Here is a 144,179-nt window from a genome sequence, read left to right as displayed (position 1 = left end):
ACCGCACGGCCACTCCGGCCGGCTACTCGCTTCAATTATCGGCACTACGTGCTCTACCCCCTCTGGAAACTCTCCCTCTGCCTGCTTCAGACCCCGTCTGAACTTTTCTGGTGACATCAACGTCACACTCACCTGCCCGTGCAATCCGTGATGTACTGCCTCTTGCAATTCATCCATCCTCACTCGTGCAGCACCAGTGCTGTTAACCAGTTCCCGCAGCAATTTAGCCATTTCCAGCTTCCTTTCCACTACATCCAATCGCGCTTGTAACTGTTCCAGATTCGTATTCAATAATTTCTGTGTTTGTTCTATATATGCTCGTAACCCTGTAGCCATCCCACGCACCACGCGCGTCACATTCAACAACTCTGTATCTAATCCCCGTATGTCTGCTGTGTGTATATCCACTGCCGGCCGCAGTGGCCGTGCGGTTCTGGCGCTGCAGTCCGGAGCCGCGGGACTGCTACGGTCGCAGGTTCGAATCCTGCCGCGGGCATGGGTGTGTGTGACGTCCTTAGGTTAGTTAGGTTTAAGTAGTTCTAAGTTCTAGGGGACTTATGACCTGAGATGTTGAGTCCCATAGTGCTCAGAGCCAGTTGAACCATTTTGTATATCCACTAACTTCTCTATGCTTTCCTCCCTGTCGCGAATAACTGTTAAAGAATTGATCAAACCCTCAATATCGTCTCTATCCGCTATTCAAAAAATGTTTTCAGCAACTTCCCACCTGCATTCAACCAACCCCTCTTTACTCTCGTTCTCCTCCCCGGAATCATGCTCATGACTTGGCGCAGCTGTTCCCCTATTTCCTTACATGACCTATCCAAACCCTCGTAATCTTCTTGCACGTCCCGTAATATTCCGTTCTTGGATGCAACCACTTCCACACTCAATACCACCTCCTGTAGCTGCCGCATCTCGTTCCCTACCTGCAGGATACTGAGTGCCAGCCGAAGCGTCAACTCGTGACTCGTGAGGGCCACATCCGGTTGTTTCCCGAACAACACCCCACTTCGCAACGGCATATCCTGTACATGGCCACCTTGGGTCAGCTGCCAGAGGACTACGACCCATACTATCCACTTGACCCCATCCTGCGTCACCTACAGAATGGAGAGAGAAGGAAAAACTCCCATCACTACCCCTTAATACTAATAAAATAACCTTAGTCCGTGCACAAAAATAATACACACATCATAATTACTGCTAACTACACATCCCCCGAATGCAACTTATACTTAGTACCCGGTTTACTGTCTGCTTCTGGCGCTTCTTTTCGCTTTGTGCCAGAAAGAGAAATACGTGTACACGGATCTATTACCCCCTGGAACGGCTTAACTCTACTAACGTGAACCACCGTTGTATTGGTAGGCAATTGTAATTTTACATTGACAGGTGATGTCATTTCCACTACCTCACATGGTCCCTGGAACTTATATCTGAACTTCTTGGTTCCCCCTTTTGGAACATACGGATTAGCTAGTAGCACCCATTGCCCTACTCTGTACCGTGGCAACTTCTTCGTTGTACCTCCCATCCGTTCTTGTCGTTCCAACGCTTTCACGTTAGCTCGTCTAACTATCTGCCATACTTCCTTAATGGTTTTCGCAAATTGCGTTACATGCTCGCCCTCCGCTCGCAGCCTTGGACGAAGCATGTCAAAAGGTGATGGCATCTTCCGCCCATACACCTCTTCGTACGGCGACAATTCTGTCGACGTATGTATCTTACTATTATATGCACTGGTTACGAACTCCAAGTACACATCCCAGTCGGTGTGTTGACTATTTACATAGTGACTCAACATCTTAGCGATCGTGCGATGCACTCTCTCCGTTCGTCCGTTTGCTTGCGGATGGAATGGACTAGTCCGTAGTTTCTTTACCTTCAGTAACTTTCACAGTTGCTTCATCAGATCAGACGTGAAATTAGTACCCTGATCCGAGATTAAGGACTGAGGTATCCCATACTTGAGTAACCAATTATTAACTAAAGCTTGTGCCACCGTACGTGCTCTCAGATCTGGTAATGCAACCATAACTAAATACCTAGAAAAGTGGTCAATCACTGTTAACACATACTTATTGCCTGTTGCACTCCTATTAAATGCGCCTAATACATCAATTCCGATTTGTTGGAAAGGTCTGTCTGCCTCTGGTAATCTTTGAAGCTGAATCTTTTCATGGCTCAAGTCCGCAAGCTGTGTGCATGGCACACAATTCCTGACGTACTTGTCCACGCCTTGACGTCGTGTCCTCCACCCAAAACTTCTCCGATATCCGCCTATCCGTAGCTCTTCTCCCGCCATGTCCTGAAAAAAATGGTCATGCGCCTGTAGTAAAACTTCAGATCTTAACTCTGCTGGTACGACGACGCGCGGGCCGCATTTCGTCGAGCTGCAAAGTAACCCGTCCTGTACTGGGAACTGCGGTTGCTTTCTGAACAATTGGCAGTCACTATCTACGGCTTGTGCTCCTTTCCACTCATCATCAGACACCCCTGTTACTTGTAATACTGCCACTTTCCTGCTCAATGCGTCAGCATTGGCATGTTTCACACCTGGCTTGTGTATCACCTCATAATCGAACTCACTTAGTTTCAGCATCCATCTCACTAGCCTACTCGCTGGGTCTTTCAGACCTAATAACCATTTCAGAGCTGAATGATCCGTCACAGCATTAAACCTTCTACCGTACAGACAACATCGAAAGTATGAAATCCCGTATATCACCGTTAACAATTCCTTCTCCGTCGTGGAGTAATTTTGTTCCGCATTGTTAAGTTGACGAGACGCGAACGCAATCGGATGTTCTTTGCCATCAGTTTCTTGCCCAAGTACAACTCGAAAAGCGTGATTACACGCGTTGAATTGTAGTATAAACTCCTTGGAAAAAGTCTGGAAACTTCAAAACTGGATCTGATGTCAGTATCCGTTTCAACTCTTGAAATGCTTTCTCGCACTCTGACGTCCACTGGCAGGTAACAACTTTTCTTAACAATTTAGTAAGTGGCCTCGCTATTTCTACGAACCCCTGTACGAATTTTCGATAATAGCTCGCAAGGCCAATATACGATAGTAGTTGTTTAACCTTTTGCGGAACCGGAGAATCTCGTAGAGCAGAAGTGAGACGAGGATCTGTCCGTACCCCGTCCTGATTGATAACATGCCTGAGATTATTTACTTGTGCTTGCGCAAAATGGCATTATTCGAAAATTAATGTTAGCCGTGCTGCCTCTAATCTTTTAAACACCCCCTCTAACCGTTCCACATGCTGCTCTACATCTCTCGAAAAAACTATAATTTCATCCAGATGCACCATGCATTTTTTCGTTTTCAACCCACAAAGGACCCCATCCAACAACCTCTGAAATGTTGCTGGAGCGTTTTTAGTCCAAACGGCATTCTTTTATACTCTAAGTGACCACAATGCCTGTCCTCCCGGCATACTTCAATCTGGTGATAACAGCTTCGCAAATCCATAGTGGAGAAAAATTTACACCGCCCTAGGTTGTCTAACGTTTCTGATATTCGGAATCGGATATACGTCCGCCACTGTCCGTTCATTCAAATGTCTGTAATCGCAACAAAAGCGAAATTTTTTCGACCCGTCCGGTGTCTTCTTCGGAACTAGGACCACGCTACTAGACCAAGGACTATTACTGTGCTGGATTATCCCATCTTCCAATTGCTGCTCTATTAATTGCTCTACTACTGGTTGTCATTGTTTCGGTAGTCAGTATGGCTTACAATAGACCGGAGCGTGATTCCCTGTCGGAATACGATGCTGTGTTATCGGTGTAGCAGGTAACGTACCCTGTGCTTCAAACAATGCTTTATACTTAAGTAATAATGCTTCCATAAACGAACGACCATTTCCTCTCAAATGATTTACCTTATCACGAAGTGCAGACGTGCTACGGTTTGCTTTGCACCATAGTCTAACCTCGAACTATCGATGTCCTCTTCATCCATTAACTCTACTGTGGCTATTACTAATCCCTTCGGCAGATCGACATCATCCCGCCCGAAGTTATCTAAACTCACCGTTTATGTCCGTTACCTGTGATACACTCCTACGAATAAAGCAATGCTTTTCGTCTAAAACCTCATTACTCGGTAGTGGCTCTACCAAGATTAACTCCTGCTGTGACACATCGACATCCACCAGTACACAGATCAACTTCCCTGTACCTGTTCGTACTTTATCACAGGAAATCACCTTTAATGCACTTTTACGCAGTTTAGTTGGTATCACCTTAGCCATCGGTGCACCTTGCGACTCTGAAAAATTTGCAACGGCTGTACCCATTGAGAGGAAGTTCCCATCGAGTTCCAGTGTATGCTGCGAAAGGTCAAATTTGGCGTGATGTTTAATCAGTAAGTCCAACCCAAGTACCGCTGAAAAACCCTGTCGCACAATTGACAATACCTCTATTTGCTCCCGGAACCACACGCTCCATCCGCAGCTCGTGGTCGTGCGGTAGAGTTCTCGCTTCCCACGCCCGGGTTCCCGGGTTCGATTCCCGGCGGGGTCAGGGATTTTCTCAGCCTCGTGATGGCTGGGTGTTGTGTGCTGTCCTTAGGTTAGTTAGGTTTAAGTAGTTCTAAGTTGTAGGGGACTGATGACCATAGATGTTGAGTCCCATAGTGCTCAGAGCCATTTTTTAGCCACACGTTCCCTATCTTAAACTTGAGCTGTCCTGTCCCTAGTGCATCTAATTTTTTATCACCTACTGCGCGCAATCAGTATGTCAGAGCTTCCATTCCTTTCTTGCCCACTAGGTCCACTCTGACAACTGATACATGCGCTCCAGTATCCACTAAAACTCTTCGCTACTTATCTTTTATCCAAACCATCAAACTACAATCCGCCTCTTCGTGCACTCTCTGAGTACCTCTTTTTCCTGGGAATGCCTCCCGACGGCAGGAACACTCCCTGTCTCGTTTAACAGTTTTTTACCTGCTGTGTCATTAACCTGTTTCTTGGCTTTACACTGCCGTGCCTTATGCCCTATTTTCTGACAACTGAAGCACTGCGGTTCCCGACATTGTCCCTTAAAATGACCTTGCTTCCCACAACGGTAACCACTTTGGAAGACGAAAAAATTTTCTTGTCATTGCGACTTCTAGTGACGCTATCCACTTCCTGCAAATGCGTAGCTACTCGCAATGCTGCAGCTAAGTCACTTGCATTTTCCATCCGTATCCTGCGTGAAAAATCCGGCGAGACCCCTCGCAAAAATGCGTCTAAAGTTCAATTCTCTGCTTCTTTCAATAGACCTTCATTTGCACTCGCATCTTGCGTTAACTCATACGTGTGCGCATTCGTTCTCCTAATTCTGTCTGAAAATTCTTCTACCGTTTCATCCGTTTTTTGCATCATCCTCCCCAATTTTTCTCTAAAAAACCCGACACTGTTTTGTTTCCTAAACCTTTGCAATAATCCCTCAGCCAACTCTGTGAACGTAGTAGCATCCTTTAACCCTTCGTGGTATGACACCTAAGTCTTTGCGTCACCTACTAACCGTAACCTCGCCATTTGCAAACACATTTCATCGGACTAGTCACACAGTCTAGCCGTACTATGTACGTCACCATTGAAAACATTCACATCCTCTGATGTTTTACCCTTGCATTCTACTCTATCGCTTCCCGAGCCTGATTGAGTATTTTGCAACAATTGTTGCTCCAACCTCTGCATGTGCTGCTATTGGAACTTATTTTCTTCAATCAGTTTCTTAACTTGCTCTGTCAATGCGACTACGGCGTCAATTGGCCCAGTTGCACGTGTCTCTGGCATTTTCCGTGTGGTATAGCTCACCGCACAAAAATAAAATTGTATTACCCAGAAGCAAGTTAATTCCTAGCACATCTAATGGCAAGCCATCTAGACTTACCTCAATGCACCGTTACATGACCATAGAAGCCACACACATCACAAGTGCTTGGTTCAAAATGGTTCAAATGGCTCTGGGCACTATGGGACTTAACTTCTGAGGTCATCAGTCCCCTAGAACTTAGAACTACTTAAACCTAACTAACCTAAGAACATCACACACATCCATGTCCGAGGCAGGATTCGAACCTGAGACCGGAGCGGTCGCGCGGTTCCAGACTGTAGTGCCTAGAAGCGCTCGGCCACTCCGGCCGGCGGTATCCAAATGTGGCATTTCATAAATAAAGTTATGTATTCCTAAACACCCAAAATTTGCTTGTCAGCAGCGGGAGAGGCGTTACCTGTTGTGCAGCATTGTATCTTGCGATTTGCTTATCAATTCATTTCCTTCATATTCATCACCCTGGCATGTGAGTCTTAAGTGAAGAACAATACTGAATTTCGTATCGTTGACGGTCGATTGGAATTTCTTCAGAGACGCTTGTATTGTGAAGCAGCTTGGCAGTCAGAAAGCCCAGATTTATGACCATTAACACAATTTACTGAGTTGAGCTGCCAAGAGGATTTGATGTGTGCAGGTTTTCTTCTGATTTCGTTACAGAATTGTTTCTGGAAATTCGCAGCTCCATAAAATAGACCACAAAAAAAAGCTCGCACACGCTGGCTCCCACTACAGTTAGAACTGACGACCATTGCAACACGAGACAGGGCGGTACCATGAGGCTACGTACACACTGCTGCCGGCAAGCTACTCTCATCATATTATTGGTCACTCAGCCTCATAAAGCATCGTGAAAGATAATAAAGGTTGTCACTTATGTGAAGAATAGCATTTCTGTAGCCAAAAAATTGAATTTTCTTTCTCAGTGTCTTAGCTCACATGAGGTTATATAGCATGAGTCATTCAAATAGAAAGGGAATATCAAGTGAATTTAACGGGTCAATTCAGTACCATACACGGAAGTGATTGCACTGTCGCAGTGGTGCCAAATGTTTGTGACGATGTTGCCCATTCTCAGCTGTGCTAGGAACAGCTCTTTAGCGTTATAGGAGGAAAATCCCGTGCTCGTGTCATAGGAGGATTCGGAGAGGAGGCGCGGGGTTTGGTTGATAAGCAGAGTTTTCTCCTACCAGTTGCGTCAAACATTCAGGTGTGTAATCTTCCATCACGATTACAGTTTCCCACAAAATATATACGAATAAAACACTTACCTTGTTACTTTGTGACAAAAAATTATTTCAGTACAATTAAAAGTCTTTGTAAATCAACTTTGCCCACCTGTCACGAAAAGTAAGATAACAAACACTTTGCACCTCGAAATCGATTGCATTTATGTGCATTCTTGTGATCATACAAGTAGAATTTCATGAACTGCACGAGAATGTAGAAAAATGTTGGTGCGAATGGAAGCTGTAAGAAACACAGTTAACTAATTATTCTGTACCACATAATAATCAATTCATTTGAAAATTCAGAAGAGAAGAAACTAAAAATTATGCCCATTAAGACAGAATCAAAAGTGCAGATGCGAGCACTGTGCAGATTTGCGCTTTTTCATCTTCAGATCTATACAAGTAATGTATACTAACCAGCGTATTCATTGCTTTCGCAATGTTTCCCTCTTGTTTGGTATTGTAATGATGAACTGCACCCATACCCATGAATCTGATTGTTTCTTTGTATCCTTCCATCTACTATCTTTGTGTGTTATTGTTCGGTGTTCAAAAAGCTAAATATCATGCCTGCTCCCACGAGGTATTAAAACGAGGTCGCAAGAAGGCTAACGAATTATAATCAAAATACAGTAAGACGCCAATTGTTCTGTCTTGATCCCGTTGTCGTCTTCTCTTATTGAGATTTTCATATTACCCTGAACACAAGACGCCGAAATAAATGTGTATATTCTCCGCGACGAAACATCCCACATTCCATTCATCCTGATCCATTCGTTACGTGCATGGGCGGCAGTGAGTGATAGGAAAGTTGTTGTGAGGTGACGAATAACAATAACAATGGTAGTAATAACAAATCAATAATCAAGGATGTTTACTGCATTACAGACGATAAACAAAACAGCCAAGAAAGGCTGAGTGTTTAATTGGCGCACTGCGTAGGTGCTCTTACCACTTTGTTACTGATTTCTGCTCTGGTTGTTTGCAGAGAGAAAAGAAAGAACCCTGTAGCCATACATGTCGCTAGTACAACGAGATATTACCTATCAGCTATCCTTGCTTTACATCACGAGACGAACATGGCGTCACTGACCTGACATTTGAAATACATTTCTGTTTTCTCTCTTTCTCTCTCTATATATATATCTCTCTCTATCTCTCTCTCTCTCTCTCTCTCTCTCTCTCTCTCTTTATTTTTTAGGGAAAGCAACGAAAAGCGCGAATAATAAGCTACTAGGCACATAACTTGTTGACAATTATTTTCATCGGGATACATAATGCAAAAATACAACTTTTAAGTGTGTTATTGATTAATTCCAGTTATTGACAGTCTATTCGTGAGCGTGCTCGCATTCAGTGGGGTGAAACATATCACAAAAGCAAGCAAAACACAAATATTTCATGCACCATGCGCAACACACCAACGAAATCTGGCTGCACTGACGTGTTGTCCGATATATTGCACGGAAAACATATCTGATTCATGTTGCTAAATACAGCTCTATCAGATATGAATTTCGATGCGTACCAAGTGTATAAAAGTATAGCTTGAAATACGCAGAAAGCCACATAGAGGTATTCGACTGAAACATAGCCATGACAAAGATTGTAACTGGGGTCGACAGCATCGTTGTCTACCACCTTGACAACTCGAACGGTGACAGTGCTCGACCGGTTACTTACGTTTGCTGGTATCAAAACTACGGCATGAAAACACAAAAATGATAATAACCCTAAGATCATTAATTTTGGAACCCATAGAAAGTAAAGCAGTCATCAGTCGGAAGAGTGATTTGAACACCACAGTGCTTTAATAGGAACGGTCTTGTTGTAGGTGGTATGCCATTGCTTTGAGTTGACTTACCTAGCCAGTTAACAGGGGAACCTACAGTTCAACGTGGCTTTCGGACCACAGTGCAACTCACCATTCTTCACATCAACAAAAACTGGCCGAGGGGAAATATGTGTAAAATGGCACATAAAAATCGTGAGACTGATGAGGAATCGAACCTGAGACCTTCGTATCCGTAGTCTTGCTCTTTATCACCTTGCCACCATGCAGCTAACACTTTAGTTTCTACTTGGGATTCAAATTAGGATCCCTCGTTTGTGCCTGCGTTGGCACTTGCGTGTTATTTAAGAGACCTTACCTTTGGGAATACCCTCGAATACGTGTGTATAAACGCCTTCCAATGCCCCCTCAAGGAAGACAAGAATACACAGTCTAGCTTCAGTATTACAAATACGCCTCAGTTTGTGGACGAACGCAGACTTAGGTTGATAATCATTTTGAATATGTAGCAGTACTGTACCCATTGGTGTTAAACTCGTTTTCAACCAATGATTCCCACAGCTACAGGAACACTACTTGTGACACCTCTTAGACAAACTACTTACACAGTGCTATCAGACGAAAAGATAAACCTGACACAAACTGTGGGAAGTTTGTTTTACAACCCTCGTACCCCGATAAAGAGCTTTCCCTATTTGAGATATCTGTGAACGTTGCTGCATAAGACGATTTAAGAAGAAACTAAATTCCTTCAGCTACGACAGTGTCTAAAGAAATCGTCTTAACGGCATTAAATCGTGGTTTGTGAATCGTTTACCGGCCATACTCTGCTATATTTCGCTGGTTGGAAGGCAAAAAGCTTATTGACAAATTTCACAGAAGCAAAATGGGTACGAAATGTCTCCCACTGGAAGGTCATGTTGTTTTATTTAAAGGATTACAAAATAATGGCTCTGAGCCCTATGGGACTTAACATCTAAGGTCATCAGTCCCCTAGAACTTAGAACTACTTAAATCTAACTAACCTAAGGACATCACACACATCCATGCCCGAGGCAGAATTCGAACCTGCGACCGTAGCGGTCGCGCGGTTCCAGACTGAAGCGCCTAGAACCGCTCGGCCACACAGGCCGGCTAAATGATTACAAAATCAGGTAAAACGAACAGTGAGGTTGTCAGTATAAGTACATTACTGTTGTCAATATGATGTTGCACCGCCCAGCGCCTGTAATGATAAAGGGCCCGTTTAGGTCAGACATATTGTATACACAAGTGGAAGAGAGAGCACAACTAAATTCTACAATCCGTATGCATTGCACACACACAGAAATTACTGTTACAGTGTACTTATGGAGCCCAATGAGTGAATTGCATATTTTCCGGTGAGAAAGAGCACTGGCAAACAGTCTTTGCTACATTGGGTTACTTAAACTGGTGTCACTCTGAGCTAGAATTTATGGTCAGCGACCAAGTGTAAGGACAATGAGTCGGATGCAGGTTCTGAAACTGTGAAATTCTTTTCTACGTTATAGAAGCGAATATTAAATTTGAACTAATATTGCAAAAATTATGGACTTGGATAGCTCAGAATGAAAATCTTGCTGTTTTTTGCAAAGGAAAACAACTGATTTTCTAAGACATACTCTGTCAAGCACAACTTGAAACAGGTCACGTCGACCAAATCATATGGAAGAACTGACAGCAACGTATATCGGAAGGCAGTAAGATCCCTTGGGGTTTGGTTCGACAGTATTCGACAGCCATTTCTAGGCGCGAGTAATTGAAGAAAGACAGTGCGTTTATGTAGCGTCTTCATCAATTACTTTAGTTTTAATGTAATCTACGAGTAACTGCTGATGTTTGATATTAACATGGAAAGAATTCCGTAGACAGGGAAAGAACCTGTTCTTGGGCAACTACTGCTATGATGACCAAAAGGCATTAAATGATCTTCAAGAACATGTGTTCCATCAGCGGTATGAAGAAAGTTATAGTAATAATAACGCTAATAACCGAATTTTCCGGTAACTTCACACTTCACAGTGGATTTTCTCCAACTAAGAAATTTCCTGAATTAGCGAAAATTTAAAAATGGCTTCACATCGAGGCTATGATGCCTAGCAGTGTCTATACATCCTGCTGACATGAGAATAGCATAATCCCCACAGTCAGAAGCTTGCTTCTACTTAACATTTAATAGACTCGCATTTTTTCCACCGTGACTAATTTTGTAAACTAAACACATCATCCGTTTCAGCACACTCCTGGGGATGGAAAATGTGGCCACAATGGTCTGGTGGAACGAGCTATCACAAGTGCAATGTGTGGTTTCAGTCATTTACTTTTAAGTGGCACAAACAGATTTACTTTACCTCTGGTAACCTCAAGAGAAAGATGTTATAATCCAGAATCCGCATTAAACATCACGTTCCTTCATTCCCAACTGGGCTGAACCGGTTTACGTTGGGAAATGACACAGGTGGAGGTCATGGTAAACAGAAATACTGTCGCCAGTAAACTTACTTACATCAGAAAATTTTGTTTTATTTGATGAACCGATAGCCATTTAAAGGAACAGGGCTCTTATTTTACTTGTTCTTGATTGAACTAAAGACGTTGAAAAATGTGGTGCTGGACTGTGATTAGAATTCGTATCTCCTCTTTCTAGGATCTGAATCTCTCGGAACAGTGTAGTTAAATCATTTCGTTCCTTTTCGTAAGACTGCAATCTTCTCTAGGTCTCCTCCATAGGTAAGTACGTGGGTCCGAATCATGATCCAAGACAAAACTATTCATAATTTCATTTCACGCCCCATCATGTGCACACCGGCCTGCTAGTGAAAATTAACATGCATTTTTAATGTCTGTTCATGTGTTGTCAACAATTTCTGGTAAACACGCACACATCTTACTGTTGGTGAGTAAGCAATTGATACTTAAGCTGTATTCCTGGATGACAAAGAAGAACGATAGGAGTGCGGTTCGGTTGTCACTCAAGCGCAGAAATTTGTAACCTTATTTTAGATTCAAACACCTAGCAGCTGGTGAGAAAAACCGATGCGTAACATTTGATTTTACTTAGTTAACAATCCGATTACGTGTTGGGTTCGTACCTCCGTCACACAACGTCACATCATGCGCTTCATCTTTAAATGCATACACACTTTGTTACTTCTGAACTGAGGTATATCAGACATCTTTCGTGGTTAGTTAACAGGGATGAAAGGGTCATGATAGGAGTCCCGGCTTATTACAAAAACTGTCGTCTTTTATTTTCAAGTTTAGATTTGATTACTGATATTGGCAAAAATTCAGGTAATTCATGACTTTTCATGGCTAGTCAGCAATATGATATGATATGATTAGATTAGATTAATACTTGTTCCATAGATCATGAATATGACATTTCGTAATGATGTGGAACGTGTCATTTTAATGAAAGATTTCTTTACATACCAGTATTCAAATTCTTTACAACAATTTTTTACCCTCGCTCTCACTATTTTTTGTTTCTCTCTCTCTCTCTCTCTCTCTCTCTCTCTCTCTGTCTCTCCCTCACACACACACACACACACACACACACACACACACACACATTCTCTTTTTATTTTTATTTGTTTGTTGTGCTGGATTATCGGCGAGGCACGAGAACGTCCGTGAATGAGTTTCTTAGTTTAGAGTGCAGTTACGAAAGAAATATAAAAGCAACTATGAGAGTTACTGATTTATGATGCTTGGTTAGCAGTCACTTCTGAGTATTATTAGTAACTACGCTCCAGTCCCTACACCTAGTTAAAGAGAGGTGAATCAGACGCATTACGTATTCCAGGCCGTAGCAGCCGCGTCGTTGAGACGCCAGCTATGGTCACTTCCCAGCCCGCTGTAGGATCACATCGGTTCGTCTTCTTCCTGCTCGTACTGTAACTGAGATTTGGCAACGAGGCAAGGTATGTTTGGCAACACTGTGATCGACGAGATACTTCCTGGTATGCATGGAATTAAGCCTTTAAGTTCACTTGACTTTTCCTGTCATTTCCATTAAATAATCTGAGTTGTTATCGCTTGAGGTATAACAGAAGATTACAAATTTACGGTTTTCAGCCAAGAAAAGTAGTTGCACGTGGAAATCGCAACTAATCTCGTCCTTTAAATAGCGGTGTACGAGTTCTAGCCACTATTGGCCTTGTATGAGGAAGGCAAACTACATACATCTTCGCTAGCTCTGTGGTGATATGCTGGCCTGCAGAAAACCGTCTGTTATGATTCGCGGTTCCAGTCTCGCTGACGGTAAGATTCTTATCCCTTCTGTGAAAGAGCTACAAGCACACTCATCAAACATCCATAAGCAAATCGCAAGAAAATACGTTCAGCTCATAGTGCAATGGTGAGAAACGTAAAGTGCTGCACAACAGGTAAAGCCTCTTTCCGCTGCTGACAAGCAAATTTTGGGTATCAAGGAATACATAACTTTATTTATGAAATGCCACATTTGCATACCTGTTGAGTATGACACAGCATACCAATTAAACACAGACCCAATCGAAATCTAAATGAGTAGTATTTTATAATTCGTGCCGATAGAGGCACGCTTGTGTACATATACTCAGTTTTATTAAAACTGACTTTCGTCGTAAGGATATGATGGGTAGTTTTATTTCATTTCTTATAATACAGTGCACAATTTTCGTAAGGTTTCTTTTAGTGTTGTTAAAACAATACTAAACATGAGAGAGAAATTAATCATCAACGACATATGCGACTTCTCCGATGTTATCTATTACAGTCTGACAATGCACATGCAGTTTATTGATTACATGCATGTACAAAACTTGTTCTGACTTAAAGCTGTCAAACAAGGTTTGAAGAAGAATAAAATGACGCTACCAGACGACAGCTAATGCAGAAAATACTTTTCTGACTATTTTGGCATGATGCGCTCTCACCATACGTAATACAAAAGCTTCAAGATGCATCTGCTGCCTGGCCGTCTATTAAACCTGAAAAGAACAAAATGACGTAGAAGTTAGCCCTTTTTCCACATGAAACTATTTTGGGTTGAGAAGTCAAAGGAATTATATTCAAAGTTCCTTTAAATTGATAACTTCAGCAGACAGCAGAATGGCGTTTGAAAAAATGTAGCAGCAAATGTAATAGACCTTGTGGCGTCTTATCTACAGTGCGCAATACTTACCGTTACGCTACTAGTTGTCACATAGCTACAGCAGTTCCAAAAGTCAACAACAGTTCCTCCAGAACTTCCACATTCCACAGTGCTGTGAGATAATGCATATGGCCAGATCTAGACTACTGAGAGACACACAGTTACAGCTTTTCTTTTGCACAGCATGACAGTTTCAACAAACAGATAGCCCAATAGAGTAGCTCAAATGGAAAGGAACACTTCCTCTTTAAATTTCTGCATCCTACACTGTTGGCAGTCCCTTGTAGGTGGCAGTTACATTATTTTATTCCTGTGATTACAAAATAGCGTCGAATACATGCACTGGATAGCCGAGGCAGCTAGTGCATGGCGATTCGGTCAAACAAGTAAATGAATGTACTGAACATGCTACAAACCACTATATGGAGACTGTGTGTCAGAATTCTCATCGAGTGTGCCGCATCGGTGTTATGATAGAAAAATGTGTCACAGAGAAGAGGATTTGGTGGTCTGTTCGATTGCTGATAGGTTCGTATATTGACGGTGTAGGTTCGATTCCAACTTCTGCCGATGTTTTTTAATAGGGAGAGAGAGAGTCTATTCGCTTCTGGCTACGCCAAGTAAAGAAGGTATAATGGCATTGTGGTCTGAAATTCACATTAAAAATGATATTCCTTCTCTACCAAGTAGACGTTAGTTTGAATCACAATAAAGTCAGTAGTGGCGACATGTAGCAACTTTATCACCAGTATCCTTTCTTATACTAGTTATTTATTTCTAGTGACGAAACAAACGCTATGTAGTGTCACTGGACACCTATTCCATCTTTTATTTGAGTTTCTGTAAGCTGATGAAATTGGTTCTGAACTGGGAATGCAACTCAGACGGCCCTTAACGCGGAATTTGATCCATTCGTGACAATACACCTCTACTACAATTTGTTGTTTGTTCAAAACTGCAGATTCCTCAACATCTCAACATTGTGCGCGTGAATGGGTTTGATCCTGGCCCGGCACTAAGGTTTTCATTATGAATTATCAAGCTCTAGCATGAGGACACCTATCTGCTGGTGGATAATAATTTTGATTTTTAATGCATTTTCATTCCTTGTCGACACTAACGATATCTGACGTTTTTGACTCCCAGTGAGACATATAATTATTTTCGAGATCACAGTATGTTCAAGTATGTTATTCCGAGCTGCTGGTGGAGAAAAATTCGGTAGCTGACGTCTGTTTGTGTGTACTCAACAACGATATGTTTGGGATTCGATTCCCAGTCAGCACTGAACTCATCGTCATATTATTTCTAGTCCAAACATGCTCACATGTCACTGCTGGTGTAACAAACCCATATTTATCGTTCGTTTTCTCTAGAATATAACACCGATAGGGACCGGGTTGGAGTCCTGGGAAGGAAAAAATTAATGTTTCGTCTTGTCATTTCAGTTAAAACATTTAGCTACTGCCGAGAAAATCCGATATGTCACAGTTGATTGTGCTTCGATAACAGTCCGAGTAGGTTCTGCGTTCGAATCGTTGTCCTCACGGCATTTCAAGTAAGTCACTAGTGAGGAAGCAATATTTAACATCTCTCGTAGTTGTTAACAGGGACAATAGATGCTGGGTAGGAATTCGCGTACATTAAAAATGTTCAGGTTATGTAATTTAAAGTTGATATTTGCTAACTGATACTGTCTAAAATTGGGGTATATCACTCTCTGTGTGCTTAGCCAGGAATGATTGTTAGTTTCCGTCAGTCACGAAATCTTAGTCGGCAAGACCTGGGTTTGAATCCGTACGCAGAACGAGACGGTTCGTCGTGTCATTTGAAATTCATACATATTCTCGACTAGCTGCTCGTGTATAACTTAAATTTTTAATGTCATTTTGTGTTAAATAACAAGTAAGGTATGTTACTTTGAAGAGGAAATCATGAATACGACGAACTTACTACGTGCGTTACCTATCTGACGTAATAATGAGAGTGGTAAAATTTCAGGTATGTCATTTATTGCAATAAATGTCAGCTTACAAGCCCTAATGACAGTCTTACCTGTGATAATGTGTTCCCTGCTATTTTTAGTATCGTGGTATTACTTTACATCTTGAGTTGTTGCGATTCAGAGCAGAGTTTTCTAGTGGTGACTTGTTGGAACCATTTTCAATAGTCAAACGACTGTACCAAGGGGCGATTAGAGGACCTGCTAGACAGCGGCTTTATGTGGGTTGCATGCGAATCAGGCGGTATGCAATTCAGGTCATTCGGATACTTTTGGGCATGACTATACATGCTTAATTGTCTGTTACCGTGTTTTGACAAATACTTGTAAACAGTATTTTTTAAGGATTGTAACATCGATTAGAAAGTTCACAGACGGCAGAAGATGCGATCAAAGAGAAGGTAGCCATATTGAACAAACTTCTGTTATAAATGGTTCTAGCGCATTAATAGTAACGTTATGTTACAAGAGAAAACATAATACATACAACGGAATGATTTATAACGAAATGATACAGAAATGTTAGCAGTAAAAATAAAAATACCTCAAGTGCCATATTGTTTTCACTTAGGAGTAATTGCACAGTTAAGTACAACTGTATTTAAGAATACAGAAGTGGTAATAATTTCCAGCACTGGCAATAGTTTCAAGCAGACAAGTCACAAAATAAATAAAATCTAATCTCGTACTAGAATAAGTATCGACAAGAATAACTGCAGCACATGACCCGATACTGTAGTGTAAAGAATGGGACGAGGCACAACGACGCGGTTTCTTGTGTCTCAAAGAGATCTTTTAATCCATTTATCAACCTAGCTCGATATTTGTTTCTCCTCGCAAGCACTAAATGGACAATTTTGAAAGGTGATTGTTTTTATGTTACGTCATGTTACGCATCCGTACCAGAGCCATATTTCTTAACGTAGTTCTCATTTATGAGCTGTGATACCTTTATCTTGAGGAAACGTAATTAGTTCAAACAACAGGTTAGCCAGGTTTCCCTTTTTACAAGCAACAATTCATGTGGTGTAAATCACACTGCACAGTATATGACACTGTTTATTACATCCTCTCACATAGCAACACAGTTTCTCCATGTCATGTTTTTATGGCTGTTAATTGATTCTTTCGTCGGTTCATAGTAGGACAAAGTTGTTAAAAATTAGAATTACAAAACTGATTTCCGCCATCACAGGAGATATAACATTCGGGAATAATACTGAAAAAATGTTACTCATTAAGAGTCAGCCAAAACACAGATGAAATGTCAACATTGAGATTGCAGTGGTAATACAGTCAAAAAGGCTAGAAGGTAGACAGTAAATAATTATAAAGTGAGAAACTCACAAAAAATATTAGGACTAAACACCAGAAGCTGTACCTATACAACAATTTAAGTTAACTATCTCAGTGAAACAAAATTAATACTTCAGAAGAGTACTGAAGAATAACTTGAAGAGGTGATAGCTATGGCAAATAATACAGAGACAGAGTAAAAGATAGAACTGACAACTGTAACAACAGAACATATAAAGTACATAGTCACAATAAACTAAGGAGTGAAGGAACAGAATGGAACAGACACTGTGAGAAACAATGAACATCTGTGACGATTAAGCGAGGTTTAGAAGGGAGATGTTTGATCATTTAATACTGAATTAGGAATGTGGGCCAGATGTTTGTAGGAATTCCAAAAGGCTAATTTTCGGGCTAAGTGATGGACGGGTGGGACTGTGGCTCTTTCCCTCACTTAGCACATGTTCAGTGAATGTAGAATCGTAAATCTGCAACTTCCTGCTGCGTCCTTGTTCAGCCAGACTGGCTACGATGCCTGTACCTCGTCAGGATGAACCGCATATTCGAACTCCCGTTCTAAATGGCTGCTGACCATGTAGTAGCTGCAGTTAGGCCCTGTGGACCGATTCACAATCACGTCGGGGAGAAGTGGGCACAGATTACTACTTATCCTGTAATGAATGAAGTGCGACAGGTACGCACCGAACTCAGTAAACATTTTCCGTCCCACCTTTACATCGGGCTTTGCCGAGCGATCATCATATATGACGGCCAACCACAGACCTGCCCGGGCTTATGAAAAGAGGGTCACGTTCGATCAGAGTGTCTGCAGCGACAGATTGCCCAACTCTGATCAACGGATCTAATTTCTTTCACCGTCCCGATACCTTTACCTCTCACGTATGTAGCAGCGCTCCAGACGGATTCCAATCAGATGCATGGGCCCGATCACCCACAGCATCTTGCGCAACTAGCGAACGACGATGTGCAGCTGCCACATAACTTACTCCCCCCTCACGCTCCGCCAACTCTGGAAGGAGAGGAAGAGAAGACTCATGGTGGTTTGGAAGTTGATGCAATGTTTGTGCCCACGACCGCCTTTGTGCCTGGACGTCGTACTCTCAGATACAGTGGTCCCCAAAGAGGCATAAGATGCGGAAGATGACCTCCGCCAGGGAGTACACGACACAATCGCGAGACGATGCGCTCTTTCACCAACTCGATGAACTTCCGATGGACGCCTCCACGCGGTATTCTGACGCATGTCCTTCCACCGAGCTGGCCGCTGATTCGCTCTCGTCAAACGTGCAGCTGCTGTCGAACGTTCAGCTGCTGATTGCCGACCAAAGCGATGAACGACGCCCTGTGTCATGTGAAGTGTACTGGCAGCCACCACATCTCATTGGGGAGGACTCTGAAGACCCTACCACTCACCCAGTAGCATGGGCGGATGATATTGTAGCCAAGTCTTAGGATGAGACTGAATAGGCTTCTGTTGCTTGGGCTGCATAGGAACTTTAGAATGTGTTGAGCAGTAACGGCTGGCTCTGCATTATTCGTCTGCTGCTATTCCTGTACCTCGTTGACTAATATAAAACATACCACAATCAGTGAAAATAATTTTGTACACCCTGTTGTTTGCTATAATTTAGTCTCCTCTTTACTAACGAAATACACTAATCTGTGGTGTTCCGCGCGTAGCTTCTGGATTTCGTTGTTTTCGCTACTCAGTGTGGTATCTGTCCTAGTTATAGGACTGTACACCACTTCCAGAAAACATTGAGAGCAGTAGCAGAGGGAGCATAGCTGATGGGTGTAATTCTCAATATGTGTTTCCCGTGGAAAATGTTGTCAATCATGACATTGTTATACACATTGGTCGAGGCAACACATTTTATTACGCCTAACTGTGAAATCTTTCTTGGTCGTGAGAACAGATGTGAGACAGACACTACTGACTGGAAAGCTGCGTGTTTGTGTGTTACTGACAAGGGAACCTCCCCATCGCACCCCCCTCAGATTTAGTTATAAATTGACACAGTGGATAGGCCTTGAAAAACTGAACACAGCTGAATCGAGAAAACAGAAAGAAGTTGTGTGGAACTATGAAAAAATAAGCAAAATATACAAACTGAGTAGACCATGTAAAAGATAGGCAACATAAAGGAGTCTGACAGGTGCTGAGCGCCGTGGTCTCGTGGTTAGAGTGAGCAACTGCGGAGCGAAAGGTCCTTGGTTCGAGTCCTCCCTCGGATGAGAGTTTTACTCTCTTTATTTTCGCAAAGTTACGATATGTCTGTTCATTCATTGACGTCTCTGTTCACTGTAATAAGTTTAATGTCTGTGTTTTGCGACCGCACCGCAAAACCATGCGATTAGTAGACGAAAGGACGTGCCTCTCCAATAGGAACAGAAAACATTTGATCGCAAGGTCATAGGTCAACCGATTCCTCCTCAGGAAAATACGTCTGATATATTCTTTACGACACTGCTGACGGCATGTGCGTCACATGACAGGAATATGTTGTCGACCCACCTAACTTGCACACTTGGCGAATGGGTAAACAGATTCTTCTACCTTGCCCGATTTAGGTTTTCTTGTGGATGTGATAATCACTCCAAAAAAAGGGATGAAAACATAAGAGTTTGTCACATAAACTGCATCAAATGAATGCAACAGTTTCAGAGTCGCACAGTTTTCCCTGTGCTCTGTCAAAACATATGTTTTTTACGTTTTCAAATGTTTCCGTGTGTAGACCGTCAAATTCTGTATATGTCCAAGCAAATCTGAACATGTCCTGGAATTTTGGAGAGCGAAGTTGATTATGTGTGAGTGCCTGAACTTTAATAATTATCTTAAAATAAAAAATTGAAATTTTCACCGGGGAGAAGATTTGAACCAAGGACCTGTCGCTCCACAGCTGCCCACGCTAACCACGGGACCACGGCGCTCATAAGCATACACTCTCCTCGATGTTGCATACCTTGCGCATGGACTACTCAGTTTGTATATTTTGCTTATTTTTTTCATAGTTCCACACAACTTCTTCCTGTTTTCTCGATTGATCTGTGTTCAGTTTTTCAAGGCCTATTCCTGTGCCAACTTATAACTAAATCTGAGGGGGGTGCGATGGGGAAGTTTCCCTGTAAGTCCTGTAGGAACAAAGTGTCTATTGTGTCTATAGCTGTAGATTTCTCTAAATTTCGAAATAGTTGTTTTCACCTCCAGCCTTCTCTAGAGCCAATCTGAAATCATTAATCACAGTATCAATGGCGAAATTTGATTATAGCCTCTCGAGCCCCATAGTATTTACAGAACACTACACCGTTTATGATTCCATGTTTCTGCAGTTATAATCGTTCCGCTAGTTACCATATATCTTCAAATTATTTTCTTAAGTTAAAATTAGAACTTGCTATTTGTATGTGTTTATACTCTTAATGACAGTAGTAGAGTGGACAAAGTTGTTTCCCTAGGCTACATCGAACTTGAGCTCGCTATTTATTAAACTGAATAACTACTAGTAATGTGCACATGTTGTCTGCATGAAGGCTAATCTTAGACTCAGCACTGGGCTTCCCAAACTCTTTCCCGCCAGTATGTGCACGGCGAAGCACACTTCGTGACTGGTTGGATAAGTCCCATAACATTACTTTAAATACTAACACTGGAAGTTATTTGTCTTTGCCAGATGCTATCTGTAGGCGCTCCAGGTCTATGCAGCAAACTCTCTTAGCTTCCCCCCACTCCCTATCTACATAACATGGCAGGCTGTTACTTGGGGAGTGAGCAACCTATCGTTCCTACCGAGTTGCATAGCTGCAGAGCAGAAGGAGTTACATACGACATAATAAGTCGTAGTCCGCAATGCAGCATTAGTGCCACATCGTCACATTGTCCCTCTAGCAACAGTTGAGCCACTTTTGCAGAGCTTAAAACTAATGAAACAATTACGTGTAACGGCCAGTCGTTTGCTAAATTGGTAAACTTAAAGTTCTGTACACAAATTCCACTAGAATATGGAGAAGAGTCCGCGGTGTCTATGAGTGTTTCACAACGAATTAGTACCGTTTTCGTCTCCTCAGAGATCCTGTTCTGTGATTGTTTGACAGAAGCAAAGCGAGAAACCACCATGTTGATCTAAGTGTAGACGAATCTAACATGTAGCATTGGGTGCTTTTGGTAGCTATACTTGCGTATTACGAAAATATGCAGTATAATTGATTCACCGCATTATAAAGATCTATCCAAAATGCGTGATTTTTAGTACACTTTGTTGAGTTAAAGGATCGGGAAATGTGACGTCAGTGCATAATTATGTCACAGATCTTACCTTGGAGTTATCTCTTGATGCTGTTTGGTTGTTGATTATAATAAGGGAAGAAGGTACAGGCTGTACACTTTTTCGACAGCCCTTGTAGCCTTCCAATCACTGTAGTACAAGGAACATAATCTCACATAAGCGTAAGATCAAAAGCGTCGGTAGTATTAGCTGGGCAATAAAATCAGTTATATATTTCTAGTGAAGTACATTATCTTTTTTCCTTGGAGAGTAATGTTCCTTGAGGTGAAGTATTGTTAAATTGTTTTTTAAAAGTCAGATGACGAAAGTTCGTTTATTGAACCACCAGCGTAACATGTCATCAGGTTGGCTTATGACCGAATGCAATAAAAAGCCATAAGCCATATTAGCAGGGCAACAACGTCTATTAGATTCCTCTGCTTTAAAATATTTTTCTTATGTTCTTCCCCTGTAAGATGATACAGGGTGTGGTGAAGCATTACAGTTTTCGTAGCCATACTTGCGAATTACTAAAATATGTAATTAAAGATCTCTCTAGTCTTGGAGAATATGAATTACCGTGTGGTTTTGCGTGTGAAACGTAAAAATAACATTATGACACTACGTTTGTGGGTCTACAGTCGTGTTTTAAGAGTGAAATATACCTTAAATTGCTTCAGCAGTATCAATAAAGTGAACCACATGCGTTTTGTACTGTGATAGACCAATATCACAGAATATTTAGAAAAGGAGTAGTGTGACACTGTGGGCCCACTGTGCCTTGCACCAAGTCTGACACAAAGATCGAACAAACTCGTTGCCAAGTGTACCTTAACCTTTAAGTTACACCAGTACTTTTAATTAAGGGAGCCACATGTGTTTCTACTGATACATTACAAATCTTTATGTATATTAAATAATAATACAGAAAATTATTTATTTCTTCAAAATGGCTTTTTACTTTTGATGTAATGACAGAAGTTTCATTCACAGTCAGAGATATCACTTCCCTCCATGTGGAACCTTATACAGAGACATTGTTACTTCTCGGACTCATAGTAGTTCAGAAACTATTTCACCTGCTGACTGCATTCGTTTCCCTACAATAGGTCTCCGAGATTATGAATGATTGTTTGAGACATGCAAAACTCACCCATTTTGCCCTGCGCCAAAATGGGTGCAGAGATCGAACCATACTCGTATCTGAGTGCCACGTGGGTACATGATGACTGGCTATTTCGTTTATAATGGCCAGTAACAAACATGGCATGACAGGGAGAGCAAAGTATGTGTGTTTGTATGTGTGTGTGTGTGTGTGTGTGTGTGTGTGTGTGTGTGTGTGTGCGTGCGTGCGTGTGTGTGTGTGCGTGCATGCATATGTACGCATACACATGCACCACCTTCCCTCCTCCGCCACCCGTTACCAGCCAATCTGCTCCTGCATGTAGGCAACCATTGCACGTGACATCACTCGTATATGTAAGGGACCAACAACATGTAAGAGCCCTCCAAGGAACTTGTGATGTCACATTAGTCGGCTTGTCCGCCACACTTCATGAAAGCTCGGCTCTGCGCAGGGCCCAAGGGATATCAAAATGTAATTGAAAAAGTACCCACTAAGGACGTTAATTTTGTCGTGTGCTATCGAGAACTTGCATGTATTTAAGGAGGCAGACAAAAATTGTTAAACTCGTCTGAAATAGGTACTCGCTCCCCTCCAGAGACGTCTTCTGACACTCGTAAGACCTGCAGTGTTACGTGCTATGACACACGTGCCACGACCTGTCTTTCTCTTGGGCCTCGCACATGCACCATGGGTAAGAACCTCACACTACACATGTCCATTCTATTGATGAAAATCTTAAGTTCCCAAATGCTGGCTATTACTATATGGCAGACTGCTCGAGTGTTTTAGGGCGTATGATTACCACACGGTGCAAAGCCAGTGTTCTAGAGTGAAGCAGCTCGTGGCATTCACGCTACATGAGTGAGATGGCAGGCACTAATTTTTTAGGTATTTGTAATTGTAGCCTGTATGGACTATACAATGTGTATGGTTCAAATGGCTCTGAGCACTATGGGACTTAACTTCTGATGTCATCAGTCCCCTAGAACTTAGAACTACTTAAACCTAACTAACCTAAGGACATCACACACATCCATGCCTGAGGCAGGATTCGAACCTGCTACCGTAGCGGTCGCGCGGTTCCAGACTGCAGCGCCTAGAACCACTCGGTCACACTGGCCGGCACAATGTGTATGACTGCATTATAGTCATTGCTGTAGCTCAAAACAAAAGTCTTGAATTTCCTTGTAGAAGAAGTGGTACTGCCTCGTATCACGTACACCACAGTTTACCCCAGTCCCAATACATTTCTCAACTCTCTGTGTCAGTACTCCACAAATTTCGCCCTGGGTGTGCTATCTGTAAGTGGCGAGCATACAATCTTTGTCTAACCGACTGGATGTTTACGACAATGCAGTGTGTGTGTTATTCTGAATTACAATGCAAAGTTCCTTTGGACTTGCATGCATGGCGAGTGCTACTTCGTAGGCAGAGTGGCGTGGCCGGCGCTGTTTACGTACTCTCCGCGGCGAGCGTTTTAGAGGTTTTTACGTGCTACAGCGGCTTTCGCGTGAGTCAGTGTATATAGAAGCAAATGGCCAAATCATATCGGAAATCGATACTGAAATTCAGTTTCTCGAATGAATAAGCACGTTCCAAAGCGCTTTAAATAGAACGATTTCTCTGAGACGAAGTGTAGATTCTTTATACCGATCTTGTAGGAATCCACCTCTCAGATCTGAGCAGCGTGGTTCACATCAAACTAGTAACTGATGATGCATGCGACGCGATTTTAGAGAAGACAAGAGACAGGGTCAAGTTCTGAGTTTCGGACAGCAACATTGGCCCAGTGATTCTCGATAATGCGGGTCTCGGACTTAGGATGAACCGCATATTCTAACTCCCGTTCTAAATGCCTGCTGACGATGTGGTAGCTGCAGTTAGGCCCTGTGGACCGATTCACAATCACGTCGGGGAGAAGTGGGCACAGTTTACTACTTACCCTGTAATGAATGAGGTGCGAAAGGTACGCACTGAACTCAGTAAGCATTTTCCGTCCCACCTTTACATCGGGCTTTGCCGAGCGATCATCATATATGATGGGCAACCACAGACCTGCCCGGGCTTATGAAAAGAGGGCCACGTTCGATCAGAGTGTCTGCAGCGACAGATTGCCCAACTCTGATCAACGGATCTAATTTCTTTCACCGTCCCGATACCTTTACCTCTCACGCATGTAGCAGCGCTCCAGACGGATTCCAATCAGATGCATGGGCCCGATCACCCACAGCATCTTGCGCAACTATCGAACGACGATGTGCAGCTGCCACCTAACTTACTCCCCCCTCACGCTCCGCCAACTCTAGAAGGAGGGGAAGAGAAGACTCATGGTGGTTTGGAAGTTGATGCAACGGTTGTGCCCACCACCGCCTTTGTGCCTGGACGTCGGGACTCAACCCCGTCATGTGACAAGGGCACGTACTCTCAAGGTACAGTGGTCCCCAAAGAGGCATAAGAAGCGGAAAATGACCTCCGCCAGGGAGTACACGACACAATCGCGAGACGATGCGCTATTTCACCAACACAATGAACTTCCGATGGACGCCTCCACGCGGTATTCTGACGCATGTCCTTCCACCGAGCCGGCCGCTGATTCGCTCTTGTCAAACGTGCAGCTGCTGTCGAACGTTCAGCTGCTGATTGCCGACCAACGCGACGAACGACGCCCTGTGTTAAGTGAAGTGTACTGGCAGCCACCACATCCCATTGGGGAGGACTCTGAAGACCCTACAACTCACCCAGTAGCATGGGCGGATGATATTGTAGCCAAGTCTTTGGATGAGACTGAATAGGCGTCTGTTGCTTCGGCTGCATAGGAACGTTAGAATGTGTTGAGCAGTAAAGGGCGGCTCGGTATTATTCATCTGCTGCTGCGGTTACACCACCTCGCCCTGTTGTTATGGACATCCCACTGCCTTTAGACGAGATTCAAGCTCACAAGGTAGTCTCCATCAAATTCATCATGATTGGCACATGTATGAACCTCCAGCTGCTGCGCGATACGCTGACGGCGGCGGACGTGGATGTTGCTCTATTGCAGGAAGTTCGAGTGGAGGCATTGCTAGACTTCTACGTTTGCGGCTTACGTCACTGCTGCTGCTATGGGAGGTAGTAGAATGGATTCCCTTGTGCGAGAAGGAGTAGAGGTAACCAATGTGATTTATTTGCCATCGGAATGGGGACTGGCGTTCGATATATGGGGGAGTCGAATTTATAAAGGGTCACCGTTTTATGCGGATGAAAATACACCCGTCTTCTTAGGCCGCTAAACAATATCTTTGTTGGCGGCCTCCCGCATGCCCACTATACGCCCTCGCTCAAAGTCCGTCAACTGCACATACGGTTCACGTCCACGCTGTCGCGGCATGCTACCAGTGTTAAAGACTGCGATGGAGCTCCGTATGCCACGGCAAACTGGCTGACACTGACGGCGGCGGTGCACAAATGCTGCGCAGCTAGTGCCATTCGACGGCCAACACCGCGGTTCCTGGTGTGTCCGCTGTGCCGTGCGTGTGATCATTGCTTGTACAGCCCTCTCGCAGTGTCCGGAGCAAGTATGGTGGGTCTGACACACCGGTGTCAATGTGTTCTTTTTTCCATTTCCAGGAGTGTATTATATGGTTATCGCCGTGGGTTTACTTATGTGACCAGTCACTCAGCAGCAGATTCGACAGCATCTACGTCTCCTATGACTTATGATGGTGGTTCTAGCAGCAGAGCGCTGGCTCACGACTTTCTCAGACCGCAGTGTATATATCTGTACAGTCAGCCTCCGGTGGCAGCTGGTGTGGCGAAGTCAGGGGTTATGGAAACTGAATGTGGCACTCCACAGAATCAGGAACGTAGGTCGGCCTCATGTGAAAATCTATTGCTGCGGTATACGTCACGGCTTCGGTAGTGGCTAGATTGTGTCAGACGGGCCTTACACCATGCATTGCTTAGTTATAGAAGAGAAAGATCGCTCTGGTACCAACAGACGATGGACTTCTATTATGCATTTCTCCGAGAACTTCGGAACTCCCACCATCTACCGATCGTCAGATGGATATCCATGGTGCGAAAGCGAAGAATCTTACCCTTATCCTCCATACGCTTGAAGGTGTTGTGGTGCGAACGAGAAGCCAGCGCAAGATCGCTGAAGAACTTCATCCACGCACCGCATTATTTCTGACCGACGACAAAGACGCAAGAAATTGGAACTCGACCTGAATCTCCCGCATGGTAGTAGGGTGAGGATCCAGGCGGATATTGCCCATGCTTTCGTCGATCACTGTCGCCTACTATGTCAGGAGGTGCAATATAATGGTGTAGCTTTGGCAGCAGTCCCCCAGACCCTCACTTGCGTACTTGATGATACTGATGTGTTGGTAAATGTGCCAACACCTTGTAGATTGAGTAGGCCGAAATGCACGCTATCTAACGCAGACGGGCGTGAATTCTGGAACAGGATAATTAGTGAATGCTAATAAGAAAAGTATGCAGCTCCTAGAATACTTAACTTTATTACATCCTTGTGGTACATCGCTCTTGATAATACAAATAAGACTATCTTCAGATACGGTTAATGGCGCCTTGCTAGGTCGTAGCCATGGACTTAGCTGAAGGCTATTCTAACTGTCTCTCCGCAAATGAGAGAAAGGCTTCGTCATTGTAGTCGCTAGCAAAGTCGTCGTACAACTGGGGCGAGTGCTATATCGTATCTCGAGACCTGCCTTGTGGTGGCGCTCGGTCTGCGATCACACAGTGGCGACACGCGGGTCCGACATGTACTAAATGGACCGCGGCCGATTTAAGCTACCACCTAGCAAGTGTGGTGTCTGGCGGTGACACCACAGATACAGCTTCGGTATCCCTTTTGGAAGAGATCACGAATGATGATATTACATACGCCCCTTCCAAGGGGACAGTTAACAAATTACGAAGATCAGACAGCTTTCCATTGGAATTCTACCGGATCTTTAAGTATCTGATGATCTCGTGGTGGAAGGAGACGTACCACGAATTGCTGTCATTAGTGGTCCCCGTTCCGCTGGATTTTGGGAAGGTCTCGTTATTATGGTGATCAGACCAGCTAGAGGCACACGGATTGAGCATTATTGCCTAATTACCTTCATCAGCAGTGATTTCAAGATCTTCACAACAATTCTGGAGATGCGTCCTAAGTGAGTATTGCACCAAGTTACCTTATTTGAACAAACATCTTTTGGAAGGAAATAGTAATATCTGGACAGCACTTAGCGTCTATCGAGATGTGATCGCTCTTGTGACAGCCCGCAGGTTGCATGGTGGTCTGGTGTCCATGGATTTAGATAGCGTGTTTGGTAAAGTGAGCCATTATTTCCAGGCTGTCGTGATGTATAGGATGGCCTTCCCACCTCTCTTTTACCGCCTAATCATAAGCGTACTCCATGGTGCCATGTCGAGAGGGATGATTACTGGTAAGGTGGAAGGACATATCCCCATCTAACTTTCAGTCTGACATGGCTGTCCTCTCTCACTTATCCTCTATGCAATAGCGACAGAGCCACTTCAATGTGGGATGAAACAACATCTTTCGGGGATCACGCTAGAGGGCTCACATTCCAGTGCCGCATTTATGCAGATGATGTAGTCTTTTTCCCATTCTGAGGAGAAAAAACCCGATGGCGCTAAGATGGATGCGGCAGGCAGCAGCATGAACACGGTCAATTCTTGTGCCTTGGAAATCAGCAGAGGGCTCGATGCAGTGAGTGTGGCCTCATGGCAGATGATGTACACACGTCAGTGTTTGGACATCGAATATGTAAAAGATGTCCGCCGTACGACGGCACTGAACCATTGATGAACTGGCGCCTCAGTCCTGCCTGCCCCCTACTCCACTCGCTCTCATCGCGCCTGCGCAGTCCCACATCAAAATATTCTACCTCGATTATAGCCATGTGTACACGAATGTCCCCTGGGCCAGGGCTCCTACAGCACGTGATGTATACGATCAGCTGGTGACTAATCATCCTCGGGATGCAGTTGAAACAGTCCACCCAGGAATGGCGTGGCCCGCGATATGGCGAGCGATTCTCCAACTATATTTTACAACGCAGATCCGCGCCACCTATTACCTCGTCGTTAACGAGAAGTTTCCGATAAGTCAAAGATTGCACAACATTGCTCTAGCTGACACCCCACTGTGCGTGAGGAGTCGTGCCATGGACAAGGGTGACGGGCGACTGGAATGTGGCTTCAAATTCGGAAGATGCTTGCCTTTTACCTCCGAGTGCCGCCCCACACGAACCAGTCCACACTCCTCCTTCGCCCGATTACGATCTAGTTTCTCCAATCAAAGACACATGCAATTAACTGGCTCAGAGGACTTTCTATGTACTGTCTTTTACGGGACAATCTCAAAGAGGTGCTTGACTTTTGGCTTTCTTACAGGAAAATCACGTTCAATTGCAATCCATTTGATCCAATTCCAGATATCATCAGACCTTTCATAATAACTAAAACAATGTTTTAATGGATCCTCCCTGCAGCTGGGTAATACAGGGTAAGAGAAGTTGATTGTGGTGGATCTTGATTTGAATCTCGGAACAGACCATTGAACAAAAATGTATTCCGAGAAGACATACCCGAGACCCCACCGTAGACAGTTGAGATCGTACAGCGTTAATTTACTGATGTTTTCGAGTGGTCATCGTTCTTATATTGTACTACGGGAAGGGTAGCCTCAGTTTGATTATAATCTGTTTTATATTTTTTGCAATGCTACCACAAAAAAGAAAAGAAGCCGCTGAGCCGACCGGTCGAGTAAAAAAAAGAAAAAATGGTAACGCGACCGTTCGCGGAAAGCGAGAAATCCGGGTTCGAGTCGCAGTTCGGCACAAATTTTCATTTTCGTCATTTCATTTTACAGTTGGTGGTTGTCTATATTCAGAAATGCTAATTCATTTAATGTATTTCATAACAGCTGTAGTCGCCGAAGTAACTGTTACTTTGACATGCATGTTTATCCAAAGGAACTTTGCATCGTAATTCAGAATAACACAGGCACTGCAATGTCGTATTTATCCTCCGGCACCGAACAAGTGAATTTCAGGTAAAGTGTCTCACATGTACGGGAATGTACATAATGGATGTATTAGTACAGGTTGTCGTGCACAGATAGCCAAAAGGTAGGGCGACTCCTAGAGATAATCGGAAAATCCTAGTCCTGGCCCGGCACAAATTTTGTGTTGTCGTTCCATTCTACAGCCAACTCTTATCAATATTCACTACTGCGAATACATTTAATGTAACTGGATAATCAGTTTGCAGCTTTTTTTACTCTCGAGAAACGTCCTCTGCACCAATAAAACACAAATTTCTCAAACATAATTCCATCTACAGACATTTCGGAGTAATACTGAGATCTCTTACACACTCAGAAAGCTCTGTGTTCTCCGAGCCGTAAATCATCTGCCAGACAGGCGTATGATTGGTCCAGTAACGTTGCTTCGAGACGGAAGAAAGAAGAGTTCCTACCATCACTACAATAGCTCTTGGGGCAACCCGCCTGGAAATTAATGGTCTGGTCAGAGACTTGTTTAATTTTCTTCAGAACTTCCCATATATAGATATGCTACAAGTTTTTCTGGTCGTGTTTTTGGATTTTCGGGAGTGATGATAAGTTGGGTGATAATTACAATGAATTTGTTCACTAATCGAAAAAGCGACTTGTTCCTAATTAAAGTATGTTACTAAATGAATTTTGTAAATTAAGCTTGTAACATATCTATACTAGATTTATGAGATCTTCTACCTTTAAGATAACTGCAATTTTTAATTAGCTAATCAGTGACTGAGCAGTGGTTTTACCTTGTTACCACACATTATTTATGAAATTCGCATAATTTATTCAGGGGATACGCTAATTTTACGATTTTTAAATGATTAAATAATTACTGACCGCTATAATTTCTAAACAACATCTAGCATAGTTCATTTCTAGGTACCAAGCTGTTCTTCTTTCTCATTCCTTCAACTTATTCCGCTCTGCCACTGACGCTTAGTAATTTTTTATTATTGTATATATGATTTAGTTCTTACATATCCGATTTCATGGCAGCAAAGTCTGCCGTCATTATCTCTGTGCAAACCAAGGGAGATCGTTAAGTTCGGAAAGGACAACATCTGACAATTCATACCTCTCCTACAGGCAGTCACGTGTATCCTGCCACAGGGCGTTCGCAGTAATTAACTACAATCCAGTTCATTTCAGACCCTCGTTCACTTATGGGCTAATATAAAAGCTCGTTCTGTCACAATAATACATTTTCCAGCGAGTAACGGATTTCACCAAGCTGTAATTAGATATGGAATCTGGATTAGATTAGTCGCAATAAATCAAGCATTATACATTACGTGAGAGTAAATAAAGCACACAGAATTTTTATTGATTCTAGTAACACGTTTATACGTTTCAGTTATTTCAAGCTTCACAGATTCACGTTAAATGTTGCATTCATCAATAACTCCTTTTAAGTTCACTGTCACATGCTCACATGAAATGTGATGTTTGTCTGATGGTTATGTTGCTACCATTAGGTAGCTGTGTGTTGCATTAATGTCACCACTCGTATACGTAAATGCAAACTGTACATTTGGATTACTCTCGATCATAAACATTTAGCTGAGAAATTTCGTTAAATATGGGAAAACGTTGACTGTATGGAACTTAGTTCTGAGAGACATCCGTATCAAATCAGAATCCAATAGATTTGTTGGTCTCTTCTATAAAACGAAGAATTCATGACTATCTTCACTGCAACACAGCTGGAGTACAGATTTCTCCCGTAATATGTGTCAGCTACTGAAAAATAAAAATGGAGTGCCTGACACACTATCAAAAGCGCCCATACGATTGTTTGTAGAAGAATGGTGACATGTAAGCACCCATAAAAAAGTCCCAGTTCTGACCCCGTTAAAAACCTGCGTAATATTGACTTTTAAATCATCGCCTTGAATGAAAAACATCTGACTACACTACATTTTTCCCTTCGCTGACAGCTAGATGGAAGTTTTCACCCTCCCCCCTTGCCGTCGGGTGTGGGCGCCCTACGATACAATTGCACATTATCGTATTTTTAAACACCCTGTGAATCAGCAACAATTGCAGAGTAACCCAGTACAGTTACTAAGTATTACCGACTGCATGTTAATTTACTCAAAGTTGTTGGCTTCAGGGAGCCTGCCAACTGACAAACATCTGTATTTCATTCAGAAATAATCTATATTGCACTCTGTCTCTCTCGTTATTCCGTATGTTATTCCATATGGTGCAACAAAGAACAAGTGTTTCCTGCTAGCACCTGTGTTTAAGGCAATATGTAAGCCTTGTTTGCATGTCTGCAATAGAAGTGAACCAGTGTACGTTGTGACCAACCTTCAAACGATCTTTGCCGTCATATTATAGCTGAGACAATTGTGCATGTCATATCAGCATTAGCACTAAGATATCTCAAAAACCATTCTAGGAATCATAACATCAGTATCATTGCATCTGGCCATGTGGCAAGGCCATGCAGAGAGAGAGCCCCATGCCCCTGCTCCCCCCCCCCCCCTCCCTCTGTCCATTGGGCTTTTGATTGGGAGTCAATGACGTGCTCTTTTATTTTTCTATGTATGCTGCCATACTGTGTCCAGCATGAAGCGTCCTCGAACGCCCCCGTATCTCTAGTGGAGCATTTTCATGAGAGCGAGAGTGAACCGTAGTTCACATGTTTACGTGTACCGTTAAGTTCGCATGTTGCACGGCAGAGTGAGTCACATGTATAGTATACGTCGGCGCTTATCGGTAAGTTTGCACTTTTCGTGGGAGTGAAAGGCGACTGTAGTTCGTACGATGCTCACGTACTGTGGCGTTCTCATAATCTGACGGGCCCGGGCACTCGCCTGTACATGCTGCAGAGTATCCACAAAATAACGTGCGACTGCACCCATGCCCTAGCTCTATAGCCAATTGTAGAGATTCTGTGACGTTACGTGTTGCACGACATTATAACTGGTATGTATGAACAAATTAATTGTTTTCGAACGATCTGTCGATGTCACACGGATAACACAGTCATTTCATCGTTTTCTGTGCGTCACGTGTTCAGTCGACAAGACACTTACTTGCCTTGAGCAAAGAAGAATTTGAGGAGCCGATTTGTTGCCAACATCTGTCAGAGAAATGTACTCAAAGCTTTCTGTATCAGGAATGGGAGAGCGTGATAGTGGAGGAGCGTAAGACTGTAGACAGGAGGATTATTTTTAAACGAATAATCTCTATGCACCACAATGGCAAGAAAATTCATTACGTGACTGGGTCCACCAACACACCGTGCAGCATATTTGGAAATTGTGTACCCTTCCTCATACGCGTGATGAGCCTCGCACCATGCAAGAAGCGTAAGCAACTGCAGTAAGTATTCATCTATCTATAATTGTTATTATTAAAATTATGTTTGTGTGATGTTATATTAAGGGTTTATTTTCTTGTTACTATTACGATGCTAGTAGAGGTGTACACAGCAGCAGCAGGTTGTAGGTTTTAAGTATCCACGCACAGCATTTTGTTTCTCCATTTGTCTCTGCATGATGGTTGTTAAAGAAGTCGACTGAACGTATTTCAAAGAAAAACACCGCCATTACCATACCATATTCCTCAGCACTCATTTTTCTGTATTCACTTATTTTCCTCAGCATGACCGAGCGAGGTGGCGCAGTGGTTAGCACACTGGACTCGCATTCCGGAGGACGACGGATCAATCCCGTCTCCAGCCATCCTGATTTAGGTTTTCCGTGATTTCCCTAAATCGTTTCAGGTAAATGCCGGGATGGTTCCTTTGAAAGGGCACGGCCGATTTCCTTCCTAATCCTTCCCTAACCCGAGCTTGCGCTCCGTCTCTAATGACCTCGTTGTCGACGGGACGTTAAACACTAACCATCACATCATCATCCTCAGCATGACGTGATTGGAGTGCTGACAATGATGTGCAGGCGAGTTCTATTTGCAGTGCTGAGGATTCCATTGAAACATCTTGCTGTTGCTGTTGCTGTGGTTTCCTAGAAATATTAATGAGGATATTTTCAACAAATTACATAATAAATAATAGCTTAAATAATTGCGTCTTGCCGGCCGAAGTGGCCGTGCGGTTAAAGGCGCTGCAGTCTGGAACCGCAAGACCGCAACGGTCGCAGGTTCGACTCCTGCCTCGGGCATGGATGTTTGTGATGTCCTTAGGTTAGTTAGGTTTAACTAGTTCTAAGTTCTAGGGGACTAATGACCTCAGCAGTTGAGTCCCATAGTGCTCAGAGCCATTTGAACCATTTGAATTGCGTCTTATTTCAAGGAAAGCAGTGGTGCTCAAAGCACTCAGGAGTAACATTGTAAATCAATATAGGCTGCAATCAACCACACATGAATACAGCTTTTTACACGTTAAAAAGTACAGTGCTGAGCCCAGTGCGTCACCTCTGGCTCTGAGGGGATTATCAGCAACACAGTGCGATATTCAGCATGTACAGTGGGTCGTAGGGCGTCGAAGGAGCAAGTTATTAGTGAAATGGCTCGGCTTCTCATCAAAGCAAAACAGATGGGTGAAAGCTCGCAATTTGCTATGCAATAGGATACACAAGCCTCAAACCAAGAAGTAGCGTGGCGTGAGTGCTAGGAAAATCATCAAAAGAGATGGGAGTGGTATTCTAGAGAACCTACCAGTCGAACTTCATATACCAGGATACAGTTTTTGTGAACGTGGAACGTAATTTAAAAGCGCCTAGCTTATGGCGGTAAGGAATTTAATGAACAAGACGACACGTGCAAGTAGCTGCATATAGCTTAAGCCAAAAATACAGATCGTCGAAGTTCGCTATATTACAGACCCAATATTTGCTGATAAATCTAGAATGATACGTCGAAGAAAGGACACTGGTATAGGAAAACGTATTTCTTCATTCGTGGCTGATACGGCAATGTGCGCGAAAGTTAAATTGGGCGCTAGAATATATTTCAAGCAACTTATGAATGCAGCCCGTATCACACTAAAGAAGAAAAATCTTATAGGATATTTAAAAAAGAGCCTCGAATCAGCTGTGGCGGTGGCAAAAGATGGCTTGAGGCAGAAAGGAGGAAAAAAAGACTTGTTAAAATGACAAGGTTCTGCCAGTACCTAAGACATCTGGTGGAACAATTCTGTTTCTAATCCATGCATTTTCTGGGCTGGCAGCCATATGAACGTTAGCCAGTGTAGCCATTGGCATAATTCAAGAAGTGAAGAGTGCCCAAAATCTAGAGAAGCAACTGCAGCAGACTGAAAGCTTAACACGGCAATGAGGGCTATCACTAAAAGACTATATTTAAAACAATATAGAAAATGACTTTGGCTGTCCTTAAAAGAGGCTCATAGTGATACTCCAGATAGACCGCTAACAATTATAGATCTACTGAACCCCATTATAAAATTCAAAATCCCAATATTTCGGGGTGTTTTAATGCAGGATACATTACCAAAGACTATGTGTAAATCCAAGGAATGTGGAATTGTTAGTTTAGATACTGCAGGATGATATGTAACTCGCCGAGTTGCATGTGTTAAAAAAGAGGCCGTAATACAATCTACTACTTTGACTCATAGGCGATCTGAGCCGACCAGAAGAAATGTGTCGTTACTTCACCGACAAGAACCAGCTATTCTTCAATTTTCGACGCTACCAAGGCTTCAGTACACTCCTCTGTGGACTTTGCTTCTAATGTTTCGCCTGATATTTGCACAAAAATAAGACGTATGCACGTCACTTCATTATTTCAGGTCTAGGTGTCATGTTATACACTCTAATGTTGAATGAATGTTCGTCTGCCTTAAAAGCTAACTACTTTCCTCCAGTAGATCAAATCAAGGAAGAGTGGAGCATAGGGAAAATTACGTACGTCTTCATACAAAGCACAACAATGGCTATTAAGTATAAATACGGGATACCCAGTCACCAGAATACCACCTTGCAGCGGGAACAGAACGAGATTACGTGCGTGAATTACGAGATTCTTAAATCCATAGGAGTGAAACCTCACAATGACGTCACTCGATATAACACGAGGCCTACGAGAAAGACAGGCCGCGGTGCGTACGTTACGAAGGTAGTCCTGCGCTCGCTCGCTCGCTCAAATCAGCGGACAAACTACGTTTCTACACCTGTTAACTAGCAACTAGGCGTGTCCGTACAAACGAAAACCGAATCTTCTACTGGAATCCGCTATTGTGGAATGTTACTGATATTAGTCCTATAATGGTGGGAAGTCCGTGGGCCTAATTATAATTTGTTACGGCTGTACTGGCGTACAATAAAATAAAATCATTGTAAAATGATTATCAGTTGCATAAGGCACCACTTCCAGCATGTAATGAGTACTGTTAAGCAGAAGAGACCAAATGCTATAAACAAGCCGTTATACTATTTATATCGAGTATTGATCATAAATTAAATTTTGCTGTAGTACTGTTAATCAGTAAGACTTCATAATAGCAGATTCCAGTGGAAGATGCAATTCTCGTTAGTACTCAAACGCCCAGCTCCGAGTTAACAGTTTTAGAAACGCATTTTGTCTGCTGAGCTGAGCGAGCGAGCGAGTTCAGGACTACCTTCGTGACGTACGCGCCACGGCCTGTCTTTCCCGTGGGCCACGATATAACAACTCCTGCTCAATATGACGAGTGTGCCATTAGCCAGAAATATTATTTCCATAAACCTTTTGCCTCAGTAACGTTTAATAACATCAATGAGATACGAATCAGTATGCAACATCAAGATGGAGTGACGTTTCCAAGTATGCTCTTCCTGTTTTTGGAAGTGGTATTTAAACTAAAGAAGACCTCAGCAGCAACAGTAATACCGCACGTTACACACATTGCATTCATCTTTCTGTTTCAAGAATGAAGATACGAATTTAATGGCGTTGAAATCTACTGCAGCAGCAATGTCAGGTTCACACTGACTCTCAAGACATACGTCTCTGCATCAACATTGGATCTGTATGCCCTACAAAATGTTATGTGGTTCATAGTCGGACCGACAGATAACTCCCCCTTAGTGTGCGCATTCCACTCATTATGTTAATGGGTTTCCTGACAGGAGATAACGTTCATGGAAGCTGTGTAAGTGTCCAACCCTTTCACAACCATCTCGCCAAACGTGGGAGATTAAGGCTTATTCAGCTAGAAACGCCTAGCTTTATTATTCTAGCGCTGCAAACTGACAGGAAGGGGCATTTTGAAAACGATTCAATTGTACTTGACTCCTGTGAACTAATACACTCCTGGAAATGGAAAAAAGAACACATTGACATCGGTGTGTCAGACCCACCATACTTGCTCCGGACACTGCGAGAGGGCTGTACAAGCAATGATCACACGCACGGCACAGCGGACACACCAGGAACCGCGGTGTTGGCCGTCGAATGGCGCTAGCTGCGCAGCATTTGTGCACCGCCGCCGTCAGTGTCAGCCAGTTTGCCGTGGCATACGGAGCTCCATCGCAGTCTTTAACACTGGTAGCATGCCGCGACAGCGTGGACGTGAACCGTATGTGCAGTTGACGGACTTTGAGCGAGGGCGTATAGTGGGCATGCGGGAGGCCGGGTGGACGTACCGCCGAATTGCTCAACACGTGGGGCGTGAGGTCTCCACAATACATCGATGTTGTCGCCAGTGGTCGGCGGGAGGTGCACGTGCCCGTCGACCTGGGACCGGACCGCAGCGACGCACGGATGCACGCCAAGACCGTAGGATCCTACGCAGTGCCGTAGGGGACCGCACCGCCACTTCCCAGCAAATTAGGGACACTGTTGCTCCTGGGGTATCGGCGAGGACCATTCGCAACCGTCTCCATGAAGCTGGGCTACGGTCCCGCACACCGTTAGGACGTCTTCCGCTCACGCCCCAACATCGTGCAGCCCGCCTCCAGTGGTGCCGCGACGGGCGTGAATGGAGGGACGAATGGAGACGTGTCGTCTTCAGCGATGAGAGTCGCTTCTGCCTTGGTGCCAATGATGGTCGTATGCGTGTTTGGCGCCGTGCAGGTGAGCGCCACAATCAGGACTGCATACGACCGAGGCACACAGGGCCAACACCCGGCATCATGGTGTGGAGAGCGATCTCCTACACTGGCCGTACACCACTGGTGATCGTCGAGGGGACACTGAATAGTGCACGGTACATCCAAACCGTCATCGAACCCATCGTTCTACCATTCCTAGACCGGCAAGGGAGCTTGGTGTTCCAACAGGACAATGCACGTCCGCATGTATCCCGTGCCACCCAACGTGCTCTAGAAGGTGTAAGTCAACTACCCTGGCCAGCAAGATCTCCGGATCTGTCCCCCATTGAGCATGTTTGGGACTGGATGAAGCGTCGTCTCACGCGGTCTGCACGTCCAGCACGAACGCTGGTCCAACTGAGGCGCCAGGTGGAAATGGCATGGCAAGCCGTTCCACAGGACTACATCCAGCATCTCTACGATCGTCTCCATGGGAGAATAGCAGCCTGCATTGCTGCGAAAGGCCGGCCGGTGTGGCCGTGCGGTTTAGGCGCTTCAGTCTGGAACCGCGTGACCGCTACGGTCGCAGGTTCGAATCCTGCCTCGGGCATGGATGTGTGTGATGTCCTTAGGTTAGTTAGGTTTAATTAGTTCTAAGTTCTAGGCGACTGATGACCTCAGAAGTTAAGTCGCATAGTGCTCAGAGCCATTTGAACCATTTTTTGCTGCGAAAGGTGGATATACACTGTACTAGTGCCGACATTGTGCATGCTCTGTTGCCTGTGTCTATGTGCCTGTGGTTCTGTCATTGTGATCATGTGATGTATCTGACCCCAGGAATGTGTCAATAAAAATTCCCCTTCCTGGGACAATGAATTCACGGTGTTCTTATTTCAATTTCCAGGAGTGTAAGTGCTACAGTTTACCTAAACTCTCAATTTTTTCCATACGACAACTTACAGCTTGACGAACATAAACGCATATGGACTGTTGTACGACACGTATGCAAAGTTTTACACATCATACTATGAGACTGATGATGGTTTCGGATGTACACTTATCTATCTGAAATTTAAGGAATTATTACCCATGCTGGTCATAGATTGCTTAAAGTAATGTGAGGCAGTGAAGATGGGAACTGTGGGCGTAAATATTACATTTGAATCATCGCTAAACTTCCCTGCAGGCACTGCAGCGTAGGCATAAATCCGATATGAACATCTTGTAAATGACTGTCTACTAACAGGAATTGTATAACATGTTGCATAAATGTAAAGATGTTGGGCAATATGCGGGGAATTTTACAATGATGCCTCAAAGTGCGAAGATCATCGCTGTCAAAGAAGGGTTTTATTACGACTGCATCTATGTTTAAACATGTTGCGTTCGTTGCAGTCTCGGATGCCAGACAAGTACTAATTAGGTATTCTGCAATCTTTGCTTCACCCGAACCGTTTAGCTCAGTGTGGTGTGCTACTAATCTAAAAACGGCTGTGTGTTGGATACGATTTTAGCACGTAAATTCCTGGGACGATGAATGAGTTGCATATGAAGATATGGTGTCGTCGCTCTATGCATGTGATCGTAGAGACAGAATAGTTTACGTCAAAGACCGTAAGAAGATGTCCTGGTTTCAGGAAATTTATAAATACACGTCTATCCAGAATCTGGAGACAGAAAGATCGGGTTCCAGACGTCCACGTGGCACTACCGCCAGTGAAGAGCATCGTGTTCGCCGTATGGCTCTGTCGCATTTGCTGCAGTAATTTGAACAGCAGTTGGAAATACAGTAACACAACGAACTGTTACAAATCAGTTGCTTCAAACGCAGCTCCGAGCCAGACGCCCTGTAGCGTGCATTCCACTGACCACAAACCACCACCATTAGCGGCTTCAGTGGTATCAAGCGAGAACTTACCGAAGGACAGGTTGGAGGTCTCCTGTGTTTTCTGCTGAAAGCTGGTTTTGTCTCAGTGCCAGTTACGGCCGTGTGTTGGTTAGAAGGACGCCATTTGAGGGTGTGCAACCGACATGTCTGCGTGCTAAATATACTGGACCTACATCTGTAGCTATGGTATGGGGTGCGAATTCGTATGGCGAGATTATCCCATACACCCTTACATCAAAACTGTACGTAAATCAGGTGATTCGATCTGTTGAGTTGCCATTCATGAACGGCATTACAGGGAATGTTTTCCAACAGGATAACGCTCGCCCACATACCGCTGTTATAATCCAACATGCTCTACAGAGTGTCTACATGTTGCCTTGGCCCGCTCGATCACTAGATCTGTTTCCATTCGAGCAGGTATGGGACATCATCGGACGTTAACTCCGGCGTCATCCACAAACAGTATTAACCGTCCCTGTATTGACTGACCAAGTGCAACAGACGTGGAACACTATCCCACATCTGGCATGCGGCACCTGTATAATACAATGCATGCACGTTTGCACCCTTGCATTCAATTCTGCCTGTTACACAGCTTATTAATGTACCAGCAAGTACTCTTGGTGAAGATCATGATAGGATCTCCACTAATGAATAAATTCTAAGTTCATGACCACATGGCTTGTTGAAAATAATGTTATGTAAAGGCTCTCAGGCTGATAATGGGAAGGAGCGTTAATAAATACAAGATTGCATATCAGCTGCTGATTATTTCAGTGCAAAAACGTACCTCATATTACATGGAAGAACATAGTTAAAGTTATATGAACCATATAATAACATAGACGTCGCTCACAAATTACTCGTGACACCGAAGAAAATGCTAGGAATCTTCAGATTAATGAAGAGAGGATTTGCATCTTTCCTATGTTTCAAATGCATAGCATGTAGAAAACGAACTCTAGCCCACAGTAATTAAACTGGATGCCCCTCGGTACAAGTCATATCGAACAGTATAAATCATAATGCCTCAGTACAGACATGAATAACTTCCATCCATATGGATGGCATGTCGAAATGCATATCGTAATATGCCAGCTTACTACTCACTACTCGTGACCAGAGAACGCAGGATGCAATTCTCATTATAAGTTTTCACATAAAAAAACTGAACTGTAATCGCTAACCAGTCTCTCTCTCTCTCTCTCTCTCTCTCTCTCTCTCTCTCGCTTTCTCTCTCTCTCTCTCTCTCTCTCTCTCTCTCTCTCTCTCTCTCTGTGTGTGTGTGTGTGTGTGTGTGTGTGTGTGTGTCTACATACACCACACCAGCTACAGCTTGCCATGTTACGACCACGTTACACCAAACACACCACAGAACATAGTAGAACAGAATGTTTGTTCTCGATTTAAATACAAAGGGTGCTACCTCCCACTGGCCACGCTGAATTCCTATTCGACGAGCCTTACCATTCGCTAAAGTTCATCATCCCCTCGCAACTGAGTAAGGACTGACTTCATCAGTGATATCTACAAGTAGGCACGGGTTATCACAGAAACACTGCTAGCGAGGTGACAGACGCGGAAAACATTAGAATACGGAAGTTGAAAAATACTACAGGTAACAGTTTATATCGACCATTTCATATATGATATTATCATGCACGAAGATAACCTCCTATTTCCTACGTCATGGTCCCTTCATCCACTACCTCTGTTTTGTATTTCGTCTCTAGTATGAATAAACAAACACCTATAATGAGGAACGTGGTGAACTGAGTAGAGCACGACACAAGTATACCGCAAGAGAATGATTGGAATGACATTCCACCCGTCGTTATAGAGTAAGGATTTATAAGCTTATCTGAAACGAAGGGAAATTGATCTGAAAGAAATCAACAGCTGGTTTGTTCCCCTAGTGCTCTCCAGCTGAGATAATGATCTGCCTTTAATTACAACGATGTAGTCTGTTACATATTTGGTGACTGGCTTTGTGAAATATACATAAACTAGCATTTTGTTCATGGTTTCTGATATCACAAATTCAGGGTACCTGAATATTAGCTGCTTACATGGGTTGGACAGAAACATGGAAATAAAGCAAGAAACATATGCTTGAACGTAAGTACAGATGCTGGCCAAGCCTGCGGTTATATTTGACCACGAACTGCCCCTGCGCATTGTCCGCAATACGTTTCAAGTGCCGATCGTGGTCAGAACATTGTTCTTTGTAGTTATGAGTGCACTATACAGGAGCTAAGTGTATTCAAAGGTTGGCAAGTTTTTGGTGCCCTGAAGGTGGGTGCTTCCGTAAACAGGGTTGTCGAAGTGTATGGTTTTTCAAGGGGCACCATATTGAAGTTATTTTTGCCACGGAGTTTCATATCAGCGCACACTCCGCTGCAGAGTGAAAATCTCATTCTGAAAACATCCCCCAGCCTGTGGCTAAGCCATGTCTCCGCAAATCCTTTCTTTCAGGAGTACTAGTTCTGCAAGGTTCGCAGGAGAGCTTCTGTAAAGTTTGGAAGGTAGGAGACGAGGTATTGGCAGAAGTAAAGCTGTGGGGACAGGGCGTGAGTCGCGCTTGGGTAGCTCAGTTGGTAGAGCACTTGCCTGCGAAAGGCAAAGGTCCCGAGTTCGAGTCTCGGTCCGGCACACAGTTTTAATCTGCCAGGAAGTTTCATCATCCGCTAAGTCACAATGAGGGTGAAAGTGAATATTGAGATTAGTGACGATCACTGAAGACAATTGTGAAGAATAGTAAGATGACGACACTTGCAAAAGTCAATGCAGAACAGGACGTCGCACTCACGAACCCTGTCAGCAGCAAAGGAACACGAATGGAGGTGCGTAAGCAGGGAATCACAGAGCAAGCTATAATTCCAAAACCACTCATTAGTGATGCACGTGCCAGTAACAGGAGAACTTGGTGGCGAAGCCATAAAACCTAGATTATGGAGCAATGGGATAAAGTCATTTGACCGGATGAGTTTTGCTTCACACAGTTTCCAATTTCTGACTGCGTTTACGTCCCAGGAGTGAAACATGGTAGGGGTTCGGCGATGATTGGGCAGCCATATCGTGGTATTCCATGGCCTCAGTCATTAAACTGCAAGGTCATATTACTGCCAAGGATCATGGGACCCCTAGTACAATGCTTGTGCCCCAATGGTGATGCTATGTTCCAAGAAGGCAGCGCCCCTGCGCACGCATCTCACATCGTCCAGGACTGGTTTTCTGAGCACGAGGATAAACTGTCGCACCTCCCCTGGCCACCAAAACCGCCAGATATAACTATTATGAAGCCTTTGTCCCACACTGCAGAGAAGGGTGCAATGGGGCTATCCACCTCCATCATAGTCACTTGAACTCTGCCCGGGTTCGCGGGTTCGATTCCCGGCGGGGTCAGGGATTTTCTCTGCCTCGTGATGACTGGGTGTTGTGTTCTGTCCATAAGTTAGTTAGGTTTAATCTGTTCTAAGTTCTAGGGGACTGATGACCATAGATGTTAAGTCCCATAGTGCTCAGAGCCATTTGAACCATTTGAACTTGAACTCTGTGATCTGCTATGGAGGAAAGGGTGCGCGATAGCTGTCCAACTTTATCATTGTTACCAGAACTTGCCGCTATTTTTCAGGAAGGAAGGTGTAATATTCCCTTAAAAACCATATAGGTCCTGTATTTAAAACGTTTACCTTTATGGATGGGGACCTGTATTTATCCGTATTTATCCATTCCGAGACAACTGTAAGCTATTTTGAATAGTGTCTCCATATTTTTGTTCCCCCTTCCCCCACGAACTTAACAGTGGGCATCTAACAGTGATGCGACATGATTTTTAACAAATACACATATACATACCGGTAACTCACAGTCTTTTGCTAGCGTTTCTAGCTTCGTTAATTCCAAGGCATGCGTATCAATTGTATTAAGCGAATGTAACATTTTAGTACAGGTTACCGTGACGAGCGTGTAACGAGCATACTACCGTCGTTTTTGGTTATGAGTATGAATCGATACCGAAAGAACGCTTCTCAGATTCCAGACCCGCAAAGCCGAACATGCAATTGACGTCATTCCTAGGAAGTGTTGACAGAAATATAGAGCTTGCTGAATGTTTGAATGACGAAAGCTGAAAAGGAATAAAAACTGCTCAGCGCATCTTGCCCGCGTAATATGCTGCTCTAATCCCTGTAGAAATCCTTTACACATGTAATGAAATGAAGGAAATTTTTTAGGGAGAAAAAGTGGGAACGGTCGGGCGTTTCACTCATAAAGTATGAAAATAGGTACCTCGGCGCGCGGAAAGAGCTTATGCGAGAAGCAAACAGCCACGCTTCAGCCTGTTCACACAAAGGCGCAAAATGAATTAAGCTGAGTGTTTGGATGCGGAGAACGTGCTAGACACGGCTTGTTTCCACTTGCCTCGTGCAATCTGCGAATCGTCGTGTTCTCATGCATTATGCGCTCCATCTTAACTTCCATAAGTAGAATAACTACATACCGGAAGTAATAAATAGACATGCGACTTAGAGAGGTATACCTATAGTGTGAAGCAAAATTCAGCAGGGAGAGACAACACAGTATTTTCAGTTATTATACAAAACAATAAGATAAAATAGAGCACTAAATGTCACTATTTCATTACATCTCCTCTTTGTCTAATTAATAATCGGTTTTAGCCAGCGGCACATTGCTTAAAAAGAGCATGTGTGTGTCATGATGTGTAGCGCAGCAAAATCGCAAAAAGGTTGCTATGTTGTGTGAAAAACATTTCTGCTCTTGACACCACATTTTATAGATGAATACGGATTAAAACACGAACCGGTGTGTTCTGCATGTGTAACTAATTACTGGAAGGCATAAAACGTGAGCAGAAAATACCAACAGTTTTCTAGTTTTCTTTTCTCGCCCTAAATTCAACAGTTGAATACAATTTGTATTTTAACATACGTACACACTCATACATATTAAGAAGTTTTTCTTATGCACTAGCCTTTCCGCAATAGTAACTCAACCTCCGACGATCTAGGAACGTTCACTATGTTAGTGGAGGAAGAACAACTTTACCTTTCAATGTGATACGGTTTATATCTATCAGCCCGTGTAGAAGAACATTCCGTGCAACATCAACGCGGATCTCACTTTTTACAACGCACTAAGCCACTGCCGAACATTGCATATCCAGCGGAATGCAGTGTAATAACCAATTTGGCTACTGCTAAGATTTGCTCTCACCAGTGCACTATATTTTAGTATCCATCACAATCTTCGCTAAGAGAAGAATCATTGTAATACTATACATCGCAACTGCAGAAGTATAAAATTACTGTGCCATTTCATTCGTTGGCACAACTAATCAGATTACTAGCTGATGTAACAACAGCTATAAACACTGGCGTATGCCATCTTGTCTTTATTCAAGTTCATGTTCAGCAAGCTCCATACCAATGATGCAGACCCTATACTGTAACGCATAACTAAATACCTTATCTCAAGTAAGTAAAATGTAAATATCTTCCATACAACGTAAAAACTTTTGTAGACGAAAAAGTCATTAACATTCTGTTACATTATAGCACAAAAATTATATAAAACTTTTTACAAAGAATTCTTGATGGCGTCTGACCATTGTTCAAGTCCGCTAGTTACGTAGAAATAAATTATTCATGAAAAACTATGACTGGTTGCAGGCATCTCTTCAGTTGAAACGTTCCTTATATCCTCTCATAGTCATATCAATTCTCAGTCTACATCTACATCTACATCCACATGTATATTCCGCAAGCCACCCAACGGTGTGTGGCGGAGGGCACTTTACGTGCCACGGTCATTACCTCCCTTTTCTGTTACAGTCGCGTATGGTTCGCGGGAAGAACGACTGTCTGGAAGCCTCCGTACGCGCTCGAATCTCTCTAATTTTACATTCGTGATCTCCTCGGAAGGTATAAGTAGGGGGAAGCAAATATATTCGATACCTCATCCAGAAACGCACCCTCTCGAAACCTGGCGAACAAGCTACACTGCGATGCAGAGCGCCTCTCTTGCACAGTCTGCCACTTGAGTTTGCTAAACATCTCCGTAACGCTATCACGGTTACCAAATAACCCTGTGACGAAACGCGCCGCTCTTCTTTGGATCTTCTCTACATCCTCCGTCAACCCGATATGGTACGGATCCCACACTGATGAGCAATACTCAAGTATAGGTCGAACGAGTGTTTTGTAAGCCACCTCCTTTGTTGATGGACTACATTTTCTAAGGACTCTTCCAATGAATCTCAACCTGGCACCCGTCTTACCAACAATTAATTGCCGGCCGCGGTGGTCTAGCGGTTCTAGGCGCTCAGACCGGAACCGCACGACTGCTACGGTCGCAGGTTCGAATCCTGCCTCGGGCATGGATGTGTGTGATGTCCTCAGGTTAGGTAGGTTTAAGTAGTTCTAAGTTCTAGGGGACTGATGACCACAGATGTTAAGTCCCATAGTGCTCAGAGCCATTTGAACCATTTTTGAACAATTAATTTTATATGATCATTCCACTTCGAATCGTTCCGCACGCGTACTCCCAGATATTTTACAGAAGTAACTGCTACCAGTGTTTGTTCCGCTATCATATAATCATACAATAAAGGATCCTTCTTTCTATGTATTCGCAATACATTACATTTGTCTATGTTAAGGGTCAGTTGCCACTCCCTGCACCAAGTGCCTATCCGCTGCAGATCTTCCTGCACTTCGCTACAATTTTCTAATGCTGCAACTTCTCTGTATACTACAGCATCATCCGCGAAAAGCCGCATGGAACTTCCGACACTATCTACTAGTCATTTATATATATTGTGAAAAGCAATGGTCCCATAACACTCCTCTGCGGCACGCCAGAGGTTACTTTAACGTCTGTAGGCGTCTCTCCAGTGAGAACAACATGCTGTGTTCTGTTTGCTAAAAACTCTTCAATCCAGCCACACAGCTGGTCTGATATCCCGTAGGCTCTTACTTTGTTTACCAGGCGACAGTGCGGAACTGTATCGAACGCCTTCCGGAAGTGAAGGAAAATAGCATCTACCTGGGAGACTGTATCTAATATTTTCTGGGTCTCATGAACAAATAAAGCGAGTTGGGTCTCACACGATCGCTGTTTCCGGAATCCATGTTGATTCCTACAGAGTAGATTCTGGGTTTCCAAAAAGGACATGATACTCGAGCAAAAAACATGTTCTAAAATTCTGCAACAGATCGACGTCAGAGATATAGGTCTATAGTTTTGTGTATCTGCTCGACGACCCTTCTTGAAGACTGGGACTACCTGTGCTCTTTTCCAATCATTTGGAACCTTCCGTTCCTCTAGAGACTTGCTGTACACGGCTGTTAGAAGGGGGGCAAGTTCTTTCGCGCACTCTGTGTAGAATCGAATTGGTATCCAGTCAGGTCCAGTGGACTTTCCTCTGTTGAGTGATCTCATTTGTTTTTCTATTCCTTGGACACTTATTTCGATGTCAGCCATTTTTTCGTTTGTGCGGATTTAGAGAAGGAACTGCAGTGCGGTCTTCCTCTGTGAAACAGCTTTGGAACAAGGTGTTTAGTATTTCAGCTTTACGCGTGTCATCCTCTGTTTCAATGCCATCATCATCCCGGAGTGTCTGGATATGCTGTTTCGAGCTACTTACTGATTTAACGTAAGACCAGAACTTCCTAGGATTTTCTGTCAAGTCGATACATAGAATTTTACTTTCGAATTCACTGAACGCTTCACGCATAGCCCTCCTTACGCTAACTTTGACATCGTTTAGCTTCTGTTTGTCTGAGAGGTTTTGGCTGCGTTTACACTTGGAGCGAACTTCTCTTTGCTTTCGCAGTAGTTTCCTAACTTTGTTGTTGAACCACGGTGGGTCTTTCCCGTCCCTCACAGTTTTACTCGGCACGTACCTGTCTAAAACGCATTTTACGATTGCCTTGAACTTTTTCCATAAACACTCAACATTGTCAGTGTCGGAACAGAAATTTTCGTTTTGATCTGTTAGGTAGTCTGAAATCTGCCTTCTATTACTCTTGCTAAACAGATAAACCTTCCTCCCTTTTTTTATACTCCTATTAACTTCCATATTCAGGGATGCCGCAACGGCCTTGTGATCACTGATTCCCTGTTCTGCACTTACAGAGTCGAAAAGTTCGGGTCTGTTTGTTATCACTAGGTCCAAGATGTTATCTCCACGAGTCGGTTCTCTGTTTAATTGCTCGAGGTAATTTTCGGATAGTGCACTCAGTATAATGTCACTCGATGCTCTGTCCCTGCCACCCGTCCTAAACGTTTGAGTGTCCCAGTCTATATCTGGTAAATTGAAATCTCCACCTAAGACTATAACATGCTGAGAAAATTTATGTGAAATGTATTCCAAATTTTCTCTCAGGTATCCTGCCACTAATGCTGCTGAGTCGGGAGGTCGGTAAAAGGAGCCAACTATTAAACTAGCTCGGTTGTTGAGTGTAATCTCCACCCATAATAATTGGTAGGAACTATCCACTTCTACTTCACTACAGGATAAACTACTACTAACAGCGACAGCACGACTGCTACGGTCGCAGGTTCGAATCCTGCCTCGGGCATGGATGCGTGTGATGTCCTGAGGTTAGTTAGGTTTAAGTAGTTCTAATTTCTAGGGGACTGATGACCTCAGAAGTTAAGTCCCATAGTGCTCAGAGCCATTTGAACCATTTGAACTAACAGCGACAAACACGCCACCACCAGCTGCATGCAATCTTCCTTTCTAAACACCGTCTGTGCTTTTGTAAGAATTTCGGCAGAATTTATCTCTGGCTTCAGCCAGCTTTCTGTACCGATAACGATTTCAGCTTCGGTGCTTTCTATCAGCGCTTGAAATTCCGGTACTTTACCAATGCAGCTTCTACAGTTTACAATTACAATACCGATTGCTGTTTGGCCCCCGCATGTCCTGACTTTGCCCCGCACCCTTTGAGGCTGCTCCCCTTTCTGTACTTGCCCGAGGCCATCTAACCTAAAAACCCGCCCGGTCCACGCCACACAACCCCTGCTACCCGTGCAGCCGCTTGCTGCGTGTAGTGGACTCCTGACCTATCCAGCGGAACCTGAAACCCCACAACCCTATGGCGCAAGTCGAGGAATCTGCAGCCCACACGGTCGCAGAACCGTCTCAGCCTCTGATTCAGACCCTCCACTCGGCTCTGTACCAAAGGTCCGCAGTCAGTCCTGTCGACGATGCTGCAGATGGTGAGCTCTGCTTTCATCCCGCTAGCGAGACTGGCAGTCTTCACCAAATCAGATAGCCGCCGGAAACCAGAGAGGATTTCCTCCGATCCATAGCGACACACATCATTGGTGCCGACATGAGCGACCACCTGCAGATGGGTGCAACCTGTACCCTTCATGGCATCCGGAAGGACCCTTTCCATATCTGGAATGACTCCCCCCGGTATGCACACGGAGTGAACATTGGTTTTCTTCCCCTCTCTTGCTGCCATATCCCTAAGGGGCCCCATTACGCGCCTGACGTTGGAGCTCCCAACTACCAGTAAGCCCAACCTCTGCGACCGCCCGGATCTTGCAGACTGAGGGGCAACCTCTGGAACAGGACAAGTAGCCATGTCCGGCCGAAGATCAGTATCAGCCTTTATTGACAACTGTGTTACCTACGAAGGCAACAAGAATTCATCGTCAGACTCTGAGAGAGACGTCATACCCCAATGGACAACGTTGCTGTTGTTGTGGTCTTCAGTCCTGAGACTGGTTTGATGCAGCTCTCCATGCTACTCTATCCTGCGCAAGCTTCTTCATCTCCCAGTACGTACTGCAGCCTACATCCTTCTGAATCTGCTTAGTGTATTCATCTCTTGGTCTCCCTCTACGATTTTGACCCTCCAAGCTGCCCTTCAATGCTAAATTTGTGATCCCTTGATGCCTCAGAACATGTCCTACCAACCGGTCCCTTCTCCTTGTCAAGTAGTGCCACAAACTCCTCTTCTCCCCAATTCTATTCAATACCTCCTCATTAGTTATGTAATCTACCCATCCAATCTTCAATATTGTTCTGTAGCACCACATTTCGAAAGCTTCTATTCTATTCTTGTCCAAACTATTTATCGTAGAGGTTTCACTTCCATACATGTCTACACTCCATACAAATACTTTCAGAAACGACTTCCTGGCACTTAAATCTATACTCGATCTTAACAAATTTCTCTTCTTAAGAAACGCTTTACTTGCCATTGCCAGTCTACATTGGCAAGGAAATCGTTTCTGAAGAAGAGAAACTTGTTAACATCGAGTATAGACAACGTGCTGTTAGACACAATGCACTGTTACAGTAAGCGGCAGTTCACAGGGATGCGTCACCCTATGTGGACACTGACCTACCTGTCAGTACTGTGTCCTTGAAGGTCAGGTGCTCTTCTTCTCACGTTACCTTACCTCCAGTGCAGTTATCAGCACGCCGAGTGCCAACATATGAATTCTATCTGGTTACATTTTCAGCAGAACCACACAAGGGGAATTTTATTAGCACTACAGTTAAAGTGAAAGTCATTCTGCTCACAGTAATCTATATTGTGGAGGCCCCGTGTCCCATACTAACTGGTGGTGCACTCGTAATTACATCGAAACCAAATATAGCACTTTTCAGAATTTACAGAAATTGCTCAAACAAAACTGCACCGATACCAGGTGACACACGATAAATACTCCCTGAATAAATATGTTCTGCTTCTATTGAATTCTGGTGCGGAGTTAGTTGTCTCGACTCTGAGTGGCCCAATATGTAAGGGGTGATCAAAAAGTTTGCGTAGGAGAGCATTGCTGCAGCGAAGGGGGTATATAAGCACCGAAATGTAAGAATGAATAGTGTGACATTTGTGTCTTTCCGACGTGTGTGCGGTAAATGGGGAAACATAAACTATGACGCCCAAACGGGACCAACGTGATGTTAATCTTTTCTTGGCTGCCGAAGGACATCCATCAGGGAATGAAGAATGTGTAAGGGGCAGTATGTCTGTGGAAAAGAACCATTGCGGAATAGTGCACCAAGTTCCGTGCTGGTTGCAGTTTGATACAAGATTCCAGGTGATCTGGCAGGTCAGCCCCATACATAATGGTCGAGAGAGAGACACTCGAGCGCCCGCACTGTAGTCCTCATCTATCCCCATGTGATTATCACACCTTCGGTCGCTTGAAAAAGCCGCAGAATGGTCGACAGTTCCTGTCGTATAGGGATGTGTAGCAGGCAGCTACGGTCTTCTTCGTGCAACAGGATACGGTGTTTTACCAAAGGGGTATTATCAATTTCGTTCGTTGGTGAGATGATTACCGCAATACTCACGGCAATTTTGCCTGTTTGGCATACCGATTCTGGAGAGTACAGCCTTCAAACGAAAACTTTTTTGATCGGCCCTTATAAAACTGATGGATCGTTTTATCTTCATGCTTCATTATAGACGACTTCATAGTCGATTTCTCAAAGATAAAATTGACAGTGATATGAAAAAATGCATTTTGCCGCCTTCTTGTACGGTTTTGTTCTCTCTTTAGCTCTTCGTTAAATATTTTCTAACGCCAGTTTGTGTCTTTCATTGGATTATGTTTTATTTTATGATTAAGACTAGATAATTTTTCTGAATGGTCTCTGGCTTCGTAGAAACAAAAGCAAACATAGGAGCATGCGCCTGAAGAAGATGACAGTTTATCAGTCGAGTTGTAAATGCTTCTTTCTCAATGGGTTCTTAATAAGTGCCCCAACTCACACACCTAGATTTCGGGTGGATATGAAGTGGGTTTGTAACTGCCATGATCCTTATAGGCTGATTTCCAAAATTTTGACGAAAAGTGACCTGTCAAAATGTTGTAGGTATCATGCCAAGCAAAATAGTCTTCATGCAATTTTTTAGTCATTATCTTGCTGTTTGCTTTGCAAAGTCGACAAAATGGTGCTTTTTTGGAGAAAATATCTCAAATATCAGTGACTTGTGAAATATTGCCTTTGTATTTCGAAACAAAGTGAACACTCATCACAAACCTAATAATGAAAGATTTTTACAAAACTCACAGCAGTAGTTTCTTATATAGTCGGAAGTAATTGGGCTGTGATCTTGTAAAAGAAACAAACTGGCCAATTAACCAAAGAATGCATGCTTTCATAGGCTGTGCTTGCGACCTTGGGGATTTTTGTTTTATAGACACTGGAAGATGAAATGTTACTCAGAGATATATGTATTGGATTACAGTCTAATACCCATAAAGCAATATGTCAATTAAATATATTAGTTAATTGTTACAACATCAGAGAAACGCGTATCTGACATAGTCCCTAAATATTGAGACGAACGTAGCACCAAATTTAAGAACAGTGGCCTTCTTTTAACTATGTGTTAACAACGGTAGGGCACCAGTGACAAAGTAGAAATCACTACACTGGGGGTTATAGCATTTACTTTCCAATCTTTTCCTTACATACTTTATCTCTCTGTCGTTAGGAGGGGGTAAACAGTTCCGGCAGTTGCCTTACAACAAAGGAAAACTTCCCAAAAACCTTAGTCGGAAGTGAGGGGCCAGTTGCCCGTAGATAGCTTGACAAGTTGCGTGGGGCCACGACTATAAGCAGCTGTCTTGTAATGTTTCAGACAACTGTCCACGACGCACAAACAAAAGATCGATAGAGCCGCTCAAGTGTCGCATGGAGTGGCCGACACGCAACAGTGTACTTGAGTCATAAATTGGCTTTTCTGCAACAAGACGAGTACATGGTGTGCAAAATAAAACAGTGTCGGAAAATATATCATAATATTTCTTACACCTTACTGCATCGCCTGCCCCAGGTGCGGATGATGTAAGTAGGGTTGCCTACCTTAAGGTGTCTAAAATATTTGCTGGGCCTGTTTTATTTTGCGCACCATATATGCACACATACAGCGCAACTATGTCAGGAGCATCATGGACTCTGCACACGGTAACCACTGCTGTAGCATCTGTTGATAGGGTAGTAGAGAGGTACACCGACAGTGCTGCACCTTAAAACTAATTAAGTGGGCTCAGGAGCGGCACCATGTAGCCTTTTTAGACGAGTCCCAGTTCTGCGTACATAATAAAGTGAATGTTTATCTATTCATGCTGTCTCCAAGGAGAGCCAAAGTTACCACATTTCTGTCGTCATCGTTACACGGAACCAGCAACTGGCGTGATGGCATAGGGTGCCATTGTTTACATAACACGAACACCTCTAGATCGCTTAGCGGGTAATTTGGGCAGCAGCTATTACATTTCTGGTATGTTAAGGTCTGTATCTGAGTACTGTCTTCAGAGTATCCATTACGTTATTTCTGGACAAAATAGCGTAAGATCACATATTACCTCTTCTCTTCTGAGCTATCTTGACACAGAGATATAGTCAGCCTTTACCCAGGCCAGCTAATTCTCTGGGTCCATCAGCCATTGATAACATTTGGTCATCGAATGGCGGCAGACGGGTGCGCCACCTCTCACCGGCCTCTGCGATTAATGAATTCTGGCATATAGTTGAAGCAACATTAATGATGGAAAAACGTGCCCCTCTCTTGCATGAGAGCTGAGTCCGATTCTGTGCCCTATCATAACAGAGTTAGTTTTGTTGCTGGAGTTGGTTAGTTTGTACATTAAAGTTCGCAGCCTGTATAAATGCCGATCACCCACAAATTTAATCCTGTATTCTTCCTACTGTGCTGTTATATATATATATATATATATATAATTTTGTTATTTGTCATCCATCGTGGTGCTGTGTCTTAGTGGTCACTAGTGCACTTCGTTTCATTCATAGAGGGACAAGAGGATAAAAATGGTTTAAATGGGTCTAAGCACTAAGAGACTTAACATCTGAGGTCATCAGTCCCCTAGACTTAGAACAACTTAAACATAACTAACCTAAGGACATCACACACATCCATGCCCGAGGCAGGATTGGAACCTGTGACCGGAGCAGAAGCGCGGTTCCGGACTGAAGCGTCTAGAACCGCTCGGCCACAACGGCCGGCGGACCAGAGGATTTACCATCAGGAAAATAATTGCAGAAGATAGTAAAATGTTCTTAGACTTGTTGGTTCGATAATGTACCGATTTATTCATAGTCACTATTCGCTATTAACACATTTCTGTCTCTCTCTCTCCCATCCGTTCATATCCCCATTCCTCGATTCTGCTCAGAAGTACCTAACCTGTTTACGATTGTCATAATTTCTGTATAGTACAACTTTCTGAAGAGATGTATGTTCGCTCTGTCTAAATGACACTAATACGCACACTTTGTCGTTATTTCACTGTTCTCTCTATATAATGTATGTGCTGCACTATGGTTATAATACTTTGATGCGCGCAATATATCAGTTCTTAAGTTAAAACTGATGTCTTCCACACCACTGGTTTTAACCACTGGCCTCATTGATCAGTACACAACTAATTATCCTCACTCTTCATTAATATACTATATCTCTTAACACTTCAGTAACCAATCAGAGGCCTATACTGAGGACAGCAAATACGGCCAATGCTTCAATCATGTCACGTGTATTCGTTTTACCAAAAGTCGATGTACTTACTGTGGCACGTTTGAGACAACACTGACAAGACCTTGAAAGCAGAATGATGCCTTTCGAAGAGAGATTTGCAGCCAACCCCTACAGCTGCACCCTTTTCAGGAAGGCCCTAAATCGCGGAGGAAGTATGTGCCCATCACGTAAGGCAAAAACGTCACTGTAAAGCACCAACTGGAATGGAAAGCAATGGTAGCAGACAATAAGTTTCAACTTCTTAACTTCAGATTTTTCAGTTATTTCACCAGATGATATCTTTTTACATTAAATAGTGTGCACCATTATCAGCATGTATTCGGACATACAGCCCATCATCGGTGGAATGCATTGCTTATATCTTTACCAAATGACGCGAGTTTGTGTGTGTGGGTGTGTGTGTCACGTATGCAATATTTACTGTGTTAAAGTTAATGTGAATCTCCGTAGAATACACTTTGTCCTGCGTTCATCTTACAGATACCAAATGCTAAACTGCCATACTTCTAGTTCATACTGGACAATATGGTATGCTACAACAATGGCGTATGCCACAGTTACTGCAAGACACTTTATTTCAGACGTTCATAACTTACCTCAGTATCGAACTTCTTCACACTTTGATTGGACGTGCTTCTCATAACGAATCGCCTCTTCTTGTGCAGCCTCCACGGACACCTGACTTAATTCCATATGAGTTCTTCTTATGGGGTTATATAAAAAAAATCATGCGTTCCTGCCTTCACTGACAGTTAATATGTGAGATTTGCATGAAATCAGAACCAATGTGGACGTTGTTATCGTCCATGATGGTAAGGGAAGTGTATGGCAAGAATCTGAGCATATTACTAACGTCTGCCGTAACACAAACGGTTCAGATATCGAGCACTGATAATGTGAATTAAAAATTGGAGAAATGCCTTATCCACTGATAAGTATCATTCTTCTGTATGTCCTGCAGCTCCCTCGCAGTCATCTTCTGAAACCGCTGTGGTACTTCCGAATAACCATGTTTTTATATATCGAAACACCGAGAAGGAGATGTGCGACTCAAAGTTGTTAGGCGTGTTTCTATATCTGAAAGATAATGTCTATTAAACTTCCGCGACAGTCACGTGAGAACAGCCCTAGTAGCTCAACTATGAGGATGCAAATCAAATTTGCTTTAAATACACGCTGTAACGGTCGTGAGCGTTAGTTAACTTTGAGGTTGGACGTGGTGTGTTAATGCTAGTCACGATATGCCTCAAAGACGCCATTATCAATACCTCACTGAGTTTGAAAGAACTCATGTAATAGGCATTCGAGATGTTGGATGTTCCTTGTGCTATACTACAGAAGGACTTTGCAGGAATGTAGCCACTGTACACAATTGCATCAAGAAATACAGAACTCAAATTAATAATAAAATTAAATAATTTAGTAAGATTGAACCTTGAATTGCTGGTGTACCCATGTATCAACACAATAAAATAAGAACAGTGAATAGTTGAGGCCGGCCGAAGTATCCGAGCGGTTCTAGGTGCTACAGGCTGGGACCGCGCGGCCGCTGCGGTCGCAGGTTCGTATCCTGCCTTGGGTCATGTACGTGTGTGATGTCCTTAGGATAGTTAGGTTTAAGTAGTTCTACGTTCTAGGGGACTGATGACCTCACAAGTTAAGTCCCATAGTGCTCAGAGCCATTTGAACCATCTGAATAGTTGAGGGAATATGAGTGAGAACAGTGGGGTATTTAAGATCACAAAGGCAATGACGAGTTTTGGTTCATCCTTTTATAGCTACAACGAGCTGATAAAGCTTGCAAAAGAAATGACAAACACAAATCTAGCGCCCTCCTGCTCTGACCCTAAGCGGAAAGTGGGGAGTGCCATGGCCCCTATCTCCTTCTGCAGGTACAATACACAGAGCGCTGCTTCCCAGAATCACTCACACAGCCAGGCCGCCGGACTCAGCGTTTATGGCCCGCAGTCCATCACTCTCCACATTCTTCGTCGCCTCCACTATGGCCCCAAGGGTTCAAGTTTTCTACAGGCTATACATGCAGTTATATGAATATTCTATCCACAATTTCCTCACGTAAAAAGTCATAAGCCACACATACCAAATATAGTACTTTGGAACACCTAGATCACGGCCTAAAATATGAATATTAATCTGACTGACAGTGTTGTTAAAGTCAGACAGTTTCATGACACCTCTAAAGTTCGGCTTCCAGTCTTTCAAGTCATGCTTTATTCTCCTCCCTCATGGTTGTTCACTGTGATCTGTGGTTTTCTACCACTGCAAGAATTCGATCCAGTGGACTCTGACTTTGCGTATCCTCTACAGATGTGCTTTGTGCTTCCTCACTCAACCCCAAACTCTCGTCAGATGGTCGGACTGTTTCCATATTTATCAGTTCCCAGACCTTAGTTGTGCTGCGGAAACATGTAGTAAGCGTTGATTCACGCAGTGGAGAATGGCAAAACAGAGGCAGCCGGCGATCGCGGCATTGCGAAGTAGGCGCGGCACAGATAGCCTTGCTGACAGTTCCAGTCTACCAACCGGCTGACGCAAGGACGCACGCAGACAGAGCGCCGAGCGAAGCCTGGAGAGTGCTGAGTAAGGAAAGCGAGGCCAGCCCGCTAAGTTACGCTGCAATATACTGCGGGAATAATAACAAAAAGCTACTACCGAGGGTAAAAAACGTCCTCCTGCCAGATATAAATAGTGGAGCGCAGGCAGCAACAGACAGAAGCCATTAGGAAGCAGTTCGGATCTGAGGACGGACGTCGTCCGTGACCGAATGTTCAGTCTTCGTAGGTGACGATTCTGGAAGTCTGTTCCAGCTCGCAGGAGTCATCTGTTCGCCGCCAGATGTCAACTTCAGCTCTGGGGGACGGCATCCTGACTTCGGCGAAGGACTGGTGGCGCGCGTTGCGTGCATTGTCGGAGAATCTACACAGCAGCAGCCAGGCGGAAGGATCCGCAGGCCTGAGCAGCGACGACGAGGGAGAAATTGTAAAGAAACCTCAATAAACGATTGTAAGACTCCACGCCGTCTCAGTCTTTGGCGCAGCCATTGTGTCTGCTGCTAACGAGTACTGCAGAAGTCGTAACAAGTAGCAAACGGCCATAACAAGTACTGCAGAAGTCGTAACAAGTGGCCATCTGTCGTAACAGTTGCATAGAAAAACGAAACTAAAAACGAAAATAACTCCACAGAACAAACAGACAGACAACGTTGGTATCCTTGAACAGGACGGCAATGAAATCGTGAAATAGAATATTCACAACAACAAACTACACATTCTAAAACTACATCACAAAATATGGGGGGAACTGTTGGAACCGAAACTAAATACACTACCTACCATTATATCTACTTCATACGCCACAGTTGCAACGCATTCAGCACACACAAAACACCATCCGTGTGCCTGACATCACACACAAAGAGCTCAACATATGCTTATAAAGGTATGGGAAGTTCATTTTTCCTGAGTCATGTCTTAGAATTTCGCAAACGAGCAAGAAAGTGAGAATGAAGTCGTAAAATCGGAGCCCCATGTTGGACCCCAAAATATAGTTAACTCAAAATTTTTCTCTGCTGTCGGACATGAAATGACGAGTCGATGACTAATGAGATTGCCCCACGTTGGAGCCAACAATTAACTGATATCAATAATTAAATGAAATCAAACACAGAATGTTGTGAGGTAAAGAGGTTGATATATGAATGGAAGAGACTGCCTAGATGACTAAAACATGAAAATAAATATGAAGGGGAAGGAGGGAGTAACGAATCGTGTAACCATTATTCATAATCGTTCATCGTACAGTTCTGTCAGCGGCAGCATCGCCCCAGTGCTGTGCGGCGCGAGTCGGCTGCCTTCATCAGCAATTGCGGCCTTGCGGTGTAGCCCAGATACCACCTTCACCTTGACTGCCTGATGTCGGTCGCGTGGCCGGAGGTATGCAAATCTCAGGGCCGATTTGACTGGACGTGGACACGACTCAGTCACGGAAGGGAAGAAGGGGATGAATCATCTCGCCATTATTCGTCATCTTTCGTCGTGGCCTGTTGTCGGCAGTAGGCGCTGCGTCGGTACGGCGCGTCGCCTCGGAGCTGTGCGGCGCAGGTCGGCTGCCCTAATCAGCAGTTGCGGCCTTGCGGCGAGCCCCAGTACCGCCTCTGTGGTGTCTGCCCATTGTCGCTCGGGTGGCCGAAGCTGTGACATCACGTTGTCGGACGGCGGATGTTGGCGATAAGTGGAAGACACCTCATGTCCTCTCGTTTCTTCACCGTCTCATCGACTCTTCTTCTCTCCTCATCCATTTCCCAGCTCAACTCTTCCTCGAAATTTTCTCCTCTCGTGGTGTTGTCATTGGAGGACTCAATTTGCAATGCAGGTCAATGGCTGATTGCTGTTCCATGACCATGCCTCTCCGAGTGGAGGATAGAAATACTTTATCTTGCGTTAGCTGGCATCTTTCTCACGATTTCACATTCTTACGATGTTTTTCTGCATTCCGAAGCTGTTGTGAGAGCATTTGCACAACACTTCTTTATAACCGCTATCTCTGCTTGAGGTTTGGACAGACTCATGTTTGGGCTTCGCCTCGGATTCTACTGATGTTCGTGATTTATAAGTCCTTACTGCCGAGAAAAACTTCTTCTTGTGATTGCTGATATCTTTCACACGCCTCCCTGCATGAATCCCCCGTCCTTTGTGTCCGCTCCTCCACGTGCCTGTGGGGTGCTGGAATTGTTGGCATATTCCTGATTTCTAAGGCTGGTAAATACCTGCTGACAGGCCAGAAGAACTCACATACTTTCAGTCGTACATTCTCGATGTTCCCTCCTAATGGGTGCGGGAGTCCATCAGTTCTAGGCACGCTTCTAATTGTCAGCCAGTCTTTTAGGAACGTTTCCCTTCTTGGGCGAGGCGAGGGCTTCTGGCCGGCTTCCCACTGTGTGCTTGCTGCAGAGTGCTTTCTTCAGGCTCTCGCCGCAGTGTGTTTCCGGATCCCTCCTCCTCCTCTGCCGCTGGTGCTGCGAGTTGGCGAAAGTGACCGCGGGTGGAGTTATTACATGCTGGAACAACAAGTGTCATGATGAATGAGGTTGCACGACTAACCATCCAGATTGCGTGCATGGTTCAAAGTTCTATAAGAGAAAAACAAATCTTAAGGCGAGCAACGTGCCAATGTGGTGGATGGCCGTCTATGTAACACAGTCGTTCACGGGCAACCTATGAGGGAACTGCAGGACCTGAGTTGTTTATGACCTAACCAGGTAACCGAGGCTACATCTCTAATTGCTTTTGAGAACATCAGTCCCAATAAAATGGATGTCATATGGTAGCAATAACACCCAGTTAGCATAAAAGGGGTTAGGTAGTCCATCACAAGCTTCAGCTTAAAAAAGAATGCCCTTGAGTAACAGGACATTTATTGCGTCTAGGTACGAATTTTTATTAAGAGATGGATAGGGTAGCCTCCAAAAATCTTGCCTAGCTGTAAACATAAAAGGCTACAATGTACAGCACATACACTTAAATCTGTCAAGCGATTGTTGAGTGGCACACTACTGGCGCAGACTGCCACATCTTGTCGAACCGAACTGTTACTGAAAGACAGAAGGGGGAAGTTCTCAGGGAAGACACAGTAGTTACCGAATTACAGAGTAGTCGCAAGGATGTTTTAACATGCCCAGCTCCAGTGGATATAGAGGTTGAGGATCTGAAGGCTGTGTGGTGAAATTTTTGTGGCCACGCGGGGTAACCGCGTGGTCCCGGCGCCTTGCTACGGTTCATGCGGCCCCCCCCTGTCGGAGGTTCGAGTCCTCTCTGGGGCATGGGTGCGTGTGTTGACCGTAGCGTAAGTTAGTTTATGTTATATTAAGTAGTGTGTCAACCTAGGGACCGAAGACCTCAGCGCCGGCCGCGGTGGCCATGCGGTTCTACGCGCACAGTCCGGACCCGCGCGACTGCTACGGTCGCAGATTCGAATCCTGCCTCGGGCATGGATGTGTGTGATGTCCTTAGGTTAGTTAGGTTTAAGTAGTTCTAAGTTCTAGGGGACTGATGACCACAGATGCCAAGTCCCATAGTGCTCAGAGCCATTTGAACCATTTTTGAAGACCTCAGCAGTTTGATCCTATAGGAACTTACCACAAACTTCCAAAATTTTTTGATATTTTGGCGGAACAGATGTCCTAAACCAAGTGAAATTGGGGAATGACTTTGGAAAGACAGCTACATATATTCTTACTGTCATTCTCCAGTTTCACCTGAGCACATTACAGCACAATTCATTGGCGTGATAGTGAAGCGGTGCGTCCCTAGCTTTATACACTATATAAAGTGTCAGCTTGGTGGCAGACACATCACCATAGCTTATAACGGACGGCCATATCGAGGAAAACGTGGCCGATCTGCAGACCATGGCAAGAATAATATTTCAACTCCACTATTCTGTGTGAACTATAAGGAAAACATGCTGTTTAGAGTATAAAGGGTTCAATAACATGAAAAGGAAAGCTCCTATTCACCATATCACCATATAACGGAAATCCTGAGTCGCAGATAGGCACAACTGAAAGACTGCCACAAATAAAGATATCGGCCAGTAAAGCCTTCGTCAAAAATAGACGACACACACACACACACACACACACACACACACACACATACTCAGGCAGTTGATTGAGACTGCAGTCATGTGTGTGTGAGCTGCGTTTGCGTGAGTATGTGTGTGTCTGTCGTCCGTTTTTGACGAAGGCCTTATTGGCCGAAAGCTTTATTTGTGACAGTCTTTTTGTTATGTCTTTCTGCGACTCAGCATTCTCGCTATAAGGTGAGTAGCAACTTTCCTTTTCATACATTGTTACATTCCATCCTCGATTTTCCATTTTTTATGTACAAAGGGTTCGAAACTTCACTGCCCAAATTGACAGTTATTACAGCGTAGCCAACAACAAATATGTTTCGCTAAGGAACTAGGTGTAGGGAAGGCATACTGAGTCAGCAGTAAGCATGCGCAAGTTCACCGATGGTGAAGGAAATATACAAGAGTTACCTTCTGCAAATAACTTTACACCAAAGATGATTTGAGGTACGTAGTATTGTGACATCCTGACTGTCGAATTAATTCAGTAAACAGCATGTAGCAGTATAATGCCTGCTTGACGGTCGCAGCACGTAACTTGGACTGCTTCACATGAAAAGAACTGTGAGACATGAACCCCATTACACTTCTTTCTCTGGGGGTGCATGAAAACCCAAGTGTACTCTGCCCTCGTAGACTAACAGGAGGAATTACTTGCGAAAATTCTAGCAGCAGCCATACACGTATATAAAGCGCCACACGTTTTCCATAAAACACGGGACGTACTGCTAGTTCAGTACTCACTCTGCGGTGAAGTTAATGGAGCTTGTTTTCAACATTCGTCGTAAATCTGTTCAGAAGAAAAAGGACGCAATATGTGCTAGACTGAAGAAAGATGTGGTGATGGAGCAGGCCAAAGCAACTTTTCGACACTTTGTAAAGCATGTTGGCTTACAACAGGGGTATGTGGGCGAGCGTGATCCTGTTGGGAAACACACCATGGACTGCTGTTCATGATGACAGCGCAACTGGTCTAATCATCAGACTGATGTACTAATTTCTTGTCAGGCTGCTTAGGATAAACACGAGAGTGCTCCTGCTATCATACGAAAACACACCCCAGACCATAACTCCAGGTTTAGGTTCAGTGTGTTTAGGCTGCAGAGAGGTTGGCTGCAGGCCCTCAACTGGCATCCTTATAACCAACACACAGAACCAGCTTTCATCAGTAAACACAACAGATCTCTCTTGGTACCACTGAAGTCGCAAGTGGCGGCGATTTGGGGTTAGTGGAATGCACACTACAGGACGTCGGACTTCGAGTTGTCCTCGAGGTAACCGATTCGTAACAGTTCGTTGTATAGCAGTGGTGCGAAGTGTTGCTCAGATTGCTGCTGCAGATGCAATACGATGCACCACAGCAACACGCCGAACACGATGGTCTTCCCTCTTAGTAATGCCGAGTAGCCGGCTGGAGCTCGGTCTTCTTACTACCGTACATCCTCGTGACGCAACAGCTCTTGGTGGCCAGACGACCAAGAGTTGTTGCGTAACGATTTGATTCACGGATCCACTTATATGGCTCCTTTCGTGTATAGCAATATTACGAGTACGACGTGTGGGGCCTGAAGATGACATCAATGTAATGCCGAAACTGGTAGCACATAAGAAGTTCATAAAATAAATTTCTACAATACATACGGCTGTTGGTAAACTATTGAATCAAGAAATAATCATCCAAAGTGCCATGAGTAAATTCGTTAATTTTATATAAAAATTTAAGAGTGTAACTCACGATTTGAAGGTTATTGATTATAACACTTTCCTTTATGCAACGATCATAACATTTAGCGTCACTCGGACATACATTTACGATTAAAGCAAGCGACGGCTTGCAATTGGCGTCCGTTGACCAGGATCTCTAATTATGGCACTTTTGTAAGGTAGCTAGTGGGAATAGGCGAGTGTTTTTTTTTTCCCAAAGTGAGACTATGGTCCACTGACAACATTTAGACTTGGTTTTAGCGATATGCGTTGTGTCTCAGAAATTTGTAGTACGTTGTAGTCATTTCAGTTTATGTCTTGTCTGTGTCATCTATTTTTTTTCTCACTGTGTCTTGTCACTCACTTCTGAGTCACTTCATGTCTGATATTGCCTCGTTGCTAACAGCGTGGTGTAAGTTTTCGTGGGACAAATTCGTTTATGGGGATGTGTACGACACTTTAGAGTAGGTTTTGTTTCATTGGCTTAGACATAAATGTGCGCATTATTTGGTAGAAGGTCAGAGTAGAGTTGTGGCGCGTGATGTAATAGAGTCGGAATCTTACGGAAATAGCTATTGATTAGCATTCTTACGAGAAGCAATGCTCGTGTGTGTAGTGAGAGAAACCACGCACTGTTGTCGTCCAAATTGAAACACTAGCCAGCCATTGATGCTGAACAAACAGAACGGCAGAAGAAGTTCATTTAAATCACTCTCCAAATAAGGCATAAATTTGAGATACAGAATACTCCGCTGATAAGGGTTCAGTTCATTCAGGAAATGGAAGTGGAAACGATGTCGAAGTGTTAGGTCATGGAGGTTCTGTAAATACGAAAGAGGTACAGAAAGGGAAAGTAACAGTCCTTTTCGCGGGCAAGGTGTCATAAAGCAGTTGAATAGTGAGCATCTAGTCATGGGTACGTTACAGGAAGCGCGCAATTAGTATCGATCATTCACTATATGCAAGAGTCTCCTCCCACGCCGTCCTTCCTATGTCACCCTCCGCAACACCTACTCCTGTATCTTTTCTCCCACTGCTGGCGTCCCCCAGGGCTCCGTCTTCTCTCCTCTATCTCCTGTACACCGCTGATATGCCCAAGCCACCCCCACCTGTCCACCTTATCCAATATGCTGATGACACCGCCTTCCTGGCTCTCTATCCTACCATTCAACAGTCCCAACGCACCCTCCAAACCCACCTCGACCAGTTCACCACGTGGTGTGACCAGTGGTTCCTATGTCTCAAGCCCTCCAAACCCAGGCAATCATCATAGGCCACACCACCAGCCCCTTCCGACTCCACGATTTCTACCTCACCCTTTACGGTCATCCCATCCACCTCACCCCCACCCTGAGATACCTTCGCGTCACCCTTGACCGTCACCTCACCTGGACCCCTCACCTCCTGACCATCCAGCAGAAAGCCCATTCCTACCTCCGCCTCCTGAAACTCCTATCTGGCCAGACATGGGGATTGCATCCTTCTACCGTACTCCACACCTACAAATCCCTCATCCATCCTACCCTCTGTTATGCCATCATTGCCTGGATCTCCAGCCCCCCTCGCTTTTACAAGGGCCTCCAAATCCTCGAACACCATGCGTTCCACCTTGCCTTCCGTATCCATCTTCCTTCCCCCACATGACTCCTGCATGACATCATCTTCTTCCCCCACTTCCTTCTTTTCATCCAACATCTCTGTATCTTTTACACTGTCCACAGGCTTGATCTCCCCCACCCCCTCATTTCCTCCTTCCTCTCCATCCCCTGCCTGTTGTCACTCCTCTATCCCTGTATCCCTCCCTCTCTCCACCTTCACACTCTCCATCTCCTACATCAGGGCAATTTCCAACCCCTTCCCCTCCATGATGTGGAACTTCGCTGCGAAATCTACCATTCTTCCAACTGTAACCTGGCCTTGTTCTCTCCCTTCCCCCAGTCCCCCGATTTCCTCTCCCCTCCTTCTCCCAGAGCGCATTTTCCTCGGTTCTCCCCATGAGTCCCTGAACCCCCTCCTCAACTGTGTCCCACCCACGTCGTTCCCTCCCCAGCCCTCTTCGACGCACTGCTCCCCATTTCCCCCCCCCCTCCATCCCTCCCTCCCTTCTTACTATCTTCCTCACCTCCATGCCCCTCCCAGATCCTGTGTTTGCTCGTTGTCATCAGTGTGCTATGTCAGTGATCGTTATGCGCTACACCGTCCATCGCTACTTTTATGCTCCTTGCATCTCCGCCTTGTGTTCTTTTAATTGTCCCAGTGTGAGGTTCTTTGTCCGCAATACTATTTTAATGTTTTGATCTCCATTTTACAGTCGCCCCATTTTTGTCTGTTCTCTTCCATTATGCCCCCCCTTTTTATATTTATGTACACCATATTTTCTCCTTTGTAATTTTAAATTCTTCTATTGTATAATTAACGTCTTTCGGCTGAAGAGCAGTCCATATGCTGCTGCCAGCCCGCCCCAGATAGGGCATTGAAATACAATACAGTAAATAAAAGTATGCAAGAGTCAAAGAAGAGACGACAGGAAAGGGAAGAAGAGAGATGACAGGAGAGGGAGAAACAGAGGAAGGAATGGGAAGAAAAGAGACGGCAGGAAGAAGACCGAAGACCAGAGATTCTCATTTGGAAATTCAGAAGTTACTAGACAAGGAGGAAAAGAGACAGGACGATGTAATGAAAGACGTTAAGGAAATTCAGAGGAGGGCTGACGAGTTTGTCGGAAACGTAAATCAGGTCAGGAATTAAGTTAACGATGTAATAACAGAGGTTGAAGACATTGGAAAAACATGAGACGAGACGCGAGAAGTAGCGGTTTAGCCAGACGTGAGTCTAGTACAGCCAGGTTAGAAGCACGGGAGGCGCGGAAAAATGCCCAGATTCCGCGAGATCAGGCAGAGCTGGCGAAGGTCGAAGTGAGCGCAACCAATAAGGCCATTTCTGCTCTTAAAAATCAGGGATAGAGATTATCTGAAAAGGCACAGGAAGAAAAGTTAGAAATCAAAGATGAACAAACGCGTCTCACTACCCAGCAGAATGAGCTGGAGAGTGAGATGAAACAAATGTGCGAACAGGTCGCTCGTACAGAAATTCAGCCAGAAGTAACAGCACATCGCCGTGAGTTCGCTGCTCACGAGGAATGTCAAAGACAACATTTTGCAACCCAACCAGAAGCCACATCCATTGCACAGGCCAATATACGGTAGGAGCGCCCGCTTAACAGGGTACGACGCTCGGCCGAGCGTGCACATTCAGTACCGCGTAGTACGCAAAGTACCGAGCCGGACCGTAATTGCGCGCAGCTCAGACGAACAGAAACACTACTACATAGCTCCGATGACACGAGAAGGCCGTGCAACAGCATTCAGGGATCGGTGGGCCGTGAAATCTTGGGAGAATGCGCGGCAGAATTTAGAGAAAGTCCAGGTGCGCAAAGTTACGAATATTTCCGCTTAAACATTTTCTCTCAGTTCAAAATTTTCATGTTTACAAAGAGAAACACGATTCATTACACCCGAAGTCATGGATTGCTCAGTATGACGGGGTACTATCCGAGTGTGAAAATTGGAATTTTTCTCTGGATTCTCGGAGGGTTCAATAGCAGAGCACATGCGTAACCTTGCAGCAAACTGCCGCACTTACGGCGAATTCAGAGAGGCTTTCCTAAATACCTTCTGGTCACAGGACATTCAAGAAAGGATTTAAACGGAGATTGTCTTAGGGAAGGATTACGAAGCACCGGGATACCGCAGTCTGGTAAAGTTTTCGAGAAGCATGTCAACAAAAACCGTTACCTGGGCCAACCGTATAGTGATAAGGAAATAATGCGACACTACTACGTGAAACTGCCATTGAGGTACCAGGAACAGCTCATTGGCAAATATAATGACACAATAGAGTCATTCAAAAGTGCTCTACGAGAGTCAGACATTGTCAAGGAAGCGCAAAACGCAAGGGACCGAATGCGACATAAAGAATTAAGTTCGCGAGGTGTATCTGTAGGAAATACGACGAGCAAAATACAAATATACACAGAGCAATAAGAAACCAGTATCAAGGCCAGTATCAGTGGAATGATAGAAGTACACGGGGAACTGACAATCGACCGCAGCGGCCTCAGCCCAGAAACAAAAAACAAAACTTGTACAGTTATATCACTAAGGTAGTGTTGTTTCCGATTCCTTTATGTAACCATTTAGTGCATTGTTCTTTATTTGTTTGAAATTACGCTATTCGTGTGATTTATTGTTATAATTAGTGTATAAGATCTTCTCCTGTGACTTCTGATCAATGAATTTGGCGTTCGTAGCTTTCTGTCCAGCATTTTCTCTTTGATAATTTACCTCAAATTTGTGACCTACTGGTATCCTCTCATGTTTCACAGACAAAACTTTATTTCGTGGATAGGAATATGTCGACATCTCGGCGGAAACATCTAGGGTTTATGATCAAACTGGTTGGTTCAACACTTGAACATTGCAGTATTAGTAGCTTGTCACGTGACAGCAAAGATATTTGTTGGAACAACCTAATAATTGCATTTGGGTTCAGAAATAAATGCACACGTCTTAAAGACACAATTCTTCTCGGAGCCCAACTTGGAATATAGTAATGGTTTGATTTCTTCCGTCGATATTGTGGGCATTGCCGATGGGGTGTATGCACGATCGGTTTCATCATTAGGAGACGATAATGGACCCACGGAAGTTAATTTGTGATCCGACAGTGGATCTTGGCGTGATTTTGATCATGTTACCGGTACCGATGGAGGTAATTTGCGAGATGGACCTGGGTTGTCCACGCCAGAGACGTGTTGACGTTCGAGTATGGTTATTTTTCTCGTTGTCTTTCGATTAGGGCTATCGTCATTGGAGCGATGTGTTCTCATTGGTGGTTTTCGAGTGTGGTTACAATTGTGGATAATCGCTTACAGTGCGATATTTTTCGCTGGTGGTACTTTTTCATCTGTGGTTATCGCTAATGGATTATCGCCAGTTGTGCGATGTTTGCCTTGTGGTATTTTCTTTGTGGATCACCAGTGCCAGAGGTGCGTCATCGGCAAAGTTTTGTATTATGTGGCGTGAGCACGTGGAGTGCGAATCACGGTAATAAGTTCTTAGATGGATAGGAACATAATTGTGAATGGGACCGTATGAAACGGAAGATACAAATCTTCTGCACTAAAAAATTACTAAAGAGATCTGGTATTTTAAATTATTGCTGCAACTATTAATTGGTGATATCTGTACATCGATTTTGAGAGTTATTGACCAGTTTCAGAGGGAAAGGTGAATTCGTGCTGATGTCTGAACTAAACTGACAACACAGAGAGGAGTGTACAGGTGGCAGTGAGCAGTAGTCGACCCAGATTCTGAGCCAGATATCCACTTCAGCGTCACCATCCAAAGAGTTGGCATCAGGAGAAGTACCGAAGTCCAGGTTAGAGTAAAGTAGAAAGGATTAGAGGTAGCTAAACTTGGTAATGGGTAGAATAATTTGAAGTAATGTTGCATGATGTAAGAGTGCTTGAGGTGTGAATGTGCAAGCTGTACCCGCTTAGCCCATTGAGGTGCATGAGTGGTGTTGGGGAACTAACATAACACTGACATACAGAAGAGCAACATAGCTTCACAACTAGAAAATTATTTGTTTACATCTTTTAGATTAGCAATTAATATTGATGATTGCTGTATTATTCAAACGAAAAAAGGCTGTAAGGTACTTATTTCCATTTACATCATTGTAAAGTTTAATGACCATCAGTTCATATTTTTGTTATAAATTTCTTTGTATATGCTTTTGTAAACATTGATTGCAAAAACACGGCACTAAAACATGCGCTAAAGATTATGCAGAGGACTACGGAATTCCAAATGGCGAGCGAGCAGCAGACCATGGCTGGAAGTGGATCGGAGCAGGACAGGCGCTCATATCGCAGCGCGGCTTGTGGGGCTTCCTGGTGTCATAGGGCGACCTTGGGGGCTGTGTGATGTCACAGCAGAGACGACGCCCCCAGGCGAGAGACCAGCTGCCATGATGTCACTCCATGGCAACATCGTCAGTTGTCAGTTACAAGCGACCCGTCCCCCGCCCTCAGGCGACATTGCAGGCAGTCAGCATATGTGATGACACCGGAGAGCTCAAGGGCGGCCGAGGCATGCATGGAATCGTGTTCGTCCCTTTCACTCATGCCAATAGACAGTGGAAGCATCTGCAGGGGTGCCTTGCATGCAGCCAGCAGGTAACGGAGGCTCGCTCCTAACATCACGCAACCACCTGTGGCCACCACTGTCTGACACAAGAGTCTCAAGGGACCTGACGTTAAAGTAACGCCGCTGCCGACCACCAAGGAAGGCTGGAGAGCGCTGGACCAAGCGTCTGACGTCTCTGGACACTTGCCAAAACACTGATGACTGCGGTTGGAGGACTGTCTTCAACAAGAGCAACCGTTTGTCATCTGCTGCCTCAAATCTGATCTGCTAATAGTCCAGATGACTACCTGTTGCTGCCACAGACTTGAGACAGGTATGCCCCCAACACCGCTGCCACAACTGATGATGTTAAGTAAAGTGGTAACCCTTATCTTAGCACCAGCTCACCCACTACATCTACCACATCCAACCTGTTACAAACGTCTTGAGTGTAGTGCTGTGTTTATTTGTCCATCTAATGTTAAAGTTAATTTTTGGTCTACCTAAAGACCCTTGAGAAGGCAGCAGTAGGAGAATGAAAATACATTTGTGTTTTTCAGTTTTTTTGTGTGCCTTGCTGTATCTGTTTTGTTAGGTTAAAGGTAATCTTTAAAGAGACAACACCACTTTAGATGTGTACTGGGTACAAGGTCACTCTCTTCTAAAATCTAATCAATAGTGTTTGGAAAACACTTCTGCGAAAAATTAAAGGACCAGCATTTGAACCTGACTACCGAAGATTCTCCTCCCGCCAACATATATCTCGCATAAGGACCACAAACATAAGACATACCAGAATTTAGGACTCATGCAGAGGCATACAGACAGTCGTTTCTCCCTCACTCTATTTGCGAGTGGAACAGGAGAGGAAATGACAAATAGTGGTAATGGGTACCCTCCGCCACGCACCTTACGGGTACTTGAGGAGTATGTATGTAGATGCAAATGCAGACTTACAAAAGATCACACACAACAAATACACTAATATTCAAACCACCTTTTGAAACTGACTCATGTTTCTATTTCGTCGTTTTCATTTGTGTAAAGTCTCACTATGCTGCACAGATAATTTAAATTTGGTTTATTTTGTGTTAACACCATTTACTCTGTTCCACGAAAAGAACTAGATTTTCTGAATACTTCGATAGAATCTGTCATGTTATTGTCTCTATGGTAGGCTGAATCACTATGAATGCTCGGGTAGGGGCAACAAAATCTCTGAGGCAAAGAATGAACAATGGTCAACGATAGTGTATTGTGGTTAGTGAAACCAATCATCTCTGACCTGAGCTTTGGTGTGAATGGGTTAGTTAAATGCCTGCATGGCCTTTTAACCGTTCGATCATTGTATTTATGGTCAGGCGTGTATGTCAAGGACCTGAGGGTCCACAGGAGCAATTCTTGACACCCAGATAATCACAAAATTTTTTCAGGTATGCAGCAGTGAGTGGTGTATGACTCATTATTGAATGAGGTCAGGACAGGGTGTGGATTCTTTTTTTTTTATTTTGGTTGGCAAAATTGTCATGGTCAAGCATGTCGTTCTCAAAGACCCAATTATAGTGTCATAATTTCCTCTGCTCTGTGTCAGACTAACCACTTTATTGAAGTATGACACTCCCCATGCAGAAATTATTCAATAACAGGGAGTGAGTGAGGGGCGGCACGCCACTCTCTCACTTTAATAACACTGTCAGTCAGATTTATATTAATATTTTAGGTCATGATCTCAGTGTTCCCCAGTACTCCATTTGGTATATGAATTTTTTTCATGAGGATATTGTGGGCAGAATGTTCATATGATTGCATGAGTAGTCTCTAGAGAAATTGTGCCTGAGAGGCCGTGTTAGAGGCGACAGAGAATGGGGATAGTGATGGACTGCGGGCCATGAATGCTGAGTCCAGCTACCTGGCTGTGTGAGTGATTCTGGGAAACAGCGCTCTGCGGATTGTACCTGCAGAGAGACTTAGTAACCGTGGCACTGCCCGCTTTCCACGTAGGGTCAGAGCAGAAGGGCGCCAGTTCAAAACGCATTTCATCTGGGCCAGGTGACAGTCCATTTCGAAGATGATCAATGGAGACAAATTAGCCATACTATGCTAATTCATTTCTTGATAAAGAGAGCACTTAGTGACATCCAACAAATTTCTCTCTTACATGCATAGCCTCATATATTTAACACATTAAACAATTTGTACAGTTACTAGATATACGAAAGTGGCTTACACAGGAGAGTTCGATACTTTAAAGAATCAAGGATGTTACTTACTATCTGGAAAGAAGAAGTAGGATGTTAAGAACTACCTACTTCCCATAGGCGTGGGAATGAAGAGAGGATGACATTGAAGCACAACACAGGATCATACGAAGAAATTTCAACCATATTTGTTAGGTGAAGGGCTTACTATTCGTGTAAAAAGACTGTCGAAGTAAGATTCCCCCACTACTACTGGAGGGGGGACGGGTGGGGTGGGGGGATGGGGGGGAGGATGAGAAAGGGCCATGCAAAAATGCTCTAGAGCGATCTGTTGGTATTTATTTCCTATATTTAGTAGATTTGGACGACTTTTAAAAGTATGAAGTACAATTTACTCCTTATTTGTTTTATTTATTGTGTCAAGCTGGTTGCGACAATGAGCACTGAAATGTGCGAATAATTATGTCAACTTGTTTTAAGATGTAATATCAAGCCACATGGCTCAACACCACAGATGCTTTTAACATCCTCTATGGAGTCACATGGTGCTAAGTCGCAGAAAATCGGACAAATGTGTGCGTATATGCATGTGTTCAATATTTCCTCCTAAGCCCCTGGATCGATTTTCCAACGAACTTGGTACACATATGTCTATCAGTAAAGAAAAACTGTGGGGATAAAAATGACTAATTTACCATAGTGGGACATGGGTGGGGGTGATAACGGGATAATGGACAGATAAGGGGGGAGAAGGGGGTGAGCAGAGAGGGGTGATGAGGAGTTGGACAAAGAGAGGGGGGGGGGGGAGGGCAGGAGATGGACAGAGAAAGGGGTTGGAGGAAATGGACAGAGAGAGGGAAGTGGAGGAGACGGGCAGAGAGGGGGAGGGGGGAGGGGATGGACGAAGACAGAGGATGATGACGGAGTGAAGATGGAGGACGAGGAAGATAGAGAGATGGTGGAGGAGGAGATGAACAGTGAGAGGCGGAGGAAATCGATCGGAAAGGGGGAAGAAGAGATGGACAATAAGAGGGGGAAGGAGTAGGTAGATTAATAGAAGATTGGAATAGACAAATACTAATGGACTGCCGAGTTTCTCAGCTATCAGATAAATAAAATAACTTGGAGGGCAGGTCAGATAATAAACCAACATCTGCCCTCCTGTCTCCATGTATAATACCAGTCGTACAGATGCTTCAATTTGCTGCTGCTTGTTGTCCACTCTACGTCCCATAGGTGTGTTACTGACCTTCTCAGCAATTCCGTTATATCTCAGAAATCACGTAATGTAGTCTACGTAACTTATGTCTCCGGAATTGGCAACCTCATTCCCACTAATTCCCATGTGTACTGGTACCCATCAGAATGTCACTTCATTCCCTTGGTTTTAGAGATATTTCCATTTCTTTATTTAAGAAGGCCCGTTTAGGAAGACAATAGCGCATGGTACCACACGATACACTGGGCTCTTTCCGGGCTGAAAATGACAAGGGGGCCGTGCCTACAAGTCATCACCGAATACGTGCAAATATGTTTTATATACAGGTCTTGACCAGAAATGAAAGTGAAGGAATTTGAAGTGGTAGATGATGAAGGTTTTAGAAAAAATAACATTTTTAGTGCGGATGGGGCGAGACGTGAGCCATTTCCGTTAGCGTAATATTGAGGCAGCGGTTGGCCCAGTAGAAGTAGAACGGTACTTTGAGTTTCGTGGGATCGAGTCCCTGTGAGGCAACATTTGTGTATCTTTCTTTTATTTCTCGGTTTTTCGCTACTTACACTGCACATCAACCAAAATAATATACAATATATTGTATTTATTAATATGTTTGTAAACGACTTGAGAAGGATAGGCAAAGGAAAACTTAGGATTGTAAGCAACGTTTACAAAAGGAATTGCAATGCAACACTAAAAGACTTCGCTACTAGTGGCTTGCTTTCAAACTGTCACTGAGAGAGAAGCTATTGTAAGTCCAAGCGAGTTTTTTTTTCTGCAGAAATTTTCAAACAATCATGTAATTGTAAACATGCAGCGTTTAAAACGTGTGCAAGATGCCGACAAAATTACTACTACCCATGTTTTTACGATGAGTATCACCCCACTACATGTATATCATCAACTGTAAAATAACGTAAGTATTTAAATTTGTATGCGAAGCTTTCGTGTAAGCTTTAAAATACTTTCCTGTAAATTAATTTTCAATCTAAAATGTTCATTTGACTTGACTTTTACATGACTTTTATGCAAATGTTTATGAGTATAATATACTGAGCATTAGTTTGATTTATTTTCAGTGTAAATACCGTAAAAACTGAAAATAAAGAAAATTATCCACACAGTGACTCGGCCCCACGAACCTCCAGTTATTCTGTACTCGCTCCGCCGCTCCAACTATTGCCTGGAAACTCAGATAACGTAAACTGTTCATATCTCGCCCGACCTCCGTTCAAAATGCTGCTGTTTGTAAACGCTTGGCTATCTGCAGCTCCTTCTTCTGTCAATTTGATTTGCGTTCAAGCCCTGCATATACAATAAATTTGGACGAAATCGATGATGACAAGTAGTCGCGCTTCCCTTGTGAGTCTGGAAACAGTATGCGAGGGGATCACTCAGTGTTACTTTTGTACGAGCTCTGAAGTAGCCGAAAAGTGGCGTCTTTGTTGGTTAGTCAGCGTCCACCGCAAGTGATTTCGTGTTAAGTGTCATATTAGCAAATGTCTTAGACTCGGTATGTCACGCAGTCAGAGGATTAGTACGAGCCTGTAATTCAGAGCGTCTCATTCGTCTGTGGGGAGTAAAATACTAAACGAATTTGGGTTATCGAAAGACGACATGCAACAATCCGCAGGATAGATATCACGCGGTCATTCATTTCGCTTTACTCCAAGTTTCCTCTCCCACTCTCTTCCACTCAATTCAACTCCATTGCCTGTTCCTACATATCACAAGATATTGCTTTTTCCCCCTTACTAGATTAATGTCAGTGTTAACCTGTGTAATCGGAAGATAATCTAGCGCACATTTTCCCTGTGTTTTCAGGAAAATTTTTTATTTTCTTTAGTAAATGTAAGTCAATGGAGTGCAATATATTTTAGTTAGGCACTAAAATTTTACCTCTTTCCGGTATTACGATTCTTGCTTAAAATTAACCTTGATCTACATCTACATCTACATCTACATGATTACTCTGCAATTCACATTTGAGTGCTTCGCAGAGGATTCATCGAACCACAATCGTACTGTCTCTCTACCATTCCACTCCAGAACAGCGCGCGGGAAAAACGAACACCTAAACCTTTCTGTCCGAGCTCTGATTTCTCTTATTTTATTTTGATGGTCATTCCTACCTATGTAGGTTGGGCTCAACAAAATATTTTTGCATTCGGAAGAGAAAGTTGGTGACTGAAATTTCGTAAATAGATTTCGCCGCGACGAAAAACCTCTTTACTTTAATTACTTCCATCCCAACTCGCGTATCATATCTGCCACACTCTCTCCCCTGTTACGTGATAAGACAAAACGAGCTGCCCTTTTTTGCACCCTTTTGATGTCCTCCGTCAATCCCACCTGGTAAGGATCCCACACCGCGCAGCAATGTTCTAACAGAGGACGAACGAGTGTAGTGTAAGCTGTCTAGTGGACTTGTTGCATCTTCTAAGTGTCCTGCCAATGAAACGCAACCTTTGGCTCGCCTTTCCCACAATATTATCTATGTGGTCTTTCCAACTGAAGTTGTTGGTAATTTTAACACCCAGGTACGTATTTGAATTGACAGCCTTGAGAATTGTACTATTTATCGAGTAATCGAATTCCAACGGATTTCTTTTGGAACTATGTGGATCACCTCACACTTTTCGTTATTTAGCGTCAACTGCCACCTGCCTCACCATACAGCAACACTAAAAGACTTCGCTGCTAGTGGCTTGCTTTCAAACTGTCACTAGAGAGAGAAGCTATTATAAGTCAAAGCCAGTTTTTTTTCCGCAGAAATTTTCAAACAATCATGTTATTGTAAACATGCAGCGTTAAAACGTGTACAAGATGCCGACAAAATTACTACTACCCATGTTTTTAAGATGAGTATCACCCCACTACATGTATATCATCAACTGCAAAATAACGTAAGTATTTAAATTTGTATGCGAAACTTTCGTGTAAGCACTAAAATACTTTCCTGTAAATTAAATTTCAGTCTGCGTAATTCACACGTGTAAGTGTTGTGAAATACTATGCTTTCAAAGCTAAAGACGATTACATTTTTCCCATGTGTCCTACTTGGTTTACTAAGTAGGTGTGACATAAGCCGGGAATCAGCGCACGATGGATTACGTGGGCATGGAAAGTATGCTGACATGGAATTGCGTCAATGTGAAAATGGAGTCCGATGCGAATTCCAACAAGTAAAAGCAGTCCACTAGAAAATTCCACCGAGGGGTGTCGATGACAGCTCTCACCATCATGTTACACAGCTCTCCAAACGTCACTCCACGCTTCTGCTCGCAGTGAATGCTCTCCCATTTCATATCGTCGGGTTACGCCACACCTTCATTTAATTTCTTTGCCAGTTTCAAAAACAGCTGATTTGATAATTTGCGGAAGGAAGGGATTATAGTATGCGATACTAAATTAAATGAATGTCATTGCGTCGTTCCTCAGTACATTTAAGTATATTATAAGAAATGACTTAACACCACAACGGATGTAAGTTAGTAAACTATATCGGCTGTATGCCAGTTTGAATTGTTGCCAGATCCACACACCGCTCCGCTAACCCTTCCCTACTCCCCACCGTTCTCGACCAAATGGCGGGAAATGAAAAGTCATGGGCAGGGTATATTCGTATTGGGTGAGGCAAAGTATTACAGTCTACGTGGTTCCAGTTTTGCTATGGATATCAAGGACCTAATTTATTATTTTAATGATTATAAGTTATGACTCAATGTAAAAACATGGATGCCACTATTTTTATGTTCGTCAAAAATGGCTGTCTAAGATATTTCCCCCACCACAACAGAAGAATAGTAGTTCCAATTTCAGTGGTGCTGCAGATTCCTACCATCACCACTCACCCTGCAGCGTCCTGGGCATCACATGGCTCGTCAGTCCTGCTCTGGACACATTTGTGAAAAGTCGATCACCGCAATGGAGAATCAGCAGAGACCAGCCACTGCTACGAGACAGAATAAATTTTCTCATAGTTGAATGTAAGTATTAATCCCTCTTATTGTTCATCATTAATTGTGTGTGTATACAAGTTTTCAGAAATACTTGCCATTACTCTTTTAATTCTCCCACAGAGCAACAACGCGCTGTTGCAGCCGAATCCAAATCATTGCTACCTGATATGTCAGAGGAGGATTCACAACTCTTCGATTTGCAGACGCCAGCATCGCTGCCCATCGAGCTGCAACACATGGACGGACTACCTGATATGCTGGAACAGGACACAAAACTGTTCGAGTTTTCAATCTCTACACCAACGTCACTCGCCAGGCTGCAGCTAAGTGCTCTCACTATAATGCTCATCTCCATTACTTATCAGCGAAATGTGTGAGTCTAGGCATAGGACCAGACGTTGACTGCCAAGTAATAATTAAGATCGGGAATGCTCAAAATGCTGACAAAGTGCGGTATACATGGATGGAGTGGAACATGACGGATTATACAGAGAGCGAGATGTCGCAGAGTACGATCCATAATGTAGCCTTCCAGAAATCTACGTCTTTATGAAGCAGGCTTATGCACCGAGCTCCAGCGCTGAAGTTAACATCTGAAAACTCTTTTTCTACAGTGCACTTACCTACGTTATACGAGTGTTGGAATTAGCTTGCTCTGTATAGTCCATTCGTCATTGTGACACACAGGCTGAGTCGTTGGGAACTGAAAGTCAAAGCTCTTCTAGATGATTCTGTGAGCCATGTTTGTGAGCATACTGTGTGTTATATCAGTGTATTAATTTACGTATTCATGCAGTACCGAAGTCTGCTAGCATTACATTCATTAGTATTGAACCTATACGAGCGGAATTTAGAAATGGAATACTTAAGTATATGGTTTATTGTCATACAGAGTGAATTTAAGGCATATAAGAAACAATTATTTGGAAATTATTGCTGTGGATGAAGAGTACATACAAATAATTAAAAATTATACAGTAGAATAACAATAATAATATTACTTATAAAATTTTTTTATTTACCTTCTCAAATCCTATCATTTAATGTCATTTAAAACTTTATAAAAATGTGCAGTCAATGGAGCTCAGTCAATAAGGCAATTGCACTAAAATATAGGAGTCTCATTACAAATATACAACCCCACTGTCATATGTTTCTTTTATGCCCAAAAGCAGAGATTATAAAGCTACACATTTTTACTAGTTTCAAAATTACATACACTGTTGTGAACCTTATATTATATTAAAATCAGCTGGAAAAGCGTTCTCGCAGTCATGTAGAAACTCTCAAAGTGCAGATATGTCGAAACGTGCAACACAAACCACCTCCACAATGCAGCCGTCAAGTAAATATTAACCACAGTGATGGTAATACGAGGGCTATCCACAAAGTAAATTACGTTTTGGAATTAAAAATAGATAAAGTATTGGAATTTTTTTATTATATACAGATGAAAGCCACACTTAAATACTACTTTTCTACATAGTTGCCATTTCAATTAAGGCACTTATCGTAGCGATGGACGAGCTTGGAAATTCCTTCGTCGTAAAATTCGACCGCCTGCGCCTTCAACCACGTGGCGACTGTCTTTTGGGACAGAAAAGGTGTGGTTTTTGTGGATTTCCTGGAAAGAGGCACTACAATAAACTCTCAAAGGTATTGCCAAACTCTGCACAACCTCAGAAGAGCAATACAAAACAAGCGCAGGGGAAAGTCGGGCTCAAAGATCTTGCTGATTCACGACAACGCCCGGGCCCACACGGCAAATGCCACTAGTGAAGTTCTCGAATCTTTTAAGAGGGAGTTGTTTCCTCATCCGCCGTACAGTCCCGACCTGGCACCGAGCGACTTCCACTTATTCTCAGCAATGAAGAAGTGGTTGGCTATACAGCGTTCTGATGACGACGAACAGCTTCAAGAAGAGGTAACCACGTGGTTGAAGGCGCAGGCGGCCGAATTTTACGACGAAGGAATTTCCAAGCTCGTCCATCGGTACGATAAGTGCTTGAATTTAAATGGCAACTATAGAGAAAAGTAGTATTTAAGTGTGGCTTTCTTCTGTATATAATAAAAAAATTTCTAATATTTTATTTGTTTTTAATTCCAAAACGTAATGTACTTCGTGGATAGCCCTCGTAGTAATCGTACATACATGTATAACTCATTTTCGGTATTTTTCTTTTTAATGCTGGAGAGAGAAATCCATCAGAACCATCTGACATCAAAATAATGCTGTTTTTTAATGCAAGATATAGTAAAGTCAGAAGGTATAGTAAATGGATTAATGTGGGCATAATATCCAACTGGGGCTTCTCCACAGTGGCTGCTTTCGAAAATCCTTGATATAATGGCACCAATGTCGTATTATCCCTCGCTCATTGGATTTGCGAATGTGATATTTCAATGAAAACTGCTGCCATGTTCAGCAGAAGTGGTCAAACTCCATCAGTAATACTGGGTGTTCTCCACAGTGAACTTCCACTAAAAGTTAACCTTTTTAACGAGAGAGACCGCAGTCATCTGCAAGAACAAACGTTTATATTTAATGTCTGCCTGTTACACGATCCAGCATGGTCTAGATAAGCGAAAAGCTGGCAGGCATACTTATGCAGATTCTACCAGAAAATATGGCCAATTTGACAGAGCTAGTGCACTGAACTCTCCGTCCATCAAAAGAAATTATTGCTCAACTTTATCATGCATGACGTGCATCAATATGTGGAGATTTGTATGAACCGGGCATGTCTAATGTAGGTACTCAACTATGTTCTTACCTAAGTATGTACGCATATTCAACCAAACGTAAGACCTTATAAGTAAATAAATATAAGAGCCGCATGTATATGCTTTTTTCTATAAAATCCCTTGCATGGTAATGTAAACATATAGTCATCACATCACTGAGTGGATAAAACACCCTCATTGCAAGAAATTCATAGTTACTGGCTATTCTTGCAATACTCCTGAAAACCAGAAGAAGAAGAAGGTTGGACTACTTCTTCCTGAATATATACTGGTGATAATTTGCGGTCCATAAAATTGTGGCAAGTCGAATGTTGTTTCACTGTTGCAAAAGCACACCAATATTATTCGTTTTTATCCATGTGTACATATTCTCAAAAACATTTTTTCAGCCCAAATACCAGCTATTACAGGAGATAATAACTGGCATTGATGGTGCCATCCACACGACATTCAGGGAAGGTAGTGATGCCTCGCCAACGGAAAGAGTGAAGCCAAAAACTTTTTCTATATTTGTCGGTGTTGCTATGGGAAACCAGGATCTAATGCTAAAATTTTAGAGTTTCGGTCGTCATATGGGGGTTGAGGCCTTTTATTTGAGCCAAAGATATTCCAAAGTTCCAAATCATCTGGTAAGGGATAATGCAAAATTTAAAATAAGAAAATTGAATGATGGGCAATATAGACAAAACTTCCCGTAGTTTATTTTTAAAAGAGAGTGTACCAGTACATAACTTTGCAAGTAAGTTGCATAACACGGGAAAATTTGCATGCATGTCATGCATTCATTCCAAGAGGATAATGACCCACACCCCAAAATCCATTTCTAAGTTGGTGGAAAACTTGATACATCTGATGAAAGTCTCAACATAAAATTAGTGGAATTCGATAGTCTTATTAAGGAAACATCTATAATATTTGAGCTGTACCTGTTGTGTCCTGCCCACTCGTCTAATACAGGGTGGCTAGGAAATCAACTTTCTCGGATCGTTAAACAACAATTCAAGCAAATCGTATTAATGGATTTTTATTACAGTAAGATCAATTACAATACTTAACTTGGAGAATTTACAATGGTGTGTCGCAAGCAAATAGCGACTGACAAATAAGAAGTCTCCTCAGTGTATACAATTCGTAATAGAAGTGAAACAATACTGTCCCTAAGTCGCCGCTGTAGCGTTCGTAGAACGGCTCGTTCTCTTCGTGTAGATGGCGCTACTGTCTCGTTGTAGTCCTAGAGAGGCGTCGGTCAGCGTGGTATTGGCTAACGTCGTCTCCCAGCTCTCTCTGCTCTAACGTTCTTGCCCGACGTGCCAGCGCTTGACGTTAGCCGGAACAGGATCAAACCGAGATGGTGCAGTTGCATGAAAAAAATCCGTGAACGTGAACCATATGCTGAGGGGAAAAACTGAAGCATTTAAACACAAGATTAACAGAATGAGATTCGTTTGTCAAGACAGCAGCTACCAGGTGGTTATAATTACAGTGCAACCACTCTTCAGTGTGGCCGTGCGGTTGTAGGCGCTACAGTCTAGAGCCGCGTGACCATTACGGTCACCTCGGGCATGGATGTGTGTGATGTCCTCAGGTTAGTTAGGTTTAAGTGGTTCTAAGTTCTAGGGGACTGATGACCACAGCAGTTAAGTCCCATAGTGCTCAGAGCCATTTGAACCATTTTTTAGAGATTCAGTGTGGTCTATAACTATCGTATGGCAGCGAAACTAGGTAGATATGCTGATGCGTTAATACACATCTGATTTACACGGGAAAAATAATAATTTGAATTTTGGTCACCAGTTGCAGATCAGGAGCTGTGAATGCAAGAAAGGCGTCTAGAAATGGTCCCGTGTGTAACGTATTACGAAGGGGACGTGGAAAGAAAAGGTTAAATGCGTGAGAAAATCATAGTGTTCATTTATTTTTACCTCTGCTTATGCAGTTTGTTCAATACGAGCACCGCAGATGTGGACAAAGTGCTGCATCCGTGAAACCACGTGATCAACAGTTGCTTGCACCAATTCCGGTGGAATCTGGGCGACGTGTTCCTGTATACTGGCCTTCAGACTCGGTAGTTAGCGAACGTGACCCCGCCAAATGCTTCCTGCATCTAGAAAACATGTAGAGATAAGAAATTCGAGGGGAAGGTTGCATTAAGCAAATCTTACACTTGGCAAGCAACATGAGGCGTTGCCCCATCTTGCATGAAAACAGTTGTTTCCACACAGTTGCGCTCTTGCAAAGCAGCAACCACTTTCTGTACAAGGAGGTCCAGACAATGTGGAAGCAGAATTACTGAGAATAAGTTTGCTTGTGAAGCCACACCACACAGTCACATACGGCGAGTGGAATGGCTTCTCATGACACTGCACGATCACTAGCACTACTCGGACACATGCTGCATGGTCTCTTACAGCAAAAGCAGCCTCGTCAATAATTTCCATAGGGATAGGATGTCAGGTGCCAAATAAAGCTCAACCATGTTTTCGAATTTCATTATCATCTTCTTGAACCCCTTTAATCTCACCAGGTTTGTCAGACTTTCATTTTCCTAAACTCTCTCAGTACAGCACTGTAATTTCTGTCATTACATAAAACCGTTTCACTAATAGAGCAATGTCTCTCGTCTCGATAGTCATACTGTTCACTCACGTTATGGCTCGTCAAATGACAGGGTGGATATCATACAGTCATAAAAATAATGTAAAGCGCCAGATTTGCCCCTAGTGGCCTGGAATTAATTTTTTTCTGGAGTAAATCGGTTCCACATTAACGTGTTAGCGTGTCTACCAAGTTTCAATGCCGTACGTTTTTATAGCCCTCGATGGACCTCCGTGAGCGCTGCACTCTAATTACAACTGCCAGAGCCGGCCGAGGTGGGCGAGCGGTTCTGGAAGCGCGACCGCTACTGTGGCAGGTTCGAATCCTGCCTCTGGCATGGATGTGTGTGATGTCCTTCGGTTAGTTAGGTTTAAGTAGTTCTAAGTTCTAGGGGACTGATGACCTCAGGAGTTAAGTCCCATAGTGCTCAGAGACATTTGAACCATTTGAGCTGCCAGAAAGAGATACAAATGCATGCTGAAATACTATATGTGTGTAACATTCAGAGGAAAGACAACACCTTAGATGGATGAATAAAAAGCGTGAGCAGGACGGAAAAAATATTATTGAGCACGCAATAGCGGGTACACATGCTACCAGGAAAGGTATTAACTCTCAGCACAAAAAATGAAAAACCGATCTCAGAAAAATATGTACGTATGTTGTTACAATTGCAACGAAACTCGTAATAGAACGATTATGACTTTTCAAGGCAATAGTCTCCACTGGAAGTGCAGCTCACATTACTGACACAATTTTAATCATTTGAGAACTTTGAGAAAGACATCTTATTGTGTAATAAGTATGGAGACATTAATTCAAGAATTCCACAAACATACACACAAAACATTCTCATTCGGGCACATTATACACTGCCCAGTTACTTCAGTATGACCACCCGTCATAGGCCTGAATGATCCACTTCTGCAGAGCGAACGCTATGACATGTGCAAGAACAGAGTCAGTGAGGTTCTATGAGGTACCAACATGGATGTGGAGACATTCTGGCTCCCTTGTCATTGCAAGCTGCACTAGGCTTCTTGGTGGACGATCTGTGGTGTGAACAGCCAGAACGAAGTGGTGCCACCGATTCTCAATTGGGTTTAAATCTCCGGGAGCCTGGTGGTCAGAAGAGTAGGTAAACTCATTCTGGTGCCCTTCGAACGAAGAACGGATACTGCGAGTCGTGCGATTGTCCTGCTGGTAGATGCCATCATGCCAACGCAAAATGAACTGCATTTAGAGATGGACTTGGTCCCAAATCACAGATACATATTCGTGCTGAGCCATTGTGCCTTCCAGAACGACGAGATGACGTAGGGTACGCCAGGAAAACATTACCAAGACAATAACACCCCCTCCTTGTTTGCTTTCAGACGTTTCATTCCGTACACATCAACGGCCATCTGTCCAATGGAGAATAAAACTTTATTGAATGAATAGGCCACCTGTTCCCACTCAGTGGATTTCCATTTGCGATGTTGGCGTGCAAATTCCAGCCTTCCTTGATAATGTTGGTAGCCCCTCGGTTCATCTAAGCTGTCACTTGTTCATCAGTTGCACGTATATTCACCCACACACATCTCTGCAGCCGTTTTCCCCCCTTGTCATCTACGGCCAGTGCTGCTTCACAGTTGCCTCAGTGCTGGTTTTGTATCGCACAAATCCGCTATGCACGATAAAGTTTAACTATGGCAGGATGCAAAAATTTTACAGATTACTGTGTTTCGGAAAAGTTTCTACCCTCGGCCTGAGAGCCAACGATCATCCCTATTACAAGTCTCATAAATCGTTCCGTTGTGCATTACCACAATGATTGCACCGTCTCCGCGTCCCCCAGACACACTTTATATACCCTCTACTGTCAATATTGCAACCTGCTGTCAGTGAGTAACTACACTCCTGGAAATTGAAATAAGAACACCGTGAATTCATTGTCCCAGGAAGGGGAAACTTTGTTGACACATTCCTGGGGTCAGATACATCACATGATCACACTGACAGAACCACAGGCACATAGACACAGGCAACAGAGCATGCACAATGTCGGCACTAGTACAGTGTATATCCACCTTTCCCAGCAATGCAGGCTGCTATTCTCCCATGGAGACGATCGTAGAGATGCTGGATGTAGTCCTGTGGAACGGCTTGCCATGCCATTTCCACCTGGCGCCTCAGTTGGACCAGCGTTCGTGCTGGACGTGCAGACCGCGTGAGACGACGTTTCATCCAGTCCCAAACATGCTCAATGGGGGACAGATCCGGAGATCTTGCTGGCCAGGGTAGTTGACTTACACCTTCTAGAGCACGTTGGGTGGCACGGGATACATGCGGACGTGCATTGTCCTGCTGGAACAGCAAGTTCCCTTGCCGGTCTAGGAATGGTAGAACGATGGGTTCGATGACGGTTTGGATGTACCGTGCACTATTCAGTGTCCCCTCGACGATCACCAGTGGTGTACGGCCAGTGTAGGAGATCGCTCTCCACACCATGATGCCGGGTGTTGGCCCTGTGTGCCTCGGTCGTATGCAGTCCTGATTGTGGCGCTCACCTGCACGGCGCCAAACACGCAGACGACCATCATTGGCACCAAGGCAGAAGCGACTCTCATCGCTGAAGACGACACGTCTCCATTCGTCCCTCCATTCACGCCCGTCGCGACACCACTGGAGGCGGGCTGCACGATGTTGGGGCGTGAGCGGAAGACGTCCTAACGGTGTGCGGGACCGTAGCCCAGCTTCATGGAGACGGTTGCGAATGGTCCTCGCCGATACCCCAGGAGCAACAGTGTCCCTAATTTGCTGGGAAGTGGCGGTGCGGTCCCCTACGGCACTGCGTAGGATCCTACGGTCTTGGCGTGCATCCGTGCGTCGCTGCGGTCCGGTCCCAGGTCGACGGGCACGTGCACCTTCCGCCGACCACTGGCGACAACATCGATGTACTGTGGAGACCTCACGCCCCACGTGTTGAGCAATTCGGCGGTACGTCCACCCGGCCTCCCGCATGCCCACTATACGCCCTTGACTTCCGGAAGGCGTTCGATACAGTTCCGCACTGTCGCCTAATAAACAAAGTAAAAGCCTACGGAATATCAGACCAGCTGTGTGGCTGAATTGAAGAGTTTTTAGCAAACAGAACACAGCATGTTGTTATCAATGGAAAGACGTCTACAGACGTTAAAGTAATCTCTGGCGTGCCACAGGGGAGTGTTATGGGACCATTGCTATTCACAATATATATAAATGACCTAGTAGATAGTGTCGGAAGTTCCATGCGGCTTTTCTCGGATGATGCTGTAGTATACAGAGAAGTTGTAGCATTAGAAAATTGTAGCGAAATACAGGAAGATCTGGAGCGGAAAGGGCACTTGGTGCAGGGAGTGACAACTGACCCTTAACATAGACAAATGTAATGTATCGCGAATACATAGAAAGAAGGATCCTTTATTGTATGGTTATATGATAGCGGAACAAACACTGGTAGCAGTTTCTTCTGTAAAATATCTGGGAGTATGCGTACGGAACGATTTGAAGTGGAATGTTCATATAAAATTAATTGTACCAGGTTGAGATTCTTTGGGAGAGTCCTTAGAAAATGTAGTCCATCAACAAAGGAGGTGGCTTACAAAACATTCGTTCGACCTATACTTGAGTATTGCTCATCAGTGTGGGATCCGTCCCAGATCGGGTTGACGGAGGAGATAGAGAAGATCCAAAGAAGAGCGGCGCGTTTCGTCACAGGGTTATTTGGTAACCGTGATAGCGTTACGGAGATGTTTAGCAAAATCAAGTGGCAGACTATGCAAGAGAGGCGCTCTGCATCGCGGTGTAGCTTGCTCGCCAGGCTTTGAGAGGGTGCGTTTCTGGATGAGGTATCGAATTTATTGCTTCCCCCTACTCATACCTCCGGAGGAGATCACGAATGTAAAATTAGAGAGATTAGAGCGGGCACGGAGGCTTTCAGACAGTCGTTTTCCCCTCGTACCATACGCGACTGGAACAGAGAAGGGAGGTAATGACAGTGGCACGTGAAGTGCCCTCCGCCACACACCGTTGGGTGGCTTGCGGAGTATAATTGTAGATGTAGATGTAGTTATCAGGCTTTACAGCGGGTGTCACAGCTTGGTATCACACCGCTAACACAGGTCTTCGCTGGTCATCGGGGCTCAGTTCGAAGCGGGACCCACTACTACAGACAATTCTACACCAGGCAACGAAATTCAAGGCCCCGATGACAAGCAAAGGAATGTCTGGAGACATCTTGGACAGCGGTGGGATACCTGCCTGAGTCTGACGTACTGTACGGGCCGACCACCATGAGTGACAGTTTGGAATGCCACTTTATTTCATACCTGGACCCCTTTGGTTGTCATTAATGGCATCCTTACAGCAAGGGGGTACGCAGACAATGTTCTACGCTCTGTTTTGCTGTCTATTGTGGCAAACCATCCTGGTCTTATATTTCACCAAAATAATGCCCACCCGCACACGGTGAGAGTTTCTGCTACTTGTCTTTGCGCTTACCAAACCCCACCTAGGCTAACAAGGCAGCCAGATCTCTCCGCAGTTGAGAACATTTGGAGCACTATTGGTTGGGCCCCTCCAACCATCTCAATAGTTTGACGATCTAACACGCCAATTGGACAGAATTTGGCACGATATCCCTCGGGAGGACGTCCAGCAACTCTGTCAATCAATGCCAAGCCAAATAACTGCTTGCATAAGGCCAGAGGTGGACCATCGTGTTATTGACTTGCTCCGTTCGTTTAGCTCTTTCTCTTGAATAAATTATCCAATTTTCCTAACATTGTAATCAATTGCTTGTCCATACATGTACGTCACATTACCGATTTCCGTCCCTCTTGGATAAGTTCTTCGTGGTGCATCTTTTCTTAATCTCAGACTGTATACTTGACAAGAGTTTGGTATGGAAACGAAACCGTGGTAGAAACTCTACAGATTGTACCGTTAGAACCAGTGAAATTGGAGCCACTGGGAATCAATATGAGCGGTTTAGTGTTCGTAGGCACTGATGACAATCAAGATATGACAGATGAAGTAGTGGAGCAGCTGGCTCCTGAGGTATAATTGAACTGGTAACAGTTTTACTATTGTTACTGACTCAGTTGTTAGGTAATCTCAAGACAGAATTAACAACAGAAATGAGTAACATAAATTCCAGTGAGCAAACTGTAATAGGTTTAGTGAACTCCAATATGCAAATTCAAGTAACTGAAGTGAATTAGAATGTGCTGACCGAAATATGTAAAGTTAATTCTCACATGTAAACAGATATAACGAAATTGGTCGTAAAGCGTGACAATAACCAAAAGTTTGCGAAATATGGAAAACAATTTATTAGAGCTACAAGTTGAAGATAAGTTGAAAAATGTAGTTCCAAAAGTAGATTCAGCTCATAAAACTGCGATGAACGAGCCAATAAATCGGAATGAAAGTTGGTGAAAAATTTGAAAGCTAACGAAACTGCTTATCACACTTTCACTAAGCAAATAGAGCAAAAACGTTTAGAACATGATCAGGCAGAGATCTAAGAATTAGGTAATATCACTGATTATATAATGCTTGATCGGAGCATACAGTTTCCGTAAATGTAAATAAACAAGATCTTGGCAAAATGAAAGGACCCTGGAAGTACTGCTGGACACGAATTAAGTGTCATGAATAGAGTATGGCTATAGAATTCTCCGCTAAGGTTACAGACTGTATGTTGCCATCCTGTATTCGACGAGAGTTGGTTGCAGCGCTGAGAGATAATTATGAGAATTATGTATGTTTCCCTGGAGAGCCGAACACTTGCACAGCCATTAAGGCAGACCGCAGAATTGGCAGCAGCAGCTCCAGCATCATAGTAGGCCGGTGCATTTTATGCTTCGAAATGGCTACAGAAGAAATGCACGCAGCAAGTGACAGAGCAGCAGCAATCTTGTCGATCGTGTAGAATATAAAAATCAGTGTATTCCAAGTGACCCGTTAAACTAGACAGTGCTTCGGTGCAGGAACAGCCCGAGACAACGAGATCAGAGGTCCCAGTTTCAAACACAAAACTCTCAGAACGTTAACAGACTGGAAACAAAGTGCAGACAGCTGACACTACAATTTACCTTGGTGGCATGGAGGAGCAGTCGGTGGTGGAAGTAGGCTAAGCAATAGCCGAGATGGTGTCTTGACAATGCCAAGGGTAGGGAGATCGGTATCTGGATGATTGTGCGAGAGACATGCCTGTACCGCCAAGTGCGTGGGTGGAAAGCGGCATAGTCTTCACCGCTTTAAGTCAAAACGTCATGAATTACGAACAAATTTCGTGCCACAGATATGGCTAGGATTGTGTGATTGTTTCACGAACAGGAATAGACTTGAACATAAAAAATAAGGAATAAAAATTCATTTATCTCGCAAGTGTGAGAAAAGTAAATTTTCAAGCGCTTCCGAATTACAGGTAAGAGAACTAGAACAAGCAGGTACATTAGAAACCATGAGAGTATCTCTGGATGGAAGTAACGATATCTATAAACCGTTATTTCATTGAAATTCCGAATACGAACTGCCCTTAAGGTTGGATAACGAACATGCAATGCTTTTAGACTCACAGGCCAAATGGAAAGCAGGCCAACTCTTTGTAAATGGTCGCTTCGCGATGGGATGCTTAGAGTGGTTAAATGTTTGCCGACAGGAAGAGTTAATGCGAAAAATTCGATAGTTATGTCCGAATTTGACAGAAAAGCCATGATTAAAGACTGGTTATATGAAGAAGAACCAGTATAAGTACCAGCTGATGTAAATCCTATTGTAAAAGTAGTAGTAGATGGTTTGGAGAGTGAGTTATTAGTCAACAGCAGTTCTGATATTTTAGCGATTTTGTAAGAATATTTTACAGCACTGCGAAGCAAAACTGACGTGGACATATTGCTGGTCACCAAAGTTAAAATCTTTGGTGCCAGAAGGAAGTTGTCCAAGGCAATCCAGCAAGAAGTCACACTACCTGTGCAATTTAAGGGTGTCGTGATTGAGCGTAAATTTTTGATCATTCTGAAACTCGGTGTTAACATGATTATAGTTGTGGGTTTTCTCAATTTGTATTTTTGTGGTCTAAATTTTGAGATTTGTTTCATAAGAGTGAATATCGGAGGTAAGTCAGTTCCACCAAAAGGAGCCATTTATGGGAATGTCTGAATTTCAAAGCAGGAGCAGAAGCCATTACAAAAAGAAGTTGAAAAGGAAACAGCAAAAGGATGTAGGAGCTAATATCTAGAAGGGGAGCAAGGAACAGACAAGTGGTAGATAAATGAACGCTGATGGTGGAGATTGCATTATCCTAATGTAAATGTTCAGAGGGTATCCTGGTCTATAGTAAATTTGTTGATGGAGCAACTGCGCACAGCCGAGCTGGGTGAAAAAATTCTTCCTTTCCCTGTTCTGTTCTCTTCCTGTGTTGTTTAATCTATTTTTGTTGGTCTCTTTAATATGTATATCGGCATTAGAGAATTTTTCATGGAGTAATTCCTAAGGAAGTGATGAAAATGGTAAGAAAATATGTGAAGTAAGTAAAAGGGTAGATGTAGAATGTTATGTAGGTAGCATGTCAAGAATCAGGGTGGTAACTAGAGATGAGTGGGCCCAGTGGAAACATCGTTGACACCAGGGAATTGCATTATTGAATTCCAATACATGATCTGTCACGGCTCAGTGAAGTAAACACGAGTATCTCTCTTGTCCTTGGTCAGTGCTGATGTATGGGCAGTGGCTTCAAGTTGAATACCGAGCTGGCGCCTACGTGCTAAAGGGGAAAACAAAGAAGTTTCTTACATGGCACCAAGGGCCTTATCAAGCAACTAGAATTACATATTCAGTTACTATAAAACTACAACTCCTATCTCGCACCAGAGTTGTATATACAGAGCGAGTCTGTCCGTAAAGGGCACTCCAAGGCACTGACTCAGCGACTGGCAGCTGCTTCGAAAGGGGGAAGGGAAGTGGTAAGGACGAAGGGTAAGATAAGTTAACACGAAAGAGACATCCCATGTGTCACTCGGATGTACCAACACGCCCTAAGTTCATGAGGTGGCTTTGTGAGCTGATTGTGGATAACGATTTCTTCTAATACGCAATATGGATGTGGATCGTATTTAGATTTTCTTATTAGTTACCGGGATATTTTTTCGTAGGTCAAAGCAACTTTCCGATGAGCTTTCTGCTTGCAGGGTTTCTATGATAATAGGAACTTGGTGTGTTTAGTATAGTCTGATAGGAAACAATGATGTTACATAGTGCAATATGTTAATTACCTTGTGAAGGGCGCACCTGTTGTTGTAACAGAGGATTTTATAGAAGCAGTTTTCTACATAGCGCAGGCTGGTAACAGGTAGCAGGCTGCCATTGAGTAGGGGTGTGTACATGTGTGTGTGTTAGCAGTGTGTCTTTAGCTTCAAATTTAAGGATTATTTCTTGAAGTATGCTGTTACTGAGTCAGTTTATGCATTCAAGGTTATGGGGTGGGGGGGGGGGAGGGGATATGTAGAAGTGTATGTGGCTGACAGTATACAAGATACTGTTGGTAGCATAAGACAGGAAGACCTTTGCAGTGCTTTCCACCTTGATGTTGCTGCAATTCCGGGCTGAGCGAGTTACCAACTTCACCATAAAACTAATACTTGCCGTACCAGGATCATGTGAGGTTAACCTGTTGTGTGCCTCGGAAAGAAGACAGGTCGCACTGGCTTTTTTCAGTAGTAGATCCAGTAGCCATTAGCTGTATTTCCTGCGACAAAGAGTTTCTCTTTATAACACAGCATTTAGAACTACAAGGCTGAAAGTTACTGATTCGGAGTGCCAGCTGCGATATTTTGTATCCCACCTTCTTGTTACCCACCACCATCACCGGACTAACAATGCTGAACACCACCTACATGCTACAGAACTTACCGGACCTTCCGTTCGAAATTTTGCCTAAAAGAAATATATTTCTCACAGTAGACATGACCCTTCTATTCTCCCTGAACCTGATGTTGGCTGCTCACAGTGGTCACATATCGTTGGAGCAGCTGCTTGGACATTGAAAAAATACCATGCCGAACATTAGCATCGACCCATCACAGTAGAAACTACCACGTAGGTCCTACTCCCTTCTAGGTGAAAACAGCTACTGTTTATTGCTTCGTAAAGCATAGAGTCACACAGATCCCACCCTTGGCATCCTTTTACCTGTGGGTCCATGCCAACAGTGTCAGTATGAATGAAGATGTGACAGCCTTGGAGAAATGAAGTAGGGTAGTGTAGAAATAAAGAATCAGAGATGTAGTGACTGAGATTTATGAAATTGGAATGATTTAAGTAGTGTAAAAAAATATGGGATCGAACAGCTAACGTAGAAATTTTATCTGTGGTTGAGTTTTGAATGTGAGAATGAAAAGTGTAAACTGTAAACGTGGCAGTTTCAGTCGGACCCTGTAGGCAGTCAAGAATATGGTGGATCTAATTATTCAAAAAGAGGAGGAGCATAGCGGTTCGTGATCATGCTTGTGTCCTATGCCGCAGTGTGACCTGCCGTATAATAGCTGCCTTTATGGCGATGCCAAGAATGTCGCCACAAGAGGGCTTCGAATCAACATCCAATGTGTGTTGCCATCTCCTAAGAGACTTCCAACACTCTTCCACAATCTCAATAGTAGTAGGAGCTAGAGTTCTAGATGAAGCCTCGATTTGCCAGGGGTCGACATAACATCCACTGAGCTCTGAGATTCCAGCTCCCACCAGCTCCAACCACTGAATTCCAGCCACCGGTGGATGGCTCAAACCAACGAAACACAGCTGCTACCACTTTTCTATCTATTGGCGCTTTCTAACCGTGGCAACAAAAGCAGGTGTGGCAACTGTTGACACGGCATAAAGGCTAAACGACGCGCAGCTAGCAAGGTAGCTGTCATGTCATATTGATGGAACCACAGACAGTGGTATACCATCACCTGAAAGTCCCAGTTTGTGTTCGCCTACTGATGGTGCTGTTCACCTCCTATTTACGCTGTAACTATGCCTGTCCACTTAAAATTCAATAAATTATTTCTAACAACTGGCTGCCTTTACCCACCACAACTATTCTCCACCTCCACGACAGAATCACCCACCCAATTTGAGTCCAGAACCTTTGCAGAAGTGTTGAAGCAGGTGCATAATCATGTACAAGCAGCCCGTGGAGGTCATCAAATCATGTGTAGCTGAACAATATTGATGGTGAACATACAATAAGGATATCAAGCAGTACGTACGGAACTGTGTGCCTAGCTCAGAATGAACTGAATTAAGTCATCAGCATATTCTGTTGCAGAGGTTACCAGATGCCAATAAACCATGTGGGATGATTTGTATTGACACCTTATGTAGATTTGGCTGACACCGGTAAGAGAATGGTTTATGTGTTAAGAATAACAGACTTTTTGCACTGTGTTGAACTACAGCTGTTCCAAGTCGACAAGTTGACAAACTGGTGCCTGTCATGGTTAATAATTGGCTATTAAAATTCCATACTCCAGACGTGTTGATTATGGAGCAAGGTACGAGGTGCATTCAAGTTCTAAGGCCTCCGATTTTTTTCTAATTAACTACTCACCCCAAATCGATGAAACTGGCGTTACTTCTCGACGTAATCGCTCTGCAGACGTACACATTTTTCACAACGCTGAAAAAAAAATGGCTCTTAGCACTATGGGACTTAACATCTATGGCCATCAGTCCCCTAGAACTTAGAACTACTGAAACCTAACTAACCTAAGGGCAGCACACAACACCCAGCCATCACGAGGTAGAGAAAATCCCTGACCCCACTGGGAATCGAACCCGGGAACCCGGGCGTGGGAAGCGAGAACGCTACCGCACGACCACGAGATGCGGGCTCACAACGCTGACGCCATGATTCCATGGCAGCGGCGAAGGCTTCTTTAGGAGTCTGTTTTGACCACTGGAAAATCGCTGAGGCAATAGCAGCACGGCTGGTGAATGTGCGGCCACGAAGAGTGTCTTTCATTGTTGGAAAAAGCCAAAAGTCACTAGGAGCCAGGTCAGGTGAGTAGGGAGCATGAGGAATCACTTCAAAGTTGTTATCACGAAGAAACTGTTGCGTAACGTTAGCTCGATATGCGGGTGCGTTGTCTTGGTGAAACAGCACACGCGCAGCCCTTCCCGGACGTTTTTGTTGCAGTGCAGGAAGGAATTTGTTCTTCAAAACATTTTCGTAGGATGCACCGGTTACCTTAGTGCCCTTTGGAACGCAATGGGTAAGGATTACGCCCTCGCTGTCCCAGAACGTGGACACCATCATTTTTTCAGCACTGGTGGTTACCCGAAATTTTTTTGGTGGCGGTGAATCTGTGTGCTTCCATTGAGCTGACTGGCGCTTTGTTTCTGGATTGAAAAATGGCATCCACGTCTCATCCATTGTCACAACCGACGAAAAGAAAGTCCCATTCATGCTGTTGTTGCGCGTCAACATTGCTTGGCAACATGCCACACGGGCAGCCATGTGGTCGTCCGTCAGCATTCGTGGCACCCACCTGGATGACACTTTTCGTATTTTCAGGTTGTCATGCAGGATTGTGTGCACAGAACCCACAGAAATGCCAACTCTGGAGGCGATCTGTTCAACAGTCATTCGGCGATCCCCCAAAACAATTCTCTCCACTTTCTCGATCATGTCGTCAGACCGGCTTGTGCGAGCCCGAGGTTGTTTCGGTTTGTTGTCACACGATGTTCTGCCTTCATTAAATTGTCGCACCCACGAACGCACTTTCGACACATCCATAACTCCATCACCACTTGTCTCCTTCAACTGTCGATGAATTTCAATTGTTTTCACACCACGCAAATTCAGAAAACGAATGATTGCACGCTGTTCAAGTAAGGAAAACGTCGCCATTTTATGTATTTAAAACAGTTCTCATTCTCGCCGCTGGCGGTAAAATTCCATCTGCCGTACGGTGCTGCCATCTCTGGGACGTATTGACAATGAATGCGGCCTCATTTTAAAACAATGCGCTTGTTTCTATCTCTTTCCAGTCCGGAGAAAATAAATCGGAGGCCTTAGAACTTGAATGCACCTCGTACTAACGTTATGTAATAACCAATGAAGCAACTTTTATTATTTTTTATCAATTTGTAAATTAAGTGCAAATATGTTACAGCAACAAGCAAATGTCAGAATGGAACTAGTTCGCAGGTCGCTAGGAAAGATGTTGGGTCACTACGTCGACAGTCATCGTAATGACTAGAATATGCTATCACCTTGCTGCTGTGGTTTATCACCATGTAAGGCAGTGTAAGGATGGAAGATGTCACCACTATTTCAGATAGTGATACTCAGAGTTAAGGAAAATGGTGTATCAATGAGGAATTTTGCGAAAACCTTACGGACAATATGGCACCAAATGTGAAAACCTAGTATGAAGGCCTTAGAACAGCTAGAACAGATGGGATAACGGAATACCATGTTAGCCACATACGATATATGGCAATGGATAAGCCCCTAAAACCCAAAGGCGAAAACGAAAATATTTTAAAGTGAAATTGCTACACACCACTTGTACAACAGTTGTCTACAGTAGACGTATTCGTTGTTTTCATGGCGCGCCGGAGAATTCACCACCGTTACTGGCGTCACTCCCGTAAAAGGAGGAGCCGTAAGACAGGAAACATGGTACAGAAAAGTGAGCAAGCTGCTCCTACGCTGTCTATGTGTACCTTGCCACATGTGTTAACATCAACAGATTCAATCGAGTAGAAAAGAGATGAGGATGATGGGAATAGTGAACACTAAGCGCAAATACGAATGGTTCAAATGGTTCAAATGGCTCTGAGCACAATGGGACATTGCACACACATCCATGCCCGAGGCAGGATTCGAACCTGCGACCGTAGCGGTCAAGCGGTTCCAGACTGACGCGCCTAGAACCGCACGGCCACACCGGCCGGCTAAATACGAATGGTATACGGCACACCTGTAACTGGTGAACAAGTGCTTTAAGAAGATTACACTAAGTGCGCAGATATGAAGAGTTAAGCGTGATGCTAGCAGAAGAGCTATGCCAGTGCAAAACGGGAGCAGGTTACAAATGGTTCAAATGGCTCTGAGCACTATGCGACATAACTTCTGAGGTCATCAGTCGCCTAGAACATAGAACTAATTAAACCTAACTAACCTAAGGACATCACACACATCCATGCCCGAGGCAGGATTCGAACCTGCGACCGTAGTGGTCGCCCGGTTCCAGACTGCAGCGCCTAGAACCACACGGCCACTCCGGCCGGCCGAGGAGCAGGTTACAGTATGCCCCTCTGTGGGGGTCCCGACTGTCATGGGGATATGTTGAACAGAAGTATTCCTTGAAGAAATAATGGAGAAAAATATACATGGGAGATCCTTACACCCCACCCACATATTAAGAAAGTAGGGCTTCATCAGGTGTAGTCAGTGTACGACTCAGTTGTAGCTATCACCACCTGCAACTAGCAAGTACACTCAAGGGAGAAAGAACGATTCGAATTACCGAAAACAAGAATACTTCTGAATGGAACTCAATGTGATATCCCAGGACCACCGACTTTTCGGCTTCCGTGACAAAACAGGGACTATGGCTCTGAACATAACGTACCCTTACTTTTATAAGCCTGACAATTCTTTCCAAAATTGCCGCCAAAGAATCTGACCCACCTGAATGCTGGCCTTGATTCTACCAAACTTAGTTCTCCCAGAAAGCTGTTATCAGCACAGAATGGGGGCATGAGCACACAATAGTTGTTCTGCAGTATTCAACATTACCACACCGGCTACTAGAACCAGGCCATGGTAATGGGAATTTCGTATTCAGCAACTTTTTTAATCCTGTTCAGCCCTTGTGTGGCCTATATCCATTACCGGCAAAGGGCTGTTTGCCCATCTAAACTCCTACACCAACAACTACAAACCCAGTGGATTGAGTACAATGTTTAACGAAAGTCACACCATGTGATGAAGGGTGTAGGGAAGATAAACAGACAATTTGTCAATTATAAATAGTGGCGTGGAAGGGACCGCTCAGTAGCTGCAGGAAGAAAAATAATCTGGGCACTGTAGTACGATCCTGTTTAGTAGTTTACAGGTTCAGCAGCAGCCCGGAATTTGGAGGAGCGAATTCCCCCAAAGGATGAGGAAATGTCGCGGTATGAGTCTCAGGCGGGACTTTGCAACTAGCCGAAGGATATGTGGGTCAGCCACCGATGCAATTCTGCACCTGGCGCTGCGGTAATGACGGCTTTGCATTCTGCCATTAGTAGTGGACAAGACGGCTGTGTGGTGTGGCACCAAGGAGCAGTTCCATTTGCTCCCACATTAGCCGTTAACAAGATTCAGTCAATGTTGTTCATTCGATTGGCAGTCTGCATGCCAGTCTTCAGTCGAATGTACGGCAAACCTGCAACAGGTCGTAGAGTAGTGTCATCAGCTAGGTGAATCCGATGGTCTGCGAGCCATCAGCCAGCCCTGAGAGCTCTAGGCTTTGAACTGGATGCCCCGGGCCTAGATCGTCTAATGGGTGCCACCGCCTGGTATCTTAATCACTCTCCGAGAATTACAGGAACAACTTGGGGCATGTCCACGTATCTGCCAGCCGCCCTGGGCAGCGTGTACTGTACGCTAACTCAGGTGCAAAACCTTCCTGTGGAGCTGACACCAGACTTGCATCTGCAAGGGCACGGTTCGCGCTACCCGTTGTTAAGCTGCCCCAATTTCCCACTGCCTCATCGTCCTCACTCAGCGTCCTGTACATAAGCTGCGAATAATAAACAGTGCTGTTATGGAATAAGCAATTTTGACTCTGCGCCAGTCGCGCTACTCGAGATCTCATCCCACAACTTCTGGCACACACCACTTTGGAGTCAGAATTGGCTGTCCTGTAACACTGGTGTCCAGCTGTAACAGTGGCAAAGCAGATTTAGTGATGCGTCTCGCCTTCCGCAATTTTGCTATCAATTTTGCATCTGCCTCAGCATCAGTTCAATCTTTTAGATAAAATTAAAACAAAAATAGCTCCAGAAGTTGTATAAGCAAAACGAGGCAGCAACATTTCTTGTCCGTCAGCTGCTATTATCGTGACCTGGCGGGACATAGTCGTAGAAGTATCTCCAGGGTTTCCGCATCTTCCACTGTTCACTGTCTTGAAGAACGAGAAAATTATAAATTCCGTTTATAGCTGGTTCGTCTAAATTTGATAGGAACAGCTGTCTTACATGTTGTAGATATACAGTCTCTGCAATGCTGCGAAAACTAGACTCACGTTAGTAATCCACCGGACTCCCATCCTGATTTAGGTTTTCCGTGATTTCCCTAAATCGCTTCAGGCAAATGCCGGGATGGTTCCTTTGAAAGGGCACGGCCGATTTCCTTCCCCATCCTTCCCTCACCCGAGCTTGCGCTCCGTCTCTAATGACCTCGTTGTCGACGGGACGTTAAACACTAATCTCCTCCTCCTCCTAGTAACCCACCTTTGTGGTCACCACATTACCCACACTGATTTCAGCGTCTTCGGGACTGAAAGAAGTAAATTGTTTCGTAACACTAATCACATCACTTTCGCCAGTACATTTGGATTTCTACAATCTTCAACCCTTCCACTGAAGGCAGTTATTCTAATATATAATATTCCATCCCGTATTCCATGTCTTTCCACCCACATCCATTACCAGATAATCTAATCCCTTGGCCCGATCAAATCCCGCTAACAGCCTGCTATGACATACACTGTCTGTCCAAAAAGTTACGAGACGTCAACGCAGTAATTACGGTGGCAGCTGTGAGCAACAGATGTGTATTCCACCTGTCAGTTGAGAGTAGGCAGTGTTAACTAGAGGATGTGTGACCATAGTGCGTCAACGCTGTTGTGTCGCAAATTTCAATGGAGCAAAATATCTAAATCAGGTGTTCAAGACAGTCTCCAGAACGTTTTGAAGAGAAAAAATGTGTGCAAAGTGTGTTCCGCATGCCTTGACTTCTGAAGACAAACAGCGACGTGTGGATTCCTACAGTGACTTGATTGAAATGCAAAACACTAACAGTTGTGGAAAAAGATCATCAAGGGGGACAAGGCTTGTTCTCATCAATACTACTATACCACAAAACGACGAAGTGCAGAAATTCACTCGAAGGATCAACGACTTAACGGCACAACAGTTATTCGACCCAACAAGACGCACGAATTAAACATCATCCTAAATAAGGACCTTTCTCACAGTTGTACGAACGTTCTGCGTGTTGTACTCAGCTGAAAAAGTGGGAGGGGGAGAGGTTCAAAACATTTTGGACTCACGTGGTACACTTTCTATAAACTCAAAAACGAAAACCCAATTTCCTCGTCATTTTTCCCCATCCCTGGGCTCTTTGCTTCCTTACCTTCTCGTATCCGTATTCTATCCCTAAAGCAGCACACTAAAAAGCACGTTGCAAAGCAACCCAGATATGCCCAGTAATGTTAATCTCCGGGGAGTTTGGTGGCCAGCGGAAGTGTTTAAACTCAGAAGAGTGTTCCTGGAGACACACTGTGGCAATTCTGAGCGTGTGAGGCCTCGCATTGCCCTGCTGGAATTACCTAACTCCGTCGGAATGCACAATGGATATGAATGGATGCACGTGATCAGACAGGATGCTTAAGTACGTGTCACCTGTCAGAGTTGTATCTAGACGTATCAGGGGTTCCACATCACTCCAACTGCACACACCCCACACCATCACGGAACCTCCACCAGCTTGAACAGTCCACTGCTGACATGCAGGGTCCCTCGATTCACGAGGTTCTCTCCATACCCGTACACGTCCATGCACTCGATACATTTTGAAACGAGACTCGTCCGACCAGGCAACATGTTTCCAGTCATCAACAGTCCAATGTCGGTTATGACGGGCCAAGGCGAAGCTTAAAGCTTTGTGTTATGCTGTCAACAAGGATACACGAGTGGGCCTTTAGCTCTGATGGACCATACCGATGATGTTTCGTTGAATGGTTCGCAAGCTGACACTTGTTGATGGCCCAGCATTGAAATCTGCAGTAATTTGCGGAAGGGTTGCACTTCTATCACACTGAATAATTCTCTTTAGTTGTCGTTGGTCCTGTTCTTGCAGGATATTTTTCCGGCCGCAGCGATGTTGGAGACTGGATGTTTTACCGGATTCCTGATGTCCGCGGTGCATTCGTGAAATGGTCGTTCGGGAAAATCCCCACGTCATTGCTACCTCGGAGATCTTGTGTCCCATCGCTCGTGCGCCGACTATAACACCACGTTCAAACTCACGTGTATCTTGCTAACCTGCCATTGTAGCAGCAGCAACCGGTCTAACAAATGCACCCAACATTCGTTGTCTCACATAGGCGTTGCCGACCGCAGCGCCGTATTCTACCTGTTCACATACTCTACTGGCCATTAAAATTACTACACCAAGAAGAAATGCAGATGATAAACGGGCATTCATAGGACAAATATATTATACTAGAACTGACATGTGATTACATTTTCACGCAATTTGGGTCCATAGATGCCGAGAAATCAGTATCCAGAACAACCATCTCTGGCCGTAATAAAGGCCTGGGCATTGAGTCAAACAGAGCTTGGATGGCGTGTACAGCTACAGCTACCCATGCAGCTTCAACACGATACTACAGTTCATCAAGAGTAGTAACTGGCTTATTGTGGCGAACCAGTTGCTCGGTCACCATTGACCAGACGTTTTCAATTGGTGAGAGATCTGGAGAATGTGCTGGCCAGGGCAGAAAGTCGAACATTCTCTGTATCCAGAAAGGCCCGTACTGGACCTGCAACATGCGGTCGTGCATTATCCTACTGAAATGTTGGGTTTCGCAGGGATCGAATGAATGGTAGAACCACGGGTCGTAACACATTTGAAATGTAGCGTCCACTGTTCAAAGTGCCGTCAATGCGAACAAAAGGTGACCGAAACATGTAACCAGGGGCAACCCATATCATCACGCCGAGTGATACTCCAGTAGGGCAATGATGAATACACGCTTCCAATGTGCGTTCACCGCGATGTCGCCAAACACGGATGCGATCATCATGATGCTGTAAACACAACCTGGATTCTCCGAGCTGATAGTCCATTGTGCTGAAAACGTCGTCGAACTGTTCGTGAAGATGGTTGTTGTCTTGCAAACGTCCCCATATGTTGACTCAGGGATCGAGACGTGGCTGCACGATCCGTTACAGCCATGTGGATAAGATGCCTGTCGTCTCAACTGCTAGCGATACGAGGCCGTTGGGATCCAGCACGGCGTTCCGTATTACTCTCTTGAACCCACCGAATCCATATTCTGCTAACACTCATTGGATCTCGACCAGCGCCAGCAGCAATGTCGCGATACGATAAACCGCAATCGCGATAGGCTACAATCCGACCTTTAGCAGAGTCGGAAACGTGATGGTACGCATTTCTCCTCCTTACACGAGGCATCACAACAACGTTTCACCAGGCAACGCCGGTCAACTGCTGTTTGTGTATGAGAAATCGGTTGGAGACTTTTCTCATGTCAGCACGTTGTAGGTGTCGCCACCGGCGCCAACCTTGTGTGAATGCTCTGAAAAGCTAATCATTTGCATATCACAGCATCTTCTTCCTGTCGGTTAAATTTCGCGTCTGTAGCACGTCATCTTCGTGGTGTAGCAATTTTAATGGCCACTAGTGTACCTCTGTATTTGAACAGACGTGCCTGTACCAGTTTCTTTGGCTTTTCAGTGTATAAAATTACCCATGTTTTACTCTTCCTTTCCTCAGTAATCGAGATCTCATAATCATGTATAGCTCCAGCATTGCCTAATCACCGCCAGCAGAGTAAGTATTATTCTGAAATAACCCCGTTATCTGTTAGGGGAAGGTTTTGCAGCTGTCAGGGGAAAGGAGTAAAAGTGGGAGTTAGCAGAGGGCGCGGAAGTCGAACTAAAGAGTTTGCGCAAAATAAATCCTGAAGGCACGAAAACTAATTTGAGAGAGTTAAGGGAACCGAGAATTTACTAAATCAATTGAAAGAAGTGTAAAGAAGAGCATACTGGCAGACGCCGATTGAATTACACTTCACGGAGAGTAAGACAGTTCGTAAGGTCTTCAAAGACTGCCTTTCTAATACGTATTACCATATCTTCCACGAGACACTACAGCTCTGGTTGTTGTTTGTGAAACTTAATGACACGCTGAGTCACAGTTAAAACGTTTATTAATGCCTAGCTATCACCGTTATTTCGTCCACTAGCTGTATTAACACTGCAGGCCATTAAACATTATGACATTAGGAATGCTAGGACGTAATCAAATTTTAATTAATAAACCTAAACATGGTTCGTAGTAGGCTGAAACGTGATTTTTATTTAATCGTGCCATTAGGTGATTTCGACTACTTGTCATTGTCAAGAATGGTTGTAAAAAATTTGTGCAGTAACGTTCTATCTTAATTTGGGGCGTGTGAAGTGTTAGTTATACATGCAATGTATGCAGACGATGTTATGCTTTTTCATGTTGGTTTTACAAGTGCTTGACAATTAGAAATGGTCGAAATTAGCTAATCACACGATTAATTAAAAATCACGTTACAGCCAACTACCGTCCATGTTCACGTTCATAAAACATCTGGAGGCTGTGGATTCCCACAAATACAAAATTTTAAGACATTTTTTCTATTGTGTGTATACGGTATAACAGGAAGAACACGATTCAGTTTTAGGTGATTTGGAAGCATACAGGGTGTGACATTTGGTGCACAAAACTGGCACCACTGGTGGTAACAATGGCCCTATCGGGCTAGACATTGAGTCGAACTTCGCTGAAATGACAGATACGCGTACGTCAGTCCGTGCTATTGCAGCTCTGTTACAGAGTTCAAGTGTAGTGGCTGCCGAGAGATGACTTGTCAGTTGTTTTCAGTGGGTTAGAGCTCGGGATCTTAATATCTATTCATGTTTACATCCTAGGAACTTACTGAAGTCATAGCTGTCTCTGAATTTTGTGTCGGATGAGTTTGTAATTCAGATACTATTATATATTGCTAAGGAAAAGCGTATAATTTTTCTTACTGTGTTAAGTTGAAATAATTTTTTTGGAACCTTAGGCTTGTTGTTGACAAGACGTGCTGTAATTGTAGATAATTGTAGATAAGAGTGAAGATTGTGTAAATGTTCAGGACACTCAAAATCATAATATTTCTTGCGCAAGAACCATCTTGCACATTCATTATAACAAAGTTTGTAACTTGTTAATGTAACACATAGACACAACCAAACTCGTTCAGGTGTTGTATCATTGTCAAGCTGAAGGAACTAATGAAATCAAAGAATGTAACATATTTTATATTTTTACCGTAATCACGACTGACATATTGTTTTCAGTGTGGTATGTGAACAGTGGACATTACTACTACCAATTCCTCATTTAAGAAATTGAAGTTGCTCAATTTATGTAATTAGTTGCTATGGTAGGACATTGTTACAAACTAAGTTAAGTGCAGCCATACGTATAATGAGCTGGATTCAGTTGGTGTACAGGGAAAGTTCTTTAACAAATCGGTTAGCAGCTACACATGTCCTTAAATACAGATCGGTGTACACACACCACTGGGGCACTCAAATAACTTTGTATCTGTCACGTCTTTTCAGTCACTTCCCTTGATGGTCATTTGTCCGGTCATTAGATTCTTCCAACAAAACAGATTTGTTATTTAACCAATAATAAGAAAATACGACTTTGTGTTAATCAAATTCAACTGTTCACTGTCGGTATATGCACTGAAGAGCAAAAGGAATACCTCCGTAATATCGTGGAGGGCCACCGCGAGCACACAGAAATGCCGCAACGCGACGTGATATGGACACGTCTAATGTTTGAAGTGCTGGTGGAGGGAATTGGCACCATGAATTCTGCAGGGCGGTCCATAAATCCATAAGAGTGCGGGGGACTGGAGACCTCTTGTGACCAGCACGTTGCAAGGTATCCCAGATATGCTCAATAATGTTAACGTCTGGGGAGTTTGGTGGCCAGCGGAAGTGTTTAAACTCAGAAGAGTGTTCCTGGAGCCACTCTGCAGTAATACTGAGCGTATGAGTTGAATCATTGTCCTGTTGGAATTACCCAAATCCGTCGGAATCCACAATGGACATGAATGAATGCTGGTGACCAGACAGGATGCTTACGTACGTGTCACCTGTCAGAGTCGTATTTAGACGTATCGGGGGTCCCATATCACTCTAAGTGCACACGCCCCACACCTTTACGGAGCCCACCAGCTTGAACAGACCCCTGCTGACATGCAGGGTCCATGGATTCACAAGGTTCTCTCTATACCCGTACACATCCATGCGCTCAATACAATTTGAAACGATACTCGTCCGACCAGGCAACATGTTTCCAGTCATCAACAGTCCAATGTCGGTCTTGACGGGCCCAGGTGAGGCTTAAAGCTTTGTGTTGTGCAGTCAACAAGGATACACGAGTGGGCCTTTTGCTCCGATAGACCATACCGATGATGTTTCGTTGAATAGTTCGCACACTGACACATGAAGATGGCCCAGCATTGAAATCTGCAGTAATTTGAGGAAGGGTTGCACTTCTGTCACGCTGAACGATTCTCTTCAGCCGTCGTTGGTCCCTTTCTTGCGAGATCTTTTCCGGTCTCGTTGATATCGGAGATTTGATGTTTTAGCGGATTTCTGATATTCACGGTATACTCGTGAAAAGGTCGTACGGGAAAATCCCCACTTCATCTCTACCTCGGAGATGTTGTGTCCCACCGCTCGTGCGTCTGCTATAATACCACGTTCAAACTCACTTAAACCTTGATACACTATCATTGTATCAGCAATAACTGATGTAACAACTGCGCCATATACTTGTTGTTTTATATACGCACTGCCGACCGCAGCGCCGTATTCTGCCTGTTTACATATTTCAATATTTGAAAGCGCATGCCTATACCAGTTTCTTTGGGGCTTCAGTGTAAAATCAGGGATGGAGTATCGTTACTTACTACGCGAACTATGCCATGGCGGATGTTGTGAGTATATTATGATAATGGGAGCAGAAAAAACTGAACTCGTTGCTGTCTTTATTATGTGCGCATCTCGTTACAACTGTGAAAATGTAATCATTTTGTAGTCTATCGTTGAAAACAATGAAAAAATATTTCATTGGAAGACGGTAGATCCAAATTACGAACAACAGAGAAACAGTGAAAGTTGCCGGCTTTCTGTAGTGCCCGTCTCACTGGATGTATATAAGGCAACGGCTGCGGATGTAGTTGACATGCATACTTCAGTTAAAACTATTGACATAAATAGTTATTTACAGTAATTGCTGCTTGCCGGAAACACACACTCGTTGTGTTCTAAAAGCCAAAGATATAAACAGAAAAATATAACGGCAGCACTACTTTTTGGGGCTAATTTGGAAAAATAAACTTTTGAAGGCTAGGAAATGAATGTCGTCTGTCTACTCGCAAATTACGATAACTGTAGCTTTAAATGCGTTGGAAACCAAGAAAATGAAAATCAATAGAGCTATAAATATATTTATTTAACTACAGGCACTAATACATTTTGCTCCCATATCAAGTAATTTCTACAATTTCTTTAATGACGAAGAACTGAATTTGCTTAAACAAGACCACAAAGTTGACGCAGAACTGGCAATAAAGAAGAAAGTGTTAAAAGACATACTTGTGGGAAGAGAAATGGCAACAGAGGGGACACATAGGACAGAGGCATTAAAGCAGGAACTAAGAAACCCCAGAGTACTCCTTGTAATACTAATATTGTTGTTAATTCACTAAGAGGACAGTAGAGAATTTCGGGGAAACTGGGATTAGCGATATCGCTGTGGAACCGAAATAATAACTCCAAGAGGTACTGCGAAATTTATGTTAAGAATTCTAGGGGAATTGTTGCCTCATTATTCTGGTAAGAATAATGAGGTAGCAATTCAGTAATAATTTCGCCATTTTTGTTGAGGCCTTCTTCCTGGTGCTGGCTGCACACTGTGACGAACTGTTAAACTTTCGCAAACTTAAGAGGAGTGTATGTTAATGACTGGTTATTCAATGTTGTTGTCGTGTTTGGTGGAAGCGTTCACCGGACGGGTCTCCTTTTGTGTTTTAGCTGGCGTTCACTGGTGGCGTCTTCGTAGCACTACGGGCATGCAGCCACGCCACCTACGGCCTGCCGATTAACATTGCTCGGGCGTTTGGCTATCTCGGCTGCTTCTCTAACATTGTGTGGTGCATTTGCTAAAACGCCAAGACCTGATTTACACTGCTCAGCTACGGCTGACTTAAGGGGTTACCTGTGGCACACAATGCAAGCGCTCTTTTGAGTGTTTTTAACTGTACTGCATCTATCCATACGTATATTTTATCACACTTGTACCCAATTTCGTACACTACTGTTGACTGTAGAGTTTTGATTGGCCTTTCGTCTATCCTAACATTTTTATTACTTTATCACGGCTTGAAATATTTGGTTGTAAATCTTAACGTCGCAGGATCTCTCCGATGCAATTAGTAGTGCTCTTTAGGCATGACAGAAACAGCAATTGTCTTGGTGCCACGTCTTCTTTCTCTTTCTTGTATACAACTACCTTACTCATAAGCGCTTTGTCCAATATTTGCATCATAGACATTGGTTACCAATGCTTTTCTTGAAAGACGTCATTATCAAATGGTTCAAATGGCTCTGAGCACTATGGGACTCAACTGCTGAGGTCATTAGTCCCCTAGAACTTAGAACTAGTTAAACCTAACTAACCTAAGGACATCACAAACATCCATGCCCGAGGCAGGATTCGAACCTGCGACCGTAGCGGTCTTGCGGTTCCAGACTGCAGCGCCTTTAACCGCACGGCCACTTCGGCCGGCGACGTCATTATCATTTTAAATTAGAGACGCCACATTAAAACATGCTCTTTCTGCCAGCGCGCTGCGAACTGCCTGTTTTGTGCAGGCTGGTGATGTGAATCCTCACCCAGGTATCTCCACGTGGTTGTACACGTCTTGTATAATCTCGGTCATAATTTCCCATCCAATTTTCTGTACACTTGGTCATCGAGGAATAGGAAACCGAAGTACCTTCTGTCCCCACGGTGAAACTGATATAATGTAAAACATTGGTGTAAGTGTGATGAAGTATATGTGGGGCAGAGGGGTCGTGCAATTAAAGAATATCCGGAAGAGCACGAACTACGTGTGCGTCATAAGCAACCCAACAAGTCAGCCATAGCATGCGGCCGGAAAGCAGACTTTGCTAATGTTAGTAAATGTTTTGCTAATGTTTAGCAAAAGCACGGTAACAGGGTGAAAAGGTAGTCAGAGCTACATGCGGCCGTACTGTTTCAATAGCGATGACGGCTTCAGCCTGAAGCGGTATGGCAGCTACGAGGAAGCCACCAGCATACACAAACATAAAGAAAGACGAGCCCCTCCACCCACCAATAAGGGAAACGTCATTGAATAGCCAGTCATCAACATTTTCGGCGCTAAACCCGCAAGAAATTCTCCTGAAGTTATCTGCAGGATTCAGAAAGAAGGTCGAAATGTCGGATCTGAAGATTCTGAAAGACTGACGTGGTACCAGCTTATAACACCAACGCCAATATTCGTAAAAGCTTACGTTCTTGTGTGAAACTGAAGAAAAACACTAGAACTTGCTTCCTTCCTGTCGATGACCACGAAAGAGGCTACGTTAAGTTATTAATCGTACAAAATTGCGGTTTAGGTCTGAGACCAAGGATCGCAAAAAGGTGATCACATTAGGCCAATTATTAACTCGAAGAACAGTCCGACGTATAAATGATGTAGGGTACTTATTATACTAACAACTACTTCGTTTGTAATAATTCAGCATTAGTAAATGACAGCAATTGCCGATACACTGTGCTAAGCATCCATAAACATATGCAAATGTGCCCATTTACAAATCAGTTGTTATTATGTGAATGGACCCGAAAAAGCACGAAATGCTCCCATTGTAGCAAACTGTTTATTTCATCAAGCTGGTACAGGTGATTCCGAAATATGACTATTTTACTTTCAGCAGAATATGCAAAAAACGTAGTTGGCTACAGAATGAAAGAAGATATTTCCATTAATCAGTTGAAGGTGAAAACTTTAAAGAATAATTAACAATCGATCAATTTGTTTCACCGTTATAAAGGTGAGGTGAATGACGTGCTACTGTTCATGGATTGCGACGATAACGTTGTACATAATACAGGGCGATTATAATTAAACTCCTAGTTGCGAAACATTGTAAAAAGAGAACCATTGTTTGGAAACGCGTCAAATTCCAACGGGATATTATCGAAGAAAGAAGAAACTGTAAGGAACTAAAAGAAATGAACTAAAATGTTACACTAGATGACCGGTAAGCAGCAGATTATGCAAGGTACACGGTTGATCCTGAGTTCCCGTCTGAGAAGTTAGGCTTGATTGTGGTCTGACGTCTGCCACGGGTCTGGAGAAAACGACTACGAAATTCGAAAAGACAGGTTCTTTTGAAGCGCAATGTCGCTGGAGGAGGAAAAAATTAACAACATCTCAGTGGGTGTGGCCACAGCATTGCAGGGCGGGTCGAGGGTTGGTGTGAAAACGTACAGCGTACGGGGAACTGTCTGAACTTTGGACACTGCTGTGAGCACGGTGTATAAAACTTTACGAAACATCCTGCATTGCTATCCATACAAAATTAACCATATTGAGGCGTTGTATAATAATGACCTGCCAATAGGACAAAAGATTTCCTTGCTACCATGGAAGTTTGCAATGAATGGCCATGGAACATTCTGTGGGCAGATGAAGCCTATGTCCATCTCCAAGGACATGTCAATACACAGAATTTCAGAATATGGGCAACCCACATCAACGGGTACTTCTTCGTCCTGCAAAGGTAGCTGTGTGGTGCGAGTTGACGGCATCGTTTATCGTAAGACCGTATTTTTTCGAGGAAATGGGTCCTGCTGGTCCTGTTACCTGTGCATCACCGGTAAACGTTAAGAGAGACTTCCGTTTTCGAACATCATTCCAACCCTTGAGCAGCGTATATGTAAGCGTAGGATGATTTTGGTGCAAGATGGCGCCTCTGCATACATTGCACAGCCAGTGAATCAGCTGCTGGAGAGGCATATTGGATATGGTAGACTTATCAGCCGTCATTTCATTACAGCCTAGCCGTCAATATCGCCTGATTTTAGTAAGTTTGACTCCTGGCTGTCGGGCTGTTTGAGAGGTGTTGTGTTCAGTGCTCTGATTACAAACGTAGGTGAACTGAAGGCACGCATTGCAGTCTGATATTTGATGTTAACACGCTGTTCCTCATTTCCACATTTTGGTGGAATACGATGGACTATATATTAAACATACTTTGAGTCAGTCTCACGACAGTTACAAACTGATTTCACTGTAGCGTTTTATGCTGTTTTTGGCCTAAGGACAATTAAAAACCGATTTTTCCCATGCAAAGTGGTACGACCTTGCGATTGTGGATGCGCTTACCTAATAAACAATGCCACAACTGTTAAATGCCAAACTTGTTCGGTCATGCATATTGTTCAGTACAGTTGGATTAACTTGCAACTCACACAGCAGCCGCCGTATTATGATCCAGCTGTCATTTCTAGCCGAACCTATTTGCGTTATGACGCTTACAATGCTATCTAGTGGAAAAAGTTTCACTAATGTTTTTGTTTCCTGACGCTTACCCCTTCTGCGACGTCATTCTAAGCAAAGGTCATTTTTATAGTGTTCTGAAGCTGGAACTTTAATTATAATCATTGTGTGAATTTAACAGCTTGCATGAGAAAATTTTATTTTGAGTTGGACTGGAAAGTAATGGTGAGATTTATCTCCACGACGAAAACATTAAAATATGAAAGGGAAGGCACACGCTCAGTGTTTATATGAAGCTAGTAATAGGAGACATTGTGATACATAGCAAATTTTGCAATCCGAACTTTCATAAAAGTATTGTACTCAGAAATTTAGTGGATAAAACACGCAAGGTTCCGTGAGTGATGATAACAGGCGTTAAGTTAAAAGTAATTAAGCATTTAGCTAAAACGGATCGCTGTAAGGAGATTCTTAGTGACAATTTCATACCGAGTCCGGGAATCAAAATACGAAAAAAAGAAAAATATATACAGTAATCGTACAACACTATGGAAGAATTTCGAAGGTGGCAAATATTCTTGGTTCATGTAATGGTAAAGCAGTGTTTAATTCGAATAACATACTGAGATAGAAGTTACACCACAATTTAAAAACAGAGACAATCGATTGTGACAAAACGAAAGTGCATAAAATTCAGCTCCCCGAGTGGGAGGCTAGGTATAAAGGCTAGACGGGGAGAACTTTTAAAGTATGATACAGCGATTATAAGGGAGCATTTATGTAGGACATTAGATAAATCAACAGTCGCCACACATTTTCACACAACTGCGCATTCACATAGATGGATTGTTGACGACCTAGAAATGCTAAATTCGTAGAGTAAAGTTAAAATAGGACCTATCTGAAATACTGAATATTTTAGCCTGCAGCAAGAAATATGATGACTTTTCGAAGAAGCAGACAAGGAACGTCATTTCATCGTGGAGTTGCTCTAAATTGTTACAATGACAATCGTGCGAATTAACAGTTGCATGGTTCAAGGTTATAAAGGTCGATATGACGGTTAGAGAATCCTCGATTAGTTTTGAAAGTGTGTCTTTGGAGGTCAGACATCTCGTAGTTTAATACAACCATGAGGTGGGTCAGCTGAAATGCTTGTTTCCATGTTGGTCCAGATGTACTGGATGCTTACGAAGGTAAGCTATAGGTTGCCGAAACAAGTCGAATAATATGTTACTGACCTAGGACCCTTCACAGTCAGACATACCGTATGATCATGACGGGGATGGTGGCAGGCAAAAGGACTGCCAGGCGAACAAAACTAAAGCAACTGACTTAGAATTTTCCTTGTAATTTGTTAATAAACTGATCTGCAGTTCTTATTCGATGAGTTTTTTGGATTATTGATGAAGTGTATGCCTGAAGAGGAAAGCTTGATATTCCAGTACGCGTCGGTCTTAAAGTAATCGCATTTTAAGGTCAATATTATAAGTGTAATTGAGCCAAAGCAGTCTCCTTAAATGTTAAACTGTCACATATTCGGATACTGAATAACACATCACTTTCCAGTTCCACTATGTGATCAAAAGTATCCGGACACGCCAAAAAAATTCGTTTTTCATATTAGGTGCATTGTGCTGCCACCTACTGCCAGGTACTCGATATCTCCGACCACAGTAGCCATTAGAAATCGTGAGAGAACAGAATGTGGAGCTCCGCGGGATCCACGGACTTCGAAAGTGCTCAGGTGGGTGGGTGTCACCAGTATCATACGTCTGTACACGACATTTTCACAATCCTAAACATCCCTAGGTCCATTGTTTCCGATGTGATAGTGAAATGCAAACGTGAAGGGACGCGTACAGCACAAAAGTGTACAGGCCGACCTCGTCTGTTGACTGACATAGACACATCACTTTCCAGTTGCACTATGTGATCAAAAGTATCCGGACACGCCCAAAAACATTCGTTTTTCATAGTAGGTGCATTGTGCTGCCACCTACTGCCAGGTACTCGATATCTCCGACCACAGTAGCCATTAGAAATAGTGAGAGAGCAGAATGGGGAGCTCCGCGGGATTCACGGACTTCGAAAGTGCTCAGGTGGGTGGGTGTCACTTTTATCATACGTCTGTACACGAAATTTTCACAATCCTAAACATCCCTAGGTCCATTGTTCCCCATGTGATATTGAAATGCAAACGTGAAGGGACACGTACAGCACAAAAGTGTACAGGCCGACCTCGTCTGTTGACTGACATAGACTACCGACAGTTGAAGAGGGTCGTAATGTGTAATAGGTAGACAGCTATCCTGATCATCCCACAGGAATTCCAGACTGCATCAGTATCCACTGCAAGTACTGTGACAGTTAAGTGGGAGGTAAGAAAACTTGGATTTCATGGTCGAGCGGCTGGTCATAAGTCACACATCACGCCGGTAAATGCCAAACGACGCCTTGCTCGGTGTAAAGAGCGTAAACGTTGGACGATTGAACAGCGGAAAAACGAGGGGTGAAGTGACGAATCACGGTACAGAATGTGACGATCTGGAGGCGGGGTGTGGGTAAGGCGAATGCCCGGTGAACTTCATCTGCCAGCGTGTGTAGTGCCAACAGTAAAACTCGGAAGCGGCGGTGTTATGGTGTAGTCGTGTTTTTCATGGAGGGGGTTTGCAGCCCTTGTTGTTTTGCGTGTCACTATCACAGCACAGGCCTACATTGGTGTCTTAAGCACCTTCTTGCTTCCCACTATGGAAGAGCAATTCGGGGATGGCGACTGCTTCTTTCAACACGATCGAGCTCCTCTTCATAATGCACGGCCTGTGGCGTAGCGGTTACACGGCAATAACTTCTCTGTAATGGATTGGCGTGCACAGAGTCCTGACCTGAATCCTATACAACACCTTTGGGATGTTTCGGAACGCCGAATTCGTGCCAGGCCTCACCGACCACATCGATACCTCTCCTCAGTGCAGCACTCCGTGAAGAATGGGCTGCCATTCCCCAAGAAATCTTCCAGCACCTGATTGAGCGTATGCCTGCGAGAGTGGAAGCTGTCATCAAGGATAAGGGTGGACCAACACCATATTGAATTCCAGCATTATCAATGGAGGACACCACCAACTTGTAAGTCATTTTCAGGCATGTGTCCGGATACTTTTGATCACATATTGTATCTGTGTAAGAGAAGGCAGTGTTTGTACCTTCTCAAACGACAAGATACTACGAAGGCGTGCTGAAAACTACGGCCTTCCATTTTTTTTGTGTGCAAGCTTCTAAGGCTTTATAAATAAAACCAAAGTTATTAACACTCTACATTTGTTTTTCGGAGGCTTTAATTTTCAGCATGTTCTCGTTATTAAGTTGATTGTGACTTTACTTACCAGCGAAGAACTTTTTTAATAACGTTTGTCACGGACAAAAATTCATATAATCGTCTGCCACGTCTTCACTGACTTTAAATGGACTGCCAAGCTGTTCGTCGATTATATTCACTGTTTAACTAATGAGTCAACCTCCTTCATCAAGCAAAAGCAGTTACCGAATACTCATTATTTTTTAAGTTGATCCTTAATAAGAAGACTTTTCAATAGTCTAAGGAATCATTTTAATTCGATTGTTTAAATAATAGACAAAATTAACTAAACGTGTATTTGTCAGTTTTCATTTTCCATGTCTTCAGGCTAATTTGTCTGAATCGGCCAGCCTCATAAATTTAACAACAATACACAGTAAAATTTAACGATAATAACTTTAATCAACGAATAAGACTAACATCGACATGTTTTTTATCTCCTCTAAGTAATCAAGATAATACAGATTTAATTTCTTCATCGACCTAGTTCTAAGTCATTACGCACACTGCATGTAGAATATAGACATGCAATATATTTGCTACGATACTTTTAGATGAGATCGGTCACCTTAATATTAAATTGAGCAATAGCGCTTCAGAGTTTTCTCACCTAGTGCATCTTTTTAAATCCATTTGTGGAATAATTTACCTTAAATTACTAATCAGTCACAAATCACTTACAGACACATTCCACAAGCCATGTACCGAGCAAGGAAACATGACTGTCTGTAATCTTCTACACGCATTCTAATCTCTTTTACGTTGTTCTCATGACACCTAAGAGAGTTAGACGGTGGTGAGAGCATAATGGTCCCACAGCCTCCTTCGAATACAAATTCTCTAAACGTCGCCTATACGGTTTCGCAAAAACTACGTCGCCGTATTCCTCGAGCCTCCCTCATAAGCTCCTGAAGCATTTCAAGTACTTTTTCGTATGTGCTACAGCAAACTATGAAAATCTTAGCAGCGCGTCTCAGAATTCTTTCATTCATAGCAGGAATGCTACGTGTCTTCTAGCGCATACCTCAACTCTCGACAAGGATCCGTAGGGGTCCTATTTTCATGGAAAGGTGCTACGACGCCATCAGTGACATTGAACAAAGGATTTCAGGAATGATCTTGAACGCATGATACCATCACGATGGTGCATGGTGCGAAATTTGAAACTCCAGAATGGCAGACGGCGGGAAATTTAAAAATTAAAGGTGGTAGATGACAGGAAATTTAAAAATCCGAGATGGAGGGTGATGGTGGCAAATTTTAAAAAATGCAATACGGCACTAGCAGGAATAAATCTTTTCAGTCAATCATAGCGCTTAGAAATCCAAGATGGCAATGGTGGGAAAAGCTGTTGCGGCTAATGACAGCGCAGTAATTTTAGTGGTATTTCCAGTTATACTACAGTATTTCATACAAAAGAGTGCTCAATTATGTCCAAAAGACCTAAACTTTTAGCGCCAGGTATTTATCCAAAAAAATTAAGTAATGGGCTCCTTTGACTTTTTTAGTCATATCCAGAAGTTTTTATTGAAGATATCACGTAACGGTTGTAAATTGAAGTGTTTGAAATTCTTAAAGGTGTGCAAAAATATGCAAACGATCTGAAATTTTTTGACCCACGTTGAGTGAATTCATGGTATCTGTTCTTTCGGACACTACGTAGAAGCCACAGCTATGATACATGTTATTTAAATTGAATGAACAGGAAGGAAAAATGACAGAAAAGGGAAGGGACTATTTGTATCAGCTGCATCACGCCTTTGTGTGGCATCAGCGGTGACGAGCGAAAATGTGTGCCGCACCGGTACTCGAAACCAGGATCTTCTGCTTAGAAGGCAATTGCGTTAACCACTTCGCCACACAGACAAAGTGCCCACCCCAAATGCACGAACTATGTCCTCACGCCTCTCGGCCCACCCATATTCCCACCTAGAGCAGTCCCTGTTCATGTCCTCCGTGCTCGCTACTTTGAGGTGCACGCAGGAGATCTGATGTAATTGTGCGTCCGTACTGAATGTCGTGGATTCATTACCCATCGAGGTGAATCAGCTACATGAGTGTGTGGCGTCAGACACCATGCTGCATTAGGCAGTGGCACGGTTAGCACCTCTTGTCCCGGCTGCGAGCGCGTGTGGAAGGGGGGAGCGTTTACACTGCTAATACTCGCGCACGGTGTTGTCTGAATAGATCCCCATTGCACATAATTTCAAAAAGACTATGGTCCAGTTTACGACAGACAACGAATATGCCAGAACCAAGGCTTTAGAAATAGAGCGTTATTTGAAGGATGAAACTCGTTTACCTGCTACAGACCCAGTTGGGATACACCCCTCCATTGTAAGTAACACAATGTAGGCCAAGATAACCGATGAAGTTGCGTGTAAGAACTATCACCGCTGCTCAAAGTGAATTTATTTAAATTTAGACACTCTGAAGGCCATATAAATGATGTAACAGTGGCCCCGTCAGGCATGGGAACGAGGGTTATTTGAATCTTTCAACTGGCGTTTGAGGTTCGAAATCGATAGTTACTGAATCGACGCGACCATGTGGATCGGTACTAAGTCATACGCCTCAACATTGGACATGTTTTAGCACATATCCCATGCTAAACGGCATTTGGCAGGTGTGGATCGTCCTTAACAAACAGATCGCTTCATACGTATGTATTGGAGGATGTCGAACTGTTTTGATTTATGATGACCAGCCGCGCACATGTTCTGGCTGCCGCGGAGGAGGACTTATGCTCTCGGAGTGCGTACGATGCCGCATCATGCAACTGCCATGTGGAGAAGTGTCACAGAGAGAAGTTCTCACGCAACTGCCGATGACGTTCCTGACGGTGGCCCACCGGGAAGTGTTGCTGGCTTCTAAGCGGGACAAAAATGGCTCTGAGAACTATGGGACTTAACCTCTGAGTTCATCAGTCCCCTAGAACTTAGAACTATTTAAACCTAACTAACCTAATGACATCACACACATCCATGCCCGAGGCAGGATTCGAACCTGCGACTGTAGCGGTCGCGCGGTTCCTGACTGAAGCGCCTAGAACCGTCTAAGCGGGACATGGACATGTTAACGCAAGAGTAGACCGAGTTAAGGGATCAGGGGGATAACAGGGAGGATGCCCCTACACCCTCCTCATGGCAGATGTGGACCGAACCTTCTGCAGCCTCACAAGTAGCACGAGGGATGGAAATGGAGGTCGAGAATGTGGCGGCAGCAACGGGCCGACGAGCGCCCGATATACAATGTGAGGCGTGGCAGAGGGCAGGGCGCGGAAACATCGGTCGCCCAGTGTCGCAACAGTCGCCGCCATACTTCGGACGACACGTCATCCCCTAGCTTAGGAGACACGGGTGATGTTGGAGCCGCAGATGGAAGGGTATGTGACAGTGTCCCGGAAATCACATTGAAATGTAGCAGAGGGAGTTTCTAGGATTGATGACCAGTATGACTCAACAGAGCAAATCGAAGAGATACCGGAGTTGCCACCACCACATGGTGACAGCTCACTTTCAGGATACACACTACAGGGCGGAAACAATGCAGGGAAGCCCATTCATGCACAACCCTCTGAGCATCAGTAGTAGACTATAGCCTTTGTAGTTAACAGTGACATGACACGAGCATGACGACAACAACGAACCAAGCATATAAGGTGGGAACAGTGACTATTAGTACTGTATGGTCGCTTGCAAAGTTGCAACTTTTCCCGGACAAGATCTAGACCACATACGTGGATATCGTGGTGGTGTCAGAAACCTGCAATGCTTCACTTCCAGCCGTGTGTTGTTATAACAATTACCTAGCGCTGGCTCCATCTGTAGGACGTTGCACGGCGATCTTGGTCTGGGAAGGGATTCCGGTGTGGGACCTCGACTACCTCCCTTCGGCGCGGGCTTTGGCAACGACCGCGAATGGCATTCATATTGTCAACATTTATGCACCCTCTGGACTTGACAACCGACGGGAGAGTGCGAGCTACCGGCGTCTGCTCCAGCACGTCCGACTGTACATACGCAACAATTCACTCCGAACTAACGATCTGCTCCAAAGGATGGAATATACTAATGTTCATCTTGCCTCCCGGCTGCCACACGTGGCACAGGTACTGCCAATGGCACATGGTATTGCTGAGAAGCTGATGGGGGCCTTTGGATACTATGTCAGCCAAGGGATGCTGCTTTAGATCAAATACAAGACTTCAACGTTCCCACACAATCCTGCAGGACTTAACCTCACGAATGTGCGCAATAAGTCTCTCGCTCTAGACCTGCGTGCGACAGCACGGACTTGGAACCAACGGCAACACGCCATCACGTCGGCGATCTTGGACATTCTCCTTCCCCAGTCCCTTGAACCGCCGGTGGCGGTCGGCACAGTGTCGCCATCTTTTCCCCACGTCACTCGATTGTTTGTTGATTTTAATTATGTTCAGTTACAAATATCTTCAATCTGGTTTCACACCGCATGCGAGATATATCGCAGCAATGTAGTCGAATTGGCGACTGAGCTGGCGAGTTGTTCATATGCCTCTCCTCACCACGGCAGCGAGATCGCCTTCGTAAACATTTATCAGCCGCAAGACAGTCACACTCCGACGATTGTACGACATTCACAAGGTCGATTCCCCACTCTGCCTTATATGTGGCATGGAGGGCACTGGCTAACATTGTCTTAAGTGTGGTGAGGTGCCGGACGCTGTGGTCGAGCAGTTCTAGGCGCTTCAGTCTGGAACCACGCGGCTGCTACGGTCGCAGGTTCGAATCCTGCCTCAGGCATGGATGTGTGTGATGTCCTTAGGTTAGTTAGTTTTAAGTAGTTCTAAGTCTAGGGGACTGATGACCTCAGATGTTAAGTCCCATAGTGCTTAGAGCCATCTGAACAATTGTTTGTGGTGAGCTGAAGAATGTTTGGCAGCTGACGCAACGCATCATGGCACCGCTTCGCCTCACCGACGAATCCCCGATCACGACTGACGCTTTATTCTTTCCTGACACGGTCTTTTTCCCCTCACAGAAAACGTCGGCAATCCGCTGGATTGCAGGAAATTATCGTATTTTTTTTCCTGGGATGTAACAAAATAAAAAAAATATTTAAGTAGTGGTACAATGTTTCCTCCCCGCTGCCTCTCCATTATTCTTTCAGGAGACGGGGACACTGTGGCCGGGTCTCCAAGCACGACGAGTGACCACTCTGTCCTCCGACATATTCCATAAAAGAAAGTAAGCATGAGACCCCGAGTTCGAATCCTGGCCCGGCACTCATTTTCAGTCGTCGCATATGATGCCGCACAAAGTCCTGAGGCAACTGATATTAGTAGTCCGCTTCCTTTCTTTCCTCACCCCTCCTTCTTCAATTTCACGTATTTATCCAAGAAATTATGTAAAGGATGTAAGTTACCGTACTTAAAAATACTGGCCTACTACAGAAATTTATCCGATTTCAATACTCAATATTTTGCGAATTATTACATGTGCAGCCGACAAAACAAAACTGTTTTGCAGGGAAAATGGCTAAGTGCAACATCATTCATTCTGGGCAAGACTTCAGCCATCTAATCATACAAGGAAGACGTAACATACACTATTAATCATTATATACGAAAATATAGGACAACGATCGCGAAGAAAGAGCAGCCGAACAACGTGACAGATTGGAACTATTAGCCCCTTTGTCGACTACCATTGAAATTTTATAGAACGCACACTAAATCAATCTCATGAGACTTGAAGTAGATGCAACTGAAGTGTCCTACATGTCGCCAGTCGTGACGAGATGGAGATAAATTTAGCATAAATGGAAGAAGGCACGACAAATGGCTTGCAATCTTCTAAGGGTACTGTTTCAAATGTAACAGCTGTCGCAAAATCATCGCAGTTCGTATGGTTTTCCAAGATCGTGGTTTCCGTGGAACGTGGATTCTTTTGGACGCCGTACTAAACTGTTCCTCACCCTGTCCAGGGTTCTACCTGGCACATTTGGTCGACCACCACTTTCTGTTTACAGAGGCAACCAGTGTCGCTGAACTGACCACACCAACGCACTCTGTTCTGCTTATACGGCGATTCTTTTCCACATTTCCTTCTGAGTGCAAGCTCCACGGTTGCAACAGATAAACATCCCGCATATTCTAACATAAAAAATCCCTTCCACTGGTTTCTGCCATTTTACCAAGTTACCGCACTCATAACGCCAACTGATAGTCACAATGCAAACTCGGTAAGTTTACGGTTCTATTCCCGCATCACTCGTATTTGTACACATAAATCTCTGAACAGTGTAGAACTTTGAAAACGAATGAATCAGTTACAGTAGCTGTACTGCAGTGGATGCTCAAAAGTATCCGAATGCTTCGATCGTTTGTACCTGATTCAAAACCATTTGTCCAAAAACTGATGGAATGGGTGTAATTTCTAACACATCAAATTACTTTACTAAACGCCCAATAGTATCCGGACAAAATGATATTTTTATTGCTCCATAGTCTACATCAACATCTACATGCACATGGATACGCTGCATATCACCTTTAAGTGTGCGGCAGAGGGTTTATCCAACCACCTTCACAATTCTTTTTTTTTTCCAATCTCGTATAGCGCGCGGAGAGAACGAACACCTATATACACTACTGGCCATTAAAATTGCTACACCAAGAAGAAATGCAGATGATAAAAGGGTATTCATTTGACAAATATATTATACTAGAACTGACATCTGATTACATTTTCACTCAATTTGGGTGCATAGATCCTGAGAAATCAGTACCCAGAACAACCATCTCTAGCCGTAATAAAGGCCTGGGCATTGAGTCAAACACAGCTTGGATGGCGTGTACAGGTACAGCTGCACATGCAGCTTCAACACGATACCACAGTTCATCAAAAGTAGTGAGTGGCGTACTGTGACGATCCAGTTGCTCGGCCACCATTGACCAGACGTTTTCAATTGGTGAGAGATCTGGAGAAGTTGCTGGCCAGGGCAGAAAGTCGAACATTTTCTGTGTCCAGAAGGCCCGCACAGGACGTGCAACATGCGGTCGTGCATTATCCGTCTGAAATGTAGGGTTTCGCAGGGATCGAATGACAGGGTACAGCCGCGGGTCGTAACACATCTGAAATGTAACGTCCACTGTTCAAAGTGCCGTCAATGCCAACAAGAAGTGATCGAGACGGGTAACCAATGGCACCACATACCATCACGCCGGGTGATACGCCAGTATGACGAAGACGAATACACACTTCCAATGTGCGTTCACCGCGATGTCGCCAAACACGGATGCGACCATCATGATGCTGTAAACACAATCTGGATTCATCCGCAAAAATGACGTTTTGCCATTCGTGCACCCAGGTTCGTCGTTGAGTACACCATCGCAGGCGTTCATCTTTGTGATGCAGCGTCAAGGGTAACCGCAGCCATGGTCTCCGAGCTGATACACCATTCTGCTGAAAACGTCGTCGAACTGTTCGTGCAGATGGTTGTTGTCTTGCAAACGTCCCCATCTGTTGACTCAGGGATCGAGACGTGGCTGCACAATCCGTTACAGCCATGTGGATAAGATGCCCGTCATCTCGACTGCTAGTGATACGAGGCCGTTGGTATCCAGCACGGCGTTCCGTATTACCCTCCTGAACCCACCCATTTCCATATTCTGCTAACAGTCATTGGATCTCGACCAACGCGAGCAGCAATGTCGCGATGCGATAAACCGCAATCGCGATAGGCTACAATCCGACCCTTATCAAAGTCGAAAACGTGATGGTACGCACTTCTCCTCCTTACACGAGGCATCACAACAACGTTTCACCAGGCAACGGCAGTCAACTGCTGTTTGTGTATGAGAAATCGGTTGGAAACTTTCCTCATGTCAGCACGCTGTAGGTGTCTCCACCGGCGCCAACCTTGTGTGAATGCTCTGAAAAGCTAATAATTTGTATATCACAGCATCTTCTTCCTGTCTGTAGCACGTCATCTTCGTGGTGTAGCAATTTTAATGGCCAGTAGTGTATTTCCGTACGAGCTCTGATTTCCCTTATTTTATCATGGTAATCGTTTCTCCTTATGTTGGTCGGTGTCAAAAAAATATCTCCGCATTCGGAGGAGAAAGTTGTTGATGGGAATTTCGTGAGAAGATTCCATCGCAACGAAAAACCCCTTTGTTTTAATGATGTTCACCCCAAATCCTGTATCATTTCAGTGACTCTATCTCCCCTATTTCGTGATAATGCAAAACGTGCTGCCCTTCTTTGAATCTCTTCGCTGTACTCCGTCAGTCCGATCTGGCAATGGATCCCACACCGCGCCGCAGTATTCTAAAAGAGCACGGACAAGTGTAGTGTAGGAAGTCTCCTTTGTAGAACAGTTACACTTTCTAAGTGTCCTGCAAATAAAACGCAGTCTTTGGCTATCGTTCTGCACAAATTTTCTACGTATTCCTTCCAACTTAAGTTGGTCGTAATTGTAATTCCTAGGTATTTAGTTACATTTACGGCCTTTACATTTGACTCATTTATCGTGATTGGAATTTCGTGAGAAGATTCCATCGCAACAAAAAACGGATTCCTTTCAGCGTTCATATGGATGACCTCACAGTTTTCGTTATTTAGGGTCAACTGCCAATTTTCGCACCATTCAGGCATCTTTTCTATATCGCTTTGCAATTTGATTTGATTTTTGTATCTTCTGATGACTTTATTAGTTGATAAACGACAGCGTCATTTGCAAACAACCTAAGACGGCTGCTCAGATTGTCTCCCAAATAGTTTATGTAGATAATGATTTGCGAAGCAACAATACCTTGGGGAACGCTAGAAATCACTTCTGTATTACTCGATGACTTTCCGTCTAATACTACGAACTGTGACTTCTCTGACGAATTCAGTCACATAACTGAGACGATGTTTCATAAGCATGCAATTTCACTACAATGATATGGGCCTGAAATTTAGTGGATTAGTTCTACTACCTTTCTTGAATATTGGTGTGACCTGTGTAACTTTCCAGTCTTTGGGTACGGATCTTTTGTCGAAGGAACCGTTGTATATGATTGTTAAGTATGGATCGATTGCATCAGCATACTCTGAAAGGAACATAACAGGTATACAGTCTGGACCAAAAGACTTGCCGGCCGCGGTGGCCGAGCGGTTCTAGGCGCTTCAGTCCGAAACTGCGCGGCTGCTACGGTCGCAGGTTCGAATCCTGCCTCGGGCATGGATGTGTGTGATGTCCTTAGGTTAGTTAGGTTTAAGTAGTTCTAAGTTCTAGGGGACTGATGACCTCCGATGTTAAGTCCCATAGTGCTCAGAGCCATTTGAACCAAAAGACTTGCTTTTATTAAGTTATTTAAGTTGCTTCACTACTCTGAGGATATTTACTTCCACGTTACTCATTTTGGCAGCTGCTCTTGATTAGAATTCTGGAATATTTACTTAGCCTTCTTTTGTGAAAGCATTCCGGAAGGCTGTGTTTAGTAACTCTGCTTTGGCAGCAATGTCTTCAATAGTATCTCCATAGCTATCACGCTGAGAAGCTATCGATTGTGTCTTACCGCTAACATTACTTCACGTAGGACTAGAATCTCTTTGGATTTTCTGCCAGGTTTCGAGACAAAATTTCGTTGTGGAAACTGTTATAAGCATCTCGCATTGAACTCCGCGCTAAATTTCGAGCTTCTGTAAATGATCGCTAATCTTGGGGATCTGTGGTCTGTTTAAGTTTGGCATGGTTTTTCGTTTCTGGAACAGTGTTCTGACCAAGGAGGATCAGCTCCGTCGTTTGTTAATTTATTTGGTACAAATCTCTCAATTGCTGCCGATACTATTTCTTTGAATTCAAGCCACATCTGGTCTACATTTATATTGTTAATGTGGAAGGTCTGGAGATAAGAATCTACCCAAAAAATACGTAAAGCAGCATTTGAGTACATGCAAGATTCAGTTTTTTTATCTTAGATGGTGTTAAGTACAACGGAGCTTCAAATTAAAAGTTTTCCACACCTAAATTATTGTATAATTCTTGTCAAGTGTTTCAAGGCAGGTAGGAATTTATTGAAAACACTGAACTCTCTGACTGTTTTGCTTGTTTCAGCAAGTCTTTTCTTGCTGATATATAATGTATTTTACTCTCACCTCGGCGAAATATTATAGGCACGCTGCATTGCAATACACACATGAGCATTACTGTAGAACTAACATACAGTTTAAACTGTAACTGCCAACTAGAGTCAGCAAAGTTAACAATGTTGTTCCCACGTCTACATTCGTCAGAATCTCGTCTCTTACTAAGCAGTCAGTACTCACACTTTTATGCATATTTCGGACACCTGTTATGGAAAAGAGCCGACAAAATCCGATTCCAAAATTCTCGCTCAATGATGTCTTCAGTCTAATGTTATTACATCAGTTGTTCAAAAAATGGTTCAAATGCCTCTGAGCCTATGGGACTTAACTTCTGAGGTCATCAGTCCCCTAGAACTTAGAACTACTTAAACCTAGCTAACCTAAGAACATCACACACACCCACGCCCGAGGTAGGATTCGAACCTGCGACCGTAGCGATCGCGCGGTTCCAGACTGTAGCGCCTAGAACCGCTCGGCCACCCCGGCCGACACATCAGTTCTTGACGCAACAACTTTAAATACAGTCACAGTTTCCACATTAATATATCTGCCAAAATATCTCAGCAGCAGAAAAATTCAATGTTTCTGCCAGCAGCAACGATGTTATCTTCAACAGTTTTTTGCCACAATTTGATAAATAGGTAAACAGGTAAACAGATCAAAAAGGAAAAAGATAAACAGATAACAGCTAGTAAGTAGTTGGTAAATGGGTAAACAGGCAACAGGTAAATGGGTAATTGGGTAATAGGTGCGCAGGTAAATGAGTAGGTAACAGGCAACTTGTAATGGATAATGGGTAGCCAGGTGACAGAAAACAGGTACCACTTAACTGTTGAACCATTTAAGTATTTAACCATTTAATTCATTACCCATGTGATCAGTGCTGAGCTGAGCTATCTACTTACAGCAGGTTCATATGATGATTGAGCATTATGGTTGTCAGTATATTTCTCAATTCTGTTGGACAAAAGTTTAGTTTTAGAAGTTAGGAGTTGAAATCTGACGAAATATCCGCAGGAAGCTGGTGTTGCTGCAAAAATTCAAGCTGAAGTTGACTCTGTAAAGGAAAATGGATTTAAACCCGTCTCTCAACTGCTACAGAGAGTGGATGATAGAAGATACACATGTAATTTTCAAATAAGATTTTTTCATAATTCACAATCTAAGACGCACACAAATAATAAAATTACATAATCTATTGTTTGAAATTAAACCTCCAAAAAAGTTACAAAACACGAGATCGTCAAAATTATGGTGAAATTCTCAAGGCTACTAATTCCAAAAGGCAAATCCATTTTCATATAGACAAATAAATTCCTACAGAGGCCATATAAATTCACATATCGTTAGGTCTGAACTAAGCAAAACCAGTGGATCTTTATTAGGAAATGATGACAATCATTTCATCGTTAGAGGGAATGCTATTTCAGAGCTTAATCCAGTTTTACTTAATGGTGGATGTAAAAAAATCTCTCACTGTAGACCACAACTTCAGGTGTAGGCCCAGTGCCTCCAGCATGCAGACTGGTTGGTTGCAGTTACTCTAATGGCTTCCTCCTAACCAATACATGGCCGTCACTGACACCGAGTCAGAACCAGCTTTCATCAGAAAACACAACAGACCTCCACCCTGCCCAGCAATAAGCTCTCGCATGACACCTCTGATGTCACAAATGGCAGTAGTATGGGGTCAACGGAATGCACGCTACAGGGCGTCTGGTTTGAAGCTGTCCTTGAAGTAACCAATTTTTAACAGTTCGTTGTGTCACTGTGGTGCCAACTGCGGCTCAAATTGCTGCTGCAGATGCAGTACAGTGCACCAGATCCATACCCGAAGACGACGCTCTTTCCTCTCGGTAGTACCACGTGGGTTTCCGGAGCCCTGTTTTCTTACGTCCGTATATTCTCGTGACTACCGCTGCCAACAGTAATATGCAGTAGCCGCGCGTTCTGGGACGCCTTGTCACAGTTCGTGCGGCACACCCCGTCGGAGGTTCGAGTCCTCCCTCGGGCATGGATGTGTGTGTTGTCCATAGCGTAAGTTAGTTTAAGTAGGCTTAGGGACCGATGACCTCCACAGTTTGGTCCCATAAGACCTTACCACAAATTTCCAGTTACATTCCTACCAAGTCTGTCTCCAATATCGCAGAAGGAACATCCAGCTTCTGGTGTCCCCATTACGCGATCTCGTTAAAACTCAGTAAGGTGTTCATAATAGCATCTTTGTTACCTGAAAGTTATTTTTGACTAATATCAACTCACCACGTCCAGTCTCAAAGGTAATTAACGTTCACGACCATTACAGTTTGTATTTCAAGCAAACTTGATTTGCATTCCCATAGTGGCGTTGCTAGCACCACTATTATGCTACTGGGACAAAACCTGAACAGACATCGTCTTACAGTTGCAGGAACTTGCCTACCAACTTTCGTTTATCTCACACAGCTCCCTCTGGGTGTTGCGATTGTTTTTCTACCAGTGTACGTAATGAAAACATTAGACTTACTACTAAGCTTCCTTCGAGCATAATCAACGTTACTTTCGTTTTTGTAGAGCTATCGCCATCCAGTGTACCACGATAGGTTCTGGTGATCAGTTATTGATTGATACAATCAGATATCTGCTAAGACAATCCATCTGCTTGTATCTTGCTTAGCAGACAGTGTGGTACAGTGCAGCAAACCCAGAAATTTATAAAAGAGGACTACACGTCTTCACCTGTATACACCGTTCACAACATGTCGTCTATGAATAAAGCAAGTTGTCTTTCACGAGAGTGGTTTTGCTTGATCATGTGGTGCTTCCAGAGAAGCTTGGTTTGCTCAGGGAAAGCCATAATATTTGAGCTCAGAATATGCTCTTGGATTCTGCGACAGATGAACGATACCACTTTTGTTCCGTAATTCTGCACATCCGATCTTGTTCACTTTTCGTAAACAGTAGAGAAGAGCGCTCTTTTCTTTTCACGCGGTATTATGTGCTACACAAGAGATTCTAGATAAATGTTAACACGGAAAGGAGGTAATTCCACAGTGTATTCAATGTAAAACGAACTGGGAAAGCGGCAGTGTCTTGTTGCTTTTTCGCTTTAAATAGTCTCAACTGATTTTCAGTACCGGGAGAGCGCAATCGATATCTTTAGTTTGCGAGTCTGTACGGCAGTCTGATATTGGTCATAATGAAGATTTTAATATCTCTGTCGCCTGTGTTGTACGTTCAGTTGCAATACGTGACGATGTATGAGAAACTGAGTGGAAGATTTGGATTTGTTCATTGATATCACATAAGATCAGAAACTCCAATAGTTTTCTAATAGATTTTTCGCCAGGATCTGACTGAAAAATTGTTCTATGATTGGCGCATAGTTCTTTTTACAAGGAGACAGCACTAACCTGACCAAATATTTTGAGTAGAAAAAAGTATACTTGCAAGATTTCAGCCCCAGCAATCGATCTCGCACGAAAATTTGGGTCATATTTCTGTTACTGCGTTGTTAAGATCTGAAAGTACAGCTTTCAAACGCGCTCGCGCAGGGGATGTCACTCACTCCACCCCTCTACAGCCACTTAATGCTCAGACGCGGAGTATTTTTCTACATTGGCGTAAGGGGTTTGTAAAGAAATGTTTTGACAATGGTGACATGCTTTGTTCATTGTGTCAAAGAACGTAGTTTCCAGCCTGTAGCCCTTGTCAGATATCCCTTTGCTCTGAAGAGGTCTATGTTGTAACTCATAAACAGAGTGTAAATAAATGAAACGAATTATTGTGTCATTAAAGAAGCAGCGTAGTGCTATTTAATTATTAATATTGCTGTTATGCATTATATTCTTTGGATTTTAAAGGCGATACTGTTGAAGTGGAGTACATTTTGAGAAATTTCCCTGTTTATTTATTTTGATTTATTTATTTACGTATTTAACATGATCTGGTATTTATAGTAGGACATGATTTATGGCAAATCATTGGCACCTAATGCGGTACCCTGGGCGTCAACTGATATTATCTGTCTCCATTGTGACTTTATGCCGCCAGACGTAATGTACTGCTGGCGAGACGTCACGTATGAACGAACCCATTGCACTGCACTTGGCGAAAACCTTAGGCTGCTAAGTTTGACATGTAAAAATTCGAAGTCGACAGTGTCAACGACTTTGTTGAAGTCTAAAGAGCACATGATAGTCGCCTGTTGTGCATCAATGGCAAGCTTCAGGTAGTAAGTTCCCTTTATTACGGTAGCTTTTGTGCTGCGATGTGTACAGAAACCTGATTGTTATTCGCGTAGTAGGTTGTTTGTTGTCAGATAGTTTGTTAGCTGGTCGTGGAAGCCTTCGACAGTACAAAAAGACTTCAAATAGGTCAGTAATCAGAGGTTGCTGTGGCAACGTCCTTTTTAGGTAGTAGCTTAATTAGTCACTGTTTCCAGGCCTAAGGAAGAAACTTATGAGTAAGGAGTGGTTGAATATATTTATTATAGTGGGCAGTAGTGGGTCAATCATAAGCTTACATCGTGTCCACTAAATGATGACTCTTTTAGACAGTATTGCAAGTAACACACTTTGGACAGAATTTTTCGTCACTATAGTCCTTTAGCCCCGTGAAGTACTCAATGGGTCTCCGTTTCGTTTGCGGCTCAGTTATGGTTGTAGATAATGTTTCAGCTCTTCAGCTGGGACAGTGCGATCAACTGCAGCTTTACTTTCCCTGTGACAAGACTATTAAGGTTTCTCCATAGTACAACTGATCTATTTCTGTTCTCAGTTAATGTATGCACATGCCTGAGTTTAGTATTTCTCACAGCCTGAGTGACTCGTTCCGCTTTTACTTGCAAGCAATATTATTTTCAGACGCCGGGCGTAGTTTGTATGCATGTTATGCAGCGTCTCTGAGATTCAGGAGCTGTTAACTAAGTTCCTGGCTTCCTTCTGTCTTCTCAGGCTTTTAATTGAGGATATTTGTCATATAGTTTAGTAATCCATGAAGGTTTCGTTAGTATCCGAGAAGGGAATAGAAGACGTCCGCCAAACTACTTCTAGTGCTTCGGTTGGATGTTCAGATAAATTAATGTGTTTCAAGTCTCGGTATGTAGTCAGTTGTGATTTCTTTCAGGGACATTCTAATGAGTACGACAAGAAAATAATGTAATGGGCAGACATGTTAGGTACTAATATTTGAAAGGTACAGTTTACCTTGTTTGGGGCTTTTCTTGCAAATATATCTCTGAGAGTGTGACTACTCTTCGTGTGGTAGGTGGGAGCAAGCTGAAGAAACGGCACAGCTGAAGAAGGAAACATAAGATTAAATGTGACTACTCTTCGTGTGGTAGGTGGGAGCAAGCTGAAGTAACGGCACAGCTGAAGAAGGAAACATAAGATTAAATTGTACACTGGAAAGACTATTGTATAGAAATTTGATGTTTGTGTTACCAGTTATAACTTTATGCTCGTATGACAGGGCAGTTTCGAAGCAAGCAAAGCCGCCAACTTTGGGAGTTTTGTAGTGGACACGTAGCAGGCACTATCTGTTACGGGATTAGATCTCACTGAAGATATATTCCACTTGTTTATCATCATCACTGATGGATGTGTATAGCACAGTAGATGATAAACGGAAGTGTATGTGCACCCATACTCTCCTCGATGTTCTCTGGTAGATCTGTCGTGTCTTAGAAGAAATGTAACAGTCTAGATTTACCGAACCTATGGAAGCCAGGTCTCCGGCAGATATTACATAGACGTCTATCTCTTGAAACATATGATGGAATTCGTCGAGATACGCTAGCAGTGACTGGACACCTGTTTATGCAATACAGAGCTTGGTGTGTTCAGGTGCAGAATGTGCGATGATACCGCTGATGGACACTTGCGATTCTGGGTCACCCCTGTCGGGGAAAAAAAGCGTAAGGAAACGTGCTGAAATGTGAAGCAAAGCGGCAGATATCTTTAGGGCGGAGAGAGGTTTTGTGGCCAAGACCAGCGGGGTTTTCAGCGGTCGTTGAAAGACCGAGTGGTACCAGGGAAAGATACTTGATAAACACACCCTGAATAATCTGTGCACAACAATATTGAAAGAAAGATAAATGGAGTAAAAGCAAAGTGTACTATTAGTGGCCCTAATGATCGGTGACAAGAATAATATGATAATAAGCTGCTAAGTAATAATGGAAGTCAGACTAAGTTGGTACAGTAATTGACAAAGTGAGTAAGTAACAATAAAAACAGGACTTAGTAGTAAAGAAAACAAAACAGTTAATACGTTGGTTAAGTTAGGCTAACTATGATCTATAATAACATTATAGACTCACAAACTAATGACAGCAATATTTGACATGTTCTTAGCTCCTAAATCACAGGCTTTTGAGTTCATTTGCATTGCAAAGTTGTCTTTTTCCATTCTCGGTCTTCACCATTATCATGCTATCAATTGTAAATTTTCATCCACTTGGTTGAAAAAATTAAACTGTAAACTGAAAGTTACTAATTTCATTTCTTAATTATTCTTCAGCAGCTCAAGTTTATTCATTTTCACTCTGAGGCGTATTCTTAGCTGTAGAATAGAAACACGAAAGTATTGTTAAAATAATATTGAAAGTATATGAACGTGAAGTTGATGTACTGTGTACTCATATTTTAATTTCGTTCATCATAATGGATATTTCTGGAAAGGTTGTAGCTGTGCCATTCATAATTTAAATAATGAAAACATAAGTAGATGATGCACCTTTTAATTATTTAAATCACATGCTCATATTATTGTTCGAGTGAAACGAGATTTCAGAACACGTTGAGCAGATGTGTCCACCTACCACCTCCTCTTCCCTCCTGGTGCTCATCTCGCAAACAGGAGGACTCTGATTGCCATTCCAATCTACAGTGCTCCACCCTAAAGTATTATGCGGCTGCGCGCGGGGTAGCCGTGCGGTCTTGGGCGCCTTCCCACGGTTCGCACGGATCCCCCCGACGGAGGCTCGAGTCCTCCCTTGGGCATGGGTGTGTGTGTTGTCCTTAGCGTAAGTTAAAGTTAGATTAAATAGTGTGTGACCCTAGGGACCGATGACCTCAGCAGATTGGTTCCTTAGAACCTATCACAAATTCCCTATTACGCGGCTACAGTAGGATGAAGCGAATGACAGACAACCGGTCCGCCTAAAGTTTAATAGCTGTATATTCACGTGGTCATAACCGCATGCTGTCAGAATTGCGGCCCAAATTTTCCTGTGGTTTCGATTTTAATGGTTGATATCTTGCAGCTGTGTCTTTTTCTACTTAAATTTTGAGGTCAAGAAGGTAATGTTTTCGTGTTAGAAGTGCACAAGCAGTTATTTTTTTGTATCAAGTTTCCTACAGTCTCTTTTGTAGCATGAGTTTAGTAGTTTCCGTTATCAGGACATCATTAAACAAAGGTGAGTTTTAGTTACCTTCCAACAATTAGTACTTACTTATCTAGCCCAAGGTTTACGTCAGCACTCAATTTTAACCACAATATTTCTAATACTATTTTATCTAAAACTGACATGGCGAGACCGTGACTGTGTACAATTAATGTAGGTTAATTATTACAAAGAAGAAAACAGCAACCAACCACTATTAATACTCTTATTTATTTAGGTAAATAGCGCCGTTACCGGTTTCGAACTGGCAAGTTCATCATCAGACTGCTGTTCACATGATTTTCAAGACACACTTTACATTATCGTCCGTTTTGGATTTTTATTATTCCACTGTGGCGAAGTATTTTTGGTATGTTGTTCCCGTCGAAAATTCCGCGCGATTTTGTTGCGAAGTTGCAGGATTGTATTTTTCGAATATTCCTAAATATATCCAGGACTTATGTAATTTGTACATCACCATTTTGTGCAAAGCACCACACACACACACACACACACACACACACACACACACACACACACAGTGTGTTTTGGTTCACGTTTTTTTTGCAATAAGTGATGAATAATATAAAATAAAAAAGTTTTTCCTGTTAATCCTTGCGGACATATCCGAGGAGCAATTCAACCAAATGTCAGAAATTTATCTTTATTAGTGTGCCCGCAATCCGTTCCAGCAGCTAGAAATACACTGCATCAATATATCTTATACATATCAATATCCTACAGATTAAGAATTTTCTTTTTATTTCAGATAAGATTTGCACAGTGCAGGACTTCGGGGTTGAGTAATTCATTAATTTAAAAAAAATCTAAAATCTATTACATTATGAGCTGACAGACGAGAATTAACACTTAAATTAGAAAGAAACTGGTAAGTTCCCCTTCGTGTTTCAGCTCTGTCCATGACTTCTTACCATTCTCTATCAATGCACGCCCTTATTTCTTTATTCGATGTTGCAATTCATAGGTACCTACACACTTTTTATTTACTTATTTTTTCACAAGTTCATCTTTTTTTATTGTGGGGTTTCTTATTGTTAACAGTGTTTCTTTTAGTACCATTTATACTGCTTTGTGTGCTGCTATCCTCAGTTTGTTTTCTACGCTCGAGTTGGCTAATCTCTCAAGAACTACCCTTCTATTTTCTTCTAGTTTAGTCATTGACTTAGCAGATACTGTAATTGGCAGGTCACCTGCGTAGACGGAGCAGCCTCTAGTGTTCGTTATAAAGTTCATTAATGGCTCTGTGCCAACATCCCAGAACTCAAAACCTCAAACAGAGCCCTGTAGGTAGCCTCTGATGACGTTTTTCACAGTTTTCTTTTAGGGACAATCTAATTGCACCTGCCTGTCTCTGCAGTAGTCCTCTATGCTGTTATAGAGACAACTTGGTCAGTCTTTTGCCTGTGACAGGCCACCACAATTAACAAACGCCCCAGCTAAGTCAGTCACAATGTCTATGACATACTTGTCGTCTGAGGTGTTCACAATATTCATAGCTTGATTCATCGCATCCTCGTTGTATTTCCCTTTCGAAAAACAATACTGTAGAGGGCTCAAGTCTATGTCTGTGATCCCACTGGCGGCAGCACAGAAACTTTTTCTGTACTTTAGCTAGAGCATTTACCAAACAGATTGGACTGTAAGATTTCGGTTCTCTTGGGGCTTTGCCTTCCCCTCTTTTTAGTACAATGATTAATGATATTCGAAATTTTCTAGATTATGAACACCCGCCCCTGTTATTTACAGTACAATTTTGTCCACTAGCTGATGCATCACTGCTGCCATATTTCCATCAGTCCCTGGTGCTTTCTTCTTCTTTGAACTCATTATTGCAAATCTTACTTTCTCTTGGGCAAGTGAAATCACGACACTATTATTCACATGCTCCTCTAGTAATTAAGATTGATGAGACTGATCGTACTGAATCTACCATCTTCGTGTCGTCTGGCAACATAGCTCTGAAGAGATATTGATGTCTCCCTTTCTGTCGTCATCATGTCATCGCATCGTCTCAGAGTTGGTAATATCATGGGTGAAGCGACCTTGCTTGTTGAAAGTTGGTATGGGAAACCCCAAACATCTGTTACTGTTTGGTGCTTGAATTATGCCTCTCAAAGATCTTTATATTGTTGTTTAACCGTTCGATAGAAACTCAAACTTCTTTGTCGCTCAGTTTCATCTAGGGATCGCTGGTAGTATCTCTTCGCCTTCCTTGTTCTGTGACTTAAAGACTGTAGGATGTGATTCTACAGTATTTTAACCCACATTCACTTCCTAACAAATGTTGGGATCACCTTTTCTTGCACCGCCTGCAACGGTCGCACCAGTTCATCATCTTTGGCGTCATCATCAAATCCGCTTCCTTGCAGTGATTGTATCATGAATTCTGCCTTTAAAAACTTCCAGTTCGCTTGGGTAGATTGCATAGTCGCTCGTGCTGGATGTTTGTGTCCAGCTCATAGTTGTGAAATAAATGTGAAATAATGAAATAAAGGAGATTATGATCACTTCTTGTAAGTCCATCACAGATCTTCCAGTTTGCGATGTGGTTCATGACTTTCGAGTTCGGGAGGGTGATATATATAGGTGTTGCCACACATACGCGAATTTAGAAAGTAAGTACATTGAGAGGCCTGTTCGTGACATGAAGGCCAATTTCTTTTGTGTGAGAGGTAATAGACCGTTTCTGGAACATGGCTCCTGTATATATAGTGTGTGTGTGAGTGTGTGTGCCGGCCGAAGTGGCCGCGCGGTTCTGGCGCTGCAGTCTGGAACCGCGAGACCGCTACGGTCGCAGGTTCGAATCCTGCCTCGGGCATGGATGAGTGTGATGTCCTTAGGTTAGTTAGGTTTAAGTAGTTCTAAGTTCTAGGGGACTAATGACCTCAGCAGTTGAGTCCCATAGTGCTCAGAGCCATTTGAACCATTTTTTGTGAGTGTGTGCAGATCTATCTCCTGTAGTACTTCCCCGAGTTCTTGCACCGCCATTGCACCGTGAATCGCAATTATCTGACCGATTTTAATCATCTGTCTATGTTCCATTGCCATTGTGAATGTTGATTGTATATGACTGCTGTAGGAACACTGTGAGCACATAGCTGTGAGGTCATTTCAATCTGTGATCGTATACAGTTCGGACATTTTTTATAGCTAATGGCTTGTACAGATGCTCAATATCAAATGTCTTCTGCCTCCTCTTGCAAAAGACGTCAAGGCTCTGTAGGTCCTCTATATTTATAGGCAAGCTGTTGACACTAAGCTACATATTATCAACTATCTCCGTCTCAGAAAAATTAATGGAGCAGCCTTTTGGATGAATGTTCCTAACCAGGTGACTTATTGCTATGGTTACCACACGCATATCCTCCAGATTACCTACTCTCATTGGGTTTTCACACATTTCGTAAACAGGCTGCAGGTTCTGCTACAAACTTCTTTCATTTCTCACGTCACGTCCATCACTGTTTATATCCTACTGTAGCCTGTAGCCATCTGTAGGTTCTCCTATGATCTTTGTATTTTTATAATCTTTCTCTATTAGCCGTTGCGTGCTATAACTCTCCGCTACAATAACGTGTTACGTGCTTCACATCTTCCATTCATTGTACTCCCAGCTTTTTCTGAATCTAAGAGTATGTTCTTCTTTAAGTCTTCCTTGTGTACAGGAAGGCATGCTGTCCGTTCCTTATTTTCTTTTCTTCTTAACCGCTTCCAGAAGTTCCACTCCTACTCTCTATTAATCTTATTATTTGCCTTTTATCGTCCATCTCGTTATCGCCCTCGTCTGTACAGTCAGTCACGTTTTCGGTTTGTGTCGCTATGTCTCTTCTCGTTCTTCCCATCACTCTAGGCTAGAATCTTTTAGATAAATTTGTATCTCGCTTTCTTTTCGACAGAGGTTCGACAGGTAATTCTGTAATTCGTTTGATCAATGGGCTCGGGTTTAACAGATTTCTTCCTGGACAATGTTTCATTTTCTTCATCTCTCGACCTGATATTTGTTGCGTTAGTATTTACTCTGTTGTTTCCTGTGATGCTCTTTAGCTGATTATGCAATGGTTCAGAATCCAAGTTCTGTCCTTTTAATTTGCCGCTCCAAGAACGTTTGGTACGTCGCGCAGTCTTTATCTCTTTGTCTGTATGATTTCTTCCTTTCCACACATGGGACGCTCACTGAAGCTCGCTTCCCATTTTTACAGTCATTTTTCGGATGGTCAGTTTCTCCACAATGAGACCATAAGTGTTTGTTTTCCTTACAGAACTTCTCAACGTGCCCACAGTCGTGGCAGTTATAGCATTTGGTGACTGCAACCTAATCCTTCACAGTGGGTAATCTAAATCCAATGTATATTGTTTTCTGTGTAACCAACGGTGCTCTTTTGGATTTACCTCCAGCACATAATTCATAGTCAGCCTCTCCCGTAAACCTATTTTACACCAGACTTTTGGTTCTTCTAAGAACTTTTTCCTATCTTTGTTTCCGTCCAAGTTCTGTTCGTATATTGACTCAATTAACTCACTTTCTGGCATTGTAACTGGGGCATCACACACATCACTTTCAACCACCGCTTCCTAGATGGCTTCGAATTTTGTTTCAGCTTCCTGATTTCCTTTTCTCTTTCAGTTTCAGATATGAATACATTGTTTCTTGATTCTAAGCTCTTCTTTACTCGGATGAATTAGCTCTGTGACATGTGTCAGTATTTCTTTTGTGTCTTTCTTGTCCTTAGACTTGATGAATAGTCTGCTACCTTGCTTGCCTTGCGTGGTCCCGATCTTTCATTTTGTGGCGGCCGCCTGAGTGATTGGAGCAGTGGCTGCGAAATTAGCGAACGACCCGGCCGACTTGTTTTTGTTTTCCTTCCTAAGCCTGGAATTTCCTTTTTGTTGTTGTTGTATAGTCCAGTTTTGCGTGTGACACTGTCCAGTGACTGAGGTTGTATTTCAACTCTAGTATTTCTGCGGTAGTAGCGTAGGAAGTGAAATCTATTCACCAGCTCGTAACAGAACCATTGAAGCATATCTGACGTGGCTCCAGACAGATGGACCCGATCTCTTCTCGTAACGGTGCTGCAGAACAATAGCTGTGCAAAGACCTTACTAGTCAGGCTAACTCTGTTCATCATTTTCGTCAGTCCCCGGGAAGAACTGAGAAAAGTTTCAGATACCATGCCACAGACGTCGCAGGTGCTGAAGGGAGCGACGATCTGAAATCCTTCTGGAGTGGCTTCTTCCACCTGTAGGACAGTTCCTCCCGGGATGCACAACGATGTTTGGTTCCATTCTCTCCAGTCAGGCTATAACCTTAAGAGGGAGCATGAGGCGCCTAACACTGGAATTTTCCAAAATAGGAGCCCTTTCCTTCCCATTCGATGGTTTCGGTACCACAACAGAAGAGATACTCCAAGATCACCGAGTCTGTCACTTTATCATCAGGGAGGAATGACTCGGATGTTTTCTTTAGAGTTGTGGGGATAGTCTTCCGGCCTCTAGCCACATGCAGCCTTCCCCGCAAAATAGCTCCACACACAACTGGTGATAGCGTGGTTCCAGACCTGGGAAGCAGATAGAAGGGCGTATTGCTAAACTGAACGATTTTAGCGATATTTAATGTATTGGCAGGTAGCACTCATAAGTAGTATGTTGCGTACTTGATGTTTTTAAAAAAAATGTGTTAACAATAAAGGTCGGTTGGAAATACATAATCCGAAAAGTAACAGGACTGATTTTATTCCTGGTGTAGAAGAGACACAAGCGCAGCAACTATGGCGTCAACCTCAACTAACAACCGAAAACAACAGATGCCCATTTCACCAGTCAGTTGTGAACAGGAAGTGTTATGTAGTTTACGTCCAGCTACAGTGTGTCGAAGGGTTGTGTCACAGATCCCTAAAGTGCAAAATCTTTAAATCAAGCATTCGAGACATTCCCTAGAACGTTTTAAAGAAGAGAAAAGTCTGTGCAAAGTAAGTGCCACACACCTTTACTCCCAAACAAGAACATCTATGCGTGAACACCTGCCACGACTTGAGTGAATGTGCAAAAAATGTTCCAGCAGCACCCCTCTGTACAGACTTAAAAATCTGTCGCACAGAGGGCAAGCTACCTGCCTACGGAATCCTATAGCCAAGGCTGGATGCTGTCGACGAAGTATAGCGCTGAGGCCCTGTCTAACACCACTCGGGGTAGCCATGCGGTCTGGGGCGTCTTGTCACGGTTCGTACAGCTCCCCTCGTCCGAGGTTCGAGCCCTCCCTCGGGCATGGGTGTGTGTGTTGCCCTTAGCGTAAGTTAGTTTAATTGGTGTGGGACCGATGACCTCAGCAGTTTGGTCCCATAGTCCTTCCAATTTCCCTGTCTACCACGGTGATGATCTGAATTACGTAATGTCGTGGCCTGTCGCTGTTCCGTTTTCGTCATCTACGCGACCAAAAGTGACGCCTTGTCATAACAAAAGACGGGCGATCAAGAATGTGCGCTCGTCCCTCGGGCCCAGCAGTATCCTGTCTTCAGCTGCCGCCGACGTCAAGACATTCTCCATGCCATTCGACGGCCCTATTTGGGTCGGTCAGCTCTGTCTACGTGTAGTTGCCCAACCCACTAGCTGCTGGTCTACAAGCCAGTGCTGAGCACGATTCTTCCAGGGTGGCTCAAATGGCTCTGAGCACTATGGGACTGAGGTCATCAGTCCCCTAGAACTTAAAACTACTTAAACCTAACGAACCTAAGGACATCACACACATCCATGCCCAAAGCAGGATTAGAACCTGCGACCGTAGAGGTCGCGCTGTTCGAGACTGTAGTGCCTAGAACTGCTCGGCCACCACGGTCGGCGCTTCCAGGGTGTTTGATCTAGAGACATCGAGAGGAGGTCCCATCCATAGTATCTTCATCTGGTCTCTGGGTGTCTACCACGGGTTTTAGGAGTAGCTGGTTGCTCTCCAACTGTGCCGGAGGCCTTCCAGATGCACGACTTACGTATTCCATCAGCAAAGTCACAGCTGCTGCTATCCCACTGATATGGCTCACCGCCTCATTTGTTTCCTCACCCTGCCAGAAGCCGAGCGTGCTGGCACTTGCCTGCTGACGCTGCCACTGCTGCCAGGGGATCAACGCACGCCTTCGAGCGACCACTAACAGCCCTTGTACGAGAGGGTCTCTGAATAAAGAATGTACTGACTATTGGAGCATTTCTGATGCACGATCGCCTACTTGCTGGTGTTAGGCAACTCATCATCCTTTATCAAAAGTTAACAGACCCATGCCGGGCAATAAAAGGGTCCACACACAAGTCACTATTACCAGCTGAATTAGTGCTGCAGCCATTACAAAATCATTATTGGACATCGAGACTTGGTATTGTCAATATGAGCCTACGACAAAACGACAAAGTGCAGAAATTCAAATAAAAGGACAACGATTTCACGAAATAAGCAACGTTCAAGCACATCCCAAGGAAAGACTTTCCTGACAGCATGTAGAACCTCTGAAGCATTAAAACCACCATTTTAGTTTTCTCTATATCTTATCAATTCAGTTTCAATACGTTTTGAACTGACAGGGTAGATCTTACCCAATGACCATGGGCGTATTTTTTTAATAATTCCAGTGGCAATAATTTTGATGTACCGTTCATTATAGTATCTTCAGGTAGACATACTGAATGCAATGAATACCTTACAAACTGTCACGAGCCTCTGACTTCAACAAGAGCCTAATTATTCCAATTCGAAAGGCAGACACTGCCAATACAGAATAATAGCAAACTTTAAGTTTAATGAGTCACGGTTGCAGAATAGTGACACGAATGTTTCAACAAGAATGGATAAAATTGGTAGATGTCTACATCTAGGAGGATCAGTTTGGATACAGGAGGAATGTAGGAATACAGAAAGCAGTTCTGACCCTAGGATTTGTCTTAGAATACAAGTTAAGGAAAGATAAATTTAGGTTTAAAACATTTATAGATTTAGAGAAAGCTTCTGACAATGTTGAATGAGACACACACTGCGAAATTCTGAAGGAAGCAGAGATAAATTACAGGGAGAGGAAGGTTATTTGTTAATTGTACAGAAAACAGACGGGTCGAATGACATGAAGGCGAAACAATAATAGGCATGGTTGTAGCCTGTCACTAACGTTATTCAACATGTTCCTTGAGAAAGCAGTGAAGGAAACCAAGGAAATACACTCCTGGAAATTGAAATAAGAACACCGTGAATTCATTGTCCCAGGAAGGGGAAACTTTATTGACACATTCCTGGGGTCAGATACATCACATGATCACACTGACAGAACCACAGGCACATAGACACAGGCAACAGAGCATGCACAATGTCGGCACTAGTACAGTGTATATCCACCTTTCGCAGCAATGCAGGCTGATATTCTCCCATGGAGACGATCGTAGAGATGCTGGATGTAGTCCTGTGGAACGGCTTGCCATGCCATTTCCACCTGGCGCCTCAGTTGGACCAGCGTTCGTGCTGGACGTGCAGACCGCGTGAGACGACGCTTCATCCAGTCCCAAACATGCTCAATGGGGGACAGATCCGGAGATCTTGCTGGCCAGGGTAGTTGACTTACACCTTCTAGAGCACGTTGGGTGGCACGGGATACATGCGGACGTGCATTGTCCTGTTGGAACAGCAAGTTCCCTTGCCGGTCTAGGAATGGTAGAACGATGGGTTCGATGACGGTTTGGATGTACCGTGCACTATTCAGTGTCCCCTCGACGATCACCAGTGGTGTACGGCCAGTGTAGGAGATCGCTCCCCACACCATGATGCCGGGTGTTGGCCCTGTGTGCCTCGGTCGTATGCAGTCCTGATTGTGGCGCTCACCTGCACGGCGCCAAACACGCATACGACCATCATTGGCACCAAGGCAGAAGCGACTCTCATCGCTGAAGACGACACGTCTCCATTCGTCCCTCCATTCAAGCCTGTCGCGACACCACTGGAGGCGGGCTGCACGATGTTGGGGCGTGAGCGGAAGACGGCCTAACGGTGTGCGGGACCGTAGCCCAGCTTCATGGAGACGGTTGCGAATGGTCCTCGCCGATACCCCAGGAGCAACAGTGTCCCTAATTTGCTGGGAAGTGGTGGTGCGGTCCCCTACGGCACTGCGTAGGATCCTACGGTCTTGGCGTGCATCCGTGCGTCGCTGCGGTCCGGTCCCAGGTCGACGGGCACGTGCACCTTCCGCCGACCACTGGCGACAACATCGATGTACTGTGGAGACCTCACGCCCCACGTGTTGAGCAATTCGGCGGTACGTCCACCCGGCCTCCCGCATGCCCACTATACGCCCTCGCTCAAAGTCCGTCAACTGCACATACGGTTCACGTCCACGCTGTCGCGGCATGCTACCAGTGTTAAAGACTGCGATGGAGCTCCGTATGCCACGGCAAACTGGCTGACACTGACGGCGGCGGTGCACAAATGCTGCGCAGCTAGCGCCATTCGACGGCCAACACCGCGGTTCCTGGTGTGTCCGCTGTGCCGTGCGTGTGATCATTGCTTGTACAGCCCTCTCGCAGTGTCCGGAGCAAGTATGGTGGGTCTGACACACCGGTGTCAATGTGTTCTTTTTTCCATTTCCAGGAGTGTATTAGGAATTGGAATTAAAGTTCATAGAGAAAAAATAAAAATTTTGTCAATAGCCAACGACATTGTAATTCTATGAGAGGTGGAAAATGCCTTAAAAAAGCAGTTGTACGGGGTTAATATTGTTTTGAAACAAGGTTGTAAGATGAACAAAAAAAATGTAAAAGAGGCGAATAGGCGTAGTCAAATTAAATCAGGCTATCCTGAGGGAATTAGAAAGACTTTGGAGACACTTCACACAAATGAATATTCTGTTTATATAGCAAAATAACTTAATAATAAAATGGCTGGAGTAGAAGTGATGTGAAAATGGAAACTGTCAATAGCGAGAAAAGCATTTCAGAAAAAGAGAAATCGTTTAAAATCTAACATAAATTTAAATGTTAGGAAATCTTTCCTGAAGCCATTTGTCTAGAGTGCAGCCTTGTGCAGAAGTGAAAAGTGGACGATGAACAGTTGAGACTAGAAGAAGTTACAAGCTTTTGAAATACAGCAGTACATTAATGTGGTACTGCAATAATGTTGACGATTACCGAAGGGGAGATGGATAGGCTAATACCGAGGTACCGAACTGAATTCGGGAAAAAATAATTTATGACATATCCAGACTAAAGAAAGTTATCACCTGATAACAGAACCAGCTGAATTAGCTCACTGATAGTGAAAAGCGTCAGGTCGGAGTTAGCTTGGCGTTTCATTCATATGAAGCACTGAAATTAATTCCATAATGCGATATGCAGATTTTCTGTTTGATAAAATAGTGCACGCGTGATATAGGATTTTATTCGTACATTGGACACAAGTGATGTTTGCGGAGTCCATTGTTTCCTATTCTGTAATGTTTGTTTACATAATGAGACAGTACGTTTTTACTGATCGTAGCAGCCGAGCCGTGGCCAAGGCGGTTCCGTTAGGACGGCAAGAGAGGCAGTTACGGCTGGTGGCCCGGAACGGGCACTGACCTCGGCTATTGTGTGGCATCGTCTCGCCCCGGCTGCTCAGGTGGGTGGTCGGCAAGCGTCGTTTGAGGGGATTTACGTTTCGGCGAACTGAGGGCGCCTAACTGGCGCGATCTTCTTACAGTCAAAAGCACATTCGCGAGGCTTTCACATTTATCAATGGCGCGCCTCATGGTTGTAGGCGACCACTCGCAAGATGGAAGGGGGATGCTGGATGTCGGGCTGTGAAAAGCGAGCGCGTCCAGCAAGATGAGACCAGTTCATAAAGCGGAAAATGCGTAGCACCACCGCTTTGTTCTCTGCCAATGCCTTGCTGCTGCCGCTATTTAGGGACAGATCATGTGGATTTCTGCTACAAAACCAAACCGTATTCGCTTTTTCGGCGGTTTGCAAACTTCAGAAGCAGAGCTCTGACAATCAGCAGAACACGTAACTTTCTGAAGCAACGGTCCACCACCACTTGCTTCGCCTAACAAAAGGTGTAGCAAAAATTCTGTGTAACCGAGAGAAATGCTAGAGACGTAGACCCTCATTGGCTGAAGTTCAGAAAATCTTTGAGATAGGCTTAGGGGTAATTTTGCTGGTATCGTGAGCGAAGGTATGGCGGAGAGCAATTTTCTAGCTTCACTCACGATTCTGGATTCATTCACGTTCTAGATTCAACAATCGTGCTTACGTTTCAAGTGTGGGATTTGACGGTAGGTTCAAGAGTCGTTATTCAAGTTGCAGATTAGTGTTTCGACACTAGTACAGCTTCAATATCCGACATTCGAGAGATGAGCGCCGACCTTAAATAAGCTCACCTTCCAGCTCTAAGCATTGTGAGTAAGCTCAGACAACAATGAGGAGAGTCAGTAGCACTGACGTGGGAAGAGGTACGTTTGTGTGTTTCGCATAACTAGGGACTTTGAACGCTGTGCATGATGAGTTGATGCCCTGGCCATGGCTTTGCTGTTGGTTTTCATGTATGCTTCGGAACTGGTGCAATCATTACTCCCAATGTAACGCCGCATTTGCTGTTCTGTTAGATACACCATGACTTCATTCTCTGAATTTCTTCCAATCTTCTCTAAGGTTCTTCTTTCCGATCCAAAATCATGAGGAACTAATTCAGATTCCGTCCTACACTTATTTCCAGTTTGTCACATAATCAGCTTTGTAATTTTATGTCCTGTGTTGTTTAGCATAAAGTTCAGCTTCGTCAGTAAATCAAGGTTTCAATGAGTTTCTCTTTAATTTCAGTAGACGAACGTAACCCCCTCCCCATGCCGGCCTACAGCCGCAATTATTGTATCCAAGACCCACAGTTACGAGTCATTTGTCAGCGCCACTCACCTATTCCATTACGCCAGCCGCTGTGGCCGAGCGGTTCTAGGCGCTTCAGTACGGAACCACGCTGCTGCTACGGTCGCAGTTTCGAATCCTGCCTCGGGCATGGCTGTGTGTGATGTCCTTAGGTTAGTTAGGTTTAAGTAATTCTAAGTCTAGGGGACTGATGACCTCAGATGTTAAGTCACATAGTTCTTAGAGCCATTTGAATCTATTCCATTTCCTCGCGTATACCTTATTATGACACATCTGAATCCTAATGGGGCAGCCGGCTTATCAATAGGTGATGCTTTATAGACGTCACTGATTTAATATGTACATGCAGTCAAATAACAAAAGTGGCGTCTTGCATTAAAAGTGGTGATACTGGCCAAGGATATTGCCTCTGATTAAGTTAGAAAGTATAATCTTGTATTTAAATTTAACATTTGTTTATTCCAAGTCTATTTGATAACTGTGTTGAAAATAATTGTGATTGTGAGAATATTTTAATCTTTTTACACAAAGTAAGGGGAAATTTAATGGCATGATTCGTGAGCCTGAGGACAAATTTAATTTAGGTGATTGTGCATTTCTTAATTACATATGTTTCTTTCAGCTTTGCTTTGTTTTCTGTGTGTTATTCCACTCGTTGTTGATAGGCATTGTGATGAGTTGATGTTTTACGGGAGTTCATTTTTCGTGTCTTGTGTATAGTTGTACCTCGCGGTAGGAAGCGAGAAGAATTAAGTTTCTGTCGGATAATTTACGTGGGTTTTGGTAGGTGAACGCAAACTCGTAGTCAGACAGACGTAAGAGGTCTCTTCGGCTTAGTAATCAGATTAATATGGAAGTGAATCAGGATAGCGATGAATCATGTCTCGTTAGATACGTGACCGGTGGTTCCAAGTACAACCGTACTTGAAGTCGGTCTGGAAAATAATTCATCAGCTAATGAAACGAGAGGATAAGTTGACGACACTCTGGACGCGGTAGTTCCTTGTCCAGTTGATGCTGTGGTTATATTTCGGAACCGAGGTAAGTACGGAAGTCTGTGCAGAAACGCTTAGCGCACCCTCTCGAAATGCTCAATCGATATTGTCTACGCTAAACTTGCTCACACTAGCTGAACAATGTGACATATTGCCAGAGATCCTTGAACAGCACAAATATAGTAGTCAAATACTGAAGGAAAACGACTATGAGTTAAAGAGGATGGGTGGAGATACAAAAGGGGATATTATACTAATGAAGAGGATTGATTCAGATGTAAAAGAGAATAGTAAAGTGCTGACGGAAACTTGGGTGGAGATTGAGAAGACTAGGGGGGCATTGTTGAATTAGCTTACTAGGGTAAATGATATGTCGAAGACAGTAGAATAAGTACTGGGAATTAAGAAGCAAATTGATGACATAATGCTCAGACAAGACACACACGAAAATCAGGTGTGAGAGACTGAATAAAGAGTAAATACGCTAGTAAATAAAGTTAGCGCACATCGGAGGAGATTGAAGCCGATTTGCATGCGGCTATAGATCAGCTTAAGATCACTGATCGAACGCAAATTAATTAATAAAAACGGATTACACGTAGAGAATAGGGAGGAGCTTGTTAGGTACTGGTAGGCGAAGCTCCAGATGTGCAAGACCTTCTGGCTCTTAAAGAGAGGCAAGGAGTGCTGAAATAACAGCAGAAAGGTAAAGCAGCACAGTTCGAGGCGCGCCTTGGAGGTGTTAAAGGGCGAGCAGCCGAAATATTAGGTTGTCGTGATGTTCTCACAAGCCCTCATAATTTCGTGCCAGTTTAGCAGAATGTATAATCACAAACCAGGGCACGATACGCAATCGTCTGCCAATAGAAACCCTGCTCTCTCAGCTGCAGGCAGGGTCGATGTTGGGCAACACTCAGATTCTAGCACGCAAGATATATCCTAGGATATTGAACATTTTGACTGCGAACACCACTTAGTTAGAAAGTTTCAAGCGTTCAAGGGCAGCGGGAATTCGGCGCACCTGAAGCCTTGGCTTCTGCAATTTGACCAATGTTTCCTATCTTCGTGGTTATTAATGCATCGGTCAGAAAATATCTGCGGACTTGAGCAGAAAGACACCACTATGAGAAAGCGACCGATCGCGCAGCAGTGCTCCACATACAAAGAGTACCGAGATCGATTTTTAGGCAACTATTGGTTACAGTAGATTATTGTGGGACGTGAGTTAGAGACATCCCGAGTGCATATCTCCGTGAAATTCCTGGAAGCGATGCTTGAAGAACATCAGTTCCTGGACGTACGGTACAGTCCCTCATGGATCATTAGAACTTGCTGCCACACTTTCAGCAGATTCTTGCAGGACGTTCTGGAGAAGATATAGAGGCCTTTAAGTTGTCTGTTGATAGAACTAGAGTTCGTGCAGAGTGCAGACTGTAGTTGGCAACGGCCGCATGATTGAGAATTTAGTTTTGCGGGTCCGACACAATGACAGCAAGAACTAAAGCATTCATCTGAACGGAGGTAGCAGTTTTCGACAGTCTCAGCTACATTGTTCCAGATGGAAAGGTTTCCAACACCACAAAAATAGTGTAATGCTGTTGTATTAATTTGTTCTGAAAGCGGTGCTGATATTCAAGACCATAAAAGTGGGTTAAAAGCTGTGAGCTATCTGAGGAAGTTAACCTTGCATTACTGCGCAACTGTTTCACCAGGTATCCAGTCTAGCTCACCAAATTCCCAACCAGACTAACATTAATTATAATCTCTTAGTACTCATCTTACGATAACCTGTGATATATATATATATATATATATATATATATATATATATATATATATATAAAGACAAATTATATAAAAAGAAATAAATCAGTTTATATTTGGACATTTATTTTACCATTGACCATTGTTCCGTTAAAATTTCAGCATATCAAACTTGATTCATAACTAAAATGGTGCCTTATTTAGGATTGTGAAAATGTGAGTTTGTAATCTTATGGAACACATCAAATAGGGAGACAAGATTGGGAGACTACACACAACACTGCATTCATAAAATAACACACAAAGAACGTTAAAACATATCCAAGAGGATATTAACCACAACCAACTGATTCAATTTTCACCCAAAGAAGTTACGTTCGTAGCGCAGTCCTGTCCGTCATGAAATTACCACACACTGGTATACTAAATTCATACTAACTCTCTGTGAAATCTTCCCGAAAAGAATAGCTGAGGGCCACTTTGATGCTTACACCACATGCTTCACGTGGTCAACTTGGTTTACATAAAGAGTGT

This window comes from Schistocerca americana, chromosome X (assembly GCF_021461395.2).
Source record: "Schistocerca americana isolate TAMUIC-IGC-003095 chromosome X, iqSchAmer2.1, whole genome shotgun sequence".
NCBI lineage: Eukaryota > Metazoa > Arthropoda > Insecta > Orthoptera > Acrididae > Schistocerca > Schistocerca americana.
This window is presented reverse-complemented; position numbering follows the sequence as displayed.